The sequence below is a fragment of the Coturnix japonica genome, chromosome 11 (assembly GCF_054131305.1).
Source record: "Coturnix japonica strain WE chromosome 11, WE-NBRP24, whole genome shotgun sequence".
Lineage (NCBI taxonomy): Eukaryota > Metazoa > Chordata > Aves > Galliformes > Phasianidae > Coturnix > Coturnix japonica.
In genome coordinates this window covers 2,538,007-2,675,977 of record NC_140673.1, presented here as the reverse complement: position 1 = coordinate 2,675,977, position 137,971 = coordinate 2,538,007, and the positions used below count along the sequence as shown (strand labels likewise).

Below are 137,971 nucleotides of genomic sequence, written 5' to 3'. Positions count from 1 at the left end.
GAAAGGCCAGTAAGTTAAGAGAGGTTCTTCTCACCCCCTGCTCTACTCTACCCTGGAGTACTGTGCCCACTTCTGGGTTCCACAGTTCAGAAAAGACATGGATCTGCTAGAGGGAGTCTAGTGGAGGGCCACAAAGATGATAGAGGGTCTGGAGCACCTCCTGTATGAAGAAAGGCTGAGAGACCTGGGACTGGGCTTGGTTACAGCCCCCAAAATATAGTCAAGGCATTAAACTGAGATCAGTTTACAGAAAAATGTACTTTTTATGTTGATTAAAAAAATTTGCCCTTTTACTGAGATTTCATGCATTCCACATAGACAGCAGAGAAAAAAACAAAACAGAGACTATACTGATCTCAAAACTGAAATTTCATGAAGTCCTCTACAGCTATGGGCTTGCGGAGTGGGTGACAGTAAAGAGCAACAGAACTTCTGGGATTTGAAATGACATTGGAGCTAATTTTGCTTCAACCTAATTAAGTTTCTTAATGCACACATTAATTTGTATGAAGTACCATGACATGGATAAAGAACACATAATGGAAAATAGTGAATTTTTCTATGTTGAAGAGAGTAATCTGAATTTCGGTGATTTATCTTCTCTTTCAGTGTATAAATAATTATGCATTTTGGTTGTGGGTTTACTTGTTTGTTTTTGTCTTTGTGTTGTTTTCTCCGCATATCAAGGGTTAAAATATTAACCATAGCATAATTTCTTGTTGTTGTTGTTGTTTCCCTTAAAAATGCAGCAAAGTCCTTTTACAAAGACTGCCTGTAAAGAATTCCAAAAATAAGTCTGTGTTTTAAGCACAGTGGAGTACATAGGAGTGTTATCAACAAATGACCAAGAGGCCTTTTCAGTTATGGAAAATGTGTCATTAAATATAAGTTCCAGTGATTGAGGATATTCTTCCAGAAGCAGAAGTTGGAAGCATTTCACAGACTATTCTTCATGTTCAACTGTTCAAAAGTTCATCGATTTCTGAAATGAGAGATCTCTATCATCTCTGTATGCTCACTGCCACTTAAAGTATATCCCAGTTATCCTCTTCTTTCCCCATTCACTGGATTTTTTCTGCTTTAGAAATTACCTGGCATTAATTTTTGATACTATTAAAACATTTATCATTGCACTTACAAATAATTAATACAAATAAAATGAACTATTTTATTCCTGTGACTTTACCTTTGTTTTTCATGCAGTATCAGTTTATGAGCAGACACACTGAATCAGTACAATCCCGATTCTATAAATATTTACTACTTTGAACACATTTTCCAAGTTCCATAATAGAAAGCAACTACTTGTGTAGACACTGATAGGACACATTTCACCTCTATACTATGTGAACCGAAAACTGAACATTTAGGAATCTGCATTCCTCTGAGTTACTGTCTTTAATAGAAAAAGTTATGGTTTTTGTTTGTTTGTTTGTTTGTTTTGTTTTTTGTTTTTATATAATAGGCAATCTAAATAAACCTTTAATTAAATAATTAATGAAATAATTATCTATCTTAATGTTTCTTTGTAGAATGAAGAATTTAAGAAGAAATCAAAACATCGAGGGACTATTCATAGTTATTTTGCTTCCATTAGCAAGTGAATTTCAAACACATGCCGGCTATTTTAGCCTCCAGGTAGAAAATTTTAGAACAAGGAGTACTCTTACTGCTAAAATAATCATATAATTAAGTTTAAGTGTGACTATCTTTTGTGTCAGATTAGAATTAATATGCCCTTCCAATTAGCCCGGAAAAGGCTGTGTTATTATGAACTCTAAAAGCACTATTGCAAATAACTGAACTGACATCAGGGGGTGCGAACTGAGAATATTTACACTGTGCCTAACAAGAAATATGCCTGCAATCTCACTGTTCTGCCTCTGTGGGGTATATATTGCTTCTCACATTTTAGAAGAGGAAAAAAAAAAACTGATTATGGCTTTCCTGTTTGTTTAGAAAGCTCACAGCCAATTCCACCTTGTGTGCCTTTGGAAATTATGAAGAAATGCATGTAGCCAAAGTGTAGGCCTGTTCCACTCACAGGACAGAAGCAGCCAATACAACGTATCATCAATATTTTCTTGCCTTATATCTAGATTTAAACACACTGAAATAACATAATTGGTGATAGCATATTGGATTTTAGAGCACCAACAACACCAGTAATATCATAAAAAAACAAGATCTTTAACACATACGTAAGTAGAAATATGTATAGTATATAACCACAAAAATGTAAATGACCTTGTTCTGCATTTCCACAAGTAGGGCACAGGGAAACACGTGTAAGTAGTAGAATTTGTGAGACAGGAGCAAGTGATGTAGAAAAAGTAGGTAAAATGTCTATTGGGACCTGGAGAACCCAGTAGAAGTGATCAAGATGCCACCTGAAAACAGAACAAGCTTTCATCATAAAATAAAATTAACTTTGTTAGAGGCAGATCGCACTCCCCGAGAGCACATTTATTTTTTTACATTCCTCCCCCTCCACATCTCCCCATCTTCTGCATAATTTTGCATTAACTTTCTGTACCTCAAGAAAGCACAACAGAGATCATTTTAGCACTACTTCTTTGTTATTGTTGTTTAATTCTATATAATAGGTAGTAGATAGGATGTGTCCAAAAACAGATTGAACATTTAACAGAATCATAGAATTATTTGGTTGGAAGAGCATCTAGTCCCAAGGTGTTTACACTTTCTTTGTAAGTGTTGATTGGGCTTCTTGGTCTTTTGTGAAAGGGAGCAATGATTGTAGCATTTGCATTTGTTTGTTAGGTGCGTGTCTCCCTGGGGAGGGATAAGGAGTTAAAGTGTACCTTTTCTTCCCTTAGTATAGATCTTTTAGGGTATTGAGAAATGAGTGAAAGTATTGCCACTATGAATAGTGAAAATGTGCTATTTGACCTTTTAGAAAAGCATGGTGCTCGGCCCTCTTTATCAGAGGTGGATTGGGCACGACAAAACTGGTATAACTTGCAGAGTGTTTCCGACCGCATTAGTGTCTTACAAAATGGGGGAGCCGGGAAAGGAAAATCGTTTATTTGTGCGGTACTCGGTGCTGCTTTAAAAGCTGCCGTGGAGTTCCGAGATGAAAAGCATTCGGCAGAAACCCAAACCATACAAGCATTACAGGAATCAGTTAAAGTAATGCAAGAATTGGTAAAAACTCTGCAGAATCAAATAGTGAACCTTGAAGAACAATTACAAAGAGAGCAACATAATACAGTTTTGTTGCAAATGGCTTTTAAGGAACTATTAACATATAAGAATACTAGCAATACTGCTGTATTGCAAATTGCAATAATTTGCCTCAAGAAAAAACTTTTCCTCAGAAGGAACTACAAGGAATGAAGGAAAGGCTTGACAAATTAGAGGACTTGCCAACCCAATTGCGTCCTTTGATAAAAACCGAATATATATTTGATAACAGTGAGGATCTGGACCCTCAAATGAATGTTAAAGAAATTCCTTTTTCTGCCACTGAATTAGCAAAACTGAAAAAGGATTTTAGCCGCTCTCCAAAGGAATCAGAGACAGAGTATGTATGGAAGGTTAGTCTCACTGGTGTAGACCAAATACTGTTAACTGAAAAGGAAGCTGAAGGTTATTGGGGACCGGGCGTATTTTTAAATACTGGTAACAACTGTGCTCCCTGGTCCCTAACACAAAGGGCTGCCTATTGGGCAGGTGGTCTTAACCCTTTAGAAAGGGGAGACCCTCTTGCTATTAATGGGACAGCTGATCAATTATTGGAAAGTGTTCAAAAAGCTGCTTGTCTGCAAATGATGTATGATAGAAAGCTGCAGCCACATCATGAATCACCTATGATGATGCCTGTTGATCCTGAAAGGATGACTCCTTTAATCAGGGGGCTTCCAGAATCACTGAAACCTATAGGCATACAACTACAAGGAAAAATACAAGCTATGCCTCAGGGACAAAGAACCCTTGCAGCATTAGAAGGAACTGGCACCTCAGGTCATTTGCAGTTGGGATATAAAGTATGGACATGGGGGGAGGTTGCCCAAGCGTTGATTAATTATGAAAGGAAATATGGGCCTGTGGCTTCTTCCAGTAAATCTGAGCCAGGGGAAGTAAGGCTCGCAGCAACCACCCTTGCTCCTAGGTCACCTAGTCCAAAGCACAGTGGAACTGGAAGGGTCTCATTGCCAGTAAGAACAGGTAGGCGAAATATTGATCATAAACGTAATCGTCTCTGGACACTGGGCTGGCAAAAGGGTGTTCCACGAGACTTGATGAATGGATTACCCACAGTCAGGTTAGAGAAATTAGTTAACTTGTGGCCAGAACAAAAGCTCAAGGAAAGCTGATGCTTTCGCCCCCTCCCCCAGATGAGTGGGAGGTGGGGGGGCGGGGGGGGGGGAAGGCAGTGAAGGGTGGATGTTTATTAGAAAGCTCACAACAAAAGGAGATCCTCGATTTAACACCTTCTGTCCCAAGGCCTCCCCACTCCTGCCAATTGCCCCTGTGAGTCACGATCCAGTTGCTGATAAGCTAGGGAAACATCTCCCTGGCCAGCCTGTGTCCACTGACTCAGCTAACATGAGGCCAGTTTCCCTAACCTTAATGAAATCCTATAACGAATATCCTTGGAAGGCTAAGGACACCCCGATAAAGAAATGTAAAATTAACTCTCACTGGTTTGTACCATCATTTTTAATTGTATTAACAAAGCCCCAAAAGGGCAAGTTGTTGTTTTATTTTTCAGAAAATCCCCGTGGGACCTTTACTGAACACAGAATGACTGATAGCTGACTTTAACCATTTGTGTTTTGTGACAGAAAAATTAAAGATGTGATCTTGCTAGAATACTGATATAACTCGTTGTTACATATTTTGGTTGCAATAGTATTATGTTTTTGTTTATTGTTGCTGTGGATTGTGATTGATATCGGTCCTTGGATCTGTTAAAACTTCACAATTTGGTTCATAGTTTCTTTTTCAGGTCATTCTGACTCTCTGGTACTTTCTGCACAGTGATAACCATTCCTTCCGATCCCTTCTTTTACCCCTTTTTGACAAACTGATTATGATTTGCATGTAACTCCTCCATAGTGTTTCCAAATTCCTAACAAATTGGGAAATGAGCCAAGGGACCTATCTAATATCTGTTAGATGTGGTCAAAAATGAAATCTATTTTAAAGCCCTTTGCACTGATGTTTTTCAGTGTCATATAAGTTCAGGAGTTCCATACAAAACATGGTTGTTGGAAAATGTCTAAGTTTTGATAAGAGATGTGTATGTTTCTGGGATTATCCCTATTATGGTTTATACTGTGGAGTATCCTACACACACACCATCCTGTGAAAAGTTCAGTAGACTATAACAGTACTTTAACTTGCCAAACTAGCATTTATATCTGTCAGCAATTGAACTGTTTGGAAATGCTCAAGTAGAAAACAGCTGACATAAATAGGGGTATCTAAATAGATACCCCTATTTATTTGTTTTACTTGTTTATTTGATACTATTCGTTATTGTCACTGTCTTTGTGATTTTTAAATGTTTATGGTATATGTAAGTATGGATTGCTAAAGGAAAGTTATATGGTACTAAGGGTGTTGTGGAAACTGAAGAACTGTGTTGTTTAATCTGTGGGTTCTGAAGGGAATGGGACAAACTGCTTTGATGGTATAAGAAAGTGTAACTGTTAATGATACAGAAGTATAATTGAGGGCATGTGGAAGTGTAACTGAGGGTACAAATAGTGGAGTAGTGTATGTTAGTTTATCTAATGATGAGAGTTTGTAAAGTGAGAAAGTTTGGGACAGACACAGGACACATTTAAGGAACTGAAGTAAGGGACTTGGACAAATTTTTTGATGGAGCTTGGAAATTGTATAGAAAGAGAGATTGTAATGAAAGAATTGGGAAGAACAATAGCAGCTGTACTAGAGCAGGATCTGAAGATCCCAGGATGAGTTTTGCCCCAGTAGACTGAATGCAACGTGCACAAAGCAGTGTAAAGATGTTTGTTTTCTGGTAGATACGGGTGCATCTCACTCTGTACTGCATCAAGAATTACTACCCTTAGATGATTACATAGTAGGAATAGGTCAATAGTAGGAATAGGTCAACAACAACAAAAAAAAAAAGCCTACCAATTAAATAGAAAAGGAAGCTAAGGGTAAAGCAAGTAACAAACAATAGGAGTAAGTAACTGTAGCTCTAAATAACTTTTCTGAGTAGTTTGTATTGTAGAGAGATCTAATATAGTGGTTTGTTATGAGTGAATATATATTGATGAAAAATAATTATGGTTATCAATCAAGGTTTTGATTGAATGATGATGACTGTTTAACATCTAATTCCCCCATATCACCTATCCCTCTTTTCCCTTATGCTTACTTTTTTTTTTTTTCTTTCCTCACCACCGTGAATGGTCATTTACGTATCAATTTCAAGCAACCTTTGATACACATATCAAAGAACCTTGCCTCCCTCCTACAAATTGGAGCGAGACAAGCTTCCTGTGTTTCAGTTTGTACCCTTTGTCTCTTACCCTGCTACCACTGAAAAGAGTCTGACCCCATCTTCTTGACACATTCACTTAAGACATTTACATATATTGATTAGATATTCTATCAATTTTTCCCTCTTTAGGCTAAACAGATCCAGATTTCCCAGCTTGTCCTCATAAAAGAGATGTTCCAGTCCCCTAATCATCTTTGTAGCCCTTTAGCTGTTCCACATTCTCTTTTACTGGGGAACTTAGAACTTTGCACAATACTAACCAGGGCTGAGAAGGGGGACCTGCTTGCAACATTCTCTCTAATGCACCCTCAGAGATTTTCCTTCTCCTCTCCTCTCCTCTCCTCTCCTCTCCTCTCCTCTCCTCTCCTCTCCTCTCCTCTCCTCTCCTCTCCTCTCCTCTCCTCTCCTCTCCTCTCCTCTCCTCTCCTCTCCTTTCCTCTTCTCCTCTCCTTTCTCTCCTCTCCTCTCCTCTCCTCTCCTGTGACTAGAACAACTGAAAGGAGCTGCACTACTATTAATTCTACTGAAACATTTCTGTCATTGTGTTTTAACTGGTTCTCAGACTTAGCTCAAATCAATATTCCTAAAGCTACTACAAACTGCCTAAAATTTTCTAATTATATAATATGTGATGCTAGAAGCATTGTATAGTGAATTATACATCTAATATAGTGGATTAGAAAAATGATCATGACTAAAAGACAACAAATTGACCCTTCCCATTTCTTTTCAGAATGAGTTATACACTTTTAAAAAAGAAGAAAATCATATTTATTTTACAGAGGAAAGAGTCTATACAGAACATGCACTGAACTCATTGATTAGTAGACCACATTTCAAATATATAGTGAGTTTGTTTCAATTTTTTGCTCAGAAGGGAAAAAGATAAATTCTAAGGTTACTTTATGTTCCCAGTTTTGTAATTTTTTGTATTGTTTTCTATTCGGTTATCACAGATTTTGTCAAAACCATGAGAAGAGTACTCGCACAGTAGATGGGTTTTGCAGTACAGCACTGCTGAGCTCAGCAGCCGATCAAAGGACAACAAATCTCTATTATTAAAAAGTCTGTGTAAGATTATAATGAATATTTGTCACAATAAGCCTGTGTTTAATTCTAGACTGGAAATAAGATTGTAGAGTTCTTTATTTCATAAGAGCTTCAAATGATGAAGAGTAACTGATATGATTGTTTTATCGATATAAGATTATTCTTTTAAATTGCTTCTTTTTATTATAATCATAAAACAGCACATAAAGAAAGACTACCTTTGATATTTCATAGTGTGTGCCAACACTTTTATGCCTTATTATTTTTGAAAATTCTGACTAAGCATCATATAATATAAATGTTTATAGTTTTTTTTGTTTGTTTCTCCTTTTCACTATCTTTCTTATGACTACAGAAGAAATAGAACAAGGATTTACCTTCCTCTTTTAATTGAAGATTTGCTGTGAGACAGATAGCAGTGGAGGGGCAGTCTGACAGAGCAGTGTCTGATGTGGAAGTGCATATGAAGCAAAGGTGTGGTACTGAATTCCTCCATGCAGAAAAAATGTCACCCATTGGCATTCGTTGACACTTGCTGAACATTTGTGGAGACCAAACAGTGGATATGAGCACAGTGAGGAGTGGGTGGTGAGTTTCAGCAATGGCAGCAGTGACAGTTGGTCACCTCCACTGGTGCAGATTGCTACAAGCAGGGCATACTAGCTCAAGTTCATTGCTGCCAAAGATGCACAGCTGGTGGTGGTGACTGTGTTGAAAAAGAGTGTTTTGTAGCTGAGAATCTGCTCTATCAAATACTATTATTTTTTTATTTGTATCTGTTGCAGTTTCCAGGGAAATAAATAGATGGCATTACTTTTGGAACAACCTGCATCATTTTAATCTCTTGCAATGGAGCTAAATCAGAAGATCCTTAATGCCAACATAAAGCCATCTTGTCTACTTTTTACAAGTTGTCCCGCATTTGTGTTCCCCCTCTCAGTGCACCACCAGATCTCCAACACTTCATAGTAGTACTAAATAAATCATTAAACTGCTAAAATTACGAATGCAGTTAGACAGAAGACAGTTGTTCATGGAATGACTTCACGCTAAACTGAAAACAGCCATGCTAATTAAACAGCATGTATGTTCTATGGACTTCCTCCAGAACAGTATCTGGCTGTTACAGAAGACACAATTTCTCAGTGCGTAGCAATGCCTTCTGTGCTGAAGGGAAAACAATGCATCTGAGTCGTAGGGAGCTGATTTGCAGCAGGTAACATATAGCTTAAAGATGGAGGACAGAAGGGAATGGCTATGAGTTATGGATCTGTTTGGATAAATGCTACCTCAGCAAGTAGCCGGGTAATACAACTAGAGACTGCATTATCTTTACTGTGGAAACTGTGCTCCTGAGGGGGCTGAAGAAAATCTGATAGCTGTTACTTTTACAGTTCCCATGAAGCTGTGCAGAAAAAGTTTGCTCCCTCGAGGCACCCCCCAGTTTTTGTAACGTCTTCATCAATTTATGGTAAAACATTTAATTTTTCTTGGGTCAGATTCTGCCATCTCATTTAGAGCTCTGATTTTCCCCAGGTACGGTTGTACTGATTATGTTGGTAAATGTGACAGAAACTCTTCTACGCTGAGAAAACTGCTACAATACTGCAGTGAAAAGCAAGGGAGGTGAACACTGAGGTTAAATGTACAAGGTCTGGTTCATGGTCCAGACTTTCAAATTCTCTATTTCAGAATTAACAGACAGAAAGATTGCTTCAGATTACATGGATGTGAGTCAAAAACCTTCTGGCCTCGCTAAGACAGTAACACAGGTGTGTCTGTTTTTCTATTTTTCAGCAGCGTGAACAGCAACAGGGAAGACAAAACATTTTTTTTAATGGGAAAAGTAAATGGAAATATATCAAGGGAAAGACAGCAAGGGGTTTAGTGAATGCTCTTATGTAATGATCTTCTTGAACTGAAAAGGAAGAAAAGTTAACCTATTAAATTCTCTCCAAATTATCCGCTGCTTTTTCATTTGAAAATTATACAAACAGATTTCAGTACAGAGAAACTTTGTACAAGCTCTTGCAATTTTGCAGACCCTACACAGTGCTTCTCAGGAGCATCTATCATCAGAAATCCCTATATCCTTGATCAGTCCGGCAAACATTACAGTAGTTATATATAAACATAAACAAACAGAAGGCCAGCAAACACCACAAAGCAGTATTATGCAATGTACTGGGTAGAAAAATTATTTTGAAAAAAGCATACCTAAAAAATCACAGGTTCATGGCATAATTCAAAGTGAAAGATAGCTAAGGAGCTTTGTTTTCCAACATCGTGACTGAGTTGGTCAGATAGAGGAGCAGATTAAATTGCTTACATCTTGAATAGATCCAAGGATTGATATGGTGTGCAATTTGATAACATCCCGGAATGCTCTAATAAAGAAAAAAGGTTTTCAGTATGTGTTGTTTCTGTATTGCACTCTCATCATGGACTAATGTGTAGAGGTTAGTTCTGTCCTGCTTTTGAAGAATTAGTGAGGGAAAATGTGTACAGGAAAGGCACAGGAGACTTAGGAGAAGTGTTGGAAGTAACCGCGGGAGACAAGTCTCATGCTATCATGGTCAACAAGCCTCGTTTATTAGGTGTTACAGCATCTCATTTATACAATCAGTAATAAGTTCATGCATATTGCAAAAGTTAAGCTCAGGATTGGTGAATTAGACATTACTTCATCTGACCTTTGTGGTTAGTCTTATGGATACTTTTTCTTTGCAGCTCTGTCTACACCTTGCTACACATCTTGCTTTTCCCTTAGGCCGTCCTTGCCTCTAGATACATATTTCATCTTTAGCTACATACCCTGTCTTTTCACATACTGATTTCTTCTCAGCTGCCTAGCCCGTGATCGGCCCTAGGATAGACCGTCTTTGTTTTTAATCACGTTCATTCTTTTACAATTTAACTAGTGGAATCTCTTCATGTCCTTTCTCATGAAGCCATTCTGCATAAACATTCTCCACATTTCCCCCGTTTTCTTTTAAAATGAAAAGGCTCAGTTTAACGACCGATTAACCATATTTAACAAGCAATTCAGTTCGTCTGTTCAATCAGTTCTCAAGTAGTTTTATCCTGCTCCATAGCTGCTGCTCTGTGAACTCCTTATCTCGATCCATGGCTGCTGCTCCATAAAATTCTTCCTGTATTACAACAATTCCAAGATACTGCCTATAGAATAACAATACTACTTATATTAATAACGTAACTATTATAACTCAATCAAGACCTCGATTGACAATACTCTAAAAGTGAAAAAAGAGACAAGTCAAATATAACATAACAACATTACTGTTAAACCTACTAAAAAGAACAAACATGTTTGTACTGCAACCTAAGTTTCTTCAACCTAAAAATAAAGGGTTCCATTGTGTTAATCTGTAACTGATCAGGAAAAGTCTTCAATTTTTGTATACTCTGATATATTGATTTTAATGACCACTAAAATTTGTGCAGTAAATGCTTTTAAGATGCTCATAACCATGCTCTACTGACTGAGTTATCCGGGCTAATAATTGATTAATGATTGTGCAATTTTATGAAGTAGCATGTCAAATAGAACCAATTTTAGAGGACAAATGTACTAGAGTATCACTAAGGGCATTATTACTTATTGACCCTTGAGAAACAGCAAGCTGTGTTGGTGGTGGATGCGACAGGTAGTGCCAGCAGGGCGTCCCCTGCTTCAAGGTGCACCTTTCCTCTCTCACCCATCACAGATTCTCTCCTGCATTCAGGGTCTGAAGGATTTCTTCCAGTTGTACACCACATCCGCATGGCCAGTGCGTGATATAGAGCCCAAGTGGAACACCTGCTTGGAAAACAGAATAAACTATCAAATTTAGTTCTATTAGCGTGCACTTTTGTCTAAAATGATGCATGGTTATATTTTCAGATCCCAATTAATTGGATGTAAAATAGGTATCCGTTCTATGATACAGGGTCATCTCTTTGTCTAGAATTCCTTTCCAGGTTTTGTCTTTGCAAATTAAGAAAAGCTAATTAATAGGCTAATAATATCATAACCAAACAGTACTAAAACATTAAAAGATCTATTCCTGTAGATTCTAGCATTGATTACATCAAATCCTGTTTAATACACATCTGATCTATTACTAAAATAGAAGAAGCACACAACATCCTAGCTAATGCCTTAAACTCCAAATCTTGAGACTGCATTGGTAGAACAGAAAATCACACACTACGTCAAACTATTACTAATATTATCTATAACACAGCAAGTTACAAAGTAATACCACTAAGTAAGAAACACACAATTACAATTACTATAAAGGCTGGATGCTATTTTCTGCCTTCAGATGAGACCGAAGATATCATGCTGGAACCCACATAGGGACAGTCCCAGTGGAAATACGAGCATATTCATGACCCCAAGTTGTCAGTGGTAGAGGACAGTCCCAAAGTCCTGTGGCCATATTCCAAACATTAACCATAGGCTGTTCCTTTAGCACCGGGGAAGCCTCAAAATGACGATCCACATAAGCTGTATCTCTATGAACACGATTCAAAAGCTTCATCACAAGCACAAGCAAAACCTTGCATAATTTTTCTTGTAGTGTGTCTCCCATATTCCCCCTTTTTTGTTTAATAATAAGAATGGATTTCAATGTTTGATAAATGTGATCAGTGATAGCTTGTCCAGTGGGAGAATGAGCAATGGCTGTAGTATGTCTAACACACCCTTCTTGGAGGAAAGTTTGAGTGGCCTTAGAGGTATACGCAGGCCCATTATCTGTTTTTGTAGTATGTGGGATTCCCATAGCAGCATAAGCAGATAACCAGTGTTTACGGGTGTCATGACTGCATTCACCTGTATGTGCTGTGGCAAATATGTAAGAAGAATGAATATCTATTGTTACATGTGCATATTTTAGACGGCCAAATTCAGGAATGTGAGTGACATTTGTCTGACACAGTTGAAGAGGTGCTGTGCCACATGGATTTGTCCGAGTCTGAGGCAAAGAGGTATCAGTCAAATTATGTAGCTGATATTCAGTCACAAACACGGTGTATTGCATAGGAGAGAGGATCATTCTTAACGCAGTTTTCCAATCGTGAGGGGTCATAGCGTAACTGTCACTGTTTGTAACCAAAAGATTGTATGTAAAGGCTGACCGAACTCTGTATGTTCTTATTGACTCCCTTAGCTCCTTCACTGCCTCATAAGGCAGGGATTCCCAACAGGGGACCTGATTAGGAAAGGTCTGCATCGTGTCAGCATCACCCCTTAATATTGTTTCTTCTCTGCATTGCTCTAAGACATCACAGTACGCTGTAGGGAAAATTGTCATTCCTGCTTCCTTCAAAGTATCATCAGGAGGAAATGCGTCCGATTCTCTTTCTGGATCTACTGGACCTGGGTCACAACAATCCCCTGGTTTCAGTCCATCCGTGTCTTTAACCACGTTACACACGGGCTGCAGAGACACAGCCGCGCAGGACGAGGGAGGGGCGGCATGGCGAGGTGCAGAGAACGACGTGGGCGAAGCAGAGGGCGGGGGTGCTGTAGAGACCGACAACGCGGCGAGCGACGTGTGCGGGGGGGCAGGCGGCCGCTGGCTGGGAACGGCAGCTTGTATCGGAGCGCGGCCGCTGTTCTTTCGTGCGCTGCTTCTCACGTTTCCCGACTTCCTATAGCATACAGCAGCGTTGTGGGCGTTGGATTGACACTTGCTGCGCCAAATCCCAGTGGCTTGGCACTCGTGACGGATGTGGCCAGTTTTTCCACAACGGAAACATTTCATGAGGGAGCTGTTCTGCGAGCGTGGGCTTGTAGCGACTGCAGCTTGGAGGGGTGCAAGGGCTGCTAACACTTGATTCTGAGAAGCCTCAGCCTGTGCCTTTAATCCTGACCCTAGCTCTTTAATAGCCTCAACTATGAAAGCCTGAGCCCCCGTGGGCACGCTCGATAGTCTGTCTAACGCCTCCTCTATTGTCCAGTTACTCCTCAAAGTACTTAGAATGCCACGAGCTGTAGCATTACAATTCTGAAGTGCACAATGTTTTAGCATTATTTCCCTCATGTACTCTGGTACTCCAGCCTTCTCTATGGCTCCAGCTACCTTATCTAGAAACACTCCAAAATCCTCATTTCTTCCCTGCTGGATTCCCATATAGGACGACAACCCACCTGGTGCCTTGATCTTATCCATAGCCTGCCTGGCCAGATACATTGACTCCCTACATTTAACTGGTCCTAATAAAGCCTGGGCCTCCGTCCGGATGAAAGGACACACCCCTAAAAGTTCTTCAACGGTGACATTATACAAGGGATCTCCGGGCTGCCTAACTATCGCAACTCTCTGTTGGCACATCTCTTCCCAATAAGCATTAAATAGCAGTTGTTGGTGCTGCGAAAAAATCAACCTAGCTATAGCCCGACAATCAGATGGCAACAAAACCTGAGTACTCCAGATATAATCCAGTATCTGTCTCGCTGGCTCACTTTTTACTCCAAACTGACTGACCGTAGACCACAATAGTGACAACAACTTCCAATCTAAAGCACTGATAGCAGCCTGTGTCCCGCCTGCAGCATTAGGCAAATACCCCACCGACAGCACCATGTGTCGCACCGCTTCCAACGCCTCACCGTCTCCCGCCTCTAAACAAGCCCGCGCCAGCGCAGCCCAAGCCCCCGCTCCCGCGCGACGGCCTCCGCCAGGTCACTCTGTGCCCCAGGGAGCGGCTCATTGCAAAGGGGGTCGAGGGGGCCGGCTGTAGCGCCATGGTCGATGCAGGCGGCTCGTCTGATACAGACGTGCAGGGAGACGGAGACGGGGCACTCGGCTCCACAACCGCTGGCAATGCAGGCTCGGAGGCCGGCGGCAACTTTACGGTGGACACTGCAGGGGGCCCCGGGCAATCTGACCATTCATTATAATTCTTATTCCTCTCCTGCACAGCACTAGCTTGCTCTACCGCTTCCTTTTCTGCCTGATATTGCAACAAATCATTATAAACCACACGCCACCACTTCCCGCATTTTTTAGCCATTTTCTCCCCATCTATCATTCCCTGAAAAATTGCATCTCCAAATTTACACCACTCATCAAGATCATGCACTAAATGCGGATTCTGAAATAACCCTTTAGCATACCCATACACTAATAACTTAGGGAGTTCCTTTTCCAAGTCTACCCCCTTAAACTGTCTCCGCTTAAGAAAAGCGGAAAATAAATTATATGCTGCTTGCCTGTCCATATTTACTCACGTCGGTACCGTTGCAGCCCTCCAGGCTTCGGCAGCACGTATCGGTCGAGCCCACCTGTCGTGGTCACTCGAGACGCGGAGCTCCAATTTTAGCTCTTTCGTCATCCGTCTAGCTGCGAAATCCGGACCCGAACCCAACGCAGTTCTTCACCCGTGGCAGCCCTTTTTTCCTTATCACATCGAGGGTCACCATTTGTTGGAAGTAACCGCGGGAGACAAGTCTCATGCTATCATGGTCAACAAGCCTCGTTTATTAGGTGTTACAGCATCTCATTTATACAATCAGTAATAAGTTCATGCATATTGCAAAAGTTAAGCTCAGGATTGGTGAATTAGACATTACTTCATCTGACCTTTGTGGTTAGTCTTATGGATACTTTTTCTTTGCAGCTCTGTCTACACCTTGCTACACATCTTGCTTTTCCCTCTGGCCGTCCTTGCCTCTAGATACATATTTCATCTTTAGCTACATACCCTGTCTTTTCACATACTGATTTCTTCTCAGCTGCCTAGCCCGTGATCGGCCCTAGGATAGACCGTCTTTGTCTTTAATCACGTTCATTCTTTTACAATTTAACTAGTGGAATCTCTTCATGTCCTTTCTCATGAAGCCATTCTGCATAAACATTCTCCACAGAGAAGCAATCTCCTAGCTCTTCAAGCCTATCTACATTTTCAAGTCAATGCAAAGAGGACAGGCCAATGAATGCATGCAACCTCTGCTGCATGGAAGGCAGTAAGGTACTTCTGGTACATGTACAGCCACTGACTGTGATCTGACCACGAGAAAGGCAAAAGAATTGCACAAAGCACCCTTTACAGTAGCTTGACCATAGCTGTAATTTCTCGGCGTTTTTTTAGTAAGCCATCATGAACTTCACTGGAAAGACAAGTACTGTCAGGGAACATCTTCCTTGATAAGATGTGCTGCAGGAATGGCTCCATGAGTTTAAAGTGCAAAGCTTTTACTAACAAATGTTTTGTGTACCTTGAGTAGCAGAAGAGGAATGAGTGTTGCATGAACCATTCCTGTATTCCATAACATAAATTCTTGCCAGGTTTCTCTCAGGATGCTCAGTCCAGGTCACTGCAATGGCAGAATACTCTTTGGGAAGGACAGTTCTGTAACAGGAGACACATCACATGCAGTATGTATTTCACTGCAAGATTTTGGTGTGTATACTATGTTCATGTTTCAATGTTCATAAGGAAGTCAGATTCCATTGAGACTTAAGACATGACTTGTACGCACTGGTTTTGGTTAAATGCTCTCTGTCCAGATCCTTCTCAACCAATTGGAAGTCTTCCTTTGCTCAGACTCTCTTACCTCCAGGGTCTGGGACTCCTGAGGGCTAGTCCTAGCACTGATGACTGAAGAAAAGAAGGCATTCAGAATCTTCACCTTCTCATCTTTGCAAAGTTTAACTCTATCATCTTATGACTACTGTGCCCAAGGTGACCTCCAACCAAAAAAGCACGCACAAGACCTTCCCTGATAACCAGCATCAGGTCAAGTGGGGAAGTTTTGCCTCGCTTGTTTTTGCACAAAAATAAACACAATATTGGAATAAAATTTATTGTTTATCATCACATCTTTGATCACTCAGTAGTATCACTAATGCAATATAATACTGATGTCACAGGGTATTCCTATATCTTAGATATTCTGCTAAGTATTAAGAAGTCATCAGAGGTACCAAATGAGAGATGGGTCTCCAGTGGTGTGTAATGACCTTTCATTTTACATTGTCAAGAACCCTAACATCAAGTCACATGCCACCTTATAATTGTCCTGTTGAGAATAAACAAATAACAAAAACTGAGAACAGTCTAGGTTTCTTTCATTGCTGCTGCGTCTTCCAGCATTCAAAAACAACTTAGAGAATCACAATGAGACATTCTAATCTTGAACACCTTAGACAAGAGATCTATAAAGTGGTAAGAAGGTGGATTTATATTTTTGAAAAATATTGTCACTCTTAAATTTGGGGAGAAAATAATCAAAGGAATGGGGAAAAAAAACAAATATGTAAAAAAAAAAAAAAAGAATAAATAAAAGCAGAGTATTTGGGATGAAGTTGGAGTTTCACAGACTAATTAGAAGAAAAGATTTCTTTATGGCCCTGTGGTTATTTTCTTGTAAACATAGTTAAGCCTTTCATTTACTTGCATGTAAAATGAGAAATTAAATGATTTGTTGCTCTTAATGACTAAAACAGAGATGTTTGGATGAGAGAGACTGGACTGATGTAGTCTACCTGGGTATTCAAGAGTTTTCAGTGATGAAACTATTGCAAAGCCGAACATCAAGAAAGTGAATGAAAAGATGGATAAGAACTGATCTTCAAACAGAGGGATAGTTTCCACAGTGGAAGGAAATAATTGGTGGTGCCTGTAGTTTTAAGTATATTCATTACTGAACACGAATGGAGAACATATGGTGTTGTGACAAGATTTCTGATGCTGCACAGTTATCTAAAGTGGTGAAGATTAGACTGACTCTTTAATCCGGAGAGGAGACATCTCATTTAGAGGTAACAAGTGATTCAAAAGTGGCACAGACAATGTTGTCAAGTGTTCTCTCTTTACAGTACAAACAGGATCAGTGGTTTCAACATACATACAAAGAGGCAGTTCTCCACATTGTACTTAAGATGTGAAAATTTGAGCCAAGAAATCTTTAGAGGGTAAAAGCTCATGAGGTTATCCAAAGCAAGTGGGAAATTCAAAGAAGAAAAAAGAAGTAATTAATTCTGTCAAATATAAAGACTCCTCTTCTGGCTCAGGAGGGAAAACCTTGAAATCACGGGAAACCACCAGTAGAAAAAAACTTGTACCCCCATGCATTGGTAGCTCCCTCAGGCATCTGTTTTGGTCACCGTGGAAGGCAAGAACCAGGAGTTTGTGGTTTTTTATGACCAATTTAAGAGAACTAATAAAATCAGGAGTTCTTAATCAAACAGACAATTCAAATCTTTTTCTGTCTGATCTTAAACAATTGCCCGAGTCAACTCAGGAAATTAGTTATTCTGTAGATTAAAACTTAATTTTGTGCTGATGCATATAGATTACTCCCCTTGTTCAGCCAAAACAAATATAAAATGCCATTCCCAGGCTCATCTTTGAAATACGTTCAGGAAAGCCAGTGGCTAAATCTCTCTCTGATGCCAGTAGCAAATTACTTTCTAGATCATATTGTTCTCCTCTCAGTTTGTTATTTCTCCAGCTTTGTAAACAAATCATAGCAAACTAATTTTTAAAAAGTTGTCTGAATAAATGTTGCATTAGAAAATGAAAAGCCATGTGTATAAATCTCCAAGTAACTAAAGAAAGAAGTTGACTGAGTTTTCATTACAAAAACTAATGGGTGGCATTATTACTTAGATGATGCTTCTGATTTTAATAAAAATTCTTCCCTATGCAATATGACTGCAGCAAATAATACTTGTTTGCCTAGCTCTGTTGTAGATACTTTCTAGTCTCTTACCAATTAATGTCACCTCATGTTTGAATTTTATTTATATTGTTATTCTAGCCCAAAAGGTTGGACTGGTTCACAATATTAGAAGCTGCTAAATTTCTATAAATATTAATCTCCTGAAATAAATAATATTCATAACTCAAAATAATCAGAGAAAAATAGTATTCCCAAATTCATAAGCATCAGCGTTACTTCCACATAAATTAGACCAATTCTTTGGTGAACCCACATAAAAACTATTAACTGCAGATGGGAGAAATAAGATCAAATTGATATTCCAGAGATATTCCAGAAAGTATATCTTAGGAACACTGAATGACAAGCTCAAGGAGGGAAGGTTTAGGTTGGACATCAGGGAGAAGTTCTTCACAGAGAGAGTGGTGAGATGCTGGAACAGGCTGCCCAGGGAGGCAGGAGCACCCCTGGAGGTATTTAAGGCTGGGCTGGATGGGACACTGGGCAATCTGATTTAGCACTTGATCTAGCAGCTGTCAACCCTGCCTGTGTCAGGGGAGTTAGAACTCGATGATCCTTGGGATCTCTTCCAACACAAACCATTCCATGATTCCATGACAGCTGTTCTCTACTCAGTTGTCTAAGAACTAACTTTTTTATTTCTGAACTTCCTTTCATTGTCTTTGCTGTTAATTACTTTTTCTCAAGAGTTTATGTAATTTGGTTCTACAGAGAACAAAAGAATTCAGAGTCTACAAAAATAATTTGTTGAGAGAAAGGAGTATATTTTCAATGGAAAAACAGACTAATCCTGCCTACACGTGGTTGCATTACCAGTTGTCCCTTTATTTAGTCATCCTATTGAAACAAATAAACAAACAAAATCATCCAGAAGCACTAATACTAAGCACCAGCATATTTAGGTTCAGTGTTAGACAAAACAACATGAAAAAGGAAGCAAATGAAGCATAATCAGAAAATGGAATTCATAGAACCTCATCAAAATTAAAAATCTATCAGAAAAGAAGTTTGATAGGGTGAAACAGTTTTCCAGCAGTACATGGAAAACTTTAAGAACAGGCAAAGTTAAAAGAAAAAATCCAAAGAAAATTTAAATTCTTCATCTATAATAACTTTAAAAAATGATCTGTACCAAAAAGGCAGCTATGTTTGTTTTGTACTGCTTTTTCTGCAAGAATATGAGAAATATGTTTGGATGCAAATGAGAATTTACAGAAGTGTATCAACATAGAGAACAGACATAACATAGCCATGTTTTGAATATATATGATAATCGTGCACTCCCTTGAATGACATTTCTTAATATCTCTGCCTTTAAACCTTTGAATAACAGTAGCATTTTGTATAGCATATTTTGGTAGATCATGCAAATTCTTGATGCATTTTGTATGCTGGAAAAAAAAAACAACTAAAGATCTATGCCTTTTTAATGAAAGTTTGTACACAATTTTACTAAAATCTCCATGGGAATTATTACCAGGAAATACACGACTACTAATTCTTCTTTCCAATTTATCAATTTTATTTTATCTTATCTATCTGGAATGCCATCACATGGCATAAACAGGACAACTAGGTGGTCAACATGAGTTTATGGTTAGGGCTGTAGATACTGCATGGATGTTAGCAAAGTTTTGACACAGTTTCCCACAGCATCCTCCTGGAGAAACTGACTGTTCATAGCGTAAGTGGGCATATGCTTTTCTAAGTAGAAAACTGGTTTTGTGGTGCACCCAAAGCGTTGTAGAGGCTCAGCAGTGGTGTCAGTTGTCTGTATTTCCTTTATCAGTGATCTGGACAAGGGGACCAAGTGCATATTCAATAAATTTGCAGATGACCCCATGTTAAGCAAGAATGTTAATTTGCTTGGGAGTAGGAAGACTCTACAAAGGAATCTGGATAAACTGGATTGATGGGATGAGTACAGCTATGCAAAATAAAACAAAGCTAAGAATCAGGACATGCACTTGTGTCACACCAACCCCATGCAACACTACAGGCTGGAGAAAGAGAGACTGGAAATGTATGTGGTAGAAAAGGACCTGTGAGTACTGATCAACAGACAGTTGAATATGAGCCAGCAGTGTGCTTGGGTGACCAAGAAGACCACTGGCATCCTGACTTGTACCAAAAATAGTGTGGCCAGCAGGATTACAGAGGTGACTGTCCTGCTGTCCTTAGCTCTGGTAATAATACTCAAGTATTGCATTCAGTTTTGGGCCCCTTACTACAAGAAAGACACTGAGGCAAGGGAGTATGTCCAGAGAAGGGCAATGAGAAGGTCTGGAGCACAAGTCTTATGAGAAGTGTCTGAGGGAACTGGGATGGTTCATTTGGAGAAGTGGAGGCTCAGGAAAGACATTACAGCTCTCTACAACTCCCTGAAAGGATGTTGTAATGAGGTGGAGGTCAGCCTCTTCTCTCCATCAGCACAAGATAGGATGAGATGGCCTCGATTTGCACCAGGGGAGATTTAAGTTGGACATTAGGAAAAAATTCTTCTCGGACAGGGTGGTTATGTATTGAAACACACTGCCCAAGGAAGTTCTTGTAGGCAGTTAAAAGGCATGTAGATGTTGTGCTTGGGGATGTGGTTTAGCAGTAGGTGAACCATAAGGCTTGATGACCTTAGAGAGACCTTCTATGATTCTGTTATGAATTTATTCTGTCCCTATTAGATTCTTTCCTTATTAGACACCAAAGAATTAAGACGTTCCTAGAAACACATCTCACTGAAGTACTGTTTACTTGAGAAATAGGATAAAGAGGCTATTGCTAAAGACAAAATAAGCATGACATTTTTAAATGAAAATACATTTCCAAATCTTATATTGTATTTGAAAACTCCATACATCTTCAGGCTATGTTGTTCTCTAAGCTGTATTCTTTTTTTAACAAAAGAAACAAAAAGTAAGAAACATCTCTTTCATAATGAAAGAAAGCAGCTAGTAAGAGATAACACTGCCATTAACAAAGTATTATTAGAGATTCATCTAAAAAATAAACTCCAGTGTTACTTTATCATGGAAAGCTAACAGCATTCTAACTTGAGACAAATATACAGTTCTTTGGAGTTCTGTAAATGTTCTTGTTTAAGGCAAACGTTTCTATGCTCACAAAATGAGGAAAAAAAAATGAGTCAGAAATTTTACTGTTAAATCAAGAAAATCACTGTATGCCATACCTTTTAAGCTTTTTCTTCTTTTTTTTTTCTTCAAATCTTCTTCTGACCTGAACTGTAAGTCTCCCCATGTCTACAACCAGATGCAGTGTTTGAAGGTACCAGCAGAGGATGGGAAAACTGAGATGAAAGGCTCTCAAGATGAAAGGTAGAGATCTGTAGCACTTGGATGAAGGCTACTGGCTACTGCATGCAATTGAAGATTGATACAGCTGTGGGGGGGAAAAAAAAAATAAAAAAATAGCCACAAGGATCAGAGCAGCAGGGACTAGTAGAGGAACACAGAGAACCTAGTCAGGTGAAATCAGAGCCTTGTGACTAATTTGCTCAAGTAAAGGGTGGGGTGATCCAAAGCAAGAAAGGTTCCTCCTGCATGAGGCAGAAGACAAGTTTTCTCTCTGAGTGCCTGTGATCTGAAATGGGGTAGGGCTTATAGGATATGAGACTCATAACAAGATTCAAGGGAAGAACACTTGAGGAGACTTACTGTGGGAGATGCAGAACACACTGTGGGACTCTGTCAGTGTGCAGAACCTAATATGGGACACTTAAGGGTCAGGCAATAGGTAAGAAAAGACAGAGATCGAGGTGGGTTGAAAGATAAGGGAAATAAGAGTGACAGCAGGTTGTGAACAGGATGCAAGTCAGTATGGTTTTCTTCCTAAGCCCTGCACTTTGATCACTACAGTCTATCATACATTTTCACTAAATCCTATATCTGCCGTCTGTATGGGTGCACTCTCTGAGTGGCTACAAATCAATCAGTGCAGGTACATGCCAGAAAACCTCAAGCTGGACTAGCCAGAAGGGAGTCTGAACCAGCAACTAGAGCGGGATTGTGAACGCGTGGGCTATAGGCCCAGGGAGGACAGGGGATTTGGACAAACACACACATTCATATACAATATTTTTACTAGTGAATTTTATCTCTGATTTGATGGAGAAGATGAACTGGAATTGGGCCATCTATGCTGTTCATGCTCATATGAGTGCTGTGTGTTTGTGTGGGTGCTGGCAGAGGCACTGTTTGCTGCCTGAGTGGATCTGTGTGTCTGGTCACATAAGTCAATATACAGTAAATGTCTGTGTGAGCATGCTGGGTGTACAAAGCTGAGCTGAGGGCAAGGAGCTGCAGAGGGCTCAGAGATACTGCTAGACTCAGAAACCCCCAGCACCACTCATAAAACTCTACTGATGCAACAAATTACTGCAGGGATAACACCGAACCACCACTGACCTGCTCTGCATGGCTAATGTTGTCTTACTGTAATTTCCATAATAATATTCTGGCAAATAATGCATACTACATACATCATTTCTGGCTGTTACCAACGTATCTTTTCTAATGGACCTTGAGATTCATTGTGATGTAAGTCGTTTGGGGTTTGATCAACACATCATAACAAAAATTATAAAGGGTTATAGCATTTTATGCTAAAAATTTGAATTCCTTCATATATATATATATATGTATTTTTCCATCAGGTGGTCTGAAAGACATATTCTTTCTAACAAAGCTTTTCTTTCTGAAAAAAAAACTAATTTACTAAAGTAGTACTAAAGTATTGGTATTTAGCTACTATGCTGATCATACTGATTTCTGTATTGCAAGTGTAGTCATAACGAAGTCAAAAGAAAAACCTTGCATCCAGATGTCATCTGCAAGTTGGAGCTACCTATTCTGCTACATAACTGTGTTACTTTAACATTTATGATAGCAGTTAATTTCACTCTGTGCAGCATCTCTTTATCAGAATGCCATCATTTGAAACTTCTAAGCTATTGTTATAGTCTATTATTAAATTTTGTGATGAGAAACAATCATTTCTTAAGACTACATGTTATTCAAGCTCGAGTCTGATCTTATCACAAATTTTCAAATTATGGCTCTGCTACAACAAATGATTAAATTATGAAGCAAATATATATTTTTTTATAGTGAGAAGTTGATATTTCCACAAGCAGACTAGAAAACGTGCAAGATCCTTCAGCCATTTTTGCCAAATAAAATCCAGGACAGAATTAGCTGCCCTAGGCAGAAATCTCCTCTATCTACCTGGGAGAGGTCAGGTTCTGAAGATCCAACAAAAAAACATTGAGCAGTATCACTTCCATACTACACAAGAAATAAGTACTTAAAAATAGTGTGGTTTGTCTTTCTTTGATATATTATTATTATTATTATTATTATTATTATTATTATTATTATTATTATTATTATTATTATTATTTAGCAGAAAGAGACAGAAAACTCAGCAACTGCAAGTACTGCATTCAGCTCAGGGGTAGACAATAGCAGGAGGTCATGGACCACTTGGAGTGTGCCCAGAGGAGGCTGTGATCAGAGGGCTGTAACACCTCACCTGTGTAGAAAGGATAGGAGGGTTTGGATTGTTCAGCCTGGAGAAAAGATGGCTCCAGAGAGACCTTGTGGCAGAATGACAGTACCTACAGGTATGAGAAAACTGGAGATGAGCTTTGTCATGATAACATTCTTCGTAAAGTTTCAACAGATGAGGTGCTTTGGATTTAGGATAAGAATAATGTTGATAACACAAGAATGTGACCCAAGCTTACCAAAGGGATGCCCCATGCCACAGGACATCATGCTCAGCCATCAGCACTCAGGTAAAGAAGGAGAAAGAGCAGGGAAGGATGTTTACAGCAATGGCATTTGTCTTCCCAATAAATGGTTGCACATGGTGAGCCATAATTTTCTGGAAGTGGCTGAACATCTGCCTAGAAAACAGTCTTTATCTCAGCCCTTGAGTCCTCATAATTTCACCTTCCAATTCTCTCTCCTTTCACCTGGGGAAAGTGAGCAAGCAGGTGTGGGCTGAGTTGCCGGCTGGGGTTATACCACAGCATGAGGTAATGCTTTTAAACCAAAAGATGGTAGATTTCTAATAGACATAAGAAAGAAATTCTTCACCAGAACAGGCTGAATATAGAAGTCATGGCTGCCCCTGCCTGGAAGTGTTCAAGGTCATCTAAGATGGGGCTTTGAACAACCTGGTCTAGTGGGAAGTGTCCTTGCCCACAGCAGGAGTCTGGAACTGGATGACCCTTTGAGGCCCATGCCAAGCTAAACCATTCTGTGATTCTATTTTATGCTGCTTACTTCTAAAAGTAGAAGTTTCTATGACGAAAAGCCCTTAATATCCCTTGTTTATTTCCTTGATGTTCATGAACAAGTTTTAGAAGCAAAACCAAAACTTTGCATTACTTAAATTTAATAACAGATGTACATGATAATAATTTCTTGGATAAATTAACAAGCAGCGTGCAGTCCTCTCAGGTATGAAATGGTATCTTAAAGGGCTGATCTTTTACAGAGCACTGTAGAACAGTGACTTAAATGTTAAATTTCTGCTCAGTTCAAAGACAGCAACAAAGAAATAATTGCCATGAAGTTTGGCATGCACACAATACTTTCCTTGTTCAAACCTTGGAAACTTCATTTACTTTTACTAGGTAGAGGAAAAAAAGAAAAAAAGAAAAAGAAAAAAAAAAAAAAAGAAAAAAAAAGAAAAGCTGGATGCTGTTTCAAATTCCTTTTTTCCCACATTCACATCTCATACTGTATTCCCCTGTCTCGCATCATCACAGCACTTTGTCTAACTTAGGGCACATTTAGTGCACTTCAGTTGCTGTATAGCAGAGATATGTTAGAACTTATTGAAAATGATCTTCAGTCAGTGTTGAGGATAGCAGTACAAGACTCTGCAAGGGACACTTGCATACTACATTGTGATTTAGTTGTGGAATTCAAAACTCACATGAGAATCAGTGACAAGTAATCAGCTGCAGCAACATGGAGATAAGGGTAAACTAATAATCAATTAACTAGCTTTATTAGAGAACATTATCTTCCATGACTCACTTTCAGGTGCTTCCCACCATCCTTCTTCAAGCATTTTTTTGCTCTCTCTGATATCCATGTTACCTCATCTATCAAATAGACCAGGGTAAGAAAAACCCAGGCTAGAAGTCAGTAGATAGAAACAGCTCAGTCTGTAACTGGCATGGCTTTACACAGGAGACGTTTACTGATATGTTGGAGCTTGCTGATGTGAAGTTACATAAATCTATAGCAGTACAGTCCAATTTAACATAGGCAACATTTCCAGATCCTAGCTATTAAATGAAAATCTGAGGTCCTCCGTCCCATTTCTGTACATAGAGAGATGAATTATATAACAAGCATTGCCCTCTGTTTGCTAAACATATGAACAGAAAGGAAGAATACATAAATATACGAAATAAATGTACCTTTGTTTGAATAATAAAGGGACAACATGATAGTGGACAAATTTGGGCTTTACAAATAATGCTCCTTGAAATAACTGTAAGTGTTTAAATCAGTGAAGGTGCTCACAAGGTAACTAAATAAATATAAGTCTGGATGATTGATTACCATAAACTCATAGGATTTTTTTTTATTTTTAAGTTTTCAATTACATTGGTATTATTTGTTGTACCAATTCACCTTTGCTTCCCTGGAAACACATTTTAAAAGAAAATCATTTCCACAGATATTTTTAATAGTATGAAAGAAATAAGTCTGGATTTCTGATGTTGTAGAAATATGAATTGCAATTTAAATTTTTTATGACATGTTAAAATAATTATTAATTAACGGAGCAATGAAACAGTTGTTATTCTAATTCACCATGACTTGATAACATTCAGTCTCTTTTCCCCTGAGGAGCTCATTTCTGAGTACATCAGTACTGGTATAATGGGAAAAGTTGGAACTTTGTTCTGTAACTCAACCCAATTTGCAGCACTCTTATCAACAAATTCCTGTTACATCTCTTCTACATGGACATTTACAATCTCTTTTGTATGGACACTCATGAGAAAGAGGTAGAATAAAAGTTCAATTCAGATTATTTACACCAAAATATCAAGACAGAAATATTTACTACAAGGTGCCTTGGACTCCTGAATAATAGCCTCTAAAAATGCCCCAAAAATGTTCAAAATTTAAATAAATACATATAGACTGCTTTGAAACAGTAGTCTAGAGCTCTGATACACTACAAGGATTCTTAATTTAGGACCAGCTGATCATCAGTTGTTTTCTCCTAAAATGTCTAACAGTTTCTTCACTTCAGTATTAAAAAAAAAAAAAAAAGACAGTTGAAAAACTTGATTTTTTAATTACTGCGTATTTGTTTATATATATATATATATATATATCATTTATCATTCTGGACATGAGAAAAAGAGAGATTAAATATCTTTATGGAAAACAGCAGAACAACCTAACGAATCAGCTTGATTAAGGGTCTATCTTAGCTTCACTAACAGCCTTCACTAGTTAAGTATTCTGAAGCAAATCAGATAATCTGCCCATGTTTCTACTTTCCTTATTCCTTACATAGTATGAGTAAGATTGATTCCAGCTGTGTAAGGAGTAGTAATGCAGTAAGCAACATTTACAGGTCTGATTCATTGTAGGGGATGGCATGCATTATGCATTACAAATGGAAGTACATAAATTACAAAGCAAATTACCCTTGGTTACTGAATAACTCTGATATTTTATCACAAATACAGAAATTATAGCTGTTAATAAGTGGAATGTTTCAAATATACTGTTTACTGGAGAAGTGTTCTTGTTAAGAAGGAAAATATATGCATACTATGAGTAACTGAACGAGCAAAACCACAGTTCAAAGCAGAATTTTCCCCTCATGTTCACTGGGCACTGAAGATAGAGGCAGACTTGTGGCAGACAGCAAGAGGCAAGTAGATGTCTTATTTTTTTCTTTTTCTTTTTAAATCTACCATGCATATTTAACATCTTGAAGTCCTGCTTGAGCTTCCTGTACCAAAACTGCTGTGTTGCAGGAATGCGCTGACTTATCTTTGAGGGAGGAGAGAGAACCGTGACAAAATCTTATGGTCAACACAATATGAGGGTTGAACTTTAATGAAAAAAGAGTACCACGGTCTGAAAAGAAGATGAGAATCTTCCCTATGGGAAACATCTTTCAACAGAAAAGGTCTCCTGGTCCTTCTCTGTGTTGTAGAATCTTGCATCACTGCTACAGACTTGCAATAGCACATTCAAAAGCCAAGTCTGCTCATTTTCATATCAGAGTATAAACCTAGAGACTGTGTGAAACCTTTGATCTCTCAAACCACAGTACAGGAGTTGAGACAAAGTCCATTGGCCACAAGAATCAAAGAGTCGAGTCTGGTTCAAAGCCAAACCATGAGTGCTTTCTGAACTTTCTTCTAATAACTGTTCAAAAATAGTTGAATACAATTAGCAATTAAAACAAGTTTAAACAAGTAAAACCAACAAAAAATAACAAACAACCCCCCCTCACCTCCCATGAGTTCTCTTTCACGCTTTGACCAAAGTGTGCCAGTCACTGAATGTAAATGAATTAAACAGGAACATAGAAAGCACTCCAGTACAAATTACAACAAAAGTGGAATATTTTTGGATTTAGCAACATTGTACAAGATTTGTGCAAAACTGACAAAATATTTGAGCTGACACTCTGTAAATGCTCATTTGTCATATGTTAGCATACTCTTTTTTTCCAAACAGAACTATTATTCTGCAAATGTTACTCTACAGGTTTATTTTTAAAAAATTTAATACTGTATAAAATTTATCCTTTCCAATTTTCAGTTACCATCAAAATAATAATAATAATAAACCAATATCTCATAACCACAGCAAATAAACTGATTCTATGGGCTTTTGATGACTCATACAGCTATTATTGCTTTTCAACACTAGAAACACCAGAGAAAAGGAAAGGCTGCTAGCAAACCTATTTCATTACTTTTCAGGACTACAGTGATTTTCTGCCAATTAACATTCTTCTGATAAAGAAATGCAAGGCTCTTCATTTTTTTTCTGCTCCTAATTAAAACTTTGTGAAGCATTATAATGTTCTAAGAGAACTGTATCAACATGTATAAAATATACCATTCTGAAGCAGCCTCTCATTTGTCTCATTCCTTTCCCTTCCTTACTGTGCAATGTGAAAAAACAAAGAAGAGGAATAAAAAGTGCACCTTTTTTTGGAAGCCTGCTATTCTTAACAAAATCAGTGTGCTCCCTTAGTTAATGATACCTATAACAGCAAAACAGGGGATTCGGAAATATTCTCCCTGGAGCTTCCACAGCAGTCAGTGATGGGAGTTTAATGTGTGGCTAAGCACACACCTTCTGGAAAGGCTGAGGGAAAAGAAGGCAAAATAGAAGCAGTGGAAGTGGAGCTGGGTGGCCTGGGAGAAACACAGGGATGCTGTCAGGAAGTGCAGAGATGACATCAGGTAAGCCAACGCACAGATTGAATTAAGCTTGGCAAGGGATGTAAAAAACAAGAAGGGCTTCATTAAGTACACTGGTCATAAGAAACAGGCAAAGGTAAAACTGGCCTCCTCAGATGTTGAGAAGGCTCAGATACTTAATGAATTCCTTGCCTTGGTCTTCACTGCCAGTCAGGCTTCCCAAATCTCTCGTGTCCCTGAACTTACAAGCAGGGGATGGGAAGCAAAATCCTTCTCAGCCTAAGAGCAGAGCAAATCCAAGATCACTCACTCCATGAGGTTTCCTCCTAGATATGAATACAGACTAGGAGACAAACTCCTAGAAAGCAGTCCTGCCAAGAAGGACTTGAGTATCCTGCAGGATGACAAGTTATACATGAGCCAGCAGTGTGCTCTTGCAGCCCAGAAGGCCAGTGTTACAGTGGGCTGCATCAAAAGAGGGATGGCCAGCAGGGAGAGGGAGGTCATTGTCTCCCTTCTGCTCTAGCCATGTGAGGCCCCATCTGGAGTACTGTACTGGAGTCCAGGCATGGGGCCCTCACTACAAGAAGGACACAGAGCTGTTGGAGCGGGTCCAGAGGAGGGCCACTAAGATGATCAGAGGTCTGGAGAACCTGTCCTGTGAAGAAAGCTGAGTGAGCTGCGACTGTTTACCTTGGAGAAGAGAAAGCTTCAGAGAGATCTTCAGAGAGATTGCCATCTTCCAGTATTTGAAAGGAGCTTCCAAATAGGAGGGGAACCAGCTTGTTATGCAGGTAGACAGTGCTAGGACAGGGGGGAATAGATTTAAACTGAAAGCGGGGAGGTTTTGATTAGGTGTCAGGAAGAAATTATCTACCAAGAGGGTGGTGAGGCCCTATCTCTGGATGTCTCCCTCCAATTTACAGGAGGGAGGCAAGGTTCTTTGATATGTGTATATACCCGGCATGAGATTAAGAAGCAATGGTTCAAATGTTGGTCCAACCAGTTTATTAAAGTCCTAGCCATTTTTAGGGAGATGGGAAAGGGAAGGTAGGCGATAGGGAAAGTAGGAAATATAAGCAAGGAGTCTTTGCTGAGAGTAAAAGAGATAGTCACCACCGTGGGTCCAGCGAGGTACACAGTAGGTCCGTGGATCTCAGGAACTCGTCTGATCACCGCGGGGGATGGGAGACAGCCAGGGAGCTCCGCAGCAAGCCGGTCCCGGGGGTTCTTCCTACGAGGTTTTCCCCTCAGGGAATTCTCCGTCAAAGGTGTCTTTGAGAGTTTGTCTCCAAAGTGCCCAGTTTAGCGAGGGCGTTTTATCCCCCATTTTGGTGGGGTTGTTTTTCTTTTCTTCTTTGAAGTTTGAAGATTATAGCTCAGCATTTTTGGGAACGTATCTCAAGCAAACACTGGACTTCCAAACAAGCAGATAAACACACTTTGTAAAATGGTTTAAAGCCAGCTTTTGTGACATTCCTGGCCCACAGATAAGCCAGCAAGGAGGGGGGTCTCTGTTGCCAGACACAAGCATTATCACCTTCTGCAGTGGTCAGCTCCTTCGAGCAGCACCCCTGAAGAAGACTGCTCGTCCTGCTTCTGCTTATCTTTGCAATCATAAGCAGAGGCACTGTGGCACAACAACACCCACCATTCACCCTTCTAGATAGTTAGCAGTCGCCAGTCAGAGTCTTGTCATCAGAAAGGGCTCACGAAGCAAGCTTTGAGACAATAAAAGAAAAACAGTTCCGTCCTTTACACTGGAGGCATCCTAGGCCAGGCTTTATAGCTTCCTGGGCTGACTGATCTAAGGGTTGGCACCTGCCCATGGCAGGGTGGCTGGAACTAGATAATCTTTGATGTCCCGTCCAACCCAAGCAGCTCCATGATTCTATGATACTGTGGTGAATCTTCTCTAGCTGGAGGGTTGGACTCAGTGATTTCCAGAGGTTCCTTTCAACCCCTACCACTTTGTGATTTTGTGATAATGAGGCGTGCAAGGATTTCTTCCAAGTTCCATTCCAATTCAGCAAATTCACAGTTAAATAAAACTGCCTTCTTTGCCTTTCCTAAGAAAACTGAGATAGCTTTCTGCCAGTACAGACCACAGCTGCTTCCAAGAAAACCCGTTAAACACATATGAAAGGTACTACTTAACCCTGGGCCATCCCCGCTTCCCTCTGACCATGGCATTGCTGGAATTCTGATTTTTCTCCCTCACACAAACCTGTAATGTTTTCCTGCCTTCTCATAAATGCATTTTCCCGAACACACCAACATGCTCTACCAAGAAACCCACAAGTGTTGTTACGCCCAGGGTGGCCTCTTACAGAACCACTCACCCCCTTCACACAGGTGAGAAATGCTCCACCCCAGGGATTTCCTAGTGCCAGGAGGAACTGCTCCCTACTCAGTCTCCCCAGATGTGGGAATAAAGTGAAGTGTTTCTTTCTGCCTCAGGCTCTGTGATAACACCATCCAGAACCATAACATAGTGAATTCTTACTCTCTTTCTTGTTGGTTAAGAGAAGGACTTGGAGCTGACTGGTGAGTAGAAACAAAACCGCAAAAGTCTTGTGAAGGCCTAAGAGCAAACACTGTACTGTAACACTCTAGTGGAAGGTGCAGAAAAACTATGTGGTGTGCGCAACGAAGAAGCCAGGAGTTAGTAGTCTTGCTTAAAGGCATCTTGGGCCCACCGTGACCACCGTGCAAAGAGAGAAGCATGGCAGTATGACATGTGCATAGAACGTGAACCTGGCAACAGCTTCTGACCCACTTAGAGGGGACCATCAAATGGCACAAAGGAACTGCCAACCCCACAGCCAGCACTTGCCCCACCGCATCCTCATCTATCCCAGAAAAAGAAGATGGAGTACGATGGACCCTCAGGACATCACAGGATCCACAGTGGTGACTTGCTTTCCTTTTTTCTCTCTCCCTCCTTTTCTTCACTCATCTATTCCCAATCTTGCTCACCCATCTGGTAAGAAATAAAAGCACACTCTTGCTGTCTAAACACAGTGACTCTGTTCCAAGACTTAATTTGGAAGGAATGGGATCGAAATAATGAACTGCAATCCTCTTCAGCTTGCAGCATTTAATTGGTGTCACAGATGGGGTCCCCATTCAGAAGGTGCTAATTGACAAGTGAAACAAGACTGGGACCCAGGAATGCACAGGCTTGAACTGATTGAAAGTTCCTCCCTCCTACTTCCTCCGTGTTGTGGTACTTCCTGCTGAGCAGGGCAGCAAAACCACAGCAGATGGGTGAACTCATGAGTAGCCGGTACTGTGTTGAACTAAAGTTGATTAAAAGTTCCTCCCTTTTCATGTCATAGGTACTCTCCCCTGAGTGGGGCAATGAAACCTGAGTAGCTGATACTAAGCACGGAAGGAGGGATGGGCAATTCTAATAGCCTGGAGCGTATTTTGAAAATGTTGTGGGACTTCAGTTCTTGTCTTGCTCTGCTGGGGCTTGACTGGGCAAGACATAATTGGTAGAACCCACAGGCAATATGTGAATGGGCAGCAGACTTAAGGGCAGAATGGAAATATTACTGAAGAAAAGGGAAAGCATCAGTTTGTGCAGTACTCGGGGCAGTGCTGGTCACAGCTCCGGAGTGCCGTGGGCAGCAATGATTCTCAGGAGCCAGCATTACCTCCTCCTTGCAGGAGACAGTAGGAAAACTACAAGAGCAGCTGGTTGAGGAGCAGCAGCAGTCTCAGCAACTGGAAGTGCTGATGAAGTGCTTGGGGAAGGAAAAGGAGGGGCCTTCTGCCTCAGCTCTATCCCAGCACCCAACTAGCACAGGCTCAGGATAGGCTCAGAAAATTCATCCCTCCGGGCTAGTGAGACCTCAAATTAAGGTGGAATACAACTGTGATGAGGAGCACAGGGGACATCAGCTGACCATTACAAGCAAGGAAACAATGTACTCACTGGAGAAGTATAACAGGAATGCTAAGCAGATGGAGACAGAATATGTGTAGAGTTTCCCTATTGGGGGGGGAATTGTGTACTGTTAAGTGAGAAGGCAGAAGGTTTCTTCCTAACCACCAGGAACAATCAAGCCCCACAACCCCTGTCCCAGAGGGCAGCTTATTGGGCAGGAAGAACCATGAGTAAAAGGCCTTGAGCTGGGGATTTCCAGGTCCATTATGAGTGACCAAACCAGCAAGGATTTAGAAATTCTTTTCCACAACTGGAAGGGCAAACCAGGCAAGACTCTCCCTCCGTCTGCTCCCTAGGAGCAGACCCTACACATCAAAACCACATCAGAGCTAACTCCTTCTGCTTTCCCCTCGTGAGTTACGTTCAATCCAGGGACTGGAGTGGGAAACTGCCATTCCAGTGTGTGTTAAGCAAGGGGGGAGATGGGACACATGGATACTCATTAACCCTTGCACATGAGAACTGTTAAGTTGTGGATGATGGTGTAGTTTAGGGAGTCTCCCCCCAGTTCCCCATTCGGCTAGTCCAACTCATAGACTACTGTGTATATACCCAGCCCTACTTCTGTCCAAGACAACAGACATGAAGCCCATCCTATAGTAGATGAATTACACAACCAAGGGATAATAGCACCTGCAAACTCTCCTGATGACTCTCCTGTATGACAGGTGTGGAAGCCTAATGGAAAATGGGAGACTCACAGGTGCCTGGATGCGAACACTGCCCCTTCAGCAACAGCTGTCCCAAATGTTTCAGAATTGATTGCTGCTCTACAGAAACAGGCTCCTGCCTTTCTGGCTGCTCTTGATGTCTAAGACAGGTTTCTTATGGTCCCCTTGAGGAAGGCAGAGGACAGTCAGTTTGCACTTACTTGAGGGACTGCAGTGCACATTCAGCTGATTACCCCAGGGATACAAACACTCGCCCACTCTGGTGCTCAGAGCATAGGCACGGAGGATGGAGAAGGTTACGTTGGACCACAGTGTCCAGGTTTGTCCCGATGCTGATGACATCCTCATATGGGGAAATGATGTCTTTATGGGAATACCCAAGACGACACAGTGTGGCACCTGAGGAGCCCCGATCCAGCTGGGACACTCTTGGTCTCCTCTAGCCAGGTGCCTGGTTACAGACACAACAGCACTCTCCCACCAGGGCTTCAGAGGCCCTCAAGCCTTTCATCACAGGCCACCTCACACACACACACCAGCTCAGCCAGCTCACACTTTGCAAGCGAGAAATCACCGTGCCTTGCATGCCCACGCTCACTGCACATGCTGCCATCACTGACATGGAGATCCACTGCTCCATTCTCTGACCCCAGTAGCTGCACAGAGACCAAACGTGCACAGACCAGACAGCACTCAGCCAGGATAGGGTTAAGGGATAAGGTTTAATCAGATTTCTACATCTACAGGATTGGGTGTTTCATCTCTGGGAGCTATTCTACAACTACAGGACAAGGGGAAATGGACTTAAGATGAAAGAGGGTAAATTTAGGTTGGATGTTAGGGGGAAGTTCTTTACTAGGAGCGTTGTGAGGCCCTGGAACAGGCTGCCCAGGGAGGTTGTGGATGCCCCGTCCTTAGAGGTGTTCAAGGCCAGGTTGGATGGGACCTTGGGCAACCTGATCTAGTAATTGTGGAAGGTTGGTGGCCCTGCCAGGCAGGGGGGTTTGGAACTTCATGATCCCTGAAGTCCCTTGCAATCCAGGTCATTCTTCAATTCTGTGTATTAGTTTGTTGTCTCTGGGAGCTGCCTGGTGTTTGCAGCCTCGTGCCTTTCTTCTTCCTGTCCCCTGATGCAGCTGCAGGTGCAAACTCTGCGCAGAGCCCGAAGCGCCATCCTGATGACAGCTGGCATCCGGCGGCGAGCCGCTGCGTGTGGTGCGTCAGTGGTACCTGTTGGGGACAGAGAGCTGTAGGCAAGAGGCAGAGGCACGGCCCTGCCTGCCACCCACCACCATGGAATTTCCCTGGGAGGACTGCACTGCATGTGGCAGGGCACAGAACGCCGCTGGCCTCCGTGCCACTTGGTGGGCATGGCTTTCTGCCCGGGGACGTACCTGGGCCATCCTCCGGTGCATCTCTGAAGCACACGGAGCTCTGTGCACGTTTTCTGGCCTCTGCAGAAACCTGTGTGGAGAGAACAAAACCACAACCCAGTCTGTCACTGCCCGGTGATGCTGTGGGTGCCACGCGCCCAAGGAACGGATTGCCTTTCCAGGCCCCTTTGCTTGAAGGTAAGGCAGGGGTAACAGAAGGGTTCTCCACCCTAAAGCGTGGAGCTGGCTGGAAAGGAGACAGCACCAGGCATCTTGCCACAGCGCAAGCTCCAGGCACCTCTCCTGCCTCTGCCTCAGTTTCATGCCTGGTACCAACCACACACGCCTTGCTCACCTCGTCCTGAGGGCCCACATCTGCTCCCACACATGCTGACACCTGCTCCTCAGGCCTGGGATCTGCAGCCACAGATGATGCTGAAGATGTGGTCTCCACATCAACTGATGAATTATCAGATGTGCTGGGTGTTAAACTGACTGCCTCTGATGAAGTATCTTCCTCAGAGTAATAATCCCAGTCTTCCTCCACAGCATCCACTTTTGAAGTGCAAAGACAGGAGGGCAGGTGGATGCCCTCATCTGTCTCTGCAGTGTCTCTGGTATTCAGCATGCTCTCAGCAGTGCTAGAAGAACTGCTGCTGTCATCGCTGGAGTCTTCTTGCACAAGTGGCAGTCTACCAGCCAACAATTGGAAATCACCAATTTCATGCCTGGTACCAACCACACACGCCTTGCTCACCTCATGCTGAGGGCCCACATCTGATCCCACACATGCTGACACCTGCTCCTCAGGCCTGGGATCTGCAGCCACAGATGTTGCTGAAGATGTGTCCTCCACCTCAGCAGATGAATTATCAGATGTGCCGAGTGTGACACTGACTGCCTCTGATGCAGCATCAGAGTCACACTCCCAGTCTTCCTCCACAGCCTCTGATGTCGAAGGGCAAAGACAGGAGGGCAGGTGCACACCCCCATCTGTCTCTGCAGTGTCTCTGCTATCCTGCTTGCTCTCTGCAGTAGCACTGCTGCTGTCATTGCTTGACTCTTCCTGCTCAACTGGCCATCTAATAGCCCACATTCGGGAATCAGCAGAGTCAAGAAACCAGCCATCAGCCCATGATGTTGTGGGCTGCGTGTCCGGCACGTCCTGAGCAGCACCAGCAGTGTTGGAAGCATTATCTCTTGCCTGGAGGCTTTGCTGCCCGCAGCTTCTCAGACTCTTTGGCCAGGAAATATTCCAGCGTGACATGATGTGCTCATTTCCATCCTCGTCAAGAATTCTCCAGCGTACTGGGATCATAGGATACCCACGGGCCTGCCAGTTGATCACTCTGGGATCTTCCGATCTCTCTGCTTCTCCCAGAGCTTCTGCAGAGGAGTTAGGCGTGACAGTAGCTAGTCCTTCACTTGAGCCTCCTCTCTGAGACACTGACAAGAACAATATTGTTGCATTGGAGTCCACTGCAGACCACGCAACCTCAGAATATGAGCTTTCTGTATCTTCCGGCACTGATGCAGGCAGAGGCTCAAGGAGTTCTGCAAGCCCAGGACCAAAACGCAGAGGAGATCGTGAACACACAGTATGTGCCTTAGAAGGGACAAGTGAGGCAGCCTGCAGGGTGCCAGATAACTGTCCTGAAATTTCTCTCCCAGCGCTCTCTTCCAGTTCTTGCTGCAAATCCTGGACTAATACATCCCTGGCTGGGGAATCATCAGAGGCAGAGGAGCATTCAGTGTTGGAAGAAGTTGAGTTCTCCCCATCTTCAGTACCGGTTACTGCCAAACTCTCGAGGTGTCCTCCAGGCCCAGGCTGTGCAGCCAGAAGAGAAGCTGCACATACAGCGTCTGCCTCAACAGATGAGGCAAGAGATGCGCTGCACAGGTTGCCAGATGACTGTCCCGTGGATTCCTTCTCAGCAGCCTCTTCCAGCTCCTGCAGCTCAACCTGCACTCCAGCATCACTGGTTCGGGAACCACCAGAGGCAGGAATCTGTCCCTCAGCCCTGGTTGTCACAGAGCCTATGCCCAGTCTTCCCTGAGCAGTGCCGGCAGCGCTGGCACCGTCTGCTGCCGCTTGGGGCATGAGAAGCCTGGGCACACTCACAGGGTTTGCCCAGCTGGTATTGCGACTGGATACGTGTGGTGTTTGCCGAGGTCTTCGGGGAAGTCTTGGGAGTCTGACGCTTCTAATGCCGATGGTGCATTCTCTGCCTCGCGCAGCAGGTGCGCAGGCTGCTGCACCAGAACGCCGGGGTGCAGCTGCCGGCATCCCTGGCCGCCTTAAGTGAGGCAGCAAGGATGGCTGAGGCTGTCTCCGTTGCCCGCCGGCACTGCTGCGGGTCACCGACAGCGTGAACTGCCACCCGCCCGCCTGCAAGAGAAGCCGAGGAGAAACACCAGGTGAGCGCGGTCCGTCCCGCTCCCGCCCCACGGAGCACCGAGGGCAGCGCTCATGTGGGCGGTCCCCGCGCCACGCGGGAAGACGTTCGGCCTCGCCTCCCTCGGGCTCCCTACCTGTGCGCGGCGGCTCCCGGAGGCCCGCGAGCTCTCCGGGCCGGGCAGCGGCGGCAGATGGACGCCGTGGAGGGACGAGCCCGGGCTCCGGCTGCCCGGCGGCACCGCTCGCGGCGCCGTGCGGCCCACCTGTGGGGAGAAGGAGGCGTGAGATGGAGGTGGCCAGGTCGCCACCGGCGGCCCGGCCGAGCCCGGCCCCGCTGCTCTCCGCCTGCCTCACCTGGCGGCGTTCCTGCACGCGTGGCAGCCCTGCGTTGGGCTGGGAGTCGTCCTTCTCGCGCTTCTCGCTCATCTCCGCGTCCTCGCACAGAGGCACAGGGAAGCACCCAGGAGCTGCTGCCTCCTCACGGAGCCGCTGTCCTGAGAGTGAGCGGCACTCCCTCCAGGGGACGCTGACCCCTCAAGGCAGCCCCGCGTCACAACGGCCTTCGGGTTCGATGCCGGCCCGCGTCACAAAGCCCTGGCGGTTACGACAGCCCACTGTGACAGCCCTCCGCACGTGCCTGGCAGCCGGCTGCCTGTGACTCAGCGTGGTCCTGATGACGGGCCACGAGCGGTGAGTGGCAGCATGTCGGGGACAGATGGCTATAGGCAAGGGACAGGGCAAGCACTGGGCAATGCCTTGCATGCTCCCCGCCACCACAGCTAGTTGAACTCAGTTGTTCCTTTCTGTGATGTCTCTCCACCCAGTTGTGGACATATCTGGGCCATCTCCTGACGTTCTGTGCTCCTCCTGTGGACTCTGCAGAAACCTGTGAGGCAAGAGCAAATCCACAGCTCTGTAGGTTCCTGGCCAGCAACACTCCACAAGTTCCATGTTATCTTCTGGCTTGTCAGACGTGCCCTTCACATGAAGGCAAGCCAAGTGTTATGGAGAGGATGTCCACCTTTGTGCATGGAACTGGATGGAAAGTAGATATGACCAGGCATCTCCTCACAGTGCACACTCCAGCGTAGCTCCTGGAGTCTGTGCCTTCATTTCACACCTGGTACTGACCACATGGATATTTCTCACCTCGTGCTGATGGCCTTTTACGCTCTTTTGCGTGCAGATGAATGTTCCTCCGGTCTGAGATGTGCAACCAGAGGGGAAGCTGAAGGCACGGTCTTTGCCTCAGCAGATGAAGCATCTGATATGCTTGGTGGGACACTGACTGCTTCAGCAGCATCTTGAGATTGTCTTTCTTCCTCTACAGCCTGCAAGTATAGAGTTTATTAGAGTAAAAACTACAGGGTAAGGGCAGCTGTCAGTGCAGTGTCTCTGGCATCCAGTTGGCTGTGATCTGTGCCAGCAGCATTGGCATCTTGGTCTGTCATCTGTGGTCTGTCCCTGCGCATCGTGCACTCTTAATATACCGAGTACGGGAAGGACCAGAGGCAGGAAACTGGCCATCAGCCCTCGCTGTTGTGATGGAGATACCTTGCATGCCCTGAGCAGTGTTGGCAGCACTGGCACCATCATCAGCTGCTTGGGGCTAAGAAGCCTGGGCTTGCTCGTTCTGTATGCCCTGGACCCATTCCAGCAGGACAACATCTGTTCCTTCCTTGCCCCATCACGGATCCCCAGTTTGCTGGGTGAACTGGAAGATATCCATAGGCCTCCCAGTAGATCTCTCTGGGATCTCACAGCGTTTGTGGTTCTCCCAGAGCTTGTATGGAGAACCCAGACATGGCCACAGCTGTTTGTTCTCTTCCCCCTCCCTCACATGCTGTCGGCGCACTAGCCTCCTCTGGACAGTGTGCAGTCTTGGGAGAAGTTGAGTGTTTTGCACCTCTGGTGACTGAGGCAGACAGACTCAAGTTGCCCTGCAGGCCCTGGGCCTGAGTCCAGAAGAGAAGCTGAACGCGCTGTTTCTGCCTCTTCAGATGGGGCAAGACCTGTGCAACAACAAATCACCAGAAACTGTCCTGCAGTTTCTCCCTCAGTGGGCTCTTCCAGCTCTTGCTGCACAGCCTGCACGCTTATGTCTGAGGTCTGGGAATCACCAGATACCAGAAACTGGCCCTCAGCATTCGCTGTTGTGGTAGAGATGCCAAGCGTGCCCTGAGCAGTGCCGGAAGTGTTGGCATCATCATCTGCTGCTTGGGATCTCCAGTGCCCTGGCCCTTTCACGCTGTTTGGCCAGGACACATTCCATCTGGACAACATCTGGTCCTTTTTCTCCTCATCACGAATTCTGCGGATTGCTGGGATCGTGGCAGAATATCCACAGGCCATCCTGGTGATTTCTCTGGGATCTTGTCTCTTTGGAATAAGTGCAGCCTTGGAAGAAGCTGAATTTTCCACATCTTCAGGCACAGATGGGACAGAGTCTCCTTGTTTGCTCTTTGCCATGACGTGCCTCCCCTTCTGAGCCCTTCTTTGCAGATGGGGAATGTGGTGTAGAGGCTGCACCAGTGCCTCGGGTGCCCTCCCGAGCATCTGTCCAAGCCATGGGGATCTTACCAGCATTAGTGGCTTGCACCTGGGCAGTTGTTGCTGGTGCTCCCAGGCTGCTGGTGCATGCACCATGCCCCGGTACTGCCAGCTGCACGCCAACTCTTGGGCTTCTGGCTGCAGCGCACAGGGTACCCTTGCTTGGCTCTAGCGTGCAGAGGCATGAGAACAGTTAGAGTCTTTGAGGGCTGGCGCCCTGCTCTCAGATCTCACTGCCAGGTCTTGGACATGCAAGGTTCCCTGAAGGACCTGGAGAAACTTCTGGGAGTCTGCCGCCTCTAATGCCTATGGCACGTGCTCTGCCTCTTGCAGCAGGTGCGCAGGTTGCTGCTTGCAGAGCAAGCAGCTTATGGGCATTAGAAGATGCTGCTGCATGCTGGGGGTGCAGCTGCCGGCATCCCTGCTCACCTTAAGTGAGGCAGCAAGGATGGCTGAGGCTGTCTCCTTTGCCCGCAGGCACTGCTGCGGGTCACTGACAGCGTGAACTCCCACCTGCCTGCAAGAGAAGCCGAGTTAGAAACACCAAGTGAGCGCGGTCCTTCCAGCTCACGCCCCACAGAACGCTCAGCCACGGGCATCTGCTGCCCGGCTCCCCATAGCCAAACCGGCAGAGGACGGTCCCCATATGGCAGCCCCCACGGCCCTACTGTGGCAGCTCTGCTCACATGCCTGGGCAGCTGGCTGGCTGCGGCTCAGCCTCATCCTGATGACAGCTGGCCACCAGCAGCAAGTTGCAGTGTGTGATGCGGCAGTGGCTCCTGTGGAGGACAGAGAGCTGTAGGCAGGGGGCAGATACCTGTAGGCTAGGGGCAGGGCAAGCACCAGGCAAGGCCCTACCTGCCTCCAGTCACCACAGCTTTCCCCTGGGAGAGGTGGCCTTGGCACAGCAGTACTCTGTACACAGAGCTGCTCACTGGGCTGGTTGGGGTCGGCAGGCCCTCACTGGGATGTCTCTTCACTTGGGGACATACCTTGGCTTGCTCATGCTATGCAGCCAGGATGTGTTCCTACTGGACAACAATATCCTCCCCCCTGCTTCCCGCCACGTCCTATCACTACACTTGCAATAAGTTTATTCACCTGAAGTTTCTAAACTCCCTTGAAATATCGGAAGGTCGCAATGAGGTCTCCCTGCAGCCTTCCCTTTTCTGGGCTGAACAATCCTGGAAAACGCATGTATATGTATATATATGCGTATGTATGTATGTGTATATACATGCATATTTACAAAACAAGTGATTTCTTCCCCCCCACCAAGTTACGCGCAGCCTGTCCCTGAGCAGTGTCTGCCCCCTCCCTGGCCAGATCCGCACAGTTTTATTTGCTTTTGTATGATGTCATATGGTGTGAGTGCCCCTTCCTGTTCCTTGTCCCCTCCCAGCCCCCTCGCTGGCAGGACAGTAGGAGAAGCTGAGGAACAGAAACATCCTTGGCTCTGTACATCATGGCTCAGCAACAACCAAAGCTCTGATGCGCTATCGGCATTCTTCTCCTAAAGCCAAAACATGGCATCACACCAGACACTGTTAAGAAAATCAGCTTCTTAATTTTAGTCTAGACAGATCAACAGGAGGAAAGGAAGATTTGCTTTTCCAGAATAAGCAACAGAGGAAAGGTCAAGAACAAGTGAAGAAACAAACAAGCTAAAGCTATCAACCATTTCCAAAAACATTTTGATGAATTAAAACCTACACCACCGAAAACACGTGACTTGAGTCTAACTTCATTTCTGCTCTGAAAAAATCACTCTGTCTTTTTCTAGTTCCTTCTTAAGTTTCTTGTTTTATTGTACCCTGCTCTCAGCCTTAAACTCATTTATTCTCACTAACAAGGAAGGACATGTTAAGGAAGTAAAGGTTGGGGGCACCTTGGGTTGTAGTGACCACGAGATGGTGGAGTTCAAGATCCAGAGTGGAAGAAGCAAGGTAAAAAGTAGGATTGCTACCCTGGACTTCAGGAGAGCCAACACTGGTCTCTTCCGGGACCTGCTTGGAGCTATCCCGTGGGCTAGGTGTTAGAAGGTAAGGGGGCCTTTGAGAGCTGGTCAGCATTTAAACAGCGCTACTTCCAAGCTCAGGATCAGTACATCCATCTGACTACGAAATCGGGAAGGGGTGGCAGGAGACCTGTGTGGATGAGCAAGGAGCTCATGCACAAACTCAAAGGGAAGAAGAAGGTCCATGAATGTGGAAAAAGGGTCTGACCACTTGGGAATAATATAGGAATGTTGTCATGGCCTGCAGGGATGTGATGAGGAAAGCTAAAGCCACCTGGAATTGAATCTGCCTAAAGTGATAACGGATAATAAAAAAGGCTTTTTAAAGTAAGTTAACAGCAAAAGGAAGACTAGGGAGAACGAGGGTCCCCTACTAAGTGAGGGGGGTGTTCTTGTAACAGGGGGATGCTGAGAAGGCAGAGTTACTGAATACCTCCTTTGCTTCTGTCTTCAGTGAAAAGGCTCTCCCTCTGGAATCCCAGACCCTGGAGGTTAGTGAGAGGGTCTGGGGAATGGGAGACTTCCCTTTAGTCAGGGAAGAGGTGGTCCGTGAGCTCCTAGGTGACACTGAGTTCCATAAATCCATGGGGCCTGATGGGTTGCATCCACAGGTGCTGAGGGAGCTGGCGGAAGTGATTGCTGAACCGCTCTCTCCATCATCTTAGAGAGGTCTTGGAGAATGGGGGAGGTCCCTGAAGACTGGAGGATAGCCAGTGTCACTCCAGTCTTCAAAAAGGGCAGGAAGGATGATCCAGGTAGTTATAGGCCAGTCAGCCTCACCTCTGTCCCTGGAAAGGTGATGGAACAGGTTGTGCTGGATGCCATCTCCAAACAATTGGAAGAAAAGGAGGTTATCAGGAGTAGCCATCATGGGTTCACCAGGGGGAAGTCATGCTCAACCAACGTGGTAGCCTTCTATGACATTGTCACTGGCTGGGTGGGGAGAGGGCGGTAGATGTAGTCTACCTTGATTTCAGCATGGCATTTGATACTCTTTCCCACAGCATCCTTATAACAAAGCTGAGGAAGTGTGGGCTAGATGAGTGGACGGTGAAGTGGTTTGAGAGCTGGCCGAATGGCAGAGCTCAGAGGATTGTCATTGGTGGTGCAAAGTCTGTTTGGAAACCTGTAACTAGCGGCGTTCCCTAGGGGTTGGTGCTGAGTCTGGTCTTGTTCAACACCTTCATCAATGACCTTGACAAGGGGATAGTGACCACCCTCAGCAAGTTTGCTGGTGATACGAAGCTGGGAGGATTGGCTGACATGCCTGAAGGCTGTGCTGCCATTCAGTGAGACCTGGACAGGCTGGAGAGCTGGGCAGTAAGAAACCGGATGAGGTTTAACAAATGCAAGTGAGGAGTCTTGCACCTAGGGAGAAATAATTGCATGCACCGGTACAGGCTGGGGGAAGACCTGCTGGAGAGGAGCTCTGCTGAGAGGGACCTGGGCGCCCTGGTGGACGACAGGTTGGCCATGAGCCAGCAGTGTGCCCTTGTAGCCAAACAGGCCAATGGCATTCTGGGGTGCATTAAAAAGAGCGTGTCCAGCAGGTTGAGGGAGGTGATCCTCCTTATCTACTCTGCCTGGTGAGGCCTCATCTGGAATACTGTGTCTAGTTCTGGGCTGCTCAGTACAAAGAAGACAGGGATCTCTTGGAAAGAGTCCAGCGGAGGGCCACAGAGATGGTGAAGGGCCCAGAGCATCTCCCCTATGAGGAGAGACTAAGTGAACTGGGTCTGTTTAGCCTTGAGTTAAGAATGCTGAGAGGGGGTTTGATCCAGGTCTATAAATACCTGAGATGTGGGGTCATAGTTGCGATGCTGGTCCCCTTTCGGTAGTGTGCGGGGACAGGACTAGGGGTAATGGGAAGAAACTACAGCATAGGAAGTTCTGCACGAATGTGTGGAAGAACTTCTTTATGGTGAGGGTGACAGAGCACTGGAACAGGCTGCCCAGGGAGGTGGTGGACCCTCCTCTGGAGATATTCAAGACCCGACTGGATGCCTACATGTGCAACGTGGTGTAGGGAGCCTGCTTTGGCAGGGGGATTGGACTCGATGATCTCTAGAAGTCCCTTGCAACCCCTACAATTCTGTGATTCTGTGATTCTGTGAGATGTGGATCCTCTGGGGGACAGATGGCCATAGGTATGGGACAGGACGGGCACTGTATTCTGAAAATGTCAAGGGACTTCTCCTGGTGTGGAAGCCTAATGGGAAGTGGGAGACTTATAGGCACCTGGATGCCAACACTGCCCCTTCAGCAACAGCTGTCCCAAATGTTTCAGAATTGATTGCTGCTCTACAGAAACAGGCTCCTGCCTTTCTGGCTGCTCTTGATGTCTAAGACAGGTTTCTTATTGTCCCCTTGAGGAAGGCGGAGGACAGTCAGTTTGCATTTACTTGGAGGGACTGCAGTGCACATTCAGCTGATTACCCCAGGGGTACAAACACTCACCCACTCTGGCGCTCAGAGCATAGGCACGGAGGATGGAGAAGGTTATGTTGGACCACGGTGTCCGGGTTTGTCCCTATGCTGATGACATCCTCATATGGGGGAATTATGTCTTTGTGGGAATACCCAAGACGACACAGTGTGGCACCTGAGGAGCCCCGATCCAGCTGGGACACTCTTGGTCTCCTCTAGCCAGGGCTTCAGAGACCTTCAACCCTTTCATCACAGGCCGCCTCACACACACACAGCAGCTCAGCCAGCTCACACTTTGCAAGCGAGAAATCACCGTGCCTTGCACGCCCACGCTCTCTGCACTTGCTGCCATCACTGACACGGGGATCCACTGCTCCATTCTCTGATCCCAGTAGCTGCACAGAGACCAAACGTGCACAGACCAGACAGCACTCAGCCAGGATAGGGTTAAGGGATAAGGTTTAATCAGATTTCTACATCTACAGGATTGGGTGTTTCATCTCTGGGAGCTATTCTACAACTACAGGACAAGGGGAAATGGACTTAAGATGAAAGAGGGTAAATTTAGGTTGGATGTTAGGGGGAAGTTCTTTACTAGGAGCGTTGTGAGGCCCTGGAACAGGCTGCCCAGGGAGGTTGTGGATGCCCCGTCCTTAGAGGTGTTCAAGGCCAGGTTGGATGGGACCTTGGGCAACCTGATCTAGTAATTGTGGAAGGTTGGTGGCCCTGCCAGGCAGGGGGGTTTGGAACTTCATGATCCCTGAAGTCCCTTGCAATCCAGGTCATTCTTCAATTCTGTGATTTAGTTTGTTGTCTCTGGGAGCTGCCTGGTGTTTGCAGCCTCGTGCCTTTCCTCTTCCTGTCCCCTGATGCAGCTGCAGGTGCAAACTCTGCGCAGAGCCCGAAGCACCATCCTGATGACAGCTGGCATCCGGCGGCGAGCCGCTGCGTGTGGTGCGTCAGTGGTACCTGTTGGGGACAGAGAGCTGTAGGCAAGAGGCAGAGGCACGGCCCTGCCTGCCACCCACCACCATGGAATTTCCCTGGGAGGACTGCACTGCATGTGGCAGGGCACAGAACGCCGCTGGCCTCCGTGCCACTTGGTGGGCATGGCTTTCTGCCCGGGGACGTACCTGGGCCATCCTCCGGTGCATCTCTGAAGCACACGGAGCTCTGTGCACGTTTTCTGGCCTCTGCAGAAACCTGTGTGGAGAGAACAAAACCACAACCCAGTCTGTCACTGCCCGGTGATGCTGTGGGTGCCACGCGCCCAAGGAACGGATTGCCTTTCCAGGCCCCTTTGCTTGAAGGTAAGGCAGGGGTAACAGAAGGGTTCTCCACCCTAATGCGTGGAGCTGGCTGGAAAGGAGACAGCACCAGGCATCTTGCCACAGCGCAAGCTCCAGGCACCTCTCCTGCCTCTGCCTCAGTTTCATGCCTGGTACCAACCACACACGCCTTGCTCACCTCATGCTGAGGGCCCACATCTGATCCCACACATGCTGACACCTGCTCCTCAGGACTGGGATCTGCAGCCACAGATGATGCTGAAGATGTGGTCTCCACATCAACTGATGAATTATCAGATGTGCTGGGTGTTAAACTGACTGCCTCTGATGAAGTATCTTCCTCAGAGTAATAATCCCAGTCTTCCTCCACAGCATCCACTTTTGAAGTGCAAAGACGGGAGGGCAGGTGGATGCCCTCATCTGTCTCTGCAGTGTCTCTGGTATTCAGCATGCTCTCAGCAGTGCTAGAAGAACTGCTGCTGTCATCGCTGGAGTCTTCTTGCACAAGTGGCAGTCTACCAGCCAACAATTGGAAATCACCAATTTCATGCCTGGTACCAACCACACACGCCTTGCTCACCTCATGCTGAGGGCCCACATCTGATCCCACACATGCTGACACCTGCTCCTCAGGCCTGGGATCTGCAGCCACAGATGTTGCTGAAGATGTGTCCTCCACCTCAGCAGATGAATTATCAGATGTGCCGAGTGTGACACTGACTGCCTCTGATGCAGCATCAGAGTCACACTCCCAGTCTTCCTCCACAGCCTCTGATGTCGAAGGGCAAAGACAGGAGGGCAGGTGCACACCCCCATCTGTCTCTGCAGTGTCTCTGCTATCCTGCTTGCTCTCTGCAGTAGCACTGCTGCTGTCATTGCTTGACTCTTCCTGCTCAACTGGCCATCTAATAGCCCACATTCGGGAATCAGCAGAGTCAAGAAACCAGCCATCAGCCCATGATGTTGTGGGCTGCGTGTCCGGCACGTCCTGAGCAGCACCAGCAGTGTTGGAAGCATTATCTCTTGCCTGGAGGCTTTGCTGCCCGCAGCTTCTCAGACTCTTTGGCCAGGAAATATTCCAGCGTGACATGATGTGCTCATTTCCATCCTCGTCAAGAATTCTCCAGCGTACTGGGATCATAGGATACCCACGGGCCTGCCAGTTGATCACTCTGGGATCTTCCGATCTCTCTGCTTCTCCCAGAGCTTCTGCAGAGGAGTTAGGCGTGACAGTAGCTAGTCCTTCACTTGAGCCTCCTCTCTGAGACACTGACAAGAACAATATTGTTGCATTGGAGTCCACTGCAGACCACGCAACCTCAGAATATGAGCTTTCTGTATCTTCCGGCACTGATGCAGGCAGAGGCTCAAGGAGTTCTGCAAGCCCAGGACCAAAACGCAGAGGAGATCGTGAACACACAGTATGTGCCTTAGAAGGGACAAGTGAGGCAGCCTGCAGGGTGCCAGATAACTGTCCTGAAATTTCTCTCCCAGCGCTCTCTTCCAGTTCTTGCTGCAAATCCTGGACTAATACATCCCTGGCTGGGGAATCATCAGAGGCAGAGGAGCATTCAGTGTTGGAAGAAGTTGAGTTCTCCCCATCTTCAGTACCGGTTACTGCCAAACTCTCGAGGTGTCCTCCAGGCCCAGGCTGTGCAGCCAGAAGAGAAGCTGCACATACAGCGTCTGCCTCAACAGATGAGGCAAGAGATGCGCTGCACAGGTTGCCAGATGACTGTCCCGTGGATTCCTTCTCAGCAGCCTCTTCCAGCTCCTGCAGCTCAACCTGCACTCCAGCATCACTGGTTCGGGAACCACCAGAGGCAGGAATCTGTCCCTCAGCCCTGGTTGTCACAGAGCCTATGCCCAGTCTTCCCTGAGCAGTGCCGGCAGCGCTGGCACCGTCTGCTGCCGCTTGGGGCATGAGAAGCCTGGGCACACTCACAGGGTTTGCCCAGCTGGTATTGCGACTGGATACGTGTGGTGTTTGCCGAGGTCTTCGGGGAAGTCTTGGGAGTCTGACGCTTCTAATGCCGATGGTGCATTCTCTGCCTCGCGCAGCAGGTGCGCAGGCTGCTGCACCAGAACGCCGGGGTGCAGCTGCCGGCATCCCTGGCCGCCTTAAGTGAGGCAGCAAGGATGGCTGAGGCTGTCTCCGTTGCCCGCCGGCACTGCTGCGGGTCACCGACAGCGTGAACTGCCACCCGCCCGCCTGCAAGAGAAGCCGAGGAGAAACACCAGGTGAGCGCGGTCCGTCCCGCTCCCGCCCCACGGAGCACCGAGGGCAGCGCTCATGTGGGCGGTCCCCGCGCCACGCGGGAAGACGTTCGGCCTCGCCTCCCTCGGGCTCCCTACCTGTGCGCGGCGGCTCCCGGAGGCCCGCGAGCTCTCCGGGCCGGGCAGCGGCGGCAGATGGACGCCGTGGAGGGACGAGCCCGGGCTCCGGCTGCCCGGCGGCACCGCTCGCGGCGCCGTGCGGCCCACCTGTGGGGAGAAGGAGGCGTGAGATGGAGGTGGCCAGGTCGCCACCGGCGGCCCGGCCGAGCCCGGCCCCGCTGCTCTCCGCCTGCCTCACCTGGCGGCGTTCCTGCACGCGTGGCAGCCCTGCGTTGGGCTGGGAGTCGTCCTTCTCGCGCTTCTCGCTCATCTCCGCGTCCTCGCACAGAGGCACAGGGAAGCACCCAGGAGCTGCTGCCTCCTCACGGAGCCGCTGTCCTGAGAGTGAGCGGCACTCCCTCCAGGGGACGCTGACCCCTCAAGGCAGCCCCGCGTCACAACGGCCTTCGGGTTCGATGCCGGCCCGCGTCACAAAGCCCTGGCGGTTACGACAGCCCACTGTGACAGCCCTCCGCACGTGCCTGGCAGCCGGCTGCCTGTGACTCAGCGTGGTCCTGATGACGGGCCACGAGCGGTGAGTGGCAGCATGTCGGGGACAGATGGCTATAGGCAAGGGACAGGGCAAGCACTGGGCAATGCCTTGCATGCTCCCCGCCACCACAGCTAGTTGAACTCAGTTGTTCCTTTCTGTGATGTCTCTCCACCCAGTTGTGGACATATCTGGGCCATCTCCTGACGTTCTGTGCTCCTCCTGTGGACTCTGCAGAAACCTGTGAGGCAAGAGCAAATCCACAGCTCTGTAGGCTCCTGGCCAGCAACACTCCACAAGTTCCATGTTATCTTCTGGCTTGTCAGACGTGCCCTTCACATGAAGGCAAGCCAAGTGTTATGGAGAGGATGTCCACCTTTGTGCATGGAACTGGATGGAAAGTAGATATGACCAGGCATCTCCTCACAGTGCACACTCCAGCGTAGCTCCTGGAGTCTGTGCCTTCATTTCACACCTGGTACTGACCACATGGATATTTCTCACCTCGTGCTGATGGCCTTTTACGCTCTTTTGCGTGCAGATGAATGTTCCTCCGGTCTGAGATGTGCAACCAGAGGGGAAGCTGAAGGCACGGTCTTTGCCTCAGCAGATGAAGCATCTGATATGCTTGGTGGGACACTGACTGCTTCAGCAGCATCTTGAGATTGTCTTTCTTCCTCTACAGCCTGCAAGTATAGAGTTTATTAGAGTAAAAACTACAGGGTAAGGGCAGCTGTCAGTGCAGTGTCTCTGGCATCCAGTTGGCTGTGATCTGTGCCAGCAGCATTGGCATCTTGGTCTGTCATCTGTGGTCTGTCCCTGCGCATCGTGCACTCTTAATATACCGAGTACGGGAAGGACCAGAGGCAGGAAACTGGCCATCAGCCCTCGCTGTTGTGATGGAGATACCTTGCATGCCCTGAGCAGTGTTGGCAGCACTGGCACCATCATCAGCTGCTTGGGGCTAAGAAGCCTGGGCTTGCTCGTTCTGTATGCCCTGGACCCATTCCAGCAGGACAACATCTGTTCCTTCCTTGCCCCATCACGGATCCCCAGTTTGCTGGGTGAACTGGAAGATATCCATAGGCCTCCCAGTAGATCTCTCTGGGATCTCACAGCGTTTGTGGTTCTCCCAGAGCTTGTATGGAGAACCCAGACATGGCCACAGCTGTTTGTTCTCTTCCCCCTCCCTCACATGCTGTCGGCGCACTAGCCTCCTCTGGACAGTGTGCAGTCTTGGGAGAAGTTGAGTGTTTTGCACCTCTGGTGACTGAGGCAGACAGACTCAAGTTGCCCTGCAGGCCCTGGGCCTGAGTCCAGAAGAGAAGCTGAACGCGCTGTTTCTGCCTCTTCAGATGGGGCAAGACCTGTGCAACAACAAATCACCAGAAACTGTCCTGCAGTTTCTCCCTCAGTGGGCTCTTCCAGCTCTTGCTGCACAGCCTGCACGCTTATGTCTGAGGTCTGGGAATCACCAGATACCAGAAACTGGCCCTCAGCATTCGCTGTTGTGGTAGAGATGCCAAGCGTGCCCTGAGCAGTGCCGGAAGTGTTGGCATCATCATCTGCTGCTTGGGATCTCCAGTGCCCTGGCCCTTTCACGCTGTTTGGCCAGGACACATTCCATCTGGACAACATCTGGTCCTTTTTCTCCTCATCACGAATTCTGCGGATTGCTGGGATCGTGGCAGAATATCCACAGGCCATCCTGGTGATTTCTCTGGGATCTTGTCTCTTTGGAATAAGTGCAGCCTTGGAAGAAGCTGAATTTTCCACATCTTCAGGCACAGATGGGACAGAGTCTCCTTGTTTGCTCTTTGCCATGACGTGCCTCCCCTTCTGAGCCCTTCTTTGCAGATGGGGAATGTGGTGTAGAGGCTGCACCAGTGCCTCGGGTGCCCTCCCGAGCGTCTGTCCAAGCCATGGGGATCTTACCAGCATTAGTGGCTTGCACCTGGGCAGTTGTTGCTGGTGCTCCCAGGCTGCTGGTGCATGCACCATGCCCCGGTACTGCCAGCTGCACGCCAACTCTTGGGCTTCTGGCTGCAGCGCACAGGGTACCCTTGCTTGGCTCTAGCGTGCAGAGGCATGAGAACAGTTAGAGTCTTTGAGGGCTGGCGCCCTGCTCTCAGATCTCACTGCCAGGTCTTGGACATGCAAGGTTCCCTGAAGGACCTGGAGAAACTTCTGGGAGTCTGCCGCCTCTAATGCCTATGGCACGTGCTCTGCCTCTTGCAGCAGGTGCGCAGGTTGCTGCTTGCAGAGCAAGCAGCTTATGGGCATTAGAAGATGCTGCTGCATGCTGGGGGTGCAGCTGCCGGCATCCCTGCTCACCTTAAGTGAGGCAGCAAGGATGGCTGAGGCTGTCTCCTTTGCCCGCAGGCACTGCTGCGGGTCACTGACAGCGTGAACTCCCACCTGCCTGCAAGAGAAGCCGAGTTAGAAACACCAAGTGAGCGCGGTCCTTCCAGCTCACGCCCCACAGAACGCTCAGCCACGGGCATCTGCTGCCCGGCTCCCCATAGCCAAACCGGCAGAGGACGGTCCCCATATGGCAGCCCCCACGGCCCTACTGTGGCAGCTCTGCTCACATGCCTGGGCAGCTGGCTGGCTGCGGCTCAGCCTCATCCTGATGACAGCTGGCCACCAGCAGCAAGTTGCAGTGTGTGATGCGGCAGTGGCTCCTGTGGAGGACAGAGAGCTGTAGGCAGGGGGCAGATACCTGTAGGCTAGGGGCAGGGCAAGCACCAGGCAAGGCCCTACCTGCCTCCAGTCACCACAGCTTTCCCCTGGGAGAGGTGGCCTTGGCACAGCAGTACTCTGTACACAGAGCTGCTCACTGGGCTGGTTGGGGTCGGCAGGCCCTCACTGGGATGTCTCTTCACTTGGGGACATACCTTGGCTTGCTCATGCTATGCAGCCAGGATGTGTTCCTACTGGACAACAATATCCTCCCCCCTGCTTCCCGCCACGTCCTATCACTACACTTGCAATAAGTTTATTCACCTGAAGTTTCTAAACTCCCTTGAAATATCGGAAGGTCGCAATGAGGTCTCCCTGCAGCCTTCCCTTTTCTGGGCTGAACAATCCTGGAAAACGCATGTATATGTATATATATGCGTATGTATGTATGTGTATATACATGCATATTTACAAAACAAGTGATTTCTTCCCCCCCACCAAGTTACGCGCAGCCTGTCCCTGAGCAGTGTCTGCCCCCTCCCTGGCCAGATCCGCACGGTTTTATTTGCTTTTGTATGATGTCATATGGTGTGAGTGCCCCTTCCTGTTCCTTGTCCCCTCCCAGCCCCCTCGCTGGCAGGACAGTAGGAGAAGCTGAGGAACAGAAACATCCTTGGCTCTGTACATCATGGCTCAGCAACAACCAAAGCTCTGATGCGCTATCGGCATTCTTCTCCTAAAGCCAAAACATGGCATCACACCAGACACTGTTAAGAAAATCAGCTTCTTAATTTTAGTCTAGACAGATCAACAGGAGGAAAGGAAGATTTGCTTTTCCAGAATAAGCAACAGAGGAAAGGTCAAGAACAAGTGAAGAAACAAACAAGCTAAAGCTATCAACCATTTCCAAAAACATTTTGATGAATTAAAACCTACACCACCGAAAACACGTGACTTGAGTCTAACTTCATTTCTGCTCTGAAAAAATCACTCTGTCTTTTTCTAGTTCCTTCTTAAGTTTCTTGTTTTACTGTACCCTGCTCTCAGCCTTAAACTCATTTATTCTCACTAACAAGGAAGGACATGTTAAGGAAGTAAAGGTTGGGGGCACCTTGGGTTGTAGTGATCACGAGATGGTGGAGTTCAAGATCCAGAGTGGAAGAAGCAAGGTAAAAAGTAGGATTGCTACCCTGGACTTCAGGAGAGCCAACACTGGTCTCTTCCGGGACCTGCTTGGAGCTATCCCGTGGGCTAGGTGTTAGAAGGTAAGGGGGCCTTTGAGAGCTGGTCAGCATTTAAACAGCGCTACTTCCAAGCTCAGGATCAGTACATCCATCTGACTACGAAATCGGGAAGGGGTGGCAGGAGACCTGTGTGGATGAGCAAGGAGCTCATGCACAAACTCAAAGGGAAGAAGGTCCATGAATGTGGAAAAAGGGTCTGACCACTTGGGAATAATATAGGAATGTTGTCATGGCCTGCAGGGATGTGATGAGGAAAGCTAAAGCCACCTGGAATTGAATCTGCCTAAAGTGATAACGGATAATAAAAAAGGCTTTTTAAAGTAAGTTAACAGCAAAAGGAAGACTAGGGAGAACGAGGGTCCCCTACTAAGTGAGGGGGGTGTTCTTGTAACAGGGGGATGCTGAGAAGGCAGAGTTACTGAATACCTCCTTTGCTTCTGTCTTCAGTGAAAAGGCTCTCCCTCTGGAATCCCAGACCCTGGAGGTTAGTGAGAGGATCTGGGGAATGGGAGACTTCCCTTTAGTCAGGGAAGAGGTGGTCCGTGAGCTCCTAGGTGACACTGAGTTCCATAAATCCATGGGGCCTGATGGGTTGCATCCACAGGTGCTGAGGGAGCTGGCGGAAGTGATTGCTGAACCGCTCTCTCCATCATCTTAGAGAGGTCTTGGAGAATGGGGGAGGTCCCTGAAGACTGGAGGATAGCCAGTGTCACTCCAGTCTTCAAAAAGGGCAGGAAGGATGATCCAGGTAGTTATAGGCCAGTCAGCCTCACCTCTGTCCCTGGAAAGGTGATGGAACAGGTTGTGCTGGATGCCATCTCCAAACAATTGGAAGAAAAGGAGGTTATCAGGAGTAGCCATCATGGGTTCACCAGGGGGAAGTCATGCTCAACCAACGTGGTAGCCTTCTATGACATTGTCACTGGCTGGGTGGGGAGAGGGCGGTACATGTAGTCTACCTTGATTTCAGCATGGCATTTGATACTCTTTCCCACAGCATCCTTATAACAAAGCTGAGGAAGTGTGGGCTAGATGAGTGGACGGTGAAGTGGTTTGAGAGCTGGCCGAATGGCAGAGCTCAGAGGATTGTCATTGGTGGTGCAAAGTCTGTTTGGAAACCTGTAACTAGCGGCGTTCCCTAGGGGTTGGTGCTGAGTCTGGTCTTGTTCAACACCTTCATCAATGACCTTGACAAGGGGATAGTGACCACCCTCAGCAAGTTTGCTGGTGATACGAAGCTGGGAGGATTGGCTGACATGCCTGAAGGCTGTGCTGCCATTCAGTGAGACCTGGACAGGCTGGAGAGCTGGGCAGTAAGAAACCGGATGAGGTTTAACAAATGCAAGTGAGGAGTCTTGCACCTAGGGAGAAATAATTGCATGCACCGGTACAGGCTGGGGGAAGACCTGCTGGAGAGGAGCTCTGCTGAGAGGGACCTGGGCGTCCTGGTGGACGACAGGTTGGCCATGAGCCAGCAGTGTGCCCTTGTAGCCAAACAGGCCAATGGCATTCTGGGGTGCATTAAAAAGAGCGTGTCCAGCAGGTTGAGGGAGGTGATCCTCCTTATCTACTCTGCCTGGTGAGGCCTCATCTGGAATACTGTGTCTAGTTCTGGGCTGCTCAGTACAAAGAAGACAGGGATCTCTTGGAAAGAGTCCGGCGGAGGGCCACAGAGATGGTGAAGGGCCCAGAGCATCTCCCCTATGAGGAGAGACTAAGTGAACTGGGTCTGTTTAGCCTTGAGTTAAGAATGCTGAGAGGGGGTTTGATCCAGGTCTATAAATACCTGAGATGTGGGGTCATAGTTGCGATGCTGGTCCCCTTTCGGTAGTGTGCGGGGACAGGACTAGGGGTAATGGGAAGAAACTACAGCATAGGAAGTTCTGCACGAATGTGTGGAAGAACTTCTTTATGGTGAGGGTGACAGAGCACTGGAACAGGCTGCCCAGAGAGGTGGTGGACCCTCCTCTGGAGATATTCAAGACCCGACTGGATGCCTACATGTGCAACGTGGTGTAGGGAGCCTGCTTTGGCAGGGGGATTGGACTCGATGATCTCTAGAAGTCCCTTGCAACCACTACAATTCTGTGATTCTGTGATTCTGTGAGATGTGGATCCTCTGGGGGACAGATGGCCATAGGTATGGGACAGGACGGGCACTGTATTCTGAAAATGTCAAGGGACTTCTCCTGGTGTGGAAGCCTAATGGGAAGTGGGAGACTTATAGGCACCTGGATGCCAACACTGCCCCTTCAGCAACAGCTGTCCCAAATGTTTCAGAATTGATTGCTGCTCTACAGAAACAGGCTCCTGCCTTTCTGGCTGCTCTTGATGTCTAAGACAGGTTTCTTATTGTCCCCTTGAGGAAGGCGGAGGACAGTCAGTTTGCATTTACTTGGAGGGACTGCAGTGCACATTCAGCTGATTACCCCAGGGGTACAAACACTCACCCACTCTGGCGCTCAGAGCATAGGCACGGAGGATGGAGAAGGTTATGTTGGACCACGGTGTCCGGGTTTGTCCCTATGCTGATGACATCCTCATATGGGGGAATTATGTCTTTGTGGGAATACCCAAGACGACACAGTGTGGCACCTGAGGAGCCCCGATCCAGCTGGGACACTCTTGGTCTCCTCTAGCCAGGGCTTCAGAGACCTTCAACCCTTTCATCACAGGCCGCCTCACACACACACAGCAGCTCAGCCAGCTCACACTTTGCAAGCGAGAAATCACCGTGCCTTGCACGCCCACGCTCTCTGCACTTGCTGCCATCACTGACACGGGGATCCACTGCTCCATTCTCTGATCCCAGTAGCTGCACAGAGACCAAACGTGCACAGACCAGACAGCACTCAGCCAGGATAGGGTTAAGGGATAAGGTTTAATCAGATTTCTACATCTACAGGATTGGGTGTTTCATCTCTGGGAGCTATTCTACAACTACAGGACAAGGGGAAATGGACTTAAGATGAAAGAGGGTAAATTTAGGTTGGATGTTAGGGGGAAGTTCTTTACTAGGAGCGTTGTGAGGCCCTGGAACAGGCTGCCCAGGGAGGTTGTGGATGCCCCGTCCTTAGAGGTGTTCAAGGCCAGGTTGGATGGGACCTTGGGCAACCTGATCTAGTAATTGTGGAAGGTTGGTGGCCCTGCCAGGCAGGGGGGTTTGGAACTTCATGATCCCTGAAGTCCCTTGCAATCCAGGTCATTCTTCAATTCTGTGATTTAGTTTGTTGTCTCTGGGAGCTGCCTGGTGTTTGCAGCCTCGTGCCTTTCCTCTTCCTGTCCCCTGATGCAGCTGCAGGTGCAAACTCTGCGCAGAGCCCGAAGCGCCATCCTGATGACAGCTGGCATCCGGCGGCGAGCCGCTGCGTGTGGTGCGTCAGTGGTACCTGTTGGGGACAGAGAGCTGTAGGCAAGAGGCAGAGGCACGGCCCTGCCTGCCACCCACCACCATGGAATTTCCCTGGGAGGACTGCACTGCATGTGGCAGGGCACAGAACGCCGCTGGCCTCCGTGCCACTTGGTGGGCATGGCTTTCTGCCCGGGGACGTACCTGGGCCATCCTCCGGTGCATCTCTGAAGCACACGGAGCTCTGTGCACGTTTTCTGGCCTCTGCAGAAACCTGTGTGGAGAGAACAAAACCACAACCCAGTCTGTCACTGCCCGGTGATGCTGTGGGTGCCACGCGCCCAAGGAACGGATTGCCTTTCCAGGCCCCTTTGCTTGAAGGTAAGGCAGGGGTAACAGAAGGGTTCTCCACCCTAATGCGTGGAGCTGGCTGGAAAGGAGACAGCACCAGGCATCTTGCCACAGCGCAAGCTCCAGGCACCTCTCCTGCCTCTGCCTCAGTTTCATGCCTGGTACCAACCACACACGCCTTGCTCACCTCATGCTGAGGGCCCACATCTGATCCCACACATGCTGACACCTGCTCCTCAGGCCTGGGATCTGCAGCCACAGATGATGCTGAAGATGTGGTCTCCACATCAACTGATGAATTATCAGATGTGCTGGGTGTTAAACTGACTGCCTCTGATGAAGTATCTTCCTCAGAGTAATAATCCCAGTCTTCCTCCACAGCATCCACTTTTGAAGTGCAAAGACGGGAGGGCAGGTGGATGCCCTCATCTGTCTCTGCAGTGTCTCTGGTATTCAGCATGCTCTCAGCAGTGCTAGAAGAACTGCTGCTGTCATCGCTGGAGTCTTCTTGCACAAGTGGCAGTCTACCAGCCAACAATTGGAAATCACCAATTTCATGCCTGGTACCAACCACACACGCCTTGCTCACCTCATGCTGAGGGCCCACATCTGATCCCACACATGCTGACACCTGCTCCTCAGGCCTGGGATCTGCAGCCACAGATGTTGCTGAAGATGTGTCCTCCACCTCAGCAGATGAATTATCAGATGTGCCGAGTGTGACACTGACTGCCTCTGATGCAGCATCAGAGTCACACTCCCAGTCTTCCTCCACAGCCTCTGATGTCGAAGGGCAAAGACAGGAGGGCAGGTGCACACCCCCATCTGTCTCTGCAGTGTCTCTGCTATCCTGCTTGCTCTCTGCAGTAGCACTGCTGCTGTCATTGCTTGACTCTTCCTGCTCAACTGGCCATCTAATAGCCCACATTCGGGAATCAGCAGAGTCAAGAAACCAGCCATCAGCCCATGATGTTGTGGGCTGCGTGTCCGGCACGTCCTGAGCAGCACCAGCAGTGTTGGAAGCATTATCTCTTGCCTGGAGGCTTTGCTGCCCGCAGCTTCTCAGACTCTTTGGCCAGGAAATATTCCAGCGTGACATGATGTGCTCATTTCCATCCTCGTCAAGAATTCTCCAGCGTACTGGGATCATAGGATACCCACGGGCCTGCCAGTTGATCACTCTGGGATCTTCCGATCTCTCTGCTTCTCCCAGAGCTTCTGCAGAGGAGTTAGGCGTGACAGTAGCTAGTCCTTCACTTGAGCCTCCTCTCTGAGACACTGACAAGAACAATATTGTTGCATTGGAGTCCACTGCAGACCACGCAACCTCAGAATATGAGCTTTCTGTATCTTCCGGCACTGATGCAGGCAGAGGCTCAAGGAGTTCTGCAAGCCCAGGACCAAAACGCAGAGGAGATCGTGAACACACAGTATGTGCCTTAGAAGGGACAAGTGAGGCAGCCTGCAGGGTGCCAGATAACTGTCCTGAAATTTCTCTCCCAGCGCTCTCTTCCAGTTCTTGCTGCAAATCCTGGACTAATACATCCCTGGCTGGGGAATCATCAGAGGCAGAGGAGCATTCAGTGTTGGAAGAAGTTGAGTTCTCCCCATCTTCAGTACCGGTTACTGCCAAACTCTCGAGGTGTCCTCCAGGCCCAGGCTGTGCAGCCAGAAGAGAAGCTGCACATACAGCGTCTGCCTCAACAGATGAGGCAAGAGATGCGCTGCACAGGTTGCCAGATGACTGTCCCGTGGATTCCTTCTCAGCAGCCTCTTCCAGCTCCTGCAGCTCAACCTGCACTCCAGCATCACTGGTTCGGGAACCACCAGAGGCAGGAATCTGTCCCTCAGCCCTGGTTGTCACAGAGCCTATGCCCAGTCTTCCCTGAGCAGTGCCGGCAGCGCTGGCACCGTCTGCTGCCGCTTGGGGCATGAGAAGCCTGGGCACACTCACAGGGTTTGCCCAGCTGGTATTGCGACTGGATACGTGTGGTGTTTGCCGAGGTCTTCGGGGAAGTCTTGGGAGTCTGACGCTTCTAATGCCGATGGTGCATTCTCTGCCTCGCGCAGCAGGTGCGCAGGCTGCTGCACCAGAACGCCGGGGTGCAGCTGCCGGCATCCCTGGCCGCCTTAAGTGAGGCAGCAAGGATGGCTGAGGCTGTCTCCGTTGCCCGCCGGCACTGCTGCGGGTCACCGACAGCGTGAACTGCCACCCGCCCGCCTGCAAGAGAAGCCGAGGAGAAACACCAGGTGAGCGCGGTCCGTCCCGCTCCCGCCCCACGGAGCACCGAGGGCAGCGCTCATGTGGGCGGTCCCCGCGCCACGCGGGAAGACGTTCGGCCTCGCCTCCCTCGGGCTCCCTACCTGTGCGCGGCGGCTCCCGGAGGCCCGCGAGCTCTCCGGGCCGGGCAGCGGCGGCAGATGGACGCCGTGGAGGGACGAGCCCGGGCTCCGGCTGCCCGGCGGCACCGCTCGCGGCGCCGTGCGGCCCACCTGTGGGGAGAAGGAGGCGTGAGATGGAGGTGGCCAGGTCGCCACCGGCGGCCCGGCCGAGCCCGGCCCCGCTGCTCTCCGCCTGCCTCACCTGGCGGCGTTCCTGCACGCGTGGCAGCCCTGCGTTGGGCTGGGAGTCGTCCTTCTCGCGCTTCTCGCTCATCTCCGCGTCCTCGCACAGAGGCACAGGGAAGCACCCAGGAGCTGCTGCCTCCTCACGGAGCCGCTGTCCTGAGAGTGAGCGGCACTCCCTCCAGGGGACGCTGACCCCTCAAGGCAGCCCCGCGTCACAACGGCCTTCGGGTTCGATGCCGGCCCGCGTCACAAAGCCCTGGCGGTTACGACAGCCCACTGTGACAGCCCTCCGCACGTGCCTGGCAGCCGGCTGCCTGTGACTCAGCGTGGTCCTGATGACGGGCCACGAGCGGTGAGTGGCAGCATGTCGGGGACAGATGGCTATAGGCAAGGGACAGGGCAAGCACTGGGCAATGCCTTGCATGCTCCCCGCCACCACAGCTAGTTGAACTCAGTTGTTCCTTTCTGTGATGTCTCTCCACCCAGTTGTGGACATATCTGGGCCATCTCCTGACGTTCTGTGCTCCTCCTGTGGACTCTGCAGAAACCTGTGAGGCAAGAGCAAATCCACAGCTCTGTAGGCTCCTGGCCAGCAACACTCCACAAGTTCCATGTTATCTTCTGGCTTGTCAGACGTGCCCTTCACATGAAGGCAAGCCAAGTGTTATGGAGAGGATGTCCACCTTTGTGCATGGAACTGGATGGAAAGTAGATATGACCAGGCATCTCCTCACAGTGCACACTCCAGCGTAGCTCCTGGAGTCTGTGCCTTCATTTCACACCTGGTACTGACCACATGGATATTTCTCACCTCGTGCTGATGGCCTTTTACGCTCTTTTGCGTGCAGATGAATGTTCCTCCGGTCTGAGATGTGCAACCAGAGGGGAAGCTGAAGGCACGGTCTTTGCCTCAGCAGATGAAGCATCTGATATGCTTGGTGGGACACTGACTGCTTCAGCAGCATCTTGAGATTGTCTTTCTTCCTCTACAGCCTGCAAGTATAGAGTTTATTAGAGTAAAAACTACAGGGTAAGGGCAGCTGTCAGTGCAGTGTCTCTGGCATCCAGTTGGCTGTGATCTGTGCCAGCAGCATTGGCATCTTGGTCTGTCATCTGTGGTCTGTCCCTGCGCATCGTGCACTCTTAATATACCGAGTACGGGAAGGACCAGAGGCAGGAAACTGGCCATCAGCCCTCGCTGTTGTGATGGAGATACCTTGCATGCCCTGAGCAGTGTTGGCAGCACTGGCACCATCATCAGCTGCTTGGGGCTAAGAAGCCTGGGCTTGCTCGTTCTGTATGCCCTGGACCCATTCCAGCAGGACAACATCTGTTCCTTCCTTGCCCCATCACGGATCCCCAGTTTGCTGGGTGAACTGGAAGATATCCATAGGCCTCCCAGTAGATCTCTCTGGGATCTCACAGCGTTTGTGGTTCTCCCAGAGCTTGTATGGAGAACCCAGACATGGCCACAGCTGTTTGTTCTCTTCCCCCTCCCTCACATGCTGTCGGCGCACTAGCCTCCTCTGGACAGTGTGCAGTCTTGGGAGAAGTTGAGTGTTTTGCACCTCTGGTGACTGAGGCAGACAGACTCAAGTTGCCCTGCAGGCCCTGGGCCTGAGTCCAGAAGAGAAGCTGAACGCGCTGTTTCTGCCTCTTCAGATGGGGCAAGACCTGTGCAACAACAAATCACCAGAAACTGTCCTGCAGTTTCTCCCTCAGTGGGCTCTTCCAGCTCTTGCTGCACAGCCTGCACGCTTATGTCTGAGGTCTGGGAATCACCAGATACCAGAAACTGGCCCTCAGCATTCGCTGTTGTGGTAGAGATGCCAAGCGTGCCCTGAGCAGTGCCGGAAGTGTTGGCATCATCATCTGCTGCTTGGGATCTCCAGTGCCCTGGCCCTTTCACGCTGTTTGGCCAGGACACATTCCATCTGGACAACATCTGGTCCTTTTTCTCCTCATCACGAATTCTGCGGATTGCTGGGATCGTGGCAGAATATCCACAGGCCATCCTGGTGATTTCTCTGGGATCTTGTCTCTTTGGAATAAGTGCAGCCTTGGAAGAAGCTGAATTTTCCACATCTTCAGGCACAGATGGGACAGAGTCTCCTTGTTTGCTCTTTGCCATGACGTGCCTCCCCTTCTGAGCCCTTCTTTGCAGATGGGGAATGTGGTGTAGAGGCTGCACCAGTGCCTCGGGTGCCCTCCCGAGCGTCTGTCCAAGCCATGGGGATCTTACCAGCATTAGTGGCTTGCACCTGGGCAGTTGTTGCTGGTGCTCCCAGGCTGCTGGTGCATGCACCATGCCCCGGTACTGCCAGCTGCACGCCAACTCTTGGGCTTCTGGCTGCAGCGCACAGGGTACCCTTGCTTGGCTCTAGCGTGCAGAGGCATGAGAACAGTTAGAGTCTTTGAGGGCTGGCGCCCTGCTCTCAGATCTCACTGCCAGGTCTTGGACATGCAAGGTTCCCTGAAGGACCTGGAGAAACTTCTGGGAGTCTGCCGCCTCTAATGCCTATGGCACGTGCTCTGCCTCTTGCAGCAGGTGCGCAGGTTGCTGCTTGCAGAGCAAGCAGCTTATGGGCATTAGAAGATGCTGCTGCATGCTGGGGGTGCAGCTGCCGGCATCCCTGCTCACCTTAAGTGAGGCAGCAAGGATGGCTGAGGCTGTCTCCTTTGCCCGCAGGCACTGCTGCGGGTCACTGACAGCGTGAACTCCCACCTGCCTGCAAGAGAAGCCGAGTTAGAAACACCAAGTGAGCGCGGTCCTTCCAGCTCACGCCCCACAGAACGCTCAGCCACGGGCATCTGCTGCCCGGCTCCCCATAGCCAAACCGGCAGAGGACGGTCCCCATATGGCAGCCCCCACGGCCCTACTGTGGCAGCTCTGCTCACATGCCTGGGCAGCTGGCTGGCTGCGGCTCAGCCTCATCCTGATGACAGCTGGCCACCAGCAGCAAGTTGCAGTGTGTGATGCGGCAGTGGCTCCTGTGGAGGACAGAGAGCTGTAGGCAGGGGGCAGATACCTGTAGGCTAGGGGCAGGGCAAGCACCAGGCAAGGCCCTACCTGCCTCCAGTCACCACAGCTTTCCCCTGGGAGAGGTGGCCTTGGCACAGCAGTACTCTGTACACAGAGCTGCTCACTGGGCTGGTTGGGGTCGGCAGGCCCTCACTGGGATGTCTCTTCACTTGGGGACATACCTTGGCTTGCTCATGCTATGCAGCCAGGATGTGTTCCTACTGGACAACAATATCCTCCCCCCTGCTTCCCGCCACGTCCTATCACTACACTTGCAATAAGTTTATTCACCTGAAGTTTCTAAACTCCCTTGAAATATCGGAAGGTCGCAATGAGGTCTCCCTGCAGCCTTCCCTTTTCTGGGCTGAACAATCCTGGAAAACGCATGTATATGTATATATATGCGTATGTATGTATGTGTATATACATGCATATTTACAAAACAAGTGATTTCTTCCCCCCCACCAAGTTACGCGCAGCCTGTCCCTGAGCAGTGTCTGCCCCCTCCCTGGCCAGATCCGCACGGTTTTATTTGCTTTTGTATGATGTCATATGGTGTGAGTGCCCCTTCCTGTTCCTTGTCCCCTCCCAGCCCCCTCGCTGGCAGGACAGTAGGAGAAGCTGAGGAACAGAAACATCCTTGGCTCTGTACATCATGGCTCAGCAACAACCAAAGCTCTGATGCGCTATCGGCATTCTTCTCCTAAAGCCAAAACATGGCATCACACCAGACACTGTTAAGAAAATCAGCTTCTTAATTTTAGTCTAGACAGATCAACAGGAGGAAAGGAAGATTTGCTTTTCCAGAATAAGCAACAGAGGAAAGGTCAAGAACAAGTGAAGAAACAAACAAGCTAAAGCTATCAACCATTTCCAAAAACATTTTGATGAATTAAAACCTACACCACCGAAAACACGTGACTTGAGTCTAACTTCATTTCTGCTCTGAAAAAATCACTCTGTCTTTTTCTAGTTCCTTCTTAAGTTTCTTGTTTTACTGTACCCTGCTCTCAGCCTTAAACTCATTTATTCTCACTAACAAGGAAGGACATGTTAAGGAAGTAAAGGTTGGGGGCACCTTGGGTTGTAGTGATCACGAGATGGTGGAGTTCAAGATCCAGAGTGGAAGAAGCAAGGTAAAAAGTAGGATTGCTACCCTGGACTTCAGGAGAGCCAACACTGGTCTCTTCCGGGACCTGCTTGGAGCTATCCCGTGGGCTAGGTGTTAGAAGGTAAGGGGGCCTTTGAGAGCTGGTCAGCATTTAAACAGCGCTACTTCCAAGCTCAGGATCAGTACATCCATCTGACTACGAAATCGGGAAGGGGTGGCAGGAGACCTGTGTGGATGAGCAAGGAGCTCATGCACAAACTCAAAGGGAAGAAGGTCCATGAATGTGGAAAAAGGGTCTGACCACTTGGGAATAATATAGGAATGTTGTCATGGCCTGCAGGGATGTGATGAGGAAAGCTAAAGCCACCTGGAATTGAATCTGCCTAAAGTGATAACGGATAATAAAAAAGGCTTTTTAAAGTAAGTTAACAGCAAAAGGAAGACTAGGGAGAACGAGGGTCCCCTACTAAGTGAGGGGGGTGTTCTTGTAACAGGGGGATGCTGAGAAGGCAGAGTTACTGAATACCTCCTTTGCTTCTGTCTTCAGTGAAAAGGCTCTCCCTCTGGAATCCCAGACCCTGGAGGTTAGTGAGAGGATCTGGGGAATGGGAGACTTCCCTTTAGTCAGGGAAGAGGTGGTCCGTGAGCTCCTAGGTGACACTGAGTTCCATAAATCCATGGGGCCTGATGGGTTGCATCCACAGGTGCTGAGGGAGCTGGCGGAAGTGATTGCTGAACCGCTCTCTCCATCATCTTAGAGAGGTCTTGGAGAATGGGGGAGGTCCCTGAAGACTGGAGGATAGCCAGTGTCACTCCAGTCTTCAAAAAGGGCAGGAAGGATGATCCAGGTAGTTATAGGCCAGTCAGCCTCACCTCTGTCCCTGGAAAGGTGATGGAACAGGTTGTGCTGGATGCCATCTCCAAACAATTGGAAGAAAAGGAGGTTATCAGGAGTAGCCATCATGGGTTCACCAGGGGGAAGTCATGCTCAACCAACGTGGTAGCCTTCTATGACATTGTCACTGGCTGGGTGGGGAGAGGGCGGTACATGTAGTCTACCTTGATTTCAGCATGGCATTTGATACTCTTTCCCACAGCATCCTTATAACAAAGCTGAGGAAGTGTGGGCTAGATGAGTGGACGGTGAAGTGGTTTGAGAGCTGGCCGAATGGCAGAGCTCAGAGGATTGTCATTGGTGGTGCAAAGTCTGTTTGGAAACCTGTAACTAGCGGCGTTCCCTAGGGGTTGGTGCTGAGTCTGGTCTTGTTCAACACCTTCATCAATGACCTTGACAAGGGGATAGTGACCACCCTCAGCAAGTTTGCTGGTGATACGAAGCTGGGAGGATTGGCTGACATGCCTGAAGGCTGTGCTGCCATTCAGTGAGACCTGGACAGGCTGGAGAGCTGGGCAGTAAGAAACCGGATGAGGTTTAACAAATGCAAGTGAGGAGTCTTGCACCTAGGGAGAAATAATTGCATGCACCGGTACAGGCTGGGGGAAGACCTGCTGGAGAGGAGCTCTGCTGAGAGGGACCTGGGCGTCCTGGTGGACGACAGGTTGGCCATGAGCCAGCAGTGTGCCCTTGTAGCCAAACAGGCCAATGGCATTCTGGGGTGCATTAAAAAGAGCGTGTCCAGCAGGTTGAGGGAGGTGATCCTCCTTATCTACTCTGCCTGGTGAGGCCTCATCTGGAATACTGTGTCTAGTTCTGGGCTGCTCAGTACAAAGAAGACAGGGATCTCTTGGAAAGAGTCCGGCGGAGGGCCACAGAGATGGTGAAGGGCCCAGAGCATCTCCCCTATGAGGAGAGACTAAGTGAACTGGGTCTGTTTAGCCTTGAGTTAAGAATGCTGAGAGGGGGTTTGATCCAGGTCTATAAATACCTGAGATGTGGGGTCATAGTTGCGATGCTGGTCCCCTTTCGGTAGTGTGCGGGGACAGGACTAGGGGTAATGGGAAGAAACTACAGCATAGGAAGTTCTGCACGAATGTGTGGAAGAACTTCTTTATGGTGAGGGTGACAGAGCACTGGAACAGGCTGCCCAGAGAGGTGGTGGACCCTCCTCTGGAGATATTCAAGACCCGACTGGATGCCTACATGTGCAACGTGGTGTAGGGAGCCTGCTTTGGCAGGGGGATTGGACTCGATGATCTCTAGAAGTCCCTTGCAACCACTACAATTCTGTGATTCTGTGATTCTGTGAGATGTGGATCCTCTGGGGGACAGATGGCCATAGGTATGGGACAGGACGGGCACTGTATTCTGAAAATGTCAAGGGACTTCTCCTGGTGTGGAAGCCTAATGGGAAGTGGGAGACTTATAGGCACCTGGATGCCAACACTGCCCCTTCAGCAACAGCTGTCCCAAATGTTTCAGAATTGATTGCTGCTCTACAGAAACAGGCTCCTGCCTTTCTGGCTGCTCTTGATGTCTAAGACAGGTTTCTTATTGTCCCCTTGAGGAAGGCGGAGGACAGTCAGTTTGCATTTACTTGGAGGGACTGCAGTGCACATTCAGCTGATTACCCCAGGGGTACAAACACTCACCCACTCTGGCGCTCCGAGCATAGGCACGGAGGATGGAGAAAATTATGTTGGACCACGGTGTCCGGGTTTGTCCCTATGCTGATGACATCCTCATATGGGGGAATGATGTCTTTGTGGGAATACCCAAGACTACACAGTGTGGCACCTGAGGAGCCCCGATCCAGCTGGGACACTCTTGGTCTCCTCTAGCCAGGGCTTCAGAGACCTTCAACCCTTTCATCACAGGCCACCTCACACACACACAGCAGCTCAGCCAGCTCACACTTTGCAAGCGAGAAATCACCGTGCCTTGCACGCCCACGCTCTCTGCACTTGCTGCCATCACTGACACGGGGATCCACTGCTCCATTCTCTGATCCCAGTAGCTGCACAGAGACCAAACGTGCACAGACCAGACAGCACTCAGCCAGGATAGGGTTAAGGGATAAGGTTTAATCAGATTTCTACATCTACAGGATTGGGTGTTTCATCTCTGGGAGCTATTCTACAACTACAGGACAAGGGGAAATGGACTTAAGATGAAAGAGGGTAAATTTAGGTTGGATGTTAGGGGGAAGTTCTTTACTAGGAGCGTTGTGAGGCCCTGGAACAGGCTGCCCAGGGAGGTTGTGGATGCCCCGTCCTTAGAGGTGTTCAAGGCCAGGTTGGATGGGACCTTGGGCAACCTGATCTAGTAATTGTGGAAGGTTGGTGGCCCTGCCAGGCAGGGGGGTTTGGAACTTCATGATCCCTGAAGTCCCTTGCAATCCAGGTCATTCTTCAATTCTGTGATTTAGTTTGTTGTCTCTGGGAGCTGCCTGGTGTTTGCAGCCTCGTGCCTTTCCTCTTCCTGTCCCCTGATGCAGCTGCAGGTGCAAACTCTGCGCAGAGCCCGAAGCGCCATCCTGATGACAGCTGGCATCCGGCGGCGAGCCGCTGCGTGTGGTGCGTCAGTGGTACCTGTTGGGGACAGAGAGCTGTAGGCAAGAGGCAGAGGCACGGCCCTGCCTGCCACCCACCACCATGGAATTTCCCTGGGAGGACTGCACTGCATGTGGCAGGGCACAGAACGCCGCTGGCCTCCGTGCCACTTGGTGGGCATGGCTTTCTGCCCGGGGACGTACCTGGGCCATCCTCCGGTGCATCTCTGAAGCACACGGAGCTCTGTGCACGTTTTCTGGCCTCTGCAGAAACCTGTGTGGAGAGAACAAAACCACAACCCAGTCTGTCACTGCCCGGTGATGCTGTGGGTGCCACGCGCCCAAGGAACGGATTGCCTTTCCAGGCCCCTTTGCTTGAAGGTAAGGCAGGGGTAACAGAAGGGTTCTCCACCCTAATGCGTGGAGCTGGCTGGAAAGGAGACAGCACCAGGCATCTTGCCACAGCGCAAGCTCCAGGCACCTCTCCTGCCTCTGCCTCAATTTCATGCCTGGTACCAACCACACACGCCTTGCTCACCTCGTCCTGAGGGCCCACATCTGCTCCCACACATGCTGACACCTGCTCCTCAGGCCTGGGATCTGCAGCCACAGATGATGCTGAAGATGTGGTCTCCACATCAACTGATGAATTATCAGATGTGCTGGGTGTTAAACTGACTGCCTCTGATGAAGTATCTTCCTCGGAGTAATAATCCCAGTCTTCCTCCACAGCATCCACTTTTGAAGTGCAAAGACGGGAGGGCAGGTGGATGCCCTCATCTGTCTCTGCAGTGTCTCTGGTATTCAGCATGCTCTCAGCAGTGCTAGAAGAACTGCTGCTGTCATCGCTGGAGTCTTCTTGCACAAGTGGCAGTCTACCAGCCAACAATTGGAAATCACCAATTTCATGCCTGGTACCAACCACACACGCCTTGCTCACCTCATGCTGAGGGCCCACATCTGATCCCACACATGCTGACACCTGCTCCTCAGGCCTGGGATCTGCAGCCACAGATGTTGCTGAAGATGTGTCCTCCACCTCAGCAGATGAATTATCAGATGTGCCGAGTGTGACACTGACTGCCTCTGATGCAGCATCAGAGTCACACTCCCAGTCTTCCTCCACAGCCTCTGATGTCGAAGGGCAAAGACAGGAGGGCAGGTGCACACCCCCATCTGTCTCTGCAGTGTCTCTGCTATCCTGCTTGCTCTCTGCAGTAGCACTGCTGCTGTCATTGCTTGACTCTTCCTGCTCAACTGGCCATCTAATAGCCCACATTCGGGAATCAGCAGAGTCAAGAAACCAGCCATCAGCCCATGATGTTGTGGGCTGCGTGTCCGGCACGTCCTGAGCAGCACCAGCAGTGTTGGAAGCATTATCTCTTGCCTGGAGGCTTTGCTGCCCGCAGCTTCTCAGACTCTTTGGCCAGGAAATATTCCAGCGTGACATGATGTGCTCATTTCCATCCTCGTCAAGAATTCTCCAGCGTACTGGGATCATAGGATACCCACGGGCCTGCCAGTTGATCACTCTGGGATCTTCCGATCTCTCTGCTTCTCCCAGAGCTTCTGCAGAGGAGTTAGGCGTGACAGTAGCTAGTCCTTCACTTGAGCCTCCTCTCTGAGACACTGACAAGAACAATATTGTTGCATTGGAGTCCACTGCAGACCACGCAACCTCAGAATATGAGCTTTCTGTATCTTCCGGCACTGATGCAGGCAGAGGCTCAAGGAGTTCTGCAAGCCCAGGACCAAAACGCAGAGGAGATCGTGAACACACAGTATGTGCCTTAGAAGGGACAAGTGAGGCAGCCTGCAGGGTGCCAGATAACTGTCCTGAAATTTCTCTCCCAGCGCTCTCTTCCAGTTCTTGCTGCAAATCCTGGACTAATACATCCCTGGCTGGGGAATCATCAGAGGCAGAGGAGCATTCAGTGTTGGAAGAAGTTGAGTTCTCCCCATCTTCAGTACCGGTTACTGCCAAACTCTCGAGGTGTCCTCCAGGCCCAGGCTGTGCAGCCAGAAGAGAAGCTGCACATACAGTGTCTGCCTCAACAGATGAGGCAAGAGATGCGCTGCACAGGTTGCCAGATGACTGTCCCGTGGATTCCTTCTCAGCAGCCTCTTCCAGCTCCTGCAGCTCAACCTGCACTCCAGCATCACTGGTTCGGGAACCACCAGAGGCAGGAATCTGTCCCTCAGCCCTGGTTGTCACAGAGCCTATGCCCAGTCTTCCCTGAGCAGTGCCGGCAGCGCTGGCACCGTCTGCTGCCGCTTGGGGCATGAGAAGCCTGGGCACACTCACAGGGTTTGCCCAGCTGGTATTGCGACTGGATACGTGTGGTGTTTGCCGAGGTCTTCGGGGAAGTCTTGGGAGTCTGACGCTTCTAATGCCGATGGTGCATTCTCTGCCTCGCGCAGCAGGTGCGCAGGCTGCTGCACCAGAACGCCGGGGTGCAGCTGCCGGCATCCCTGGCCGCCTTAAGTGAGGCAGCAAGGATGGCTGAGGCTGTCTCCGTTGCCCGCCGGCACTGCTGCGGCTCACCGACAGCGTGAACTGCCACCCGCCCGCCTGCAAGAGAAGCCGAGGAGAAACACCAGGTGAGCGCGGTCCGTCCCGCTCCCGCCCCACGGAGCACCGAGGGCAGCGCTCATGTGGGCGGTCCCCGCGCCACGCGGGAAGACGTTCGGCCTCGCCTCCCTCGGGCTCCCTACCTGTGCGCGGCGGCTCCCGGAGGCCCGCGAGCTCTCCGGGCCGGGCAGCGGCGGCAGATGGACGCCGTGGAGGGACGAGCCCGGGCTCCGGCTGCCCGGCGGCACCGCTCGCGGCGCCGTGCGGCCCACCTGTGGGGAGAAGGAGGCGTGAGATGGAGGTGGCCAGGTCGCCACCGGCGGCCCGGCCGAGCCCGGCCCCGCTGCTCTCCGCCTGCCTCACCTGGCGGCGTTCCTGCACGCGTGGCAGCCCTGCGTTGGGCTGGGAGTCGTCCTTCTCGCGCTTCTCGCTCATCTCCGCGTCCTCGCACAGAGGCACAGGGAAGCACCCAGGAGCTGCTGCCTCCTCACGGAGCCGCTGTCCTGAGAGTGAGCGGCACTCCCTCCAGGGGACGCTGACCCCTCAAGGCAGCCCCGCGTCACAACGGCCTTCGGGTTCGATGCCGGCCCGCGTCACAAAGCCCTGGCGGTTACGACAGCCCACTGTGACAGCCCTCCGCACGTGCCTGGCAGCCGGCTGCCTGTGACTCAGCGTGGTCCTGATGACGGGCCACGAGCGGTGAGTGGCAGCATGTCGGGGACAGATGGCTATAGGCAAGGGACAGGGCAAGCACTGGGCAATGCCTTGCATGCTCCCCGCCACCACAGCTAGTTGAACTCAGTTGTTCCTTTCTGTGATGTCTCTCCACCCAGTTGTGGACATATCTGGGCCATCTCCTGACGTTCTGTGCTCCTCCTGTGGACTCTGCAGAAACCTGTGAGGCAAGAGCAAATCCACAGCTCTGTAGGTTCCTGGCCAGCAACACTCCACAAGTTCCATGTTATCTTCTGGCTTGTCAGACATGCCCTTCACATGAAGGCAAGCCAAGTGTTATGGAGAGGATGTCCACCTTTGTGCATGGAACTGGATGGAAAGTAGATATGACCAGGCATCTCCTCACAGTGCACACTCCAGCGTAGCTCCTGGAGTCTGTGCCTTCATTTCACACCTGGTACTGACCACATGGATATTTCTCACCTCGTGCTGATGGCCTTTTACGCTCTTTTGCGTGCAGATGAATGTTCCTCCGGTCTGAGATGTGCAACCAGAGGGGAAGCTGAAGGCACGGTCTTTGCCTCAGCAGATGAAGCATCTGATATGCTTGGTGGGACACTGACTGCTTCAGCAGCATCTTGAGATTGTCTTTCTTCCTCTACAGCCTGCAAGTATAGAGTTTATTAGAGTAAAAACTACAGGGTAAGGGCAGCTGTCAGTGCAGTGTCTCTGGCATCCAGTTGGCTGTGATCTGTGCCAGCAGCATTGGCATCTTGGTCTGTCATCTGTGGTCTGTCCCTGCGCATCGTGCACTCTTAATATACCGAGTACGGGAAGGACCAGAGGCAGGAAACTGGCCATCAGCCCTCGCTGTTGTGATGGAGATACCTTGCATGCCCTGAGCAGTGTTGGCAGCACTGGCACCATCATCAGCTGCTTGGGGCTAAGAAGCCTGGGCTTGCTCGTTCTGTATGCCCTGGACCCATTCCAGCAGGACAACATCTGTTCCTTCCTTGCCCCATCACGGATCCCCAGTTTGCTGGGTGAACTGGAAGATATCCATAGGCCTCCCAGTAGATCTCTCTGGGATCTCACAGCGTTTGTGGTTCTCCCAGAGCTTGTATGGAGAACCCAGACATGGCCACAGCTGTTTGTTCTCTTCCCCCTCCCTCACATGCTGTCGGCGCACTAGCCTCCTCTGGACAGTGTGCAGTCTTGGGAGAAGTTGAGTGTTTTGCACCTCTGGTGACTGAGGCAGACAGACTCAAGTTGCCCTGCAGGCCCTGGGCCTGAGTCCAGAAGAGAAGCTGAACGCGCTGTTTCTGCCTCTTCAGATGGGGCAAGACCTGTGCAACAACAAATCACCAGAAACTGTCCTGCAGTTTCTCCCTCAGTGGGCTCTTCCAGCTCTTGCTGCACAGCCTGCACGCTTATGTCTGAGGTCTGGGAATCACCAGATACCAGAAACTGGCCCTCAGCATTCGCTGTTGTGGTAGAGATGCCAAGCGTGCCCTGAGCAGTGCCGGAAGTGTTGGCATCATCATCTGCTGCTTGGGATCTCCAGTGCCCTGGCCCTTTCACGCTGTTTGGCCAGGACACATTCCATCTGGACAACATCTGGTCCTTTTTCTCCTCATCACGAATTCTGCGGATTGCTGGGATCGTGGCAGAATATCCACAGGCCATCCTGGTGATTTCTCTGGGATCTTGTCTCTTTGGAATAAGTGCAGCCTTGGAAGAAGCTGAATTTTCCACATCTTCAGGCACAGATGGGACAGAGTCTCCTTGTTTGCTCTTTGCCATGACGTGCCTCCCTTTCTGAGCCCTTCTTTGCAGATGGGGAATGTGGTGTAGAGGCTGCACCAGTGCCTCGGGTGCCCTCCCGAGCGTCTGTCCAAGCCATGGGGATCTTACCAGCATTAGTGGCTTGCACCTGGGCAGTTGTTGCTGGTGCTCCCAGGCTGCTGGTGCATGCACCATGCCCCGGTACTGCCAGCTGCACGCCAACTCTTGGGCTTCTGGCTGCAGCGCACAGGGTACCCTTGCTTGGCTCTAGCGTGCAGAGGCATGAGAACAGTTAGAGTCTTTGAGGGCTGGCGCCCTGCTCTCAGATCTCACTGCCAGGTCTTGGACATGCAAGGTTCCCTGAAGGACCTGGAGAAACTTCTGGGAGTCTGCCGCCTCTAATGCCTATGGCACGTGCTCTGCCTCTTGCAGCAGGTGCGCAGGTTGCTGCTTGCAGAGCAAGCAGCTTATGGGCATTAGAAGATGCTGCTGCATGCTGGGGGTGCAGCTGCCGGCATCCCTGCTCACCTTAAGTGAGGCAGCAAGGATGGCTGAGGCTGTCTCCTTTGCCCGCAGGCACTGCTGCGGGTCACTGACAGCGTGAACTCCCACCTGCCTGCAAGAGAAGCCGAGTTAGAAACACCAAGTGAGCGCGGTCCTTCCAGCTCACGCCCCACAGAACGCTCAGCCACGGGCATCTGCTGCCCGGCTCCCCATAGCCAAACCGGCAGAGGACGGTCCCCATATGGCAGCCCCCACGGCCCTACTGTGGCAGCTCTGCTCACATGCCTGGGCAGCTTGCTGGCTGCGGCTCAGCCTCATCCTGATGACAGCTGGCCACCAGCAGCAAGTTGCAGTGTGTGATGCGGCAGTGGCTCCTGTGGAGGACAGAGAGCTGTAGGCAGGGGGCAGATACCTGTAGGCTAGGGGCAGGGCAAGCACCAGGCAAGGCCCTACCTGCCTCCAGTCACCACAGCTTTCCCCTGGGAGAGGTGGCCTTGGCACAGCAGTACTCTGTACACAGAGCTGCTCACTGGGCTGGTTGGGGTCGGCAGGCCCTCACTGGGATGTCTCTTCACTTGGGGACATACCTTGGCTTGCTCATGCTATGCAGCCAGGATGTGTTCCTACTGGACAACAATATCCTCCCCCCTGCTTCCCGCCATGTCCTATCACTACACTTGCAATAAGTTTATTCACCTGAAGTTTCTAAACTCCCTTGAAATATCGGAAGTTCACAATGAGGTCTCCCTGCAGCCTTCCCTTTTCTGGGCTGAACAATCCTGGAAAACGCATGTATATGTATATATATGCGTATGTATGTATGTGTATATACATGCATATTTACAAAACAAGTGATTTCTTCCCCCCCACCAAGTTACGCGCAGCCTGTCCCTGAGCAGTGTCTGCCCCCTCCCTGGCCAGATCCGCACGGTTTTATTTGCTTTTGTATGATGTCATATGGTGTGAGTGCCCCTTCCTGTTCCTTGTCCCCTCCCAGCCCCCTCGCTGGCAGGACAGTAGGAGAAGCTGAGGAACAGAAACATCCTTGGCTCTGTACATCATTGCTCAGCAACAACCAAAGCTCTGATGCGCTATCGGCATTCTTCTCCTAAAGCCAAAACATGGCATCACACCAGACACTGTTAAGAAAATCAGCTTCTTAATTTTAGTCTAGACAGATCAACAGGAGGAAAGGAAGATTTGCTTTTCCAGAATAAGCAACAGAGGAAAGGTCAAGAACAAGTGAAGAAACAAACAAGCTAAAGCTATCAACCATTTCCAAAAACATTTTGATGAATTAAAACCTACACCACCGAAAACACGTGACTTGAGTCTAACTTCATTTCTGCTCTGAAAAAATCACTCTGTCTTTTTCTAGTTCCTTCTTAAGTTTCTTGTTTTATTGTACCCTGCTCTCAGCCTTAAACTCATTTATTCTCACTAACAAGGAAGGACATGTTAAGGAAGTAAAGGTTGGGGGCACCTTGGGTTGTAGTGACCACGAGATGGTGGAGTTCAAGATCCAGAGTGGAAGAAGCAAGGTAAAAAGTAGGATTGCTACCCTGGACTTCAGGAGAGCCAACACTGGTCTCTTCCGGGACCTGCTTGGAGCTATCCCGTGGGCTAGGTGTTAGAAGGTAAGGGGGCCTTTGAGAGCTGGTCAGCATTTAAACAGCGCTACTTCCAAGCTCAGGATCAGTACATCCATCTGACTACGAAATCGGGAAGGGGTGGCAGGAGACCTGTGTGGATGAGCAAGGAGCTCATGCACAAACTCAAAGGGAAGAAGAAGGTCCATGAATGTGGAAAAAGGGTCTGACCACTTGGGAATAATATAGGAATGTTGTCATGGCCTGCAGGGATGTGATGAGGAAAGCTAAAGCCACCTGGAATTGAATCTGCCTAAAGTGATAACGGATAATAAAAAAGGCTTTTTAAAGTAAGTTAACAGCAAAAGGAAGACTAGGGAGAACGAGGGTCCCCTACTAAGTGAGGGGGGTGTTCTTGTAACAGGGGGATGCTGAGAAGGCAGAGTTACTGAATACCTCCTTTGCTTCTGTCTTCAGTGAAAAGGCTCTCCCTCTGGAATCCCAGACCCTGGAGGTTAGTGAGAGGGTCTGGGGAATGGGAGACTTCCCTTTAGTCAGGGAAGAGGTGGTCCGTGAGCTCCTAGGTGACACTGAGTTCCATAAATCCATGGGGCCTGATGGGTTGCATCCACAGGTGCTGAGGGAGCTGGCGGAAGTGATTGCTGAACCGCTCTCTCCATCATCTTAGAGAGGTCTTGGAGAATGGGGGAGGTCCCTGAAGACTGGAGGATAGCCAGTGTCACTCCAGTCTTCAAAAAGGGCAGGAAGGATGATCCAGGTAGTTATAGGCCAGTCAGCCTCACCTCTGTCCCTGGAAAGGTGATGGAACAGGTTGTGCTGGATGCCATCTCCAAACAATTGGAAGAAAAGGAGGTTATCAGGAGTAGCCATCATGGGTTCACCAGGGGGAAGTCATGCTCAACCAACGTGGTAGCCTTCTATGACATTGTCACTGGCTGGGTGGGGAGAGGGCGGTACATGTAGTCTACCTTGATTTCAGCATGGCATTTGATACTCTTTCCCACAGCATCCTTATAACAAAGCTGAGGAAGTGTGGGCTAGATGAGTGGACGGTGAAGTTTGAGAGCTTGCTGGATGGCAGAGCTCAGAGCATTGTCATTGGTGGTGCAAAGTCTGTTTGGAAACCTGTAACTAGCGGCGTTCCCCTGGGGCTGGTGCTGAGTCTGGTCTTGTTCAACACCTTCATCAATGACCTTGACAAGGGGATAGTGACCACCCTCAGCAAGTTTGCTGGTGATACGAAGCTGGGAGGATTGGCTGACATGCCTGAAGGCTGTGCTGCCATTCAGTGAGACCTGGACAGGCTGGAGAGCTGGGCAGTAAGAAACCGGATGAGGTTTAACAAATGCAAGTGAGGAGTCTTGCACCTAGGGAGAAATAATTGCATGCACCGGTACAGGCTGGGGAAAGACCTGCTGGAGAGGAGCTCTGCTGAGAGGGACCTGGGCGTCCTGGTGGACGACAGGTTGGCCATGAGCCAGCAGTGTGCCCTTGTAGCCAAACAGGCCAATGGCATTCTGGGGTGCATTAAAAAGAGCGTGTCCAGCAGGTTGAGGGAGATGATCCTCCTCATCTACTCTGCCTGGTGAGGCCTCATCTGGAATACTGTATCTAGTTCTGGGCTGCTCAGTACAAAGAAGACAGGGATCTCTTGGAAAGAGTCCAGCGGAGGGCCACAGAGATGGTGAAGGGCCCAGAGCATCTCCCCTATGAGGAGAGACTAAGTGAACTGGGTCTGTTTAGCCTTGAGTTAAGAATGCTGAGAGGGGGTTTGATCCAGGTCTATAAATACCTGAGATGTGGGGTCATAGTTGTGATGCTGGTCCCCTTTCGGTAGTGTGCGGGGACAGGACTAGGGGTAATGGGAAGAAACTACAGCATAGGAAGTTCTGCACGAAGAACGAAGAAGTGTGGAAGAACTTCTTTATGGTGAGGGTGACAGAGCACTGGAACAGGCTGCCCAGGGAGGTGGTGGACTCTCCTCTGGAGATATTCAAGACCCGACTGGATGCCTACATGTGCAACGTGGTGTAGGGAGCCTGCTTTGGCAGGGGGATTGGACTCGATGATCTCTAGAAGTCCCTTGCAACCCCTACAATTCTGTGATTCTGTGATTCTGTGAGATGTGGATCCTCTGGGGGACAGATGGCCATAGGTATGGGACAGGACGGGCACTGTATTCTGAAAATGTCAAGGGACTTCTCCTGGTGTGGAAGCCTAATGGGAAGTGGGAGACTTATAGGCACCTGGATGCCAACACTGCCCCTTCAGCAACAGCTGTCCCAAATGTTTCAGAATTGATTGCTGCTCTACAGAAACAGGCTCCTGCCTTTCTGGCTGCTCTTGATGTCTAAGACAGGTTTCTTATTGTCCCCTTGAGGAAGGCGGAGGACAGTCAGTTTGCATTTACTTGGAGGGACTGCAGTGCACATTCAGCTGATTACCCCAGGGGTACAAACACTCACCCACTCTGGTGCTCAGAGCATAGGCACGGAGGATGGAGAAGATTATGTTGGACCACGGTGTCCGGGTTTGTCCCTATGCTGATGACATCCTCATATGGGGGAATGATGTCTTTGTGGGAATACCCAAGACTACACAGTGTGGCACCTGAGGAGCCCCGATCCAGCTGGGACACTCTTGGTGTCCTCTAGCCAGGGCTTCAGAGACCTTCAACCCTTTCATCACAGGCCACCTCACACACACAGCAGCTCAGCCAGCTCACACTTTGCAAGCGAGAAATCACCGTGCCTTGCACGCCCACGCTCTCTGCACTTGCTGCCATCACTGACACGGGGATCCACTGCTCCATTCTCTGATCCCAGTAGCTGCACAGAGACCAAACGTGCACAGACCAGACAGCACTCAGCCAGGATAGGGTTAAGGGATAAGGTTTAATCAGATTTCTACATCTACAGGATTGGGTGTTTCATCTCTGGGAGCTATTCTACAACTACAGGACAAGGGGAAATGGACTTAAGATGAAAGAGGGTAAATTTAGGTTGGATGTTAGGGGGAAGTTCTTTACTAGGAGCGTTGTGAGGCCCTGGAACAGGCTGCCCAGGGAGGTTGTGGATGCCCCGTCCTTGGAGGTGTTCAAGGCCAGGTTGGATGGGGCCCTGGGCAACCTGATCTAGTAATTGTGGAAGGTTGGTGGCCCTGCCAGGCGGGGGGGTTGGAACTTCATGATCCTTGGGGTCCCTTCCAACCCAGGTCATTCTTTGATTCTGTGATTTAGTTTTTTGTCTCCTGGAGCTGCCTGGTGTTTGCAGCCTCCTGCCTTTCCTCTTGCTGTCCCCTGATGCAGCAGCAGCAGCAGCTGCAAACTCTGCACAGAGCCCGAAGTGCCATCCTGATGACAGCTGGCATCTGTCGGCGAGCCGCTGCGTGTGGTGCGGCAGCGGTACCTGTGGGGGACAGAGAGTTGTAGGCAAGGGGCAGAGGCACGGCCCTGCCTGCCACCCACCACCATGGAATTTCCCTGGGAGGACTGCACTGCATGTGGCAGGGCACGGAATGCCGCCAGGCTCCGTGCCACTTGGTGGGCCACCTGAGCTCGGTAGGCCCCTCCCTGGGATGGCTTTCTGCCCGGGGACATACCTGGATCATCCTCCAGTGGATCTCTGAAGGACACAGACTTCTCTGTATCTCTTCTGCCCTCTGCAGAAACCTGTGTGGGGACAGCAAAACCACAGCCCTGTAGGCTCCTGCGCAGCAACATTCCAGATGCCAGGGCCCCATGGAAGAAGGATACCTCCCTCCTGGCTTGTCAAACATGCCCCTGGCTTGAGGGAGATGTTATGGAGGGGATGTCCACCCTTGTGCACAGAAGATGGCTTGAAAGGGGACAGCACCAGGCATCGCCCCACAGTGTACACTCTGGCATAGCTCCTGCCTGTGCTCTGATTTCATACCTGGTGCTGACCAAGTGCACTTTCCTCACCTTCTGTTCATCGCCTGTAGTTTCTGGTCCTTCGCATGCATCCACAGGGGAAGTTGAAGGCGTGGTCTTGACTTCATCAGATGAGGAACCTGAAATGCTTGGTGGTACACTTACTTCTCCCTCACACTCTGGCAGGAAGAAGGGTGTTTCACTGGCCACCTCTTCGTCCTCAGGAACTGATGCAGGGAAAGGCTCAAGCAGTCCTGCAGGCCCATGACCTGCGTCCAGAACAGAAGCTGAATGCCCTGTTTCTGCACTGTCCTGTGCTGCTTCGGGCATGCTCCTGTTTGGCCAGCAGATGTTCCAGGTGGACAAGATCTGTTCCTTCCTCACGTCAACAGAAATTCTCAAGGTTGCTGGGTGTACTGGAGAACGCCCATAGGCCTCAATGCTGATCTCTATGGGATCTTGCAATTTTGGTGCTCCTCCCAGAGCTTGTGTGGATGATTCTGGAACAGTCATTGCTGCTGCTTCTTTTTCTTCTTCCTCACATGCTGACAGCAGTGGTTCTGTGTTGGCCTCCTCTAAACAGTGCTCAGTCTCAAAAGAATCTGACTTATCCAGATCTGCTGGCACCGATGCATGCAGAGGCTCAAGGTATCCTGAAGGCCCAGAAGCTGCATCCAGAACAGAAGCTGAACACACCTTTTCTGCATCAACAGATGCGGCAAGACACGCACTCTGCAGGTCACCACATGACTGTCCTGCAGTTTCTGTCTCAGCAATCTCTTCCACATCATGCTGTGCATCCCGCACTCCAGCATCCCAGGACTGGAACATCAGGGCAGGAAACCAGCCCTCCACCCTCGATGTTGTGGTACAGAGGTTCAGCATTCCCTGGGCAGTGTCAGTGGCATCAGCACTGTCTTCGGTTGCTTGAGACCTCAGCAGCCTGGGCATGGTCATGCTGTTTGGCTGGAATGCGTTCGAACTGGACAGCATCTGTTCCTTCTTTGCTTCATCCCGGATTCTCCGGATTGCTGGATGAACTGGAGGACATCCATACTCCTTCCCACACACCTCTCTGGAATCTTGTAATCTCTGTGCTTCTCCCAGAGATTGGTTGGAGAACTCAGGCATGGGTTCTGCCACGTTGCTCTCCTCTGGAAAGCATTCAGCCTTGGAAGAAGTTGAGTTCTCCCCATCTTCAGGATTGGTTGCTGGGAAGGGCTCGAGGTGTCCTTCAGGCTCAAGGTCTGCAGCCAGAGAAGCTGCACATACAGTGTCTGCCTCAACAGATAAGGCAAGAGATGCGCTCCACAGGTTGCCAGATGACCGTCCCGTGGACTCCTTCTGAGCAGCATCTTCCAGCTCCTGCAGCTCAACCTGCACTCCAGCATCGCTGGTTTGGGAACCGCCGGGGGCAGGAATCTGTCCCTCAGCCCTGGATGTCACAGAGCATACGCCCAGTCTTCCCTGAGCAGAGCCAGCAGCGCTGGCACCGTCTGCTGCCGCTCGGGGCACGAGAAGCCTGGGCACGCTCACAGGGTTTGTCCAGCCGGTGTTGCGACTGGACACCTGAGGTCTTCGGGGAAGTGTTGGGAGTCTGACGCTTCTAATGCCGCTGGTGCATTCTCTGCCTCGCGCAGCAGGTGCGCAGGCTGCTGCTTGCAGAGCAGGCAGCTTACAGACATTAGAACGCCGGGGTGCAGCTGCCGGCATCCCTGGCCGCCTTAAGTGAGGCAGCAAGGATGGCTGAGGCTGTCTCCGTTGCCCGCCGGCACTGCTGCGGGTCACCGACAGCGTGAACTGCCACCCGCCCGCCTGCAAGAGAAGCCGAGGAGAAACACCAGGTGAGCGCGGTCCGTCCCGCTCCCGCCCCACGGAGCACCGAGGGCAGCGCTCATGTGGGCGGTCCCCGCGCCACGCGGGAAGACGTTCGGCCTCGCCTCCCTCGGGCTCCCTACCTGTGCGCGGCGGCTCCCGGAGGCCCGCGAGCTCTCCGGGCCGGGCAGCGGCGGCAGATGGACGCCGTGGAGGGACGAGCCCGGGCTCCGGCTGCCCGGCGGCACCGCTCGCGGCGCCGTGCGGCCCACCTGTGGGGAGAAGGAGGCGTGAGATGGAGGTGGCCAGGTCGCCACCGGCGGCCCGGCCGAGCCCGGCCCCGCTGCTCTCCGCCTGCCTCACCTGGCGGCGTTCCTGCACGCGTGGCAGCCCTGCGTTGGGCTGGGAGTCGTCCTTCTCGCGCTTCTCGCTCATCTCCGCGTCCTCGCACAGAGGCACAGGGAAGCACCCAGGAGCTGCTGCCTCCTCACGGAGCCGCTGTCCTGAGAGTGAGCGGCACTCCCTCCAGGGGACGCTGACCCCTCAAGGCAGCCCCGCGTCACAACGGCCTTCGGGTTCGATGCCGGCCCGCGTCACAAAGCCCCGGCGCGGGGCTCCCCTCGGGCATCTCCACGGCCGCCACCGGACCTTTCCCAGCGGCGCCATCGCTGTCGCTGACGGGCTCGCCCTCGGCTGCGCTGGGGCCGTGGAACCGGCTGGAAGCGGCCGCGTCCGGCACGGAGCGGCCCCTGTCCTCGTCTCGTTGCCCAGCCTGGCCAAGTACCCCCGGCCCAAGCGGCTCGTCCGCACCTCAGCCCTTTCTTCGTGTTGCAGTTCTCCAGGACCCGTTTAGAGCACGGATCTGTCGCGCTCTGTGGAGGAGCCTGTGCTGGAGTAGATGGATGTGGCCTGAAGGACTGAGGCTGCAATCCGTGGAGAGCCACCTGAGGAGCAAAGTGCTGGACGCAGCTTATTTCTCTAGAGATGAGCACACTGTGGAGCAAGAGTTGTGGTGGGAGCTGCACCTCATAATGAGACTCATGATGGAGCAGTCTGTGCCAGAATAACTTTTCTCCTTGGCTTGAATCCAGATTGATTCTTGACAAACTGCAGTCTGTGTGAAGTCCTCATAGGATCACTTTGGGAAGGAGTGCATCCCAGAGGAGGGGCTTCATGCTGGAGCTGGGGACAAGGTGAATGAACCAGCTGCAGAGTTGAAGCTTCATTATGTGTCCACAATACCTAATTTCCCAGTTCCTGCAGTCAGTTTATTTCTTAAACAGCTCATGGCTGCCCCAGGGCACATAAATTTCAGGATATGTTTCGGAGTAGACCTTTGCCTAATTAGCTATCAACTTGGGGACTTAAAAGGAATGTGAATTATTTAGGCCACTGTTGAATAAAGAGGTTATGAGCTAAGTTTTGTCAAAATACTGAGAAACAGCTTCTCACATCAATTGCATTTTCACAGAATCACACAGAATCACAGAATGGCTTGGGTTGGAAGAGACCTCAAGGATCATGAATCTCCAACCTCCCCCACCACAGACAGGGCCACCAGCCTCCATGTTTAATACCAGACCAGGCTGCCCAGAGCCCCATCAGACACCTTGTACACGTCTAGAGATGGGGCATCCGCAGCCTCTCTGAGCAGCTGTTCCAGCACCTCACCACTCTAGTAGCAAAGACCTTCCCTCACATCCAACCTAAATCTTCCCTCCTTCAACTCCTGGCTTGTCAAACATGCCCCTGGCTTGAAATGCAATCCTCTTCAGCTTGCAGCATTTAATTGGTGTCACAGATGGGGTCCCCATTCAGAAGGTGCTAATTGACAAGTGAAACAAGACTGGGACCCAGGAATGCACAGGCTTGAACTGATTGAAAGTTCCTCCCTCCTACTTCCTCCGTGTTGTGGTACTTCCTGCTGAGCAGGGCAGCAAAACCACAGCAGATGGGTGAACTCATGAGTAGCCGGTACTGTGTTGAACTAAAGTTGATTAAAAGTTCCTCCCTTTTCATGTCATAGGTACTCTCCCCTGAGTGGGGCAATGAAACCTGAGTAGCTGATACTAAGCACGGAAGGAGGGATGGGCAATTCTAATAGCCTGGAGCGTATTTTGAAAATGTTGTGGGACTTCAGTTCTTGTCTTGCTCTGCTGGGGCTTGACTGGGCAAGACATAATTGGTAGAACCCACAGGCAATATGTGAATGGGCAGCAGACTTAAGGGCAGAATGGAAATATTACTGAAGAAAAGGGAAAGCATCAGTTTGTGCAGTACTCGGGGCAGTGCTGGTCACAGCTCCGGAGTGCCGTGGGCAGCAATGATTCTCAGGAGCCAGCATTACCTCCTCCTTGCAGGAGACAGTAGGAAAACTACAAGAGCAGCTGGTTGAGGAGCAGCAGCAGTCTCAGTAACTGGAAGTGCTGATGAAGTGCTTGGGGAAGGAAAAGGAGGGGCCTTCTGCCTCAGCTCTATCCCAGCACCCAACTAGCACAGGCTCAGGATAGGCTCAGAAAATTCATCCCTCCAGGCTAGTGAGACCTCAAATTAAGGTGGAATACAACTGTGATGAGGAGCACAGGGGACATCAGCTGACCATTACAAGCAAGGAAACAATGTACTCACTGGAGAAGTATAACAGGAATGCTAAGCAGATGGAGACAGAATATGTGTAGAGTTTCCCTATTGGGGGGGGAACTGTGTACTGTTAAGTGAGAAGGCAGAAGGTTTCTTCCTAACCACCAGGAACAATCAAGCCCCACAACCCCTGTCCCAGAGGGCAGCTTATTGGGCAGGAAGAACCATGAGTAAAAGGCCTTGAGCTGGGGATTTCCAGGTCCATTATGAGTGACCAAACCAGCAAGGATTTAGAAATTCTTTTCCACAACTGGAAGGGCAAACCAGGCAAGACTCTCCCTCCGTCTGCTCCCTAGGAGCAGACCCTACACATCAAAACCACATCAGAGCTAACTCCTTCTGCTTTCCCCTCGTGAGTTACGTTCAATCCAGGGACTGGAGTGGGAAACTGCCATTCCAGTGTGTGTTAAGCAAGGGGGGAGATGGGACACATGGATACTCATTAACCCTTGCACATGAGAACTGTTAAGTTGTGGATGATGGTGTAGTTTAGGGAGTCTCCCCCCAGTTCCCCATTCGGCTAGTCCAACTCATAGACTACTGTGTATATACCCAGCCCTACTTCTGTCCAAGACAACAGACATGAAGCCCATCCTATAGTAGATGAATTACACAATCAAGGGATAATAGCACCTGCAAACTCTCCTGATGACTCTCCTGTATGACAGGTGTGGAAGCCTAATGGAAAATGGGAGACTCACAGGTGCCTGGATGCGAACACTGCCCCTTCAGCAACAGCTGTCCCAAATGTTTCAGAATTGATTGCTGCTCTACAGGAACAGGCTTCTGCCTTTCTGGCTGCTCTTGATGTCTAAGACAGGTTTCTTATGGTCCCCTTGAGGAAGGCAGAGGACAGTCAGTTTGCACTTACTTGAGGGACTGCAGTGCACATTCAGCTGATTACCCCAGGGATACAAACACTCGCCCACTCTGGCGCTCAGAGCATAGGCACGGAGGATGGAGAAGGTTACGTTGGACCACAGTGTCCAGGTTTGTCCCTATGCTGATGACATCCTCATATGGGGGAATGATGTCTTTATGGGAATACCCAAGACGACACAGTGTGGCACCTGAGGAGCCCCGATCCAGCTGGGACACTCTTGGTCTCCTCTAGCCAGGTGCCTGGTTACAGACACAACAGCACTCTACCACCAGGGCTTCAGAGGCCCTCAAGCCTTTCATCACAGGCCACCTCACACACACACACCAGCTCAGCCAGCTCACACTTTGCAAGCGAGAAATCACCGTGCCTTGCACGCCCACGCTCTCTGCACTTGCTGCCATCACTGACACGGGGATCCACTGCTCCATTCTCTGATCCCAGTAGCTGCACAGAGACCAAACGTGCACAGACCAGACAGCACTCAGCCAGGATAGGGTTAAGGGATAAGGTTTAATCAGATTTCTACATCTACAGGATTGGGTGTTTCATCTCTGGGAGCTATTCTACAACTACAGGACAAGGGGAAATGGACTTAAGATGAAAGAGGGTAAATTTAGGTTGGATGTTAGGGGGAAGTTCTTTACTAGGAGCGTTGTGAGGCCCTGGAACAGGCTGCCCAGGGAGGTTGTGGATGCCCCGTCCTTAGAGGTGTTCAAGGCCAGGTTGGATGGGACCTTGGGCAACCTGATCTAGTAATTGTGGAAGGTTGGTGGCCCTGCCAGGCAGGGGGGTTTGGAACTTCATGATCCCTGAAGTCCCTTGCAATCCAGGTCATTCTTCAATTCTGTGATTTAGTTTGTTGTCTCTGGGAGCTGCCTGGTGTTTGCAGCCTCGTGCCTTTCCTCTTCCTGTCCCCTGATGCAGCTGCAGGTGCAAACTCTGCGCAGAGCCCGAAGCGCCATCCTGATGACAGCTGGCATCCGGCGGCGAGCCGCTGCGTGTGGTGCGTCAGTGGTACCTGTTGGGGACAGAGAGCTGTAGGCAAGAGGCAGAGGCACGGCCCTGCCTGCCACCCACCACCATGGAATTTCCCTGGGAGGACTGCACTGCATGTGGCAGGGCACAGAACGCCGCTGGCCTCCGTGCCACTTGGTGGGCATGGCTTTCTGCCCGGGGACGTACCTGGGCCATCCTCCGGTGCATCTCTGAAGCACACGGAGCTCTGTGCACGTTTTCTGGCCTCTGCAGAAACCTGTGTGGAGAGAACAAAACCACAACCCAGTCTGTCACTGCCCGGTGATGCTGTGGGTGCCACGCGCCCAAGGAACGGATTGCCTTTCCAGGCCCCTTTGCTTGAAGGTAAGGCAGGGGTAACAGAAGGGTTCTCCACCCTAATGCGTGGAGCTGGCTGGAAAGGAGACAGCACCAGGCATCTTGCCACAGCGCAAGCTCCAGGCACCTCTCCTGCCTCTGCCTCAATTTCATGCCTGGTACCAACCACACACGCCTTGCTCACCTCGTCCTGAGGGCCCACATCTGCTCCCACACATGCTGACACCTGCTCCTCAGGCCTGGGATCTGCAGCCACAGATGATGCTGAAGATGTGGTCTCCACATCAACTGATGAATTATCAGATGTGCTGGGTGTTAAACTGACTGCCTCTGATGAAGTATCTTCCTCGGAGTAATAATCCCAGTCTTCCTCCACAGCATCCACTTTTGAAGTGCAAAGACGGGAGGGCAGGTGGATGCCCTCATCTGTCTCTGCAGTGTCTCTGGTATTCAGCATGCTCTCAGCAGTGCTAGAAGAACTGCTGCTGTCATCGCTGGAGTCTTCTTGCACAAGTGGCAGTCTACCAGCCAACAATTGGAAATCACCAATTTCATGCCTGGTACCAACCACACACGCCTTGCTCACCTCATGCTGAGGGCCCACATCTGATCCCACACATGCTGACACCTGCTCCTCAGGCCTGGGATCTGCAGCCACAGATGTTGCTGAAGATGTGTCCTCCACCTCAGCAGATGAATTATCAGATGTGCCGAGTGTGACACTGACTGCCTCTGATGCAGCATCAGAGTCACACTCCCAGTCTTCCTCCACAGCCTCTGATGTCGAAGGGCAAAGACAGGAGGGCAGGTGCACACCCCCATCTGTCTCTGCAGTGTCTCTGCTATCCTGCTTGCTCTCTGCAGTAGCACTGCTGCTGTCATTGCTTGACTCTTCCTGCTCAACTGGCCATCTAATAGCCCACATTCGGGAATCAGCAGAGTCAAGAAACCAGCCATCAGCCCATGATGTTGTGGGCTGCGTGTCCGGCACGTCCTGAGCAGCACCAGCAGTGTTGGAAGCATTATCTCTTGCCTGGAGGCTTTGCTGCCCGCAGCTTCTCAGACTCTTTGGCCAGGAAATATTCCAGCGTGACATGATGTGCTCATTTCCATCCTCGTCAAGAATTCTCCAGCGTACTGGGATCATAGGATACCCACGGGCCTGCCAGTTGATCACTCTGGGATCTTCCGATCTCTCTGCTTCTCCCAGAGCTTCTGCAGAGGAGTTAGGCGTGACAGTAGCTAGTCCTTCACTTGAGCCTCCTCTCTGAGACACTGACAAGAACAATATTGTTGCATTGGAGTCCACTGCAGACCACGCAACCTCAGAATATGAGCTTTCTGTATCTTCCGGCACTGATGCAGGCAGAGGCTCAAGGAGTTCTGCAAGCCCAGGACCAAAACGCAGAGGAGATCGTGAACACACAGTATGTGCCTTAGAAGGGACAAGTGAGGCAGCCTGCAGGGTGCCAGATAACTGTCCTGAAATTTCTCTCCCAGCGCTCTCTTCCAGTTCTTGCTGCAAATCCTGGACTAATACATCCCTGGCTGGGGAATCATCAGAGGCAGAGGAGCATTCAGTGTTGGAAGAAGTTGAGTTCTCCCCATCTTCAGTACCGGTTACTGCCAAACTCTCGAGGTGTCCTCCAGGCCCAGGCTGTGCAGCCAGAAGAGAAGCTGCACATACAGTGTCTGCCTCAACAGATGAGGCAAGAGATGCGCTGCACAGGTTGCCAGATGACTGTCCCGTGGATTCCTTCTCAGCAGCCTCTTCCAGCTCCTGCAGCTCAACCTGCACTCCAGCATCACTGGTTCGGGAACCACCAGAGGCAGGAATCTGTCCCTCAGCCCTGGTTGTCACAGAGCCTATGCCCAGTCTTCCCTGAGCAGTGCCGGCAGCGCTGGCACCGTCTGCTGCCGCTTGGGGCATGAGAAGCCTGGGCACACTCACAGGGTTTGCCCAGCTGGTATTGCGACTGGATACGTGTGGTGTTTGCCGAGGTCTTCGGGGAAGTCTTGGGAGTCTGACGCTTCTAATGCCGATGGTGCATTCTCTGCCTCGCGCAGCAGGTGCGCAGGCTGCTGCACCAGAACGCCGGGGTGCAGCTGCCGGCATCCCTGGCCGCCTTAAGTGAGGCAGCAAGGATGGCTGAGGCTGTCTCCGTTGCCCGCCGGCACTGCTGCGGCTCACCGACAGCGTGAACTGCCACCCGCCCGCCTGCAAGAGAAGCCGAGGAGAAACACCAGGTGAGCGCGGTCCGTCCCGCTCCCGCCCCACGGAGCACCGAGGGCAGCGCTCATGTGGGCGGTCCCCGCGCCACGCGGGAAGACGTTCGGCCTCGCCTCCCTCGGGCTCCCTACCTGTGCGCGGCGGCTCCCGGAGGCCCGCGAGCTCTCCGGGCCGGGCAGCGGCGGCAGATGGACGCCGTGGAGGGACGAGCCCGGGCTCCGGCTGCCCGGCGGCACCGCTCGCGGCGCCGTGCGGCCCACCTGTGGGGAGAAGGAGGCGTGAGATGGAGGTGGCCAGGTCGCCACCGGCGGCCCGGCCGAGCCCGGCCCCGCTGCTCTCCGCCTGCCTCACCTGGCGGCGTTCCTGCACGCGTGGCAGCCCTGCGTTGGGCTGGGAGTCGTCCTTCTCGCGCTTCTCGCTCATCTCCGCGTCCTCGCACAGAGGCACAGGGAAGCACCCAGGAGCTGCTGCCTCCTCACGGAGCCGCTGTCCTGAGAGTGAGCGGCACTCCCTCCAGGGGACGCTGACCCCTCAAGGCAGCCCCGCGTCACAACGGCCTTCGGGTTCGATGCCGGCCCGCGTCACAAAGCCCTGGCGGTTACGACAGCCCACTGTGACAGCCCTCCGCACGTGCCTGGCAGCCGGCTGCCTGTGACTCAGCGTGGTCCTGATGACGGGCCACGAGCGGTGAGTGGCAGCATGTCGGGGACAGATGGCTATAGGCAAGGGACAGGGCAAGCACTGGGCAATGCCTTGCATGCTCCCCGCCACCACAGCTAGTTGAACTCAGTTGTTCCTTTCTGTGATGTCTCTCCACCCAGTTGTGGACATATCTGGGCCATCTCCTGACGTTCTGTGCTCCTCCTGTGGACTCTGCAGAAACCTGTGAGGCAAGAGCAAATCCACAGCTCTGTAGGTTCCTGGCCAGCAACACTCCACAAGTTCCATGTTATCTTCTGGCTTGTCAGACATGCCCTTCACATGAAGGCAAGCCAAGTGTTATGGAGAGGATGTCCACCTTTGTGCATGGAACTGGATGGAAAGTAGATATGACCAGGCATCTCCTCACAGTGCACACTCCAGCGTAGCTCCTGGAGTCTGTGCCTTCATTTCACACCTGGTACTGACCACATGGATATTTCTCACCTCGTGCTGATGGCCTTTTACGCTCTTTTGCGTGCAGATGAATGTTCCTCCGGTCTGAGATGTGCAACCAGAGGGGAAGCTGAAGGCACGGTCTTTGCCTCAGCAGATGAAGCATCTGATATGCTTGGTGGGACACTGACTGCTTCAGCAGCATCTTGAGATTGTCTTTCTTCCTCTACAGCCTGCAAGTATAGAGTTTATTAGAGTAAAAACTACAGGGTAAGGGCAGCTGTCAGTGCAGTGTCTCTGGCATCCAGTTGGCTGTGATCTGTGCCAGCAGCATTGGCATCTTGGTCTGTCATCTGTGGTCTGTCCCTGCGCATCGTGCACTCTTAATATACCGAGTACGGGAAGGACCAGAGGCAGGAAACTGGCCATCAGCCCTCGCTGTTGTGATGGAGATACCTTGCATGCCCTGAGCAGTGTTGGCAGCACTGGCACCATCATCAGCTGCTTGGGGCTAAGAAGCCTGGGCTTGCTCGTTCTGTATGCCCTGGACCCATTCCAGCAGGACAACATCTGTTCCTTCCTTGCCCCATCACGGATCCCCAGTTTGCTGGGTGAACTGGAAGATATCCATAGGCCTCCCAGTAGATCTCTCTGGGATCTCACAGCGTTTGTGGTTCTCCCAGAGCTTGTATGGAGAACCCAGACATGGCCACAGCTGTTTGTTCTCTTCCCCCTCCCTCACATGCTGTCGGCGCACTAGCCTCCTCTGGACAGTGTGCAGTCTTGGGAGAAGTTGAGTGTTTTGCACCTCTGGTGACTGAGGCAGACAGACTCAAGTTGCCCTGCAGGCCCTGGGCCTGAGTCCAGAAGAGAAGCTGAACGCGCTGTTTCTGCCTCTTCAGATGGGGCAAGACCTGTGCAACAACAAATCACCAGAAACTGTCCTGCAGTTTCTCCCTCAGTGGGCTCTTCCAGCTCTTGCTGCACAGCCTGCACGCTTATGTCTGAGGTCTGGGAATCACCAGATACCAGAAACTGGCCCTCAGCATTCGCTGTTGTGGTAGAGATGCCAAGCGTGCCCTGAGCAGTGCCGGAAGTGTTGGCATCATCATCTGCTGCTTGGGATCTCCAGTGCCCTGGCCCTTTCACGCTGTTTGGCCAGGACACATTCCATCTGGACAACATCTGGTCCTTTTTCTCCTCATCACGAATTCTGCGGATTGCTGGGATCGTGGCAGAATATCCACAGGCCATCCTGGTGATTTCTCTGGGATCTTGTCTCTTTGGAATAAGTGCAGCCTTGGAAGAAGCTGAATTTTCCACATCTTCAGGCACAGATGGGACAGAGTCTCCTTGTTTGCTCTTTGCCATGACGTGCCTCCCTTTCTGAGCCCTTCTTTGCAGATGGGGAATGTGGTGTAGAGGCTGCACCAGTGCCTCGGGTGCCCTCCCGAGCGTCTGTCCAAGCCATGGGGATCTTACCAGCATTAGTGGCTTGCACCTGGGCAGTTGTTGCTGGTGCTCCCAGGCTGCTGGTGCATGCACCATGCCCCGGTACTGCCAGCTGCACGCCAACTCTTGGGCTTCTGGCTGCAGCGCACAGGGTACCCTTGCTTGGCTCTAGCGTGCAGAGGCATGAGAACAGTTAGAGTCTTTGAGGGCTGGCGCCCTGCTCTCAGATCTCACTGCCAGGTCTTGGACATGCAAGGTTCCCTGAAGGACCTGGAGAAACTTCTGGGAGTCTGCCGCCTCTAATGCCTATGGCACGTGCTCTGCCTCTTGCAGCAGGTGCGCAGGTTGCTGCTTGCAGAGCAAGCAGCTTATGGGCATTAGAAGATGCTGCTGCATGCTGGGGGTGCAGCTGCCGGCATCCCTGCTCACCTTAAGTGAGGCAGCAAGGATGGCTGAGGCTGTCTCCTTTGCCCGCAGGCACTGCTGCGGGTCACTGACAGCGTGAACTCCCACCTGCCTGCAAGAGAAGCCGAGTTAGAAACACCAAGTGAGCGCGGTCCTTCCAGCTCACGCCCCACAGAACGCTCAGCCACGGGCATCTGCTGCCCGGCTCCCCATAGCCAAACCGGCAGAGGACGGTCCCCATATGGCAGCCCCCACGGCCCTACTGTGGCAGCTCTGCTCACATGCCTGGGCAGCTTGCTGGCTGCGGCTCAGCCTCATCCTGATGACAGCTGGCCACCAGCAGCAAGTTGCAGTGTGTGATGCGGCAGTGGCTCCTGTGGAGGACAGAGAGCTGTAGGCAGGGGGCAGATACCTGTAGGCTAGGGGCAGGGCAAGCACCAGGCAAGGCCCTACCTGCCTCCAGTCACCACAGCTTTCCCCTGGGAGAGGTGGCCTTGGCACAGCAGTACTCTGTACACAGAGCTGCTCACTGGGCTGGTTGGGGTCGGCAGGCCCTCACTGGGATGTCTCTTCACTTGGGGACATACCTTGGCTTGCTCATGCTATGCAGCCAGGATGTGTTCCTACTGGACAACAATATCCTCCCCCCTGCTTCCCGCCATGTCCTATCACTACACTTGCAATAAGTTTATTCACCTGAAGTTTCTAAACTCCCTTGAAATATCGGAAGTTCGCAATGAGGTCTCCCTGCAGCCTTCCCTTTTCTGGGCTGAACAATCCTGGAAAACGCATGTATATGTATATATATGCGTATGTATGTATGTGTATATACATGCATATTTACAAAACAAGTGATTTCTTCCCCCCCACCAAGTTACGCGCAGCCTGTCCCTGAGCAGTGTCTGCCCCCTCCCTGGCCAGATCCGCACAGTTTTATTTGCTTTTGTATGATGTCATATGGTGTGAGTGCCCCTTCCTGTTCCTTGTCCCCTCCCAGCCCCCTCGCTGGCAGGACAGTAGGAGAAGCTGAGGAACAGAAACATCCTTGGCTCTGTACATCATGGCTCAGCAACAACCAAAGCTCTGATGCGCTATCGGCATTCTTCTCCTAAAGCCAAAACATGGCATCACACCAGACACTGTTAAGAAAATCAGCTTCTTAATTTTAGTCTAGACAGATCAACAGGAGGAAAGGAAGATTTGCTTTTCCAGAATAAGCAACAGAGGAAAGGTCAAGAACAAGTGAAGAAACAAACAAGCTAAAGCTATCAACCATTTCCAAAAACATTTTGATGAATTAAAACCTACACCACCGAAAACACGTGACTTGAGTCTAACTTCATTTCTGCTCTGAAAAAATCACTCTGTCTTTTTCTAGTTCCTTCTTAAGTTTCTTGTTTTATTGTACCCTGCTCTCAGCCTTAAACTCATTTATTCTCACTAACAAGGAAGGACATGTTAAGGAAGTAAAGGTTGGGGGCACCTTGGGTTGTAGTGACCACGAGATGGTGGAGTTCAAGATCCAGAGTGGAAGAAGCAAGGTAAAAAGTAGGATTGCTACCCTGGACTTCAGGAGAGCCAACACTGGTCTCTTCCGGGACCTGCTTGGCGCTATCCCGTGGGCTAGGTGTTAGAAGGTAAGGGGGCCTTTGAGAGCTGGTCAGCATTTAAACAGCGCTACTTCCAAGCTCAGGATCAGTACATCCATCTGACTACGAAATCGGGAAGGGGTGGCAGGAGACCTGTGTGGATGAGCAAGGAGCTCATGCACAAACTCAAAGGGAAGAAGAAGGTCCATGAATGTGGAAAAAGGGTCTGACCACTTGGGAATAATATAGGAATGTTGTCATGGCCTGCAGGGATGTGATGAGGAAAGCTAAAGCCACCTGGAATTGAATCTGCCTAAAGTGATAACGGATAATAAAAAAGGCTTTTTAAAGTAAGTTAACAGCAAAAGGAAGACTAGGGAGAACGAGGGTCCCCTACTAAGTGAGGGGGGTGTTCTTGTAACAGGGGGATGCTGAGAAGGCAGAGTTACTGAATACCTCCTTTGCTTCTGTCTTCAGTGAAAAGGCTCTCCCTCTGGAATCCCAGACCCTGGAGGTTAGTGAGAGGGTCTGGGGAATGGGAGACTTCCCTTTAGTCAGGGAAGAGGTGGTCCGTGAGCTCCTAGGTGACACTGAGTTCCATAAATCCATGGGGCCTGATGGGTTGCATCCACAGGTGCTGAGGGAGCTGGCGGAAGTGATTGCTGAACCGCTCTCTCCATCATCTTAGAGAGGTCTTGGAGAATGGGGGAGGTCCCTGAAGACTGGAGGATAGCCAGTGTCACTCCAGTCTTCAAAAAGGGCAGGAAGGATGATCCAGGTAGTTATAGGCCAGTCAGCCTCACCTCTGTCCCTGGAAAGGTGATGGAACAGGTTGTGCTGGATGCCATCTCCAAACAATTGGAAGAAAAGGAGGTTATCAGGAGTAGCCATCATGGGTTCACCAGGGGGAAGTCATGCTCAACCAACGTGGTAGCCTTCTATGACATTGTCACTGGCTGGGTGGGGAGAGGGCGGTAGATGTAGTCTACCTTGATTTCAGCATGGCATTTGATACTCTTTCCCACAGCATCCTTATAACAAAGCTGAGGAAGTGTGGGCTAGATGAGTGGACGGTGAAGTTTGAGAGCTTGCTGGATGGCAGAGCTCAGAGCATTGTCATTGGTGGTGCAAAGTCTGTTTGGAAACCTGTAACTAGCGGCGTTCCCCTGGGGCTGGTGCTGAGTCTGGTCTTGTTCAACACCTTCATCAATGACCTTGACAAGGGGATAGTGACCACCCTCAGCAAGTTTGCTGGTGATACGAAGCTGGGAGGATTGGCTGACATGCCTGAAGGCTGTGCTGCCATTCAGTGAGACCTGGACAGGCTGGAGAGCTGGGCAGTAAGAAACCGGATGAGGTTTAACAAATGCAAGTGAGGAGTCTTGCACCTAGGGAGAAATAATTGCATGCACCGGTACAGGCTGGGGGAAGACCTGCTGGAGAGGAGCTCTGCTGAGAGGGACCTGGGCGTCCTGGTGGACGACAGGTTGGCCATGAGCCAGCAGTGTGCCCTTGTAGCCAAACAGGCCAATGGCATTCTGGGGTGCATTAAAAAGAGCGTGTCCAGCAGGTTGAGGGAGATGATCCTCCTCATCTACTCTGCCTGGTGAGGCCTCATCTGGAATACTGTATCTAGTTCTGGGCTGCTCAGTACAAAGAAGACAGGGATCTCTTGGAAAGAGTCCAGCGGAGGGCCACAGAGATGGTGAAGGGCCCAGAGCATCTCCCCTATGAGGAGAGACTAAGTGAACTGGGTCTGTTTAGCCTTGAGTTAAGAATGCTGAGAGGGGGTTTGATCCAGGTCTATAAATACCTGAGATGTGGGGTCATAGTTGTGATGCTGGTCCCCTTTCGGTAGTGTGCGGGGACAGGACTAGGGGTAATGGGAAGAAACTACAGCATAGGAAGTTCTGCACGAAGAACGAAGAAGTGTGGAAGAACTTCTTTATGGTGAGGGTGACAGAGCACTGGAACAGGCTGCCCAGGGAGGTGGTGGACTCTCCTCTGGAGATATTCAAGACCCGACTGGATGCCTACATGTGCAACGTGGTGTAGGGAGCCTGCTTTGGCAGGGGGATTGGACTCGATGATCTCTAGAAGTCCCTTGCAACCCCTACAATTCTGTGATTCTGTGATTCTGTGAGATGTGGATCCTCTGGGGGACAGATGGCCATAGGTATGGGACAGGACGGGCACTGTATTCTGAAAATGTCAAGGGACTTCTCCTGGTGTGGAAGCCTAATGGGAAGTGGGAGACTTATAGGCACCTGGATGCCAACACTGCCCCTTCAGCAACAGCTGTCCCAAATGTTTCAGAATTGATTGCTGCTCTACAGAAACAGGCTCCTGCCTTTCTGGCTGCTCTTGATGTCTAAGACAGGTTTCTTATTGTCCCCTTGAGGAAGGCGGAGGACAGTCAGTTTGCATTTACTTGGAGGGACTGCAGTGCACATTCAGCTGATTACCCCAGGGGTACAAACACTCACCCACTCTGGTGCTCAGAGCATAGGCACGGAGGATGGAGAAGATTATGTTGGACCACGGTGTCCGGGTTTGTCCCTATGCTGATGACATCCTCATATGGGGGAATGATGTCTTTGTGGGAATACCCAAGACTACACAGTGTGGCACCTGAGGAGCCCCGATCCAGCTGGGACACTCTTGGTGTCCTCTAGCCAGGGCTTCAGAGACCTTCAACCCTTTCATCACAGGCCACCTCACACACACAGCAGCTCAGCCAGCTCACACTTTGCAAGCGAGAAATCACCGTGCCTTGCACGCCCACGCTCTCTGCACTTGCTGCCATCACTGACACGGGGATCCACTGCTCCATTCTCTGATCCCAGTAGCTGCACAGAGACCAAACGTGCACAGACCAGACAGCACTCAGCCAGGATAGGGTTAAGGGATAAGGTTTAATCAGATTTCTACATATACAGGATTGGGTGTTTCATCTCTGGGAGCTATTCTACAACTACAGGACAAGGGGAAATGGACTTAAGATGAAAGAGGGTAAATTTAGGTTGGATGTTAGGGGGAAGTTCTTTACTAGGAGCGTTGTGAGGCCCTGGAACAGGCTGCCCAGGGAGGTTGTGGATGCCCCGTCCTTGGAGGTGTTCAAGGCCAGGTTGGATGGGGCCCTGGGCAACCTGATCTAGTAATTGTGGAAGGTTGGTGGCCCTGCCAGGCGGGGGGGTTGGAACTTCATGATCCTTGGGGTCCCTTCCAACCCAGGTCATTCTTTGATTCTGTGATTTAGTTTTTTGTCTCCTGGAGCTGCCTGGTGTTTGCAGCCTCCTGCCTTTCCTCTTGCTGTCCCCTGATGCAGCAGCAGCAGCAGCTGCAAACTCTGCACAGAGCCCGAAGTGCCATCCTGATGACAGCTGGCATCTGTCGGCGAGCCGCTGCGTGTGGTGCGGCAGCGGTACCTGTGGGGGACAGAGAGTTGTAGGCAAGGGGCAGAGGCACGGCCCTGCCTGCCACCCACCACCATGGAATTTCCCTGGGAGGACTGCACTGCATGTGGCAGGGCACGGAATGCCGCCAGGCTCCGTGCCACTTGGTGGGCCACCTGAGCTCGGTAGGCCCCTCCCTGGGATGGCTTTCTGCCCGGGGACATACCTGGATCATCCTCCAGTGGATCTCTGAAGGACACAGACTTCTCTGTATCTCTTCTGCCCTCTGCAGAAACCTGTGTGGGGACAGCAAAACCACAGCCCTGTAGGCTCCTGCGCAGCAACATTCCAGATGCCAGGGCCCCATGGAAGAAGGATACCTCCCTCCTGGCTTGTCAAACATGCCCCTGGCTTGAGGGAGATGTTATGGAGGGGATGTCCACCCTTGTGCACAGAAGATGGCTTGAAAGGGGACAGCACCAGGCATCGCCCCACAGTGTACACTCTGGCATAGCTCCTGCCTGTGCTCTGATTTCACACCTGGTGCTGACCAAGTGCACTTTCCTCACCTTCTGTTCATCGCCTGTAGTTTCTGGTCCTTCGCATGCATCCACAGGGGAAGTTGAAGGCGTGGTCTTGACTTCATCAGATGAGGAACCTGAAATGCTTGGTGGTACACTTACTTCTCCCTCACACTCTGGCAGGAAGAAGGGTGTTTCACTGGCCACCTCTTCGTCCTCAGGAACTGATGCAGGGAAAGGCTCAAGCAGTCCTGCAGGCCCATGACCTGCGTCCAGAACAGAAGCTGAATGCCCTGTTTCTGCACTGTCCTGTGCTGCTTCGGGCATGCTCCTGTTTGGCCAGCAGATGTTCCAGGTGGACAAGATCTGTTCCTTCCTCACGTCAACAGAAATTCTCAAGGTTGCTGGGTGTACTGGAGAACGCCCATAGGCCTCAATGCTGATCTCTATGGGATCTTGCAATTTTGGTGCTCCTCCCAGAGCTTGTGTGGATGATTCTGGAACAGTCATTGCTGCTGCTTCTTTTTCTTCTTCCTCACATGCTGACAGCAGTGGTTCTGTGTTGGCCTCCTCTAAACAGTGCTCAGTCTCAAAAGAATCTGACTTATCCAGATCTGCTGGCACCGATGCATGCAGAGGCTCAAGGTATCCTGAAGGCCCAGAAGCTGCATCCAGAACAGAAGCTGAACACACCTTTTCTGCATCAACAGATGCGGCAAGACACGCACTCTGCAGGTCACCACATGACTGTCCTGCAGTTTCTGTCTCAGCAATCTCTTCCACATCATGCTGTGCATCCCGCACTCCAGCATCCCAGGACTGGAACATCAGGGCAGGAAACCAGCCCTCCACCCTCGATGTTGTGGTACAGAGGTTCAGCATTCCCTGGGCAGTGTCAGTGGCATCAGCACTGTCTTCGGTTGCTTGAGACCTCAGCAGCCTGGGCATGGTCATGCTGTTTGGCTGGAATGCGTTCGAACTGGACAGCATCTGTTCCTTCTTTGCTTCATCCCGGATTCTCCGGATTGCTGGATGAACTGGAGGACATCCATACTCCTTCCCACACACCTCTCTGGAATCTTGTAATCTCTGTGCTTCTCCCAGAGATTGGTTGGAGAACTCAGGCATGGGTTCTGCCACGTTGCTCTCCTCTGGAAAGCATTCAGCCTTGGAAGAAGTTGAGTTCTCCCCATCTTCAGGATTGGTTGCTGGGAAGGGCTCGAGGTGTCCTTCAGGCTCAAGGTCTGCAGCCAGAGAAGCTGCACATACAGTGTCTGCCTCAACAGATAAGGCAAGAGATGCGCTCCACAGGTTGCCAGATGACCGTCCCGTGGACTCCTTCTGAGCAGCATCTTCCAGCTCCTGCAGCTCAACCTGCACTCCAGCATCGCTGGTTTGGGAACCGCCGGGGGCAGGAATCTGTCCCTCAGCCCTGGATGTCACAGAGCATACGCCCAGTCTTCCCTGAGCAGAGCCAGCAGCGCTGGCACCGTCTGCTGCCGCTCGGGGCACGAGAAGCCTGGGCACGCTCACAGGGTTTGTCCAGCCGGTGTTGCGACTGGACACCTGAGGTCTTCGGGGAAGTGTTGGGAGTCTGACGCTTCTAATGCCGCTGGTGCATTCTCTGCCTCGCGCAGCAGGTGCGCAGGCTGCTGCTTGCAGAGCAGGCAGCTTACAGACATTAGAACGCCGGGGTGCAGCTGCCGGCATCCCTGGCCGCCTTAAGTGAGGCAGCAAGGATGGCTGAGGCTGTCTCCGTTGCCCGCCGGCACTGCTGCGGCTCACCGACAGCGTGAACTGCCACCCGCCCGCCTGCAAGAGAAGCCGAGGAGAAACACCAGGTGAGCGCGGTCCGTCCCGCTCCCGCCCCACGGAGCACCGAGGGCAGCGCTCATGTGGGCGGTCCCCGCGCCACGCGGGAAGACGTTCGGCCTCGCCTCCCTCGGGCTCCCTACCTGTGCGCGGCGGCTCCCGGAGGCCCGCGAGCTCTCCGGGCCGGGCAGCGGCGGCAGATGGACGCCGTGGAGGGACGAGCCCGGGCTCCGGCTGCCCGGCGGCACCGCTCGCGGCGCCGTGCGGCCCACCTGTGGGGAGAAGGAGGCGTGAGATGGAGGTGGCCAGGTCGCCACCGGCGGCCCGGCCGAGCCCGGCCCCGCTGCTCTCCGCCTGCCTCACCTGGCGGCGTTCCTGCACGCGTGGCAGCCCTGCGTTGGGCTGGGAGTCGTCCTTCTCGCGCTTCTCGCTCATCTCCGCGTCCTCGCACAGAGGCACAGGGAAGCACCCAGGAGCTGCTGCCTCCTCACGGAGCCGCTGTCCTGAGAGTGAGCGGCACTCCCTCCAGGGGACGCTGACCCCTCAAGGCAGCCCCGCGTCACAACGGCCTTCGGGTTCGATGCCGGCCCGCGTCACAAAGCCCCGGCGCGGGGCTCCCCTCGGGCATCTCCACGGCCGCCACCGGACCTTTCCCAGCGGCGCCATCGCTGTCGCTGACGGGCTCGCCCTCGGCTGCGCTGGGGCCGTGGAACCGGCTGGAAGCGGCCGCGTCCGGCACGGAGCGGCCCCTGTCCTCGTCTCGTTGCCCAGCCTGGCCAAGTACCCCCGGCCCAAGCGGCTCGTCCGCACCTCAGCCCTTTCTTCGTGTTGCAGTTCTCCAGGACCCGTTTAGAGCACGGATCTGTCGCGCTCTGTGGAGGAGCCTGTGCTGGAGTAGATGGATGTGGCCTGAAGGACTGAGGCTGCAATCCGTGGAGAGCCACCTGAGGAGCAAAGTGCTGGACGCAGCTTATTTCTCTAGAGATGAGCACACTGTGGAGCAAGAGTTGTGGTGGGAGCTGCACCTCATAATGAGACTCATGATGGAGCAGTCTGTGCCAGAATAACTTTTCTCCTTGGCTTGAATCCAGATTGATTCTTGACAAACTGCAGTCTGTGTGAAGTCCTCATAGGATCACTTTGGGAAGGAGTGCATCCCAGAGGAGGGGCTTCATGCTGGAGCTGGGGACAAGGTGAATGAACCAGCTGCAGAGTTGAAGCTTCATTATGTGTCCACAATACCTAATTTCCCAGTTCCTGCAGTCAGTTTATTTCTTAAACAGCTCATGGCTGCCCCAGGGCACATAAATTTCAGGATATGTTTCGGAGTAGACCTTTGCCTAATTAGCTATCAACTTGGGGACTTAAAAGGAATGTGAATTATTTAGGCCACTGTTGAATAAAGAGGTTATGAGCTAAGTTTTGTCAAAATACTGAGAAACAGCTTCTCACATCAATTGCATTTTCACAGAATCACACAGAATCACAGAATGGCTTGGGTTGGAAGAGACCTCAAGGATCATGAATCTCCAACCTCCCCCACCACAGACAGGGCCACCAGCCTCCATGTTTAATACCAGACCAGGCTGCCCAGAGCCCCATCAGACACCTTGTACACGTCTAGAGATGGGGCATCCGCAGCCTCTCTGAGCAGCTGTTCCAGCACCTCACCACTCTAGTAGCAAAGACCTTCCCTCACATCCAACCTAAATCTTCCCTCCTTCAACTCCTGGCTTGTCAAACATGCCCCTGGCTTGAAATGCAATCCTCTTCAGCTTGCAGCATTTAATTGGTGTCACAGATGGGGTCCCCATTCAGAAGGTGCTAATTGACAAGTGAAACAAGACTGGGACCCAGGAATGCACAGGCTTGAACTGATTGAAAGTTCCTCCCTCCTACTTCCTCCGTGTTGTGGTACTTCCTGCTGAGCAGGGCAGCAAAACCACAGCAGATGGGTGAACTCATGAGTAGCCGGTACTGTGTTGAACTAAAGTTGATTAAAAGTTCCTCCCTTTTCATGTCATAGGTACTCTCCCCTGAGTGGGGCAATGAAACCTGAGTAGCTGATACTAAGCACGGAAGGAGGGATGGGCAATTCTAATAGCCTGGAGCGTATTTTGAAAATGTTGTGGGACTTCAGTTCTTGTCTTGCTCTGCTGGGGCTTGACTGGGCAAGACATAATTGGTAGAACCCACAGGCAATATGTGAATGGGCAGCAGACTTAAGGGCAGAATGGAAATATTACTGAAGAAAAGGGAAAGCATCAGTTTGTGCAGTACTCGGGGCAGTGCTGGTCACAGCTCCGGAGTGCCGTGGGCAGCAATGATTCTCAGGAGCCAGCATTACCTCCTCCTTGCAGGAGACAGTAGGAAAACTACAAGAGCAGCTGGTTGAGGAGCAGCAGCAGTCTCAGTAACTGGAAGTGCTGATGAAGTGCTTGGGGAAGGAAAAGGAGGGGCCTTCTGCCTCAGCTCTATCCCAGCACCCAACTAGCACAGGCTCAGGATAGGCTCAGAAAATTCATCCCTCCAGGCTAGTGAGACCTCAAATTAAGGTGGAATACAACTGTGATGAGGAGCACAGGGGACATCAGCTGACCATTACAAGCAAGGAAACAATGTACTCACTGGAGAAGTATAACAGGAATGCTAAGCAGATGGAGACAGAATATGTGTAGAGTTTCCCTATTGGGGGGGGAACTGTGTACTGTTAAGTGAGAAGGCAGAAGGTTTCTTCCTAACCACCAGGAACAATCAAGCCCCACAACCCCTGTCCCAGAGGGCAGCTTATTGGGCAGGAAGAACCATGAGTAAAAGGCCTTGAGCTGGGGATTTCCAGGTCCATTATGAGTGACCAAACCAGCAAGGATTTAGAAATTCTTTTCCACAACTGGAAGGGCAAACCAGGCAAGACTCTCCCTCCGTCTGCTCCCTAGGAGCAGACCCTACACATCAAAACCACATCAGAGCTAACTCCTTCTGCTTTCCCCTCGTGAGTTACGTTCAATCCAGGGACTGGAGTGGGAAACTGCCATTCCAGTGTGTGTTAAGCAAGGGGGGAGATGGGACACATGGATACTCATTAACCCTTGCACATGAGAACTGTTAAGTTGTGGATGATGGTGTAGTTTAGGGAGTCTCCCCCCAGTTCCCCATTCGGCTAGTCCAACTCATAGACTACTGTGTATATACCCAGCCCTACTTCTGTCCAAGACAACAGACATGAAGCCCATCCTATAGTAGATGAATTACACAATCAAGGGATAATAGCACCTGCAAACTCTCCTGATGACTCTCCTGTATGACAGGTGTGGAAGCCTAATGGAAAATGGGAGACTCACAGGTGCCTGGATGCGAACACTGCCCCTTCAGCAACAGCTGTCCCAAATGTTTCAGAATTGATTGCTGCTCTACAGGAACAGGCTTCTGCCTTTCTGGCTGCTCTTGATGTCTAAGACAGGTTTCTTATGGTCCCCTTGAGGAAGGCAGAGGACAGTCAGTTTGCACTTACTTGAGGGACTGCAGTGCACATTCAGCTGATTACCCCAGGGATACAAACACTCGCCCACTCTGGCGCTCAGAGCATAGGCACGGAGGATGGAGAAGGTTACGTTGGACCACAGTGTCCAGGTTTGTCCCTATGCTGATGACATCCTCATATGGGGGAATGATGTCTTTATGGGAATACCCAAGACGACACAGTGTGGCACCTGAGGAGCCCCGATCCAGCTGGGACACTCTTGGTCTCCTCTAGCCAGGTGCCTGGTTACAGACACAACAGCACTCTCCCACCAGGGCTTCAGAGGCCCTCAAGCCTTTCATCACAGGCCACCTCACACACACACACCAGCTCAGCCAGCTCACACTTTGCAAGCGAGAAATCACCGTGCCTTGCACGCCCACGCTCTCTGCACTTGCTGCCATCACTGACACGGGGATCCACTGCTCCATTCTCTGATCCCAGTAGCTGCACAGAGACCAAACGTGCACAGACCAGACAGCACTCAGCCAGGATAGGGTTAAGGGATAAGGTTTAATCAGATTTCTACATATACAGGATTGGGTGTTTCATCTCTGGGAGCTATTCTACAACTACAGGACAAGGGGAAATGGACTTAAGATGAAAGAGGGTAAATTTAGGTTGGATGTTAGGGGGAAGTTCTTTACTAGGAGCGTTGTGAGGCCCTGGAACAGGCTGCCCAGGGAGGTTGTGGATGCCCCGTCCTTAGAGGTGTTCAAGGCCAGGTTGGATGGGACCTTGGGCAACCTGATCTAGTAATTGTGGAAGGTTGGTGGCCCTGCCAGGCAGGGGGGTTTGGAACTTCATGATCCCTGAAGTCCCTTGCAATCCAGGTCATTCTTCAATTCTGTGATTTAGTTTGTTGTCTCTGGGAGCTGCCTGGTGTTTGCAGCCTCGTGCCTTTCCTCTTCCTGTCCCCTGATGCAGCTGCAGGTGCAAACTCTGCGCAGAGCCCGAAGCGCCATCCTGATGACAGCTGGCATCCGGCGGCGAGCCGCTGCGTGTGGTGCGTCAGTGGTACCTGTTGGGGACAGAGAGCTGTAGGCAAGAGGCAGAGGCACGGCCCTGCCTGCCACCCACCACCATGGAATTTCCCTGGGAGGACTGCACTGCATGTGGCAGGGCACAGAACGCCGCTGGCCTCCGTGCCACTTGGTGGGCATGGCTTTCTGCCCGGGGACGTACCTGGGCCATCCTCCGGTGCATCTCTGAAGCACACGGAGCTCTGTGCACGTTTTCTGGCCTCTGCAGAAACCTGTGTGGAGAGAACAAAACCACAACCCAGTCTGTCACTGCCCGGTGATGCTGTGGGTGCCACGCGCCCAAGGAACGGATTGCCTTTCCAGGCCCCTTTGCTTGAAGGTAAGGCAGGGGTAACAGAAGGGTTCTCCACCCTAATGCGTGGAGCTGGCTGGAAAGGAGACAGCACCAGGCATCTTGCCACAGCGCAAGCTGCAGGCACCTCTCCTGCCTCTGCCTCAATTTCATGCCTGGTACCAACCACACACGCCTTGCTCACCTCGTCCTGAGGGCCCACATCTGCTCCCACACATGCTGACACCTGCTCCTCAGGCCTGGGATCTGCAGCCACAGATGATGCTGAAGATGTGGTCTCCACATCAACTGATGAATTATCAGATGTGCTGGGTGTTAAACTGACTGCCTCTGATGAAGTATCTTCCTCAGAGTAATAATCCCAGTCTTCCTCCACAGCATCCACTTTTGAAGTGCAAAGACGGGAGGGCAGGTGGATGCCCTCATCTGTCTCTGCAGTGTCTCTGGTATTCAGCATGCTCTCAGCAGTGCTAGAAGAACTGCTGCTGTCATCGCTGGAGTCTTCTTGCACAAGTGGCAGTCTACCAGCCAACAATTGGAAATCACCAATTTCATGCCTGGTACCAACCACACACGCCTTGCTCACCTCATGCTGAGGGCCCACATCTGATCCCACACATGCTGACACCTGCTCCTCAGGCCTGGGATCTGCAGCCACAGATGATGCTGAAGATGTGGTCTCCACATCAACTGATGAATTATCAGATGTGCTGGGTGTTAAACTGACTGCCTCTGATGAAGTATCTTCCTCAGAGTAATAATCCCAGTCTTCCTCCACAGCATCCACTTTTGAAGTGCAAAGACGGTAGAGCAGGTGGATGCCCTCATCTGTCTCTGCAGTGTCTCTGGTATTCAGCATGCTCTCAGCAGTGCTAGAAGAACTGCTGCTGTCATCGCTGGAGTCTTCTTGCACAAGTGGCAGTCTACCAGCCAACAATTGGAAATCACCAATTTCATGCCTGGTACCAACCACACACGCCTTGCTCACCTCATGCTGAGGGCCCACATCTGATCCCACATATGCTGACACCTGCTCCTCAGGCCTGGGATCTGCAGCCACAGATGTTGCTGAAGATGTGTCCTCCACCTCAGCAGATGAATTATCAGATGTGCCGAGTGTGACACTGACTGCCTCTGATGCAGCATCAGAGTCACACTCCCAGTCTTCCTCCACAGCCTCTGATGTCGAAGGGCAAAGACAGGAGGGCAGGTGCACACCCCCATCTGTCTCTGCAGTGTCTCTGCTATCCTGCTTGCTCTCTGCAGTAGCACTGCTGCTGTCGTTGCTTGACTCTTCCTGCTCAACTGGCCATCTAATAGCCCACATTCGGGAATCAGCAGAGTCAAGAAACCAGCCATCAGCCCATGATGTTGTGGGCTGCGTGTCCGGCACGTCCTGAGCAGCACCAGCAGTGTTGGAAGCATTATCTCTTGCCTGGAGGCTTTGCTGCCCGCAGCTTCTCAGACTCTTTGGCCAGGAAATATTCCAGCGTGACATGATGTGCTCATTTCCATCCTCGTCAAGAATTCTCCAGCGTACTGGGATCATAGGATACCCACGGGCCTGCCAGTTGATCACTCTGGGATCTTCCGATCTCTCTGCTTCTCCCAGAGCTTCTGCAGAGGAGTTAGGCGTGACAGTAGCTAGTCCTTCACTTCCTCCTCTCTGAGACACTGACAAGAACAATATTGTTGCATTGGAGTCCACTGCAGACAACGCAACCTCAGAATATGAGCTTTCTGTATCTTCCGGCACTGATGCAGGCAGAGGCTCAAGGAGTTCTGCAAGCCCAGGACCAAAACGCAGAGGAGATCGTGAACACACAGTATGTGCCTTAGAAGGGACAAGTGAGGCAGCCTGCAGGGTGCCAGATAACTGTCCTGAAATTTCTCTCCCAGCGCTCTCTTCCAGTTCTTGCTGCAAATCCTGGACTAATACATCCCTGGCTGGGGAATCATCAGAGGCAGAGGAGCATTCAGTGTTGGAAGAAGTTGAGTTCTCCCCATCTTCAGTACCGGTTACTGCCAAACTCTCGAGGTGTCCTCCAGGCCCAGGCTGTGCAGCCAGAAGAGAAGCTGCACATACAGCGTCTGCCTCAACAGATGAGGCAAGAGATGCGCTGCACAGGTTGCCAGATGACTGTCCCGTGGATTCCTTCTCAGCAGCCTCTTCCAGCTCCTGCAGCTCAACCTGCACTCCAGCATCACTGGTTCGGGAACCACCAGAGGCAGGAATCTGTCCCTCAGCCCTGGTTGTCACAGAGCCTATGCCCAGTCTTCCCTGAGCAGTGCTGGCAGCGCTGGCACCGTCTGCTGCCGCTTGGGGCATGAGAAGCCTGGGCACACTCACAGGGTTTGCCCAGCTGGTATTGCGACTGGATACGTGTGGTGTTTGCCGAGGTCTTCGGGGAAGTCTTGGGAGTCTGACGCTTCTAATGCCGATGGTGCATTCTCTGCCTCGCGCAGCAGGTGCGCAGGCTGCTGCACCAGAACGCCGGGGTGCAGCTGCCGGCATCCCTGGCCGCCTTAAGTGAGGCAGCAAGGATGGCTGAGGCTGTCTCCGTTGCCCGCCGGCACTGCTGCGGCTCACCGACAGCGTGAACTGCCACCCGCCCGCCTGCAAGAGAAGCCGAGGAGAAACACCAGGTGAGCGCGGTCCGTCCCGCTCCCGCCCCACGGAGCACCGAGGGCAGCGCTCATGTGGGCGGTCCCCGCGCCACGCGGGAAGACGTTCGGCCTCGCCTCCCTCGGGCTCCCTACCTGTGCGCGGCGGCTCCCGGAGGCCCGCGAGCTCTCCGGGCCGGGCAGCGGCGGCAGATGGACGCCGTGGAGGGACGAGCCCGGGCTCCGGCTGCCCGGCGGCACCGCTCGCGGCGCCGTGCGGCCCACCTGTGGGGAGAAGGAGGCGTGAGATGGAGGTGGCCAGGTCGCCACCGGCGGCCCGGCCGAGCCCGGCCCCGCTGCTCTCCGCCTGCCTCACCTGGCGGCGTTCCTGCACGCGTGGCAGCCCTGCGTTGGGCTGGGAGTCGTCCTTCTCGCGCTTCTCGCTCATCTCCGCGTCCTCGCACAGAGGCACAGGGAAGCACCCAGGAGCTGCTGCCTCCTCACGGAGCCGCTGTCCTGAGAGTGAGCGGCACTCCCTCCAGGGGACGCTGACCCCTCAAGGCAGCCCCGCGTCACAACGGCCTTCGGGTTCGATGCCGGCCCGCGTCACAAAGCCCTGGCGGTTACGACAGCCCACTGTGACAGCCCTCCGCACGTGCCTGGCAGCCGGCTGCCTGTGACTCAGCGTGGTCCTGATGACGGGCCACGAGCGGTGAGTGGCAGCATGTCGGGGACAGATGGCTATAGGCAAGGGACAGGGCAAGCACTGGGCAATGCCTTGCATGCTCCCCGCCACCACAGCTAGTTGAACTCAGTTGTTCCTTTCTGTGATGTCTCTCCACCCAGTTGTGGACATATCTGGGCCATCTCCTGACGTTCTGTGCTCCTCCTGTGGACTCTGCAGAAACCTGTGAGGCAAGAGCAAATCCACAGCTCTGTAGGTTCCTGGCCAGCAACACTCCACAAGTTCCATGTTATCTTCTGGCTTGTCAGACGTGCCCTTCACATGAAGGCAAGCCAAGTGTTATGGAGAGGATGTCCACCTTTGTGCATGGAACTGGATGGAAAGTAGATATGACCAGGCATCTCCTCACAGTGCACACTCCAGCGTAGCTCCTGGAGTCTGTGCCTTCATTTCACACCTGGTACTGACCACATGGATATTTCTCACCTCGTGCTGATGGCCTTTTACGCTCTTTTGCGTGCAGATGAATGTTCCTCCGGTCTGAGATGTGCAACCAGAGGGGAAGCTGAAGGCACGGTCTTTGCCTCAGCAGATGAAGCATCTGATATGCTTGGTGGGACACTGACTGCTTCAGCAGCATCTTGAGATTGTCTTTCTTCCTCTACAGCCTGCAAGTATAGAGTTTATTAGAGTAAAAACTACAGGGTAAGGGCAGCTGTCAGTGCAGTGTCTCTGGCATCCAGTTGGCTGTGATCTGTGCCAGCAGCATTGGCATCTTGGTCTGTCATCTGTGGTCTGTCCCTGCGCATCGTGCACTCTTAATATACCGAGTACGGGAAGGACCAGAGGCAGGAAACTGGCCATCAGCCCTCGCTGTTGTGATGGAGATACCTTGCATGCCCTGAGCAGTGTTGGCAGCACTGGCACCATCATCAGCTGCTTGGGGCTAAGAAGCCTGGGCTTGCTCGTTCTGTATGCCCTGGACCCATTCCAGCAGGACAACATCTGTTCCTTCCTTGCCCCATCACGGATCCCCAGTTTGCTGGGTGAACTGGAAGATATCCATAGGCCTCCCAGTAGATCTCTCTGGGATCTCACAGCGTTTGTGGTTCTCCCAGAGCTTGTATGGAGAACCCAGACATGGCCACAGCTGTTTGTTCTCTTCCCCCTCCCTCACATGCTGTCGGCGCACTAGCCTCCTCTGGACAGTGTGCAGTCTTGGGAGAAGTTGAGTGTTTTGCACCTCTGGTGACTGAGGCAGACAGACTCAAGTTGCCCTGCAGGCCCTGGGCCTGAGTCCAGAAGAGAAGCTGAACGCGCTGTTTCTGCCTCTTCAGATGGGGCAAGACCTGTGCAACAACAAATCACCAGAAACTGTCCTGCAGTTTCTCCCTCAGTGGGCTCTTCCAGCTCTTGCTGCACAGCCTGCACGCTTATGTCTGAGGTCTGGGAATCACCAGATACCAGAAACTGGCCCTCAGCATTCGCTGTTGTGGTAGAGATGCCAAGCGTGCCCTGAGCAGTGCCGGAAGTGTTGGCATCATCATCTGCTGCTTGGGATCTCCAGTGCCCTGGCCCTTTCACGCTGTTTGGCCAGGACACATTCCATCTGGACAACATCTGGTCCTTTTTCTCCTCATCACGAATTCTGCGGATTGCTGGGATCGTGGCAGAATATCCACAGGCCATCCTGGTGATTTCTCTGGGATCTTGTCTCTTTGGAATAAGTGCAGCCTTGGAAGAAGCTGAATTTTCCACATCTTCAGGCACAGATGGGACAGAGTCTCCTTGTTTGCTCTTTGCCATGACGTGCCTCCCCTTCTGAGCCCTTCTTTGCAGATGGGGAACGTGGTGTAGAGGCTGCACCAGTGCCTCGGGTGCCCTCCCGAGCGTCTGTCCAAGCCATGGGGATCTTACCAGCATTAGTGGCTTGCACCTGGGCAGTTGTTGCTGGTGCTCCCAGGCTGCTGGTGCATGCACCATGCCCCGGTACTGCCAGCTGCACGCCAACTCTTGGGCTTCTGGCTGCAGCGCACAGGGTGCCCTTGCTTGGCTCTAGCGTGCAGAGGCATGAGAACAGTTAGAGTCTTTGAGGGCTGGCGCCCTGCTCTCAGATCTCACTGCCAGGTCTTGGACATGCAAGGTTCCCTGAAGGACCTGGAGAAACTTCTGGGAGTCTGCCGCCTCTAATGCCTATGGCACGTGCTCTGCCTCTTGCAGCAGGTGCGCAGGTTGCTGCTTGCAGAGCAAGCAGCTTATGGGCATTAGAAGATGCTGCTGCATGCTGGGGGTGCAGCTGCCGGCATCCCTGCTCACCTTAAGTGAGGCAGCAAGGATGGCTGAGGCTGTCTCCTTTGCCCGCAGGCACTGCTGCGGGTCACTGACAGCGTGAACTCCCACCAGCCTGCAAGAGAAGCCGAGTTAGAAACACCAAGTGAGCGCGGTCCTTCCAGCTCACGCCCCACAGAACGCTCAGCCACGGGCATCTGCTGCCCGGCTCCCCATAGCCAAACCGGCAGAGGACGGTCCCCATATGGCAGCCCCCACGGCCCTACTGTGGCAGCTCTGCTCACATGCCTGGGCAGCTGGCTGGCTGCGGCTCAGCCTCATCCTGATGACAGCTGGCCACCAGCAGCAAGTTGCAGTGTGTGATGCGGCAGTGGCTCCTGTGGAGGACAGAGAGCTGTAGGCAGGGGGCAGATACCTGTAGGCTAGGGGCAGGGCAAGCACCAGGCAAGGCCCTACCTGCCTCCAGTCACCACAGCTTTCCCCTGGGAGAGGTGGCCTTGGCACAGCAGTACTCTGTACACAGAGCTGCTCACTGGGCTGGTTGGGGTCGGCAGGCCCTCACTGGGATGTCTCTTCACTTGGGGACATACCTTGGCTTGCTCATGCTATGCAGCCAGGATGTGTTCCTACTGGACAACAATATCCTCCCCCCTGCTTCCCGCCATGTCCTATCACTACACTTGCAATAAGTTTATTCACCTGAAGTTTCTAAACTCCCTTGAAATATCGGAAGTTCACAATGAGGTCTCCCTGCAGCCTTCCCTTTTCTGGGCTGAACAATCCTGGAAAACGCATGTATATGTATATATATGCGTATGTATGTATGTGTATATACATGCATATTTACAAAACAAGTGATTTCTTCCCCCCCACCAAGTTACGCGCAGCCTGTCCCTGAGCAGTGTCTGCCCCCTCCCTGGCCAGATCCGCACGGTTTTATTTGCTTTTGTATGATGTCATATGGTGTGAGTGCCCCTTCCTGTTCCTTGTCCCCTCCCAGCCCCCTCGCTGGCAGGACAGTAGGAGAAGCTGAGGAACAGAAACATCCTTGGCTCTGTACATCATGGCTCAGCAACAACCAAAGCTCTGATGCGCTATCGGCATTCTTCTCCTAAAGCCAAAACATGGCATCACACCAGACACTGTTAAGAAAATCAGCTTCTTAATTTTAGTCTAGACAGATCAACAGGAGGAAAGGAAGATTTGCTTTTCCAGAATAAGCAACAGAGGAAAGGTCAAGAACAAGTGAAGAAACAAACAAGCTAAAGCTATCAACCATTTCCAAAAACATTTTGATGAATTAAAACCTACACCACCGAAAACACGTGACTTGAGTCTAACTTCATTTCTGCTCTGAAAAAATCACTCTGTCTTTTTCTAGTTCCTTCTTAAGTTTCTTGTTTTATTGTACCCTGCTCTCAGCCTTAAACTCATTTATTCTCACTAACAAGGAAGGACATGTTAAGGAAGTAAAGGTTGGGGGCACCTTGGGTTGTAGTGACCACGAGATGGTGGAGTTCAAGATCCAGAGTGGAAGAAGCAAGGTAAAAAGTAGGATTGCTACCCTGGACTTCAGGAGAGCCAACACTGGTCTCTTCCGGGACCTGCTTGGCGCTATCCCGTGGGCTAGGTGTTAGAAGGTAAGGGGGCCTTTGAGAGCTGGTCAGCATTTAAACAGCGCTACTTCCAAGCTCAGGATCAGTACATCCATCTGACTACGAAATCGGGAAGGGGTGGCAGGAGACCTGTGTGGATGAGCAAGGAGCTCATGCACAAACTCAAAGGGAAGAAGAAGGTCCATGAATGTGGAAAAAGGGTCTGACCACTTGGGAATAATATAGGAATGTTGTCATGGCCTGCAGGGATGTGATGAGGAAAGCTAAAGCCACCTGGAATTGAATCTGCCTAAAGTGATAACGGATAATAAAAAAGGCTTTTTAAAGTAAGTTAACAGCAAAAGGAAGACTAGGGAGAACGAGGGTCCCCTACTAAGTGAGGGGGGTGTTCTTGTAACAGGGGGATGCTGAGAAGGCAGAGTTACTGAATACCTCCTTTGCTTCTGTCTTCAGTGAAAAGGCTCTCCCTCTGGAATCCCAGACCCTGGAGGTTAGTGAGAGGGTCTGGGGAATGGGAGACTTCCCTTTAGTCAGGGAAGAGGTGGTCCGTGAGCTCCTAGGTGACACTGAGTTCCATAAATCCATGGGGCCTGATGGGTTGCATCCACAGGTGCTGAGGGAGCTGGCGGAAGTGATTGCTGAACCGCTCTCTCCATCATCTTAGAGAGGTCTTGGAGAATGGGGGAGGTCCCTGAAGACTGGAGGATAGCCAGTGTCACTCCAGTCTTCAAAAAGGGCAGGAAGGATGATCCAGGTAGTTATAGGCCAGTCAGCCTCACCTCTGTCCCTGGAAAGGTGATGGAACAGGTTGTGCTGGATGCCATCTCCAAACAATTGGAAGAAAAGGAGGTTATCAGGAGTAGCCATCATGGGTTCACCAGGGGGAAGTCATGCTCAACCAACGTGGTAGCCTTCTATGACATTGTCACTGGCTGGGTGGGGAGAGGGCGGTAGATGTAGTCTACCTTGATTTCAGCATGGCATTTGATACTCTTTCCCACAGCATCCTTATAACAAAGCTGAGGAAGTGTGGGCTAGATGAGTGGACGGTGAAGTTTGAGAGCTTGCTGGATGGCAGAGCTCAGAGCATTGTCATTGGTGGTGCAAAGTCTGTTTGGAAACCTGTAACTAGCGGCGTTCCCCTGGGGCTGGTGCTGAGTCTGGTCTTGTTCAACACCTTCATCAATGACCTTGACAAGGGGATAGTGACCACCCTCAGCAAGTTTGCTGGTGATACGAAGCTGGGAGGATTGGCTGACATGCCTGAAGGCTGTGCTGCCATTCAGTGAGACCTGGACAGGCTGGAGAGCTGGGCAGTAAGAAACCGGATGAGGTTTAACAAATGCAAGTGAGGAGTCTTGCACCTAGGGAGAAATAATTGCATGCACCGGTACAGGCTGGGGGAAGACCTGCTGGAGAGGAGCTCTGCTGAGAGGGACCTGGGCGTCCTGGTGGACGACAGGTTGGCCATGAGCCAGCAGTGTGCCCTTGTAGCCAAACAGGCCAATGGCATTCTGGGGTGCATTAAAAAGAGCGTGTCCAGCAGGTTGAGGGAGATGATCCTCCTCATCTACTCTGCCTGGTGAGGCCTCATCTGGAATACTGTATCTAGTTCTGGGCTGCTCAGTACAAAGAAGACAGGGATCTCTTGGAAAGAGTCCAGCGGAGGGCCACAGAGATGGTGAAGGGCCCAGAGCATCTCCCCTATGAGGAGAGACTAAGTGAACTGGGTCTGTTTAGCCTTGAGTTAAGAATGCTGAGAGGGGGTTTGATCCAGGTCTATAAATACCTGAGATGTGGGGTCATAGTTGTGATGCTGGTCCCCTTTCGGTAGTGTGCGGGGACAGGACTAGGGGTAATGGGAAGAAACTACAGCATAGGAAGTTCTGCACGAAGAACGAAGAAGTGTGGAAGAACTTCTTTATGGTGAGGGTGACAGAGCACTGGAACAGGCTGCCCAGGGAGGTGGTGGACTCTCCTCTGGAGATATTCAAGACCCGACTGGATGCCTACATGTGCAACGTGGTGTAGGGAGCCTGCTTTGGCAGGGGGATTGGACTCGATGATCTCTAGAAGTCCCTTGCAACCCCTACAATTCTGTGATTCTGTGATTCTGTGAGATGTGGATCCTCTGGGGGACAGATGGCCATAGGTATGGGACAGGACGGGCACTGTATTCTGAAAATGTCAAGGGACTTCTCCTGGTGTGGAAGCCTAATGGGAAGTGGGAGACTTATAGGCACCTGGATGCCAACACTGCCCCTTCAGCAACAGCTGTCCCAAATGTTTCAGAATTGATTGCTGCTCTACAGAAACAGGCTCCTGCCTTTCTGGCTGCTCTTGATGTCTAAGACAGGTTTCTTATTGTCCCCTTGAGGAAGGCGGAGGACAGTCATTTACTTGGAGGGACTGCAGTGCACATTCAGCTGATTACCCCAGGGGTACAAACACTCACCCACTCTGGTGCTCAGAGCATAGGCACGGAGGATGGAGAAGATTATGTTGGACCACGGTGTCCGGGTTTGTCCCTATGCTGATGACATCCTCATATGGGGGAATGATGTCTTTGTGGGAATACCCAAGACTACACAGTGTGGCACCTGAGGAGCCCCGATCCAGCTGGGACACTCTTGGTGTCCTCTAGCCAGGGCTTCAGAGACCTTCAACCCTTTCATCACAGGCCACCTCACACACACAGCAGCTCAGCCAGCTCACACTTTGCAAGCGAGAAATCACCGTGCCTTGCACGCCCACGCTCTCTGCACTTGCTGCCATCACTGACACGGGGATCCACTGCTCCATTCTCTGATCCCAGTAGCTGCACAGAGACCAAACGTGCACAGACCAGACAGCACTCAGCCAGGATAGGGTTAAGGGATAAGGTTTAATCAGATTTCTACATATACAGGATTGGGTGTTTCATCTCTGGGAGCTATTCTACAACTACAGGACAAGGGGAAATGGACTTAAGATGAAAGAGGGTAAATTTAGGTTGGATGTTAGGGGGAAGTTCTTTACTAGGAGCGTTGTGAGGCCCTGGAACAGGCTGCCCAGGGAGGTTGTGGATGCCCCGTCCTTGGAGGTGTTCAAGGCCAGGTTGGATGGGGCCCTGGGCAACCTGATCTAGTAATTGTGGAAGGTTGGTGGCCCTGCCAGGCGGGGGGGTTGGAACTTCATGATCCTTGGGGTCCCTTCCAACCCAGGTCATTCTTTGATTCTGTGATTTAGTTTTTTGTCTCCTGGAGCTGCCTGGTGTTTGCAGCCTCCTGCCTTTCCTCTTGCTGTCCCCTGATGCAGCAGCAGCAGCAGCTGCAAACTCTGCACAGAGCCCGAAGTGCCATCCTGATGACAGCTGGCATCTGTCGGCGAGCCGCTGCGTGTGGTGCGGCAGCGGTACCTGTGGGGGACAGAGAGTTGTAGGCAAGGGGCAGAGGCACGGCCCTGCCTGCCACCCACCACCATGGAATTTCCCTGGGAGGACTGCACTGCATGTGGCAGGGCACGGAATGCCGCCAGGCTCCGTGCCACTTGGTGGGCCACCTGAGCTCGGTAGGCCCCTCCCTGGGATGGCTTTCTGCCCGGGGACATACCTGGATCATCCTCCAGTGGATCTCTGAAGGACACAGACTTCTCTGTATCTCTTCTGCCCTCTGCAGAAACCTGTGTGGGGACAGCAAAACCACAGCCCTGTAGGCTCCTGCGCAGCAACATTCCAGATGCCAGGGCCCCATGGAAGAAGGATACCTCCCTCCTGGCTTGTCAAACATGCCCCTGGCTTGAGGGAGATGCTATGGAGGGGATGTCCACCCTTGTGCACAGAAGATGGCTTGAAAGGGGACAGCACCAGGCATCGCCCCACAGTGTACACTCTGGCATAGCTCCTGCCTGTGCTCTGATTTCACACCTGGTGCTGACCAAGTGCACTTTCCTCACCTTCTGTTCATCGCCTGTAGTTTCTGGTCCTTCGCATGCATCCACAGGGGAAGTTGAAGGCGTGGTCTTGACTTCATCAGATGAGGAACCTGAAATGCTTGGTGGTACACTTACTTCTCCCTCACACTCTGGCAGGAAGAAGGGTGTTTCACTGGCCACCTCTTCGTCCTCAGGAACTGATGCAGGGAAAGGCTCAAGCAGTCCTGCAGGCCCATGACCTGCGTCCAGAACAGAAGCTGAATGCCCTGTTTCTGCACTGTCCTGTGCTGCTTCGGGCATGCTCCTGTTTGGCCAGCAGATGTTCCAGGTGGACAAGATCTGTTCCTTCCTCACGTCAACAGAAATTCTCAAGGTTGCTGGGTGTACTGGAGAACGCCCATAGGCCTCAATGCTGATCTCTATGGGATCTTGCAATTTTGGTGCTCCTCCCAGAGCTTGTGTGGATGATTCTGGAACAGTCATTGCTGCTGCTTCTTTTTCTTCTTCCTCACATGCTGACAGCAGTGGTTCTGTGTTGGCCTCCTCTAAACAGTGCTCAGTCTCAAAAGAATCTGACTTATCCAGATCTGCTGGCACCGATGCATGCAGAGGCTCAAGGTATCCTGAAGGCCCAGAAGCTGCATCCAGAACAGAAGCTGAACACACCTTTTCTGCATCAACAGATGCGGCAAGACACGCACTCTGCAGGTCACCACATGACTGTCCTGCAGTTTCTGTCTCAGCAATCTCTTCCACATCATGCTGTGCATCCCGCACTCCAGCATCCCAGGACTGGAACATCAGGGCAGGAAACCAGCCCTCCACCCTCGATGTTGTGGTACAGAGGTTCAGCATTCCCTGGGCAGTGTCAGTGGCATCAGCACTGTCTTCGGTTGCTTGAGACCTCAGCAGCCTGGGCATGGTCATGCTGTTTGGCTGGAATGCGTTCGAACTGGACAGCATCTGTTCCTTCTTTGCTTCATCCCGGATTCTCCGGATTGCTGGATGAACTGGAGGACATCCATACTCCTTCCCACACACCTCTCTGGAATCTTGTAATCTCTGTGCTTCTCCCAGAGATTGGTTGGAGAACTCAGGCATGGGTTCTGCCACGTTGCTCTCCTCTGGAAAGCATTCAGCCTTGGAAGAAGTTGAGTTCTCCCCATCTTCAGGATTGGTTGCTGGGAAGGGCTCGAGGTGTCCTTCAGGCTCAAGGTCTGCAGCCAGAGAAGCTGCACATACAGTGTCTGCCTCAACAGATAAGGCAAGAGATGCGCTCCACAGGTTGCCAGATGACCGTCCCGTGGACTCCTTCTGAGCAGCATCTTCCAGCTCCTGCAGCTCAACCTGCACTCCAGCATCGCTGGTTTGGGAACCACTGGGGGCAGGAATCTGTCCCTCAGCCCTGGATGTCACAGAGCATACGCCCAGTCTTCCCTGAGCAGAGCCAGCAGCGCTGGCACCGTCTGCTGCCGCTCGGGGCACGAGAAGCCTGGGCACGCTCACAGGGTTTGTCCAGCCGGTGTTGCGACTGGACACCTGAGGTCTTCGGGGAAGTGTTGGGAGTCTGACGCTTCTAATGCCGCTGGTGCATTCTCTGCCTCGCGCAGCAGGTGCGCAGGCTGCTGCTTGCAGAGCAGGCAGCTTACAGACATTAGAACGCCGGGGTGCAGCTGCCGGCATCCCTGGCCGCCTTAAGTGAGGCAGCAAGGATGGCTGAGGCTGTCTCCGTTGCCCGCCGGCACTGCTGCGGCTCACCGACAGCGTGAACTGCCACCCGCCCGCCTGCAAGAGAAGCCGAGGAGAAACACCAGGTGAGCGCGGTCCGTCCCGCTCCCGCCCCACGGAGCACCGAGGGCAGCGCTCATGTGGGCGGTCCCCGCGCCACGCGGGAAGACGTTCGGCCTCGCCTCCCTCGGGCTCCCTACCTGTGCGCGGCGGCTCCCGGAGGCCCGCGAGCTCTCCGGGCCGGGCAGCGGCGGCAGATGGACGCCGTGGAGGGACGAGCCCGGGCTCCGGCTGCCCGGCGGCACCGCTCGCGGCGCCGTGCGGCCCACCTGTGGGGAGAAGGAGGCGTGAGATGGAGGTGGCCAGGTCGCCACCGGCGGCCCGGCCGAGCCCGGCCCCGCTGCTCTCCGCCTGCCTCACCTGGCGGCGTTCCTGCACGCGTGGCAGCCCTGCGTTGGGCTGGGAGTCGTCCTTCTCGCGCTTCTCGCTCATCTCCGCGTCCTCGCACAGAGGCACAGGGAAGCACCCAGGAGCTGCTGCCTCCTCACGGAGCCGCTGTCCTGAGAGTGAGCGGCACTCCCTCCAGGGGACGCTGACCCCTCAAGGCAGCCCCGCGTCACAACGGCCTTCGGGTTCGATGCCGGCCCGCGTCACAAAGCCCCGGCGCGGGGCTCCCCTCGGGCATCTCCACGGCCGCCACCGGACCTTTCCCAGCGGCGCCATCGCTGTCGCTGACGGGCTCGCCCTCGGCTGCGCTGGGGCCGTGGAACCGGCTGGAAGCGGCCGCGTCCGGCACGGAGCGGCCCCTGTCCTCGTCTCGTTGCCCAGCCTGGCCAAGTACCCCCGGCCCAAGCGGCTCGTCCGCACCTCAGCCCTTTCTTCGTGTTGCAGTTCTCCAGGACCCGTTTAGAGCACGGATCTGTCGCGCTCTGTGGAGGAGCCTGTGCTGGAGTAGATGGATGTGGCCTGAAGGACTGAGGCTGCAATCCGTGGAGAGCCACCTGAGGAGCAAAGTGCTGGACGCAGCTTATTTCTCTAGAGATGAGCACACTGTGGAGCAAGAGTTGTGGTGGGAGCTGCACCTCATAATGAGACTCATGATGGAGCAGTCTGTGCCAGAATAACTTTTCTCCTTGGCTTGAATCCAGATTGATTCTTGACAAACTGCAGTCTGTGTGAAGTCCTCATAGGATCACTTTGGGAAGGAGTGCATCCCAGAGGAGGGGCTTCATGCTGGAGCTGGGGACAAGGTGAATGAACCAGCTGCAGAGTTGAAGCTTCATTATGTGTCCACAATACCTAATTTCCCAGTTCCTGCAGTCAGTTTATTTCTTAAACAGCTCATGGCTGCCCCAGGGCACATAAATTTCAGGATATGTTTCGGAGTAGACCTTTGCCTAATTAGCTATCAACTTGGGGACTTAAAAGGAATGTGAATTATTTAGGCCACTGTTGAATAAAGAGGTTATGAGCTAAGTTTTGTCAAAATACTGAGAAACAGCTTCTCACATCAATTGCATTTTCACAGAATCACACAGAATCACAGAATGGCTTGGGTTGGAAGAGACCTCAAGGATCATGAATCTCCAACCTCCCCCACCACAGACAGGGCCACCAGCCTCCATGTTTAATACCAGACCAGGCTGCCCAGAGCCCCATCAGACACCTTGTACACGTCTAGAGATGGGGCATCCGCAGCCTCTCTGAGCAGCTGTTCCAGCACCTCACCACTCTAGTAGCAAAGACCTTCCCTCACATCCAACCTAAATCTTCCCTCCTTCAACTCCTGGCTTGTCAAACATGCCCCTGGCTTGAAATGCAATCCTCTTCAGCTTGCAGCATTTAATTGGTGTCACAGATGGGGTCCCCATTCAGAAGGTGCTAATTGACAAGTGAAACAAGACTGGGACCCAGGAATGCACAGGCTTGAACTGATTGAAAGTTCCTCCCTCCTACTTCCTCCGTGTTGTGGTACTTCCTGCTGAGCAGGGCAGCAAAACCACAGCAGATGGGTGAACTCATGAGTAGCCGGTACTGTGTTGAACTAAAGTTGATTAAAAGTTCCTCCCTTTTCATGTCATAGGTACTCTCCCCTGAGTGGGGCAATGAAACCTGAGTAGCTGATACTAAGCACGGAAGGAGGGATGGGCAATTCTAATAGCCTGGAGCGTATTTTGAAAATGTTGTGGGACTTCAGTTCTTGTCTTGCTCTGCTGGGGCTTGACTGGGCAAGACATAATTGGTAGAACCCACAGGCAATATGTGAATGGGCAGCAGACTTAAGGGCAGAATGGAAATATTACTGAAGAAAAGGGAAAGCATCAGTTTGTGCAGTACTCGGGGCAGTGCTGGTCACAGCTCCGGAGTGCCGTGGGCAGCAATGATTCTCAGGAGCCAGCATTACCTCCTCCTTGCAGGAGACAGTAGGAAAACTACAAGAGCAGCTGGTTGAGGAGCAGCAGCAGTCTCAGTAACTGGAAGTGCTGATGAAGTGCTTGGGGAAGGAAAAGGAGGGGCCTTCTGCCTCAGCTCTATCCCAGCACCCAACTAGCACAGGCTCAGGATAGGCTCAGAAAATTCATCCCTCCAGGCTAGTGAGACCTCAAATTAAGGTGGAATACAACTGTGATGAGGAGCACAGGGGACATCAGCTGACCATTACAAGCAAGGAAACAATGTACTCACTGGAGAAGTATAACAGGAATGCTAAGCAGATGGAGACAGAATATGTGTAGAGTTTCCCTATTGGGGGGGGAACTGTGTACTGTTAAGTGAGAAGGCAGAAGGTTTCTTCCTAACCACCAGGAACAATCAAGCCCCACAACCCCTGTCCCAGAGGGCAGCTTATTGGGCAGGAAGAACCATGAGTAAAAGGCCTTGAGCTGGGGATTTCCAGGTCCATTATGAGTGACCAAACCAGCAAGGATTTAGAAATTCTTTTCCACAACTGGAAGGGCAAACCAGGCAAGACTCTCCCTCCGTCTGCTCCCTAGGAGCAGACCCTACACATCAAAACCACATCAGAGCTAACTCCTTCTGCTTTCCCCTCGTGAGTTACGTTCAATCCAGGGACTGGAGTGGGAAACTGCCATTCCAGTGTGTGTTAAGCAAGGGGGGAGATGGGACACATGGATACTCATTAACCCTTGCACATGAGAACTGTTAAGTTGTGGATGATGGTGTAGTTTAGGGAGTCTCCCCCCAGTTCCCCATTCGGCTAGTCCAACTCATAGACTACTGTGTATATACCCAGCCCTACTTCTGTCCAAGACAACAGACATGAAGCCCATCCTATAGTAGATGAATTACACAATCAAGGGATAATAGCACCTGCAAACTCTCCTGATGACTCTCCTGTATGACAGGTGTGGAAGCCTAATGGAAAATGGGAGACTCACAGGTGCCTGGATGCGAACACTGCCCCTTCAGCAACAGCTGTCCCAAATGTTTCAGAATTGATTGCTGCTCTACAGGAACAGGCTTCTGCCTTTCTGGCTGCTCTTGATGTCTAAGACAGGTTTCTTATGGTCCCCTTGAGGAAGGCAGAGGACAGTCAGTTTGCACTTACTTGAGGGACTGCAGTGCACATTCAGCTGATTACCCCAGGGATACAAACACTCGCCCACTCTGGCGCTCAGAGCATAGGCACGGAGGATGGAGAAGGTTACGTTGGACCACAGTGTCCAGGTTTGTCCCTATGCTGATGACATCCTCATATGGGGGAATGATGTCTTTATGGGAATACCCAAGACGACACAGTGTGGCACCTGAGGAGCCCCGATCCAGCTGGGACACTCTTGGTCTCCTCTAGCCAGGTGCCTGGTTACAGACACAACAGCACTCTCCCACCAGGGCTTCAGAGGCCCTCAAGCCTTTCATCACAGGCCACCTCACACACACACACCAGCTCAGCCAGCTCACACTTTGCAAGCGAGAAATCACCGTGCCTTGCACGCCCACGCTCTCTGCACTTGCTGCCATCACTGACACGGGGATCCACTGCTCCATTCTCTGATCCCAGTAGCTGCACAGAGACCAAACGTGCACAGACCAGACAGCACTCAGCCAGGATAGGGTTAAGGGATAAGGTTTAATCAGATTTCTACATATACAGGATTGGGTGTTTCATCTCTGGGAGCTATTCTACAACTACAGGACAAGGGGAAATGGACTTAAGATGAAAGAGGGTAAATTTAGGTTGGATGTTAGGGGGAAGTTCTTTACTAGGAGCGTTGTGAGGCCCTGGAACAGGCTGCCCAGGGAGGTTGTGGATGCCCCGTCCTTAGAGGTGTTCAAGGCCAGGTTGGATGGGACCTTGGGCAACCTGATCTAGTAATTGTGGAAGGTTGGTGGCCCTGCCAGGCAGGGGGGTTTGGAACTTCATGATCCCTGAAGTCCCTTGCAATCCAGGTCATTCTTCAATTCTGTGATTTAGTTTGTTGTCTCTGGGAGCTGCCTGGTGTTTGCAGCCTCGTGCCTTTCCTCTTCCTGTCCCCTGATGCAGCTGCAGGTGCAAACTCTGCGCAGAGCCCGAAGCGCCATCCTGATGACAGCTGGCATCCGGCGGCGAGCCGCTGCGTGTGGTGCGTCAGTGGTACCTGTTGGGGACAGAGAGCTGTAGGCAAGAGGCAGAGGCACGGCCCTGCCTGCCACCCACCACCATGGAATTTCCCTGGGAGGACTGCACTGCATGTGGCAGGGCACAGAACGCCGCTGGCCTCCGTGCCACTTGGTGGGCATGGCTTTCTGCCCGGGGACGTACCTGGGCCATCCTCCGGTGCATCTCTGAAGCACACGGAGCTCTGTGCACGTTTTCTGGCCTCTGCAGAAACCTGTGTGGAGAGAACAAAACCACAACCCAGTCTGTCACTGCCCGGTGATGCTGTGGGTGCCACGCGCCCAAGGAACGGATTGCCTTTCCAGGCCCCTTTGCTTGAAGGTAAGGCAGGGGTAACAGAAGGGTTCTCCACCCTAATGCGTGGAGCTGGCTGGAAAGGAGACAGCACCAGGCATCTTGCCACAGCGCAAGCTGCAGGCACCTCTCCTGCCTCTGCCTCAATTTCATGCCTGGTACCAACCACACACGCCTTGCTCACCTCGTCCTGAGGGCCCACATCTGCTCCCACACATGCTGACACCTGCTCCTCAGGCCTGGGATCTGCAGCCACAGATGATGCTGAAGATGTGGTCTCCACATCAACTGATGAATTATCAGATGTGCTGGGTGTTAAACTGACTGCCTCTGATGAAGTATCTTCCTCAGAGTAATAATCCCAGTCTTCCTCCACAGCATCCACTTTTGAAGTGCAAAGACGGGAGGGCAGGTGGATGCCCTCATCTGTCTCTGCAGTGTCTCTGGTATTCAGCATGCTCTCAGCAGTGCTAGAAGAACTGCTGCTGTCATCGCTGGAGTCTTCTTGCACAAGTGGCAGTCTACCAGCCAACAATTGGAAATCACCAGAGTCAAGAAATGAGGTATGACCCCTTGATGTTGTGGGCCGGATGGCTGGCATGCCCTGAGTAGCGCTAGCAGTGTTGAAAGCATCACCTCTTGCCTGTAGTCTTAGCTGACTGGGGCTCATCACACTCCTTGGCCAGGAAATATTCCAGTGTGACAACATCCGCTCATTTCTGTCCTCATCAAGAATTCTTCGGAGTGCTGGGATCATATGAGGGCACCCACAGGCCCTCCTGTGGGATCCTACAGGATCCTGGAAACTCCCTGCTTCTTCCAGAGCTTCAGGCATGGCCACAGATGGTTCTTCTCTTTCTCCTCCCTCAGACACTGACAAGAGGAGTGCGGCTGCATTGGCCTCCACTGCAGAGCATGCAGACTCAGAAGAATAGGAGCTTTCTGAATCTTCTTCTGTATCTACATGTGATGCAGACAGAGGCTCCAGGAGAGATGCTGAACACACAGCGTGTGCCTCATCAGATGGGGCAAGAGATGCAACCTGCAGGGTGCCAGATGACTCTCCTGCCGTTTCTATCCCAGCACTCTCTCCTAGTTCTTGCTGCGAATCCTGGACTAGAACATCCCTAGCTGGGGAATCATCAGAGGCAGAGGAGCATTCAGTGTTGGAAGAGGTTGAGTTCTCCTCATCTTCAGGATTGGTTGCTGGCAAGGGCTCGAGGTGTCCTTCAGGCTCAAGGTCTACAGTCAGAGAAGCTGCACATACAGTGCCTGCCTCAACAGGTAAGGCAAGAGATGCGCTGCACAGGTTGCCAGATGACTGTCCCGTGGATTCCTTCTCAGCAGCCTCTTCCAGCTCCTGCAGCTCAACCTGCACTCCAGCATCACTGGTTCGGGAACCACCAGGGGCAGGAATCTGTCCCTCAGCCCTGGATGTCACAGAGCATACGCCCAGTCTTCCCTGAGCAGCGCCGGCAGCGCTGGCACCGTCTGCTGCCGCTCGGGGCACGAGAAGCCTGGGCACGCTCACAGGGTTTGTCCAGCCGGTGTTGCGACTGGACACCTGAGGTCTTCGGGGAAGTGTTGGGAGTCTGACGCTTCTAATGCCGATGGTGCATTCTCTGCCTCGCGCAGCAGGTGCGCAGGCTGCTGCACCAGAACGCCGGGGTGCAGCTGCCGGCATCCCTGGCCGCCTTAAGTGAGGCAGCAAGGATGGCTGAGGCTGTCTCCGTTGCCCGCCGGCACTGCTGCGGGTCACCGACAGCGTGAACTGCCACCCGCCCGCCTGCAAGAGAAGCCGAGGAGAAACACCAGGTGAGCGCGGTCCGTCCCGCTCCCGCCCCACGGAGCACCGAGGGCAGCGCTCATGTGGGCGGTCCCCGCGCCACGCGGGAAGACGTTCGGCCTCGCCTCCCTCGGGCTCCCTACCTGTGCGCGGCGGCTCCCGGAGGCCCGCGAGCTCTCCGGGCCGGGCAGCGGCGGCAGATGGACGCCGTGGAGGGACGAGCCCGGGCTCCGGCTGCCCGGCGGCACCGCTCGCGGCGCCGTGCGGCCCACCTGTGGGGAGAAGGAGGCGTGAGATGGAGGTGGCCAGGTCGCCACCGGCGGCCCGGCCGAGCCCGGCCCCGCTGCTCTCCGCCTGCCTCACCTGGCGGCGTTCCTGCACGCGTGGCAGCCCTGCGTTGGGCTGGGAGTCGTCCTTCTCGCGCTTCTCGCTCATCTCCGCGTCCTCGCACAGAGGCACAGGGAAGCACCCAGGAGCTGCTGCCTCCTCACGGAGCCGCTGTCCTGAGAGTGAGCGGCACTCCCTCCAGGGGACGCTGACCCCTCAAGGCAGCCCCGCGTCACAACGGCCTTCGGGTTCGATGCCGGCCCGCGTCACAAAGCCCTGGCGGTTACGACAGCCCACTGTGACAGCCCTCCGCACGTGCCTGGCAGCCGGCTGCCTGTGACTCAGCGTGGTCCTGATGACGGGCCACGAGCGGTGAGTGGCAGCATGTCGGGGACAGATGGCTATAGGCAAGGGACAGGGCAAGCACTGGGCAATGCCTTGCATGCTCCCCGCCACCACAGCTAGTTGAACTCAGTTGTTCCTTTCTGTGATGTCTCTCCACCCAGTTGTGGACATATCTGGGCCATCTCCTGACGTTCTGTGCTCCTCCTGTGGACTCTGCAGAAACCTGTGAGGCAAGAGCAAATCCACAGCTCTGTAGGTTCCTGGCCAGCAACACTCCACAAGTTCCATGTTATCTTCTGGCTTGTCAGACGTGCCCTTCACATGAAGGCAAGCCAAGTGTTATGGAGAGGATGTCCACCTTTGTGCATGGAACTGGATGGAAAGTAGATATGACCAGGCATCTCCTCACAGTGCACACTCCAGCGTAGCTCCTGGAGTCTGTGCCTTCATTTCACACCTGGTACTGACCACATGGATATTTCTCACCTCGTGCTGATGGCCTTTTACGCTCTTTTGCGTGCAGATGAATGTTCCTCCGGTCTGAGATGTGCAACCAGAGGGGAAGCTGAAGGCACGGTCTTTGCCTCAGCAGATGAAGCATCTGATATGCTTGGTGGGACACTGACTGCTTCAGCAGCATCTTGAGATTGTCTTTCTTCCTCTACAGCCTGCAAGTATAGAGTTTATTAGAGTAAAAACTACAGGGTAAGGGCAGCTGTCAGTGCAGTGTCTCTGGCATCCAGTTGGCTGTGATCTGTGCCAGCAGCATTGGCATCTTGGTCTGTCATCTGTGGTCTGTCCCTGCGCATCGTGCACTCTTAATATACCGAGTACGGGAAGGACCAGAGGCAGGAAACTGGCCATCAGCCCTCGCTGTTGTGATGGAGATACCTTGCATGCCCTGAGCAGTGTTGGCAGCACTGGCACCATCATCAGCTGCTTGGGGCTAAGAAGCCTGGGCTTGCTCGTTCTGTATGCCCTGGACCCATTCCAGCAGGACAACATCTGTTCCTTCCTTGCCCCATCACGGATCCCCAGTTTGCTGGGTGAACTGGAAGATATCCATAGGCCTCCCAGTAGATCTCTCTGGGATCTCACAGCGTTTGTGGTTCTCCCAGAGCTTGTATGGAGAACCCAGACATGGCCACAGCTGTTTGTTCTCTTCCCCCTCCCTCACATGCTGTCGGCGCACTAGCCTCCTCTGGACAGTGTGCAGTCTTGGGAGAAGTTGAGTGTTTTGCACCTCTGGTGACTGAGGCAGACAGACTCAAGTTGCCCTGCAGGCCCTGGGCCTGAGTCCAGAAGAGAAGCTGAACGCGCTGTTTCTGCCTCTTCAGATGGGGCAAGACCTGTGCAACAACAAATCACCAGAAACTGTCCTGCAGTTTCTCCCTCAGTGGGCTCTTCCAGCTCTTGCTGCACAGCCTGCACGCTTATGTCTGAGGTCTGGGAATCACCAGATACCAGAAACTGGCCCTCAGCATTCGCTGTTGTGGTAGAGATGCCAAGCGTGCCCTGAGCAGTGCCGGAAGTGTTGGCATCATCATCTGCTGCTTGGGATCTCCAGTGCCCTGGCCCTTTCACGCTGTTTGGCCAGGACACATTCCATCTGGACAACATCTGGTCCTTTTTCTCCTCATCACGAATTCTGCGGATTGCTGGGATCGTGGCAGAATATCCACAGGCCATCCTGGTGATTTCTCTGGGATCTTGTCTCTTTGGAATAAGTGCAGCCTTGGAAGAAGCTGAATTTTCCACATCTTCAGGCACAGATGGGACAGAGTCTCCTTGTTTGCTCTTTGCCATGACGTGCCTCCCCTTCTGAGCCCTTCTTTGCAGATGGGGAACGTGGTGTAGAGGCTGCACCAGTGCCTCGGGTGCCCTCCCGAGCGTCTGTCCAAGCCATGGGGATCTTACCAGCATTAGTGGCTTGCACCTGGGCAGTTGTTGCTGGTGCTCCCAGGCTGCTGGTGCATGCACCATGCCCCGGTACTGCCAGCTGCACGCCAACTCTTGGGCTTCTGGCTGCAGCGCACAGGGTGCCCTTGCTTGGCTCTAGCGTGCAGAGGCATGAGAACAGTTAGAGTCTTTGAGGGCTGGCGCCCTGCTCTCAGATCTCACTGCCAGGTCTTGGACATGCAAGGTTCCCTGAAGGACCTGGAGAAACTTCTGGGAGTCTGCCGCCTCTAATGCCTATGGCACGTGCTCTGCCTCTTGCAGCAGGTGCGCAGGTTGCTGCTTGCAGAGCAAGCAGCTTATGGGCATTAGAAGATGCTGCTGCATGCTGGGGGTGCAGCTGCCGGCATCCCTGCTCACCTTAAGTGAGGCAGCAAGGATGGCTGAGGCTGTCTCCTTTGCCCGCAGGCACTGCTGCGGGTCACTGACAGCGTGAACTCCCACCAGCCTGCAAGAGAAGCCGAGTTAGAAACACCAAGTGAGCGCGGTCCTTCCAGCTCACGCCCCACAGAACGCTCAGCCACGGGCATCTGCTGCCCGGCTCCCCATAGCCAAACCGGCAGAGGACGGTCCCCATATGGCAGCCCCCACGGCCCTACTGTGGCAGCTCTGCTCACATGCCTGGGCAGCTGGCTGGCTGCGGCTCAGCCTCATCCTGATGACAGCTGGCCACCAGCAGCAAGTTGCAGTGTGTGATGCGGCAGTGGCTCCTGTGGAGGACAGAGAGCTGTAGGCAGGGGGCAGATACCTGTAGGCTAGGGGCAGGGCAAGCACCAGGCAAGGCCCTACCTGCCTCCAGTCACCACAGCTTTCCCCTGGGAGAGGTGGCCTTGGCACAGCAGTACTCTGTACACAGAGCTGCTCACTGGGCTGGTTGGGGTCGGCAGGCCCTCACTGGGATGTCTCTTCACTTGGGGACATACCTTGGCTTGCTCATGCTATGCAGCCAGGATGTGTTCCTACTGGACAACAATATCCTCCCCCCTGCTTCCCGCCATGTCCTATCACTACACTTGCAATAAGTTTATTCACCTGAAGTTTCTAAACTCCCTTGAAATATCGGAAGTTCACAATGAGGTCTCCCTGCAGCCTTCCCTTTTCTGGGCTGAACAATCCTGGAAAACGCATGTATATGTATATATATGCGTATGTATGTATGTGTATATACATGCATATTTACAAAACAAGTGATTTCTTCCCCCCCACCAAGTTACGCGCAGCCTGTCCCTGAGCAGTGTCTGCCCCCTCCCTGGCCAGATCCGCACAGTTTTATTTGCTTTTGTATGATGTCATATGGTGTGAGTGCCCCTTCCTGTTCCTTGTCCCCTCCCAGCCCCCTCGCTGGCAGGACAGTAGGAGAAGCTGAGGAACAGAAACATCCTTGGCTCTGTACATCATGGCTCAGCAACAACCAAAGCTCTGATGCGCTATCGGCATTCTTCTCCTAAAGCCAAAACATGGCATCACACCAGACACTGTTAAGAAAATCAGCTTCTTAATTTTAGTCTAGACAGATCAACAGGAGGAAAGGAAGATTTGCTTTTCCAGAATAAGCAACAGAGGAAAGGTCAAGAACAAGTGAAGAAACAAACAAGCTAAAGCTATCAACCATTTCCAAAAACATTTTGATGAATTAAAACCTACACCACCGAAAACACGTGACTTGAGTCTAACTTCATTTCTGCTCTGAAAAAATCACTCTGTCTTTTTCTAGTTCCTTCTTAAGTTTCTTGTTTTATTGTACCCTGCTCTCAGCCTTAAACTCATTTATTCTCACTAACAAGGAAGGACATGTTAAGGAAGTAAAGGTTGGGGGCACCTTGGGTTGTAGTGACCACGAGATGGTGGAGTTCAAGATCCAGAGTGGAAGAAGCAAGGTAAAAAGTAGGATTGCTACCCTGGACTTCAGGAGAGCCAACACTGGTCTCTTCCGGGACCTGCTTGGCGCTATCCCGTGGGCTAGGTGTTAGAAGGTAAGGGGGCCTTTGAGAGCTGGTCAGCATTTAAACAGCGCTACTTCCAAGCTCAGGATCAGTACATCCATCTGACTACGAAATCGGGAAGGGGTGGCAGGAGACCTGTGTGGATGAGCAAGGAGCTCATGCACAAACTCAAAGGGAAGAAGAAGGTCCATGAATGTGGAAAAAGGGTCTGACCACTTGGGAATAATATAGGAATGTTGTCATGGCCTGCAGGGATGTGATGAGGAAAGCTAAAGCCACCTGGAATTGAATCTGCCTAAAGTGATAACGGATAATAAAAAAGGCTTTTTAAAGTAAGTTAACAGCAAAAGGAAGACTAGGGAGAACGAGGGTCCCCTACTAAGTGAGGGGGGTGTTCTTGTAACAGGGGGATGCTGAGAAGGCAGAGTTACTGAATACCTCCTTTGCTTCTGTCTTCAGTGAAAAGGCTCTCCCTCTGGAATCCCAGACCCTGGAGGTTAGTGAGAGGGTCTGGGGAATGGGAGACTTCCCTTTAGTCAGGGAAGAGGTGGTCCGTGAGCTCCTAGGTGACACTGAGTTCCATAAATCCATGGGGCCTGATGGGTTGCATCCACAGGTGCTGAGGGAGCTGGCGGAAGTGATTGCTGAACCGCTCTCTCCATCATCTTAGAGAGGTCTTGGAGAATGGGGGAGGTCCCTGAAGACTGGAGGATAGCCAGTGTCACTCCAGTCTTCAAAAAGGGCAGGAAGGATGATCCAGGTAGTTATAGGCCAGTCAGCCTCACCTCTGTCCCTGGAAAGGTGATGGAACAGGTTGTGCTGGATGCCATCTCCAAACAATTGGAAGAAAAGGAGGTTATCAGGAGTAGCCATCATGGGTTCACCAGGGGGAAGTCATGCTCAACCAACGTGGTAGCCTTCTATGACATTGTCACTGGCTGGGTGGGGAGAGGGCGGTAGATGTAGTCTACCTTGATTTCAGCATGGCATTTGATACTCTTTCCCACAGCATCCTTATAACAAAGCTGAGGAAGTGTGGGCTAGATGAGTGGACGGTGAAGTTTGAGAGCTTGCTGGATGGCAGAGCTCAGAGCATTGTCATTGGTGGTGCAAAGTCTGTTTGGAAACCTGTAACTAGCGGCGTTCCCCTGGGGCTGGTGCTGAGTCTGGTCTTGTTCAACACCTTCATCAATGACCTTGACAAGGGGATAGTGACCACCCTCAGCAAGTTTGCTGGTGATACGAAGCTGGGAGGATTGGCTGACATGCCTGAAGGCTGTGCTGCCATTCAGTGAGACCTGGACAGGCTGGAGAGCTGGGCAGTAAGAAACCGGATGAGGTTTAACAAATGCAAGTGAGGAGTCTTGCACCTAGGGAGAAATAATTGCATGCACCGGTACAGGCTGGGGGAAGACCTGCTGGAGAGGAGCTCTGCTGAGAGGGACCTGGGCGTCCTGGTGGACGACAGGTTGGCCATGAGCCAGCAGTGTGCCCTTGTAGCCAAACAGGCCAATGGCATTCTGGGGTGCATTAAAAAGAGCGTGTCCAGCAGGTTGAGGGAGATGATCCTCCTCATCTACTCTGCCTGGTGAGGCCTCATCTGGAATACTGTATCTAGTTCTGGGCTGCTCAGTACAAAGAAGACAGGGATCTCTTGGAAAGAGTCCAGCGGAGGGCCACAGAGATGGTGAAGGGCCCAGAGCATCTCCCCTATGAGGAGAGACTAAGTGAACTGGGTCTGTTTAGCCTTGAGTTAAGAATGCTGAGAGGGGGTTTGATCCAGGTCTATAAATACCTGAGATGTGGGGTCATAGTTGTGATGCTGGTCCCCTTTCGGTAGTGTGCGGGGACAGGACTAGGGGTAATGGGAAGAAACTACAGCATAGGAAGTTCTGCACGAAGAACGAAGAAGTGTGGAAGAACTTCTTTATGGTGAGGGTGACAGAGCACTGGAACAGGCTGCCCAGGGAGGTGGTGGACTCTCCTCTGGAGATATTCAAGACCCGACTGGATGCCTACATGTGCAACGTGGTGTAGGGAGCCTGCTTTGGCAGGGGGATTGGACTCGATGATCTCTAGAAGTCCCTTGCAACCCCTACAATTCTGTGATTCTGTGATTCTGTGAGATGTGGATCCTCTGGGGGACAGATGGCCATAGGTATGGGACAGGACGGGCACTGTATTCTGAAAATGTCAAGGGACTTCTCCTGGTGTGGAAGCCTAATGGGAAGTGGGAGACTTATAGGCACCTGGATGCCAACACTGCCCCTTCAGCAACAGCTGTCCCAAATGTTTCAGAATTGATTGCTGCTCTACAGAAACAGGCTCCTGCCTTTCTGGCTGCTCTTGATGTCTAAGACAGGTTTCTTATTGTCCCCTTGAGGAAGGCGGAGGACAGTCAGTTTGCATTTACTTGGAGGGACTGCAGTGCACATTCAGCTGATTACCCCAGGGGTACAAACACTCACCCACTCTGGTGCTCAGAGCATAGGCACGGAGGATGGAGAAGATTATGTTGGACCACGGTGTCCGGGTTTGTCCCTATGCTGATGACATCCTCATATGGGGGAATGATGTCTTTGTGGGAATACCCAAGACTACACAGTGTGGCACCTGAGGAGCCCCGATCCAGCTGGGACACTCTTGGTGTCCTCTAGCCAGGGCTTCAGAGACCTTCAACCCTTTCATCACAGGCCACCTCACACACACAGCAGCTCAGCCAGCTCACACTTTGCAAGCGAGAAATCACCGTGCCTTGCACGCCCACGCTCTCTGCACTTGCTGCCATCACTGACACGGGGATCCACTGCTCCATTCTCTGATCCCAGTAGCTGCACAGAGACCAAACGTGCACAGACCAGACAGCACTCAGCCAGGATAGGGTTAAGGGATAAGGTTTAATCAGATTTCTACATATACAGGATTGGGTGTTTCATCTCTGGGAGCTATTCTACAACTACAGGACAAGGGGAAATGGACTTAAGATGAAAGAGGGTAAATTTAGGTTGGATGTTAGGGGGAAGTTCTTTACTAGGAGCGTTGTGAGGCCCTGGAACAGGCTGCCCAGGGAGGTTGTGGATGCCCCGTCCTTGGAGGTGTTCAAGGCCAGGTTGGATGGGGCCCTGGGCAACCTGATCTAGTAATTGTGGAAGGTTGGTGGCCCTGCCAGGCGGGGGGGTTGGAACTTCATGATCCTTGGGGTCCCTTCCAACCCAGGTCATTCTTTGATTCTGTGATTTAGTTTTTTGTCTCCTGGAGCTGCCTGGTGTTTGCAGCCTCCTGCCTTTCCTCTTGCTGTCCCCTGATGCAGCAGCAGCAGCAGCTGCAAACTCTGCACAGAGCCCGAAGTGCCATCCTGATGACAGCTGGCATCTGTCGGCGAGCCGCTGCGTGTGGTGCGGCAGCGGTACCTGTGGGGGACAGAGAGTTGTAGGCAAGGGGCAGAGGCACGGCCCTGCCTGCCACCCACCACCATGGAATTTCCCTGGGAGGACTGCACTGCATGTGGCAGGGCACGGAATGCCGCCAGGCTCCGTGCCACTTGGTGGGCCACCTGAGCTCGGTAGGCCCCTCCCTGGGATGGCTTTCTGCCCGGGGACATACCTGGATCATCCTCCAGTGGATCTCTGAAGGACACAGACTTCTCTGTATCTCTTCTGCCCTCTGCAGAAACCTGTGTGGGGACAGCAAAACCACAGCCCTGTAGGCTCCTGCGCAGCAACATTCCAGATGCCAGGGCCCCATGGAAGAAGGATACCTCCCTCCTGGCTTGTCAAACATGCCCCTGGCTTGAGGGAGATGTTATGGAGGGGATGTCCACCCTTGTGCACAGAAGATGGCTTGAAAGGGGACAGCACCAGGCATCGCCCCACAGTGTACACTCTGGCATAGCTCCTGCCTGTGCTCTGATTTCACACCTGGTGCTGACCAAGTGCACTTTCCTCACCTTCTGTTCATCGCCTGTAGTTTCTGGTCCTTCGCATGCATCCACAGGGGAAGTTGAAGGCGTGGTCTTGACTTCATCAGATGAGGAACCTGAAATGCTTGGTGGTACACTTACTTCTCCCTCACACTCTGGCAGGAAGAAGGGTGTTTCACTGGCCACCTCTTCGTCCTCAGGAACTGATGCAGGGAAAGGCTCAAGCAGTCCTGCAGGCCCATGACCTGCGTCCAGAACAGAAGCTGAATGCCCTGTTTCTGCACTGTCCTGTGCTGCTTCGGGCATGCTCCTGTTTGGCCAGCAGATGTTCCAGGTGGACAAGATCTGTTCCTTCCTCACGTCAACAGAAATTCTCAAGGTTGCTGGGTGTACTGGAGAACGCCCATAGGCCTCAATGCTGATCTCTATGGGATCTTGCAATTTTGGTGCTCCTCCCAGAGCTTGTGTGGATGATTCTGGAACAGTCATTGCTGCTGCTTCTTTTTCTTCTTCCTCACATGCTGACAGCAGTGGTTCTGTGTTGGCCTCCTCTAAACAGTGCTCAGTCTCAAAAGAATCTGACTTATCCAGATCTGCTGGCACCGATGCATGCAGAGGCTCAAGGTATCCTGAAGGCCCAGAAGCTGCATCCAGAACAGAAGCTGAACACACCTTTTCTGCATCAACAGATGCGGCAAGACACGCACTCTGCAGGTCACCACATGACTGTCCTGCAGTTTCTGTCTCAGCAATCTCTTCCACATCATGCTGTGCATCCCGCACTCCAGCATCCCAGGACTGGAACATCAGGGCAGGAAACCAGCCCTCCACCCTCGATGTTGTGGTACAGAGGTTCAGCATTCCCTGGGCAGTGTCAGTGGCATCAGCACTGTCTTCGGTTGCTTGAGACCTCAGCAGCCTGGGCATGGTCATGCTGTTTGGCTGGAATGCGTTCGAACTGGACAGCATCTGTTCCTTCTTTGCTTCATCCCGGATTCTCCGGATTGCTGGATGAACTGGAGGACATCCATACTCCTTCCCACACACCTCTCTGGAATCTTGTAATCTCTGTGCTTCTCCCAGAGATTGGTTGGAGAACTCAGGCATGGGTTCTGCCACGTTGCTCTCCTCTGGAAAGCATTCAGCCTTGGAAGAAGTTGAGTTCTCCCCATCTTCAGGATTGGTTGCTGGGAAGGGCTCGAGGTGTCCTTCAGGCTCAAGGTCTGCAGCCAGAGAAGCTGCACATACAGTGTCTGCCTCAACAGATAAGGCAAGAGATGCGCTCCACAGGTTGCCAGATGACCGTCCCGTGGACTCCTTCTGAGCAGCATCTTCCAGCTCCTGCAGCTCAACCTGCACTCCAGCATAGCTGGTTTGGGAACCGCCGGGGGCAGGAATCTGTCCCTCAGCCCTGGATGTCACAGAGCATACGCCCAGTCTTCCCTGAGCAGAGCCAGCAGCGCTGGCACCGTCTGCTGCCGCTCGGGGCACGAGAAGCCTGGGCACGCTCACAGGGTTTGTCCAGCCGGTGTTGCGACTGGACACCTGAGGTCTTCGGGGAAGTGTTGGGAGTCTGACGCTTCTAATGCCGCTGGTGCATTCTCTGCCTCGCGCAGCAGGTGCGCAGGCTGCTGCTTGCAGAGCAGGCAGCTTACAGACATTAGAACGCCGGGGTGCAGCTGCCGGCATCCCTGGCCGCCTTAAGTGAGGCAGCAAGGATGGCTGAGGCTGTCTCCGTTGCCCGCCGGCACTGCTGCGGCTCACCGACAGCGTGAACTGCCACCCGCCCGCCTGCAAGAGAAGCCGAGGAGAAACACCAGGTGAGCGCGGTCCGTCCCGCTCCCGCCCCACGGAGCACCGAGGGCAGCGCTCATGTGGGCGGTCCCCGCGCCACGCGGGAAGACGTTCGGCCTCGCCTCCCTCGGGCTCCCTACCTGTGCGCGGCGGCTCCCGGAGGCCCGCGAGCTCTCCGGGCCGGGCAGCGGCGGCAGATGGACGCCGTGGAGGGACGAGCCCGGGCTCCGGCTGCCCGGCGGCACCGCTCGCGGCGCCGTGCGGCCCACCTGTGGGGAGAAGGAGGCGTGAGATGGAGGTGGCCAGGTCGCCACCGGCGGCCCGGCCGAGCCCGGCCCCGCTGCTCTCCGCCTGCCTCACCTGGCGGCGTTCCTGCACGCGTGGCAGCCCTGCGTTGGGCTGGGAGTCGTCCTTCTCGCGCTTCTCGCTCATCTCCGCGTCCTCGCACAGAGGCACAGGGAAGCACCCAGGAGCTGCTGCCTCCTCACGGAGCCGCTGTCCTGAGAGTGAGCGGCACTCCCTCCAGGGGACGCTGACCCCTCAAGGCAGCCCCGCGTCACAACGGCCTTCGGGTTCGATGCCGGCCCGCGTCACAAAGCCCCGGCGCGGGGCTCCCCTCGGGCATCTCCACGGCCGCCACCGGACCTTTCCCAGCGGCGCCATCGCTGTCGCTGACGGGCTCGCCCTCGGCTGCGCTGGGGCCGTGGAACCGGCTGGAAGCGGCCGCGTCCGGCACGGAGCGGCCCCTGTCCTCGTCTCGTTGCCCAGCCTGGCCAAGTACCCCCGGCCCAAGCGGCTCGTCCGCACCTCAGCCCTTTCTTCGTGTTGCAGTTCTCCAGGACCCGTTTAGAGCACGGATCTGTCGCGCTCTGTGGAGGAGCCTGTGCTGGAGTAGATGGATGTGGCCTGAAGGACTGAGGCTGCAATCCGTGGAGAGCCACCTGAGGAGCAAAGTGCTGGACGCAGCTTATTTCTCTAGAGATGAGCACACTGTGGAGCAAGAGTTGTGGTGGGAGCTGCACCTCATAATGAGACTCATGATGGAGCAGTCTGTGCCAGAATAACTTTTCTCCTTGGCTTGAATCCAGATTGATTCTTGACAAACTGCAGTCTGTGTGAAGTCCTCATAGGATCACTTTGGGAAGGAGTGCATCCCAGAGGAGGGGCTTCATGCTGGAGCTGGGGACAAGGTGAATGAACCAGCTGCAGAGTTGAAGCTTCATTATGTGTCCACAATACCTAATTTCCCAGTTCCTGCAGTCAGTTTATTTCTTAAACAGCTCATGGCTGCCCCAGGGCACATAAATTTCAGGATATGTTTCGGAGTAGACCTTTGCCTAATTAGCTATCAACTTGGGGACTTAAAAGGAATGTGAATTATTTAGGCCACTGTTGAATAAAGAGGTTATGAGCTAAGTTTTGTCAAAATACTGAGAAACAGCTTCTCACATCAATTGCATTTTCACAGAATCACACAGAATCACAGAATGGCTTGGGTTGGAAGAGACCTCAAGGATCATGAATCTCCAACCTCCCCCACCACAGACAGGGCCACCAGCCTCCATGTTTAATACCAGACCAGGCTGCCCAGAGCCCCATCAGACACCTTGTACACGTCTAGAGATGGGGCATCCGCAGCCTCTCTGAGCAGCTGTTCCAGCACCTCACCACTCTAGTAGCAAAGACCTTCCCTCACATCCAACCTAAATCTTCCCTCCTTCAACTCCTGGCTTGTCAAACATGCCCCTGGCTTGAAATGCAATCCTCTTCAGCTTGCAGCATTTAATTGGTGTCACAGATGGGGTCCCCATTCAGAAGGTGCTAATTGACAAGTGAAACAAGACTGGGACCCAGGAATGCACAGGCTTGAACTGATTGAAAGTTCCTCCCTCCTACTTCCTCCGTGTTGTGGTACTTCCTGCTGAGCAGGGCAGCAAAACCACAGCAGATGGGTGAACTCATGAGTAGCCGGTACTGTGTTGAACTAAAGTTGATTAAAAGTTCCTCCCTTTTCATGTCATAGGTACTCTCCCCTGAGTGGGGCAATGAAACCTGAGTAGCTGATACTAAGCACGGAAGGAGGGATGGGCAATTCTAATAGCCTGGAGCGTATTTTGAAAATGTTGTGGGACTTCAGTTCTTGTCTTGCTCTGCTGGGGCTTGACTGGGCAAGACATAATTGGTAGAACCCACAGGCAATATGTGAATGGGCAGCAGACTTAAGGGCAGAATGGAAATATTACTGAAGAAAAGGGAAAGCATCAGTTTGTGCAGTACTCGGGGCAGTGCTGGTCACAGCTCCGGAGTGCCGTGGGCAGCAATGATTCTCAGGAGCCAGCATTACCTCCTCCTTGCAGGAGACAGTAGGAAAACTACAAGAGCAGCTGGTTGAGGAGCAGCAGCAGTCTCAGTAACTGGAAGTGCTGATGAAGTGCTTGGGGAAGGAAAAGGAGGGGCCTTCTGCCTCAGCTCTATCCCAGCACCCAACTAGCACAGGCTCAGGATAGGCTCAGAAAATTCATCCCTCCAGGCTAGTGAGACCTCAAATTAAGGTGGAATACAACTGTGATGAGGAGCACAGGGGACATCAGCTGACCATTACAAGCAAGGAAACAATGTACTCACTGGAGAAGTATAACAGGAATGCTAAGCAGATGGAGACAGAATATGTGTAGAGTTTCCCTATTGGGGGGGGAACTGTGTACTGTTAAGTGAGAAGGCAGAAGGTTTCTTCCTAACCACCAGGAACAATCAAGCCCCACAACCCCTGTCCCAGAGGGCAGCTTATTGGGCAGGAAGAACCATGAGTAAAAGGCCTTGAGCTGGGGATTTCCAGGTCCATTATGAGTGACCAAACCAGCAAGGATTTAGAAATTCTTTTCCACAACTGGAAGGGCAAACCAGGCAAGACTCTCCCTCCGTCTGCTCCCTAGGAGCAGACCCTACACATCAAAACCACATCAGAGCTAACTCCTTCTGCTTTCCCCTCGTGAGTTACGTTCAATCCAGGGACTGGAGTGGGAAACTGCCATTCCAGTGTGTGTTAAGCAAGGGGGGAGATGGGACACATGGATACTCATTAACCCTTGCACATGAGAACTGTTAAGTTGTGGATGATGGTGTAGTTTAGGGAGTCTCCCCCCAGTTCCCCATTCGGCTAGTCCAACTCATAGACTACTGTGTATATACCCAGCCCTACTTCTGTCCAAGACAACAGACATGAAGCCCATCCTATAGTAGATGAATTACACAATCAAGGGATAATAGCACCTGCAAACTCTCCTGATGACTCTCCTGTATGACAGGTGTGGAAGCCTAATGGAAAATGGGAGACTCACAGGTGCCTGGATGCGAACACTGCCCCTTCAGCAACAGCTGTCCCAAATGTTTCAGAATTGATTGCTGCTCTACAGGAACAGGCTTCTGCCTTTCTGGCTGCTCTTGATGTCTAAGACAGGTTTCTTATGGTCCCCTTGAGGAAGGCAGAGGACAGTCAGTTTGCACTTACTTGAGGGACTGCAGTGCACATTCAGCTGATTACCCCAGGGATACAAACACTCGCCCACTCTGGCGCTCAGAGCATAGGCACGGAGGATGGAGAAGGTTACGTTGGACCACAGTGTCCAGGTTTGTCCCTATGCTGATGACATCCTCATATGGGGGAATGATGTCTTTATGGGAATACCCAAGACGACACAGTGTGGCACCTGAGGAGCCCCGATCCAGCTGGGACACTCTTGGTCTCCTCTAGCCAGGTGCCTGGTTACAGACACAACAGCACTCTCCCACCAGGGCTTCAGAGGCCCTCAAGCCTTTCATCACAGGCCACCTCACACACACACACCAGCTCAGCCAGCTCACACTTTGCAAGCGAGAAATCACCGTGCCTTGCACGCCCACGCTCTCTGCACTTGCTGCCATCACTGACACGGGGATCCACTGCTCCATTCTCTGATCCCAGTAGCTGCACAGAGACCAAACGTGCACAGACCAGACAGCACTCAGCCAGGATAGGGTTAAGGGATAAGGTTTAATCAGATTTCTACATATACAGGATTGGGTGTTTCATCTCTGGGAGCTATTCTACAACTACAGGACAAGGGGAAATGGACTTAAGATGAAAGAGGGTAAATTTAGGTTGGATGTTAGGGGGAAGTTCTTTACTAGGAGCGTTGTGAGGCCCTGGAACAGGCTGCCCAGGGAGGTTGTGGATGCCCCGTCCTTAGAGGTGTTCAAGGCCAGGTTGGATGGGACCTTGGGCAACCTGATCTAGTAATTGTGGAAGGTTGGTGGCCCTGCCAGGCAGGGGGGTTTGGAACTTCATGATCCCTGAAGTCCCTTGCAATCCAGGTCATTCTTCAATTCTGTGATTTAGTTTGTTGTCTCTGGGAGCTGCCTGGTGTTTGCAGCCTCGTGCCTTTCCTCTTCCTGTCCCCTGATGCAGCTGCAGGTGCAAACTCTGCGCAGAGCCCGAAGCGCCATCCTGATGACAGCTGGCATCCGGCGGCGAGCCGCTGCGTGTGGTGCGTCAGTGGTACCTGTTGGGGACAGAGAGCTGTAGGCAAGAGGCAGAGGCACGGCCCTGCCTGCCACCCACCACCATGGAATTTCCCTGGGAGGACTGCACTGCATGTGGCAGGGCACAGAACGCCGCTGGCCTCCGTGCCACTTGGTGGGCATGGCTTTCTGCCCGGGGACGTACCTGGGCCATCCTCCGGTGCATCTCTGAAGCACACGGAGCTCTGTGCACGTTTTCTGGCCTCTGCAGAAACCTGTGTGGAGAGAACAAAACCACAACCCAGTCTGTCACTGCCCGGTGATGCTGTGGGTGCCACGCGCCCAAGGAACGGATTGCCTTTCCAGGCCCCTTTGCTTGAAGGTAAGGCAGGGGTAACAGAAGGGTTCTCCACCCTAATGCGTGGAGCTGGCTGGAAAGGAGACAGCACCAGGCATCTTGCCACAGCGCAAGCTGCAGGCACCTCTCCTGCCTCTGCCTCAATTTCATGCCTGGTACCAACCACACACGCCTTGCTCACCTCGTCCTGAGGGCCCACATCTGCTCCCACACATGCTGACACCTGCTCCTCAGGCCTGGGATCTGCAGCCACAGATGATGCTGAAGATGTGGTCTCCACATCAACTGATGAATTATCAGATGTGCTGGGTGTTAAACTGACTGCCTCTGATGAAGTATCTTCCTCAGAGTAATAATCCCAGTCTTCCTCCACAGCATCCACTTTTGAAGTGCAAAGACGGGAGGGCAGGTGGATGCCCTCATCTGTCTCTGCAGTGTCTCTGGTATTCAGCATGCTCTCAGCAGTGCTAGAAGAACTGCTGCTGTCATCGCTGGAGTCTTCTTGCACAAGTGGCAGTCTACCAGCCAACAATTGGAAATCACCAGAGTCAAGAAATGAGGTATGACCCCTTGATGTTGTGGGCCGGATGGCTGGCATGCCCTGAGTAGCGCTAGCAGTGTTGAAAGCATCACCTCTTGCCTGTAGTCTTAGCTGACTGGGGCTCATCACACTCCTTGGCCAGGAAATATTCCAGTGTGACAACATCCGCTCATTTCTGTCCTCATCAAGAATTCTTCGGAGTGCTGGGATCATATGAGGGCACCCACAGGCCCTCCTGTGGGATCCTACAGGATCCTGGAAACTCCCTGCTTCTTCCAGAGCTTCAGGCATGGCCACAGATGGTTCTTCTCTTTCTCCTCCCTCAGACACTGACAAGAGGAGTGCGGCTGCATTGGCCTCCACTGCAGAGCATGCAGACTCAGAAGAATAGGAGCTTTCTGAATCTTCTTCTGTATCTACATGTGATGCAGACAGAGGCTCCAGGAGAGATGCTGAACACACAGCGTGTGCCTCATCAGATGGGGCAAGAGATGCAACCTGCAGGGTGCCAGATGACTCTCCTGCCGTTTCTATCCCAGCACTCTCTCCTAGTTCTTGCTGCGAATCCTGGACTAGAACATCCCTAGCTGGGGAATCATCAGAGGCAGAGGAGCATTCAGTGTTGGAAGAGGTTGAGTTCTCCTCATCTTCAGGATTGGTTGCTGGCAAGGGCTCGAGGTGTCCTTCAGGCTCAAGGTCTACAGTCAGAGAAGCTGCACATACAGTGCCTGCCTCAACAGGTAAGGCAAGAGATGCGCTGCACAGGTTGCCAGATGACTGTCCCGTGGATTCCTTCTCAGCAGCCTCTTCCAGCTCCTGCAGCTCAACCTGCACTCCAGCATCACTGGTTCGGGAACCACCAGGGGCAGGAATCTGTCCCTCAGCCCTGGATGTCACAGAGCCTATGCCCAGTCTTCCCTGAGCAGCGCCGGCAGCGCTGGCACCGTCTGCTGCCGCTCGGGGCACGAGAAGCCTGGGCACGCTCACAGGGTTTGTCCAGCCGGTGTTGCGACTGGACACCTGAGGTCTTCGGGGAAGTGTTGGGAGTCTGACGCTTCTAATGCCGATGGTGCATTCTCTGCCTCGCGCAGCAGGTGCGCAGGCTGCTGCACCAGAACGCCGGGGTGCAGCTGCCGGCATCCCTGGCCGCCTTAAGTGAGGCAGCAAGGATGGCTGAGGCTGTCTCCGTTGCCCGCCGGCACTGCTGCGGGTCACCGACAGCGTGAACTGCCACCCGCCCGCCTGCAAGAGAAGCCGAGGAGAAACACCAGGTGAGCGCGGTCCGTCCCGCTCCCGCCCCACGGAGCACCGAGGGCAGCGCTCATGTGGGCGGTCCCCGCGCCACGCGGGAAGACGTTCGGCCTCGCCTCCCTCGGGCTCCCTACCTGTGCGCGGCGGCTCCCGGAGGCCCGCGAGCTCTCCGGGCCGGGCAGCGGCGGCAGATGGACGCCGTGGAGGGACGAGCCCGGGCTCCGGCTGCCCGGCGGCACCGCTCGCGGCGCCGTGCGGCCCACCTGTGGGGAGAAGGAGGCGTGAGATGGAGGTGGCCAGGTCGCCACCGGCGGCCCGGCCGAGCCCGGCCCCGCTGCTCTCCGCCTGCCTCACCTGGCGGCGTTCCTGCACGCGTGGCAGCCCTGCGTTGGGCTGGGAGTCGTCCTTCTCGCGCTTCTCGCTCAT

The 137,971-nt window shown here is 51.4% G+C and overlaps 16 protein-coding genes across 16 annotated transcripts; all 16 read right to left on the bottom strand.

Moving 5' to 3' along the window:
* Positions 1–34,374: 34,374 nt before the first annotated feature.
* LOC146758927 (uncharacterized) lies at positions 34,375–37,920 on the bottom strand. The gene has a single exon (XM_085511940.1). It carries the CDS (start codon positions 37,519–37,521, stop codon positions 34,375–34,377), a length of 3,147 nt encoding a protein of 1,048 aa, XP_085368066.1. The 5' UTR covers positions 37,522–37,920.
* A 341-nt stretch (positions 37,921–38,261) lies between these two features.
* LOC146758926 (uncharacterized) lies at positions 38,262–40,459 on the bottom strand. Its single transcript, XM_085511938.1, is given in 7 exon segments — positions 38,262–38,426; positions 39,127–39,564; positions 39,566–39,797; positions 39,799–39,840; positions 39,842–39,912; positions 39,914–40,048; positions 40,050–40,459. Coding segments are annotated over 7 exon segments (1,098 nt in total). The 5' UTR covers positions 40,065–40,459.
* Positions 40,460–43,963: 3,504 nt separating this feature from the next.
* LOC146758925 (uncharacterized) lies at positions 43,964–48,507 on the bottom strand. Its single transcript, XM_085511937.1, has 4 exons — positions 45,223–48,507; positions 44,938–45,058; positions 44,243–44,484; positions 43,964–44,073 (listed from the first exon to the last, which is right to left on the bottom strand). The coding sequence occupies exons 1-4, from the start codon at positions 48,023–48,025 to the stop codon at positions 43,964–43,966; spliced, it is 3,276 nt and encodes a 1,091-aa protein (XP_085368063.1). The 5' UTR covers positions 48,026–48,507.
* A 258-nt stretch (positions 48,508–48,765) lies between these two features.
* Positions 48,766–59,008, bottom strand: LOC146758924 (uncharacterized). Its single transcript, XM_085511936.1, is given in 11 exon segments — positions 48,766–48,930; positions 49,631–50,068; positions 50,070–50,301; positions 50,303–50,344; positions 50,346–50,416; positions 50,418–50,552; positions 50,554–50,570; positions 50,840–50,928; positions 54,469–54,574; positions 54,744–54,985; positions 55,381–59,008. Coding segments are annotated over 11 exon segments (4,683 nt in total). The 5' UTR covers positions 58,527–59,008.
* A 258-nt stretch (positions 59,009–59,266) lies between these two features.
* LOC146758923 (uncharacterized) lies at positions 59,267–61,464 on the bottom strand. The gene is given in 7 exon segments (XM_085511935.1): positions 59,267–59,431; positions 60,132–60,569; positions 60,571–60,802; positions 60,804–60,845; positions 60,847–60,917; positions 60,919–61,053; positions 61,055–61,464. Coding segments are annotated over 7 exon segments (1,098 nt in total). The 5' UTR covers positions 61,070–61,464.
* Positions 61,465–65,386: 3,922 nt separating this feature from the next.
* On the bottom strand, positions 65,387–69,426 carry LOC146758922 (uncharacterized). Its single transcript, XM_085511977.1, has one exon. It carries the CDS (start codon positions 69,025–69,027, stop codon positions 65,881–65,883), a length of 3,147 nt encoding a protein of 1,048 aa, XP_085368103.1. The 5' UTR covers positions 69,028–69,426; the 3' UTR covers positions 65,387–65,880.
* A 6,471-nt stretch (positions 69,427–75,897) lies between these two features.
* On the bottom strand, positions 75,898–79,308 carry LOC146758921 (uncharacterized). Its single transcript, XM_085511934.1, has 3 exons — positions 77,110–79,308; positions 76,767–76,836; positions 75,898–76,573 (listed from the first exon to the last, which is right to left on the bottom strand). The coding sequence occupies exons 1-3, from the start codon at positions 79,306–79,308 to the stop codon at positions 76,401–76,403; spliced, it is 2,442 nt and encodes an 813-aa protein (XP_085368060.1). The 3' UTR covers positions 75,898–76,400.
* Positions 79,309–82,740: 3,432 nt separating this feature from the next.
* LOC146758920 (uncharacterized) lies at positions 82,741–86,780 on the bottom strand. Its single transcript, XM_085511976.1, has one exon. The coding sequence runs from the start codon at positions 86,379–86,381 to the stop codon at positions 83,235–83,237; it is 3,147 nt and encodes a 1,048-aa protein (XP_085368102.1). The 5' UTR covers positions 86,382–86,780; the 3' UTR covers positions 82,741–83,234.
* A 6,615-nt stretch (positions 86,781–93,395) lies between these two features.
* On the bottom strand, positions 93,396–96,662 carry LOC146758919 (uncharacterized). Its single transcript, XM_085511933.1, has 3 exons — positions 94,464–96,662; positions 94,121–94,190; positions 93,396–93,927 (listed from the first exon to the last, which is right to left on the bottom strand). Exons 1-3 carry the CDS (start codon positions 96,660–96,662, stop codon positions 93,755–93,757), a joined length of 2,442 nt encoding a protein of 813 aa, XP_085368059.1. The 3' UTR covers positions 93,396–93,754.
* Positions 96,663–100,241: 3,579 nt separating this feature from the next.
* On the bottom strand, positions 100,242–104,533 carry LOC146758918 (uncharacterized). The gene has a single exon (XM_085511974.1). The coding sequence runs from the start codon at positions 104,132–104,134 to the stop codon at positions 100,589–100,591; it is 3,546 nt and encodes a 1,181-aa protein (XP_085368100.1). The 5' UTR covers positions 104,135–104,533; the 3' UTR covers positions 100,242–100,588.
* A 341-nt stretch (positions 104,534–104,874) lies between these two features.
* LOC146758917 (uncharacterized) lies at positions 104,875–106,677 on the bottom strand. The gene is given in 7 exon segments (XM_085511932.1): positions 104,875–105,039; positions 105,740–106,177; positions 106,179–106,416; positions 106,418–106,453; positions 106,455–106,525; positions 106,527–106,661; positions 106,663–106,677. Coding segments are annotated over 7 exon segments (1,098 nt in total).
* A 4,464-nt stretch (positions 106,678–111,141) lies between these two features.
* On the bottom strand, positions 111,142–114,408 carry LOC146758916 (uncharacterized). Its single transcript, XM_085511930.1, has 3 exons — positions 112,210–114,408; positions 111,867–111,936; positions 111,142–111,673 (listed from the first exon to the last, which is right to left on the bottom strand). Exons 1-3 carry the CDS (start codon positions 114,406–114,408, stop codon positions 111,501–111,503), a joined length of 2,442 nt encoding a protein of 813 aa, XP_085368056.1. The 3' UTR covers positions 111,142–111,500.
* Positions 114,409–117,987: 3,579 nt separating this feature from the next.
* On the bottom strand, positions 117,988–121,448 carry LOC146758915 (uncharacterized). Its single transcript, XM_085511973.1, has one exon. The coding sequence runs from the start codon at positions 121,047–121,049 to the stop codon at positions 118,335–118,337; it is 2,715 nt and encodes a 904-aa protein (XP_085368099.1). The 5' UTR covers positions 121,050–121,448; the 3' UTR covers positions 117,988–118,334.
* A 341-nt stretch (positions 121,449–121,789) lies between these two features.
* LOC146758914 (uncharacterized) lies at positions 121,790–123,592 on the bottom strand. Its single transcript, XM_085511929.1, is given in 7 exon segments — positions 121,790–121,954; positions 122,655–123,092; positions 123,094–123,331; positions 123,333–123,368; positions 123,370–123,440; positions 123,442–123,576; positions 123,578–123,592. Coding segments are annotated over 7 exon segments (1,098 nt in total).
* Positions 123,593–128,063: 4,471 nt separating this feature from the next.
* LOC146758913 (uncharacterized) lies at positions 128,064–131,330 on the bottom strand. Its single transcript, XM_085511928.1, has 3 exons — positions 129,132–131,330; positions 128,789–128,858; positions 128,064–128,595 (listed from the first exon to the last, which is right to left on the bottom strand). The coding sequence occupies exons 1-3, from the start codon at positions 131,328–131,330 to the stop codon at positions 128,423–128,425; spliced, it is 2,442 nt and encodes an 813-aa protein (XP_085368054.1). The 3' UTR covers positions 128,064–128,422.
* A 3,579-nt stretch (positions 131,331–134,909) lies between these two features.
* Positions 134,910–137,749, bottom strand: LOC146758912 (uncharacterized). Its single transcript, XM_085511910.1, has one exon. It carries the CDS (start codon positions 137,432–137,434, stop codon positions 135,257–135,259), a length of 2,178 nt encoding a protein of 725 aa, XP_085368036.1. The 5' UTR covers positions 137,435–137,749; the 3' UTR covers positions 134,910–135,256.
* Between the last annotated feature and the right edge of the window lie 222 nt (positions 137,750–137,971).

What these genes read in the sequence shown, in the direction of transcription:
- LOC146758925 (XM_085511937.1), bottom strand. Translation starts at nt 48,025, where the DNA reads ATGAGCGAGAAGCGCGAGAAGGACGACTCCCAGCCCAACGCAGGGCTG. An exon ending in TGCACCGGAGGATGGCCCAG is followed by an intron (nt 45,059 to 45,222) that starts GTACGTCCCCGG and finishes TGTCCCCAACAG; the next exon opens with GTACCACTGACGCACCACAC. An exon ending in AGGGGACAGGAAGAGGAAAG is followed by an intron (nt 44,485 to 44,937) that starts GCACGAGGCTGC and finishes GTCTCTGTGCAG; the next exon opens with CTACTGGGATCAGAGAATGG.
- LOC146758919 (XM_085511933.1), bottom strand. Translation starts at nt 96,662, where the DNA reads ATGAGCGAGAAGCGCGAGAAGGACGACTCCCAGCCCAACGCAGGGCTG. An exon ending in CTACAGGCGATGAACAGAAG is followed by an intron (nt 94,191 to 94,463) that starts GTGAGGAAAGTG and finishes GTCCCCACACAG; the next exon opens with GTTTCTGCAGAGGGCAGAAG. An exon ending in TCCACTGGAGGATGATCCAG is followed by an intron (nt 93,928 to 94,120) that starts GTATGTCCCCGG and finishes TGTCCCCCACAG; the next exon opens with GTACCGCTGCCGCACCACAC.
- LOC146758913 (XM_085511928.1), bottom strand. Translation starts at nt 131,330, where the DNA reads ATGAGCGAGAAGCGCGAGAAGGACGACTCCCAGCCCAACGCAGGGCTG. An exon ending in CTACAGGCGATGAACAGAAG is followed by an intron (nt 128,859 to 129,131) that starts GTGAGGAAAGTG and finishes GTCCCCACACAG; the next exon opens with GTTTCTGCAGAGGGCAGAAG. An exon ending in TCCACTGGAGGATGATCCAG is followed by an intron (nt 128,596 to 128,788) that starts GTATGTCCCCGG and finishes TGTCCCCCACAG; the next exon opens with GTACCGCTGCCGCACCACAC.
- LOC146758915 (XM_085511973.1), bottom strand. Translation starts at nt 121,049, where the DNA reads ATGAGCGAGAAGCGCGAGAAGGACGACTCCCAGCCCAACGCAGGGCTG.
- LOC146758922 (XM_085511977.1), bottom strand. Translation starts at nt 69,027, where the DNA reads ATGAGCGAGAAGCGCGAGAAGGACGACTCCCAGCCCAACGCAGGGCTG.
- LOC146758921 (XM_085511934.1), bottom strand. Translation starts at nt 79,308, where the DNA reads ATGAGCGAGAAGCGCGAGAAGGACGACTCCCAGCCCAACGCAGGGCTG. An exon ending in CTACAGGCGATGAACAGAAG is followed by an intron (nt 76,837 to 77,109) that starts GTGAGGAAAGTG and finishes GTCCCCACACAG; the next exon opens with GTTTCTGCAGAGGGCAGAAG. An exon ending in TCCACTGGAGGATGATCCAG is followed by an intron (nt 76,574 to 76,766) that starts GTATGTCCCCGG and finishes TGTCCCCCACAG; the next exon opens with GTACCGCTGCCGCACCACAC.
- LOC146758918 (XM_085511974.1), bottom strand. Translation starts at nt 104,134, where the DNA reads ATGAGCGAGAAGCGCGAGAAGGACGACTCCCAGCCCAACGCAGGGCTG.
- LOC146758920 (XM_085511976.1), bottom strand. Translation starts at nt 86,381, where the DNA reads ATGAGCGAGAAGCGCGAGAAGGACGACTCCCAGCCCAACGCAGGGCTG.
- LOC146758912 (XM_085511910.1), bottom strand. Translation starts at nt 137,434, where the DNA reads ATGCCGGCAGCTGCACCCCGGCGTTCTGGTGCAGCAGCCTGCGCACCT.
- LOC146758916 (XM_085511930.1), bottom strand. Translation starts at nt 114,408, where the DNA reads ATGAGCGAGAAGCGCGAGAAGGACGACTCCCAGCCCAACGCAGGGCTG. An exon ending in CTACAGGCGATGAACAGAAG is followed by an intron (nt 111,937 to 112,209) that starts GTGAGGAAAGTG and finishes GTCCCCACACAG; the next exon opens with GTTTCTGCAGAGGGCAGAAG. An exon ending in TCCACTGGAGGATGATCCAG is followed by an intron (nt 111,674 to 111,866) that starts GTATGTCCCCGG and finishes TGTCCCCCACAG; the next exon opens with GTACCGCTGCCGCACCACAC.
- LOC146758927 (XM_085511940.1), bottom strand. Translation starts at nt 37,521, where the DNA reads ATGAGCGAGAAGCGCGAGAAGGACGACTCCCAGCCCAACGCAGGGCTG.